General features: G+C 40.8%; 7 protein-coding genes across 12 annotated transcripts; 2 read left to right on the top strand and 5 right to left on the bottom strand.

Moving 5' to 3' along the window:
* Positions 1-2,610: 2,610 nt before the first annotated feature.
* Positions 2,611-6,025, bottom strand: LOC124142312 (FAS-associated death domain protein-like). Its single transcript, XM_046510719.2, has 4 exons — positions 5,953-6,025; positions 5,254-5,669; positions 4,630-4,647; positions 2,611-3,860 (listed from the first exon to the last, which is right to left on the bottom strand). The coding sequence occupies exons 2-4, from the start codon at positions 5,573-5,575 to the stop codon at positions 3,595-3,597; spliced, it is 606 nt and encodes a 201-aa protein (XP_046366675.2). The 5' UTR covers positions 5,576-5,669; positions 5,953-6,025; the 3' UTR covers positions 2,611-3,594.
* A 12,063-nt stretch (positions 6,026-18,088) lies between these two features.
* LOC124142313 (elongation of very long chain fatty acids protein 4-like) lies at positions 18,089-22,671 on the bottom strand. Its single transcript, XM_046510720.2, has 2 exons — positions 22,479-22,671; positions 18,089-19,428 (listed from the first exon to the last, which is right to left on the bottom strand). The coding sequence occupies exons 1-2, from the start codon at positions 22,614-22,616 to the stop codon at positions 18,850-18,852; spliced, it is 717 nt and encodes a 238-aa protein (XP_046366676.2). The 5' UTR covers positions 22,617-22,671; the 3' UTR covers positions 18,089-18,849.
* A 9,861-nt stretch (positions 22,672-32,532) lies between these two features.
* LOC124142316 (elongation of very long chain fatty acids protein 1-like) lies at positions 32,533-60,410 on the bottom strand. Of its 3 annotated transcripts, XM_048392731.1 has the most exons (4): positions 60,358-60,396; positions 54,136-54,192; positions 38,488-38,633; positions 32,533-34,649 (listed from the first exon to the last, which is right to left on the bottom strand). In XM_048392731.1, the coding sequence occupies exons 3-4, from the start codon at positions 38,623-38,625 to the stop codon at positions 34,071-34,073; spliced, it is 717 nt and encodes a 238-aa protein (XP_048248688.1). In that variant the 5' UTR covers positions 38,626-38,633; positions 54,136-54,192; positions 60,358-60,396; the 3' UTR covers positions 32,533-34,070. The 3 variants fall into 3 exon arrangements, with proteins under 3 accessions (XP_048248688.1, XP_046366678.2, XP_048248689.1); XM_046510722.2 differs by lacking the exon at positions 54,136-54,192 and having other exon boundaries at positions 60,358-60,410; XM_048392732.1 differs by lacking the exons at positions 54,136-54,192; positions 60,358-60,396 and adding an exon at positions 60,119-60,139.
* A 264-nt stretch (positions 60,411-60,674) lies between these two features.
* Positions 60,675-98,271, top strand: LOC124142319 (general vesicular transport factor p115-like). Its single transcript, XM_046510728.2, has 23 exons — positions 60,675-60,773; positions 61,987-62,073; positions 63,582-63,646; positions 67,735-67,808; positions 71,839-71,942; positions 72,934-73,092; positions 73,687-73,807; positions 74,254-74,444; positions 78,875-78,950; positions 80,692-80,756; positions 81,159-81,247; positions 81,928-82,082; positions 84,460-84,665; positions 85,126-85,236; positions 88,273-88,394; positions 89,155-89,336; positions 90,574-90,692; positions 91,027-91,165; positions 92,276-92,391; positions 93,229-93,444; positions 93,644-93,799; positions 94,877-95,038; positions 95,333-98,271. The coding sequence occupies exons 1-23, from the start codon at positions 60,675-60,677 to the stop codon at positions 95,405-95,407; spliced, it is 2,889 nt and encodes a 962-aa protein (XP_046366684.1). The 3' UTR covers positions 95,408-98,271.
* Positions 98,272-98,738: 467 nt separating this feature from the next.
* Positions 98,739-110,355, bottom strand: LOC124142360 (UPF0602 protein C4orf47 homolog). 2 transcript variants are annotated; one of them, XM_048392730.1, is made up of 7 exons: positions 109,980-110,355; positions 105,740-105,959; positions 105,196-105,333; positions 104,116-104,191; positions 101,019-101,207; positions 100,682-100,857; positions 98,739-100,097 (listed from the first exon to the last, which is right to left on the bottom strand). In XM_048392730.1, exons 1-7 carry the CDS (start codon positions 110,068-110,070, stop codon positions 100,055-100,057), a joined length of 933 nt encoding a protein of 310 aa, XP_048248687.1. In that variant the 5' UTR covers positions 110,071-110,355; the 3' UTR covers positions 98,739-100,054. The 2 variants fall into 2 exon arrangements, with proteins under 2 accessions (XP_048248687.1, XP_048248686.1); XM_048392729.1 differs by lacking the exon at positions 104,116-104,191 and adding an exon at positions 103,011-103,086 and having other exon boundaries at positions 109,980-110,354.
* LOC125378034 (MFS-type transporter clz9-like) lies at positions 106,284-109,971 on the bottom strand. Its single transcript, XM_048392728.1, has 2 exons — positions 109,089-109,971; positions 106,284-108,878 (listed from the first exon to the last, which is right to left on the bottom strand). The coding sequence occupies exons 1-2, from the start codon at positions 109,110-109,112 to the stop codon at positions 107,079-107,081; spliced, it is 1,824 nt and encodes a 607-aa protein (XP_048248685.1). The 5' UTR covers positions 109,113-109,971; the 3' UTR covers positions 106,284-107,078.
* Positions 110,356-110,364: 9 nt separating the features above from the next.
* LOC124142320 (double-strand break repair protein MRE11-like) lies at positions 110,365-123,219 on the top strand. 3 transcript variants are annotated; one of them, XM_046510731.2, is made up of 8 exons: positions 110,365-110,522; positions 112,462-113,528; positions 113,855-113,948; positions 117,809-117,906; positions 119,105-119,196; positions 121,266-121,385; positions 121,637-122,064; positions 122,650-123,219. In XM_046510731.2, the coding sequence occupies exons 2-8, from the start codon at positions 112,496-112,498 to the stop codon at positions 122,834-122,836; spliced, it is 2,052 nt and encodes a 683-aa protein (XP_046366687.2). In that variant the 5' UTR covers positions 110,365-110,522; positions 112,462-112,495; the 3' UTR covers positions 122,837-123,219. The 3 variants fall into 3 exon arrangements, with proteins under 3 accessions (XP_046366687.2, XP_046366685.2, XP_046366686.2); XM_046510729.2 differs by having other exon boundaries at positions 122,647-123,219; XM_046510730.2 differs by lacking the exon at positions 110,365-110,522 and adding an exon at positions 111,271-111,398 and having other exon boundaries at positions 122,647-123,219.
* Positions 123,220-123,509: the final 290 nt, after the last annotated feature.

Here is a 123,509-nt window from a genome sequence, read left to right as displayed (position 1 = left end):
TCTGGGATTTCACAGCACAATACCTAACTCTGGGATTTCACAGCACAATACCTAACTCTGGGATTTCACAGCACAATACCTAACTCTGGAATTTCACAGCACAATACCTAACTATGGGGTTTCACAGCACAATACCTAACTCTGGAATTTCACAGCACAATACCTTACTCTGGGGTTTCACAGCACAATACCTAACTCTGGGATTTCACAGCACAATACCTAACTCTGGGGTTTCACAGCACAATACCTAACTCTGGAATTTCACAGCACAATACCTTACTCTGGGGTTTCACAGCACAATACCTAACTCTGGGATTTCACAGCACAATACCTAACTCTGGGATTTCACAGCACAATACCTAACTCTGGGATTTCACAGCACAATACCTTACTCTGGGATTTCACAGCACAATACCTAACTCTGGGATTTCACAGCACAATACCTAACTCTGGGATTTCACAGCACAATACCTAACTCTGGGGTTTCACAGCACAATACCTAACTCTAGAGTTTCACCTGAGCGATACATGTGACCTGCATCATTTCAGGCTATCCTCCCACATTAAGGTGACATGCCGCGATAAAAAATACTGGTCAAAGCGTTGTTAAACATACCTGCTTCACATACCGGTACTCCGGCCTGTCTCGTCTGGCCATATGCTGTCTGCTGGAAGGCTTACTGATGCGGGGCATACAAGTATATATCTTTGCATCATACAAACCACACAGACATGAAGATATAGTTCCTGGGAGCCACCTGATCCTCGTCAGTTGGCATGGAGGCCTGGGGAATGACCAAGTGAGGAAGAATAATACATATGTAGTCAAAAACTGAAGTCCGCAAGGGAGGTGGATGGAACTTCCATATACTAGTGCAACAAACTAAGTCCCACCATTTATTTTTTTATATTTGGTATACTGACACTACCTGTTAAAAGTTTGTTTTTTTGATGCTTTCATACACTTGTGGCCATTGTGATTGACCTTCAACGGAGGCAAGACCTGCATCACCGGCTATTCTTCCACATCAACAAGCCGACAGCCATAATATGACTCAGGGTTAGAAATTGACACTAGCCGCTATTCTGGGGCTAGTACAAATTCCTGTGGGCTAGTACAAATTTTCCAATTTCCCCTTGTTTTAACATTACAAGGGCATTTTATCGTTACCTGGGCTAGTGGAGCTTTTCAGTTCAGTTCTAACCTTGTGACTGAAATACAGGGGTGTTAAATGAAACTTGATAAAGTAGGTCACCATGGTAGATTTCACTAAATGAAATTCATCAGGAACATCGATCTATGCAATACAATGACATGCATCAACCAATTGCGTGGATCGATGCTCATGATATCAATCACTGGATTTTCTGGTCCAGACCGCCGTCATATAGCTGGTATATTGCTGAATGCAGCGTTAAACAACAACAACCAACCAACCTAGTCACCGAGTCTGACCACCTGATCCTATTAGTTGCCTCTTACAAGGAGTTGCTGAAGATCAGTTCTGACCTGGAGCTTCTTATGCGACTATATTGCATGTTTCATGACAAACCACATATTGTTTTGTACGTACTGCTGTCTTAGTTTACACCTGGGAACGAGCAGTATGCTCCTGTCCCTTGACCTAGCACAGAATACACATGCAGTGATCTCCCATGTATTTTGCAGATGATGTGAACTTGCAATTGAAACACATAGGCTTCCATGGCAATCAAATTACAAAGTAAACAGCAGCTCATAGAAAAATATGGATGCTTTAAGGTTCTACCAGAATACATTTATATACCACATTTACCCAGGTATTAGTATCAGCTCAAATGTGTTTTTGTTTTTTCCCCGACCAGTGAATCCATTTGCATTCCAGTTATCATTCTCATCTCCCTGGGGAGTATACAAGCCAAGCTGCCTAGGGGCGCTAGAAGGTTTTTACATCCATCTCACATGTAGGGTACCCATTCCCTGCTGGGGGAGCAGAGGCACATTTGAACTACGTCACTTGCCCAGGGTGACACCAAGTTTTGACACTTGTGTTTCGGGTGTATGTACGTATTTGTGTTTGCACCATCTGGTCATATACCATCGGACGAGTGGGTTCTTTTGAGTGCACAGGTTATATGTACTGTACACTAGGGGTAGTGACAACACTGTAGAGACTTATAAACATTGTTGGTACCAAGGCTGAATAACAACTCATTCACTAGCAGGATACGATCTCAGCACCTGGCTTGTGTGACCGCTTGCCCACTCTGCCCCCAATTCATATTGGGGTTTTAATCCTGGATTGTTTACTGCTTTGTCATCACCACACCTGTGGTTGTGGATTCACCAAATTGTCTGCATCATCTTTGTTAGAGGTCATCATTAAGAAGAGATCACAAGTCAAATGCTCTACAGCGGGACATGAGACTAATACTGTATATCGCTGTCTATAAAGTGACCCCACCTATAAGCACAAACCTTCAAAATCTATGCTTATTTATATCCCCCGTTAATAATGACTGCTCCAGCAAATCTTGTGTTCTGAACCATTTAATGCATCTAAATAAGGCATCTAAATAAGTCATCAGACACCTGAATGGTCTAGCTGAAAATAGTTACCAAAACTCAAATGATGTTTCCTATAGCTTTATTGTGTACACTGCAAATGTATATTCTATTTGAATACTCATTAGTACATGTTCAGATAGCCGTCACTTAAATCACCTAATTTAAAATGACGCATATTGATTGTAACAACATGCACATTGATTCCATCTTAGGTAGCTTTAGAATGTCATAGCTGTGTGCCTAAATTATGTTATTTTCATCCACTGGAACATAATATATCTCAAAGAATCATCCGACGTCTCTTTAACTTAAACATAAATCACTGTCCACATTATCACTGTCTGTCAAATATGTATTTATTTGCTCAATATTATTTCCTTTGAGTGAAATCAAAACCTGATATTCATGAAATAAGACACTTTTGAGATATATTCCACATTTTAAGCGATGAAGTTGCTCCAAAATCTTGTTAAAATCAGATCTTTTACTCTGATAAAGTACATCTCACCTCCCAGTGAGACAATGTGACAACCCCACCATAAGATGTCGTGTCAGGTGAACCAGGAGAGAACTTTGACCACCCAATCTAACTGTAAGATGTGCGGTTTTTTTTGTCAGCTTCCTAAAATGACCTGGTGTAATTTCCTTACTACCTTGATTCCAAAACGACCTTGGAGCTGATGCCATGCTGCTCAGAAACAACAGGGTGTAATTTATATCCACAATTGGCATAACCCTTATTGTTCACATGCAGCACTGACCATTTAACTTCATTTTTTAGTAAAAAAATCAGACATGCTGGTCTGATTGCACCAAGTTGTGATAAACTCCATCACAATGATGCTAACATACAAACAATTTGACAACTTCACTTCGTCCGTTGGCAAATGAAGTGAACAGTACACTTCTTAGGGGTAACAAAAAGGCAACCAAAAATATTCCAATTCCATGCCATTCTATCAGAAATGAGTTGCTTGAACTCCACTACTGGCGAGAGAACATGACATTGTCTACAGTTCAGTTTCACCAGTTTTCCCAGGTTGAAATTAATTATATTCATTAGCTTCCAGTTTCCTTGCAAGGTCCATTCTTCGAACCTTTTTACAGGCATCAATAAGATCTTGCTTGGATGACCTTTCTCTCTTTTCATTCAAATAAATTTTGATAGCTCTGTGAATTTGTTCCTTCACATCCCGAGGAAATGCATCGGCTAGATTGTCAATCTCGACATCATCCACCCCCAGTTGCCTCACAAAGAACCGCCAGTCTCGTCCTAGTTTCCGCTTTAGCAGATCGATTGGCTGCCTCAGTTCTGAAACATCCAATTATCTTTATTGATACATGAATATCTTGAGTGAGAGTGAGTTAGGCTTAACGCCGCTTGGAGCTATGTGCAGCGGTCTGAAAATATTCGAGTCTGGACCAGACAATCCAGTGACTGACATGAGCATCTATCCACACAATTGGGAACAGATGATATGCATCAACCAAGTCAGCGAGCCTGACCACCCGATCCTGTTAGTCGCCTCTTATGGTATGCATTGATTGCTGAAGAACTGTTCTCCACCCAGATCTTCATGGGTCATATGTTGCATGAACCTATTGCACCATGATATATTGTCTGAGAAACGTCACACCAAACGTTATTATCTCATGAATGGGTGACAGAAAATGTCCTAAGTTCACATGGACCATCAGTCCTGTTCGGCTGAAACTTATCTTAGTAATTAATATCAATGATTCATGACATACTTTCCAATCTCCTAAATTCAGATCTTAGTTCTCTCTACTGATAAAATTTGTTTTAAAGTTCAATGAGATGGCAGACATTCAGAGCAAATTCTCAATCCATTATGTTAACATCTGGATTCCCTTTCAAACAGATAGTTTGACCTCAACAATTGAACTAGAAATATAGTAGACTAAATATTCCACCTAGCTTTGCAACAAATGAGGAAATATTACAGTGTATTTTCTATTCTATCAAGTGCTGAAGTATAATCTAGCTTTGCAACAAATGAGGAAATATTACAGTGTATTTTCTATTCTATCAAGTGCTGAAGTATAATCTAGTCTCTCACCTGGATTGGAATAATCTCCTGAAAAGAAAAGAAAAAAAGCACATTTATAGTTCATAACAATTCTGTATTCTTTGACTAAAATGTAAATACATGTCTACATGAATTTGTTATCTGGGGAATCTGTTAAGTTTCATAAATAACTTTTCTCAAATCTGATCATGTTAATGTGTGACACATGATAAATAAATATTCTCTTTTAACTTCTAGTCAGTGTCACAGAGGTGGCTGTGATGGGGCAATGATAGTGGCTGTGATGTGGTGATGGTAGTGGCTGTGGGGGGCGATGATAGTGGCTAAGGGGGGTGTTGATAGTGGCTGTGAGGGGGTGATGATAGTGGCTGTGAGGGGGTGATGGGGGGTTGATGATAGTGGCTATGATGGGTGATGATAGTGGCTGTGATGGGTGCATGATGATAGTGGCTGTGAGGGGGTTGATGATAGTGGCTGTGAAGGGTGATAGTGGCTGTGGGGGGTTGATGATAGTGGCTGTGAGGGGGTTGATGATAGTGGCTGTGATGAGGCCCAGTAAACATGAGAAAAGTCAATAGTAATAAAGAGTATTACAATAATATTCTTTTGAACATATAACAATAAAATGTTGCTGAATCAACTGTCACTGCTTACTCTGTGCTGGATATTCAGGGGTGGCGTCCATTACTTCATCCTGCGGCTGGTACTCATGAACTGCATCAAACACATCTCTTCGGCCCTTTGTAGCATTATTTAACAAAAATGTTAAAAAGTCTATCTTTTCTGAAGATACTTTCTTCCTTTCCTCCAAAATAGTTATCAATTCCAGAAAGTCCTTTATTTTGTCTCTTTGGGCTGCTTTGATGAAATCTTGACACAAAAATTTCATCGACACAACCTCTTCTGGCTTGATCATGTTGTTTAGACTGAGGATCATCGTCCTGTAGCGCAGCTGTTCCTGATCGGTGTCACCCATTTCAAATTTTCTTCCTGATACCAATCTGCTAATTTCTAGAGTCTCATCCCGACTGTAAGTGTCCAGCTATCTTCCCTAATGTTCACGGGTTTGTCTGAAAGAGAAATCACCAACAGTGGTGTAAAACAAGGATGGAGAGCACGAGAAGGTAAGCTTGAGGGAAACGTATTCTAGACCTGACACAAGTTTAGATGGGGAAATCCCCTCCCCTTACATAAATAAACCTGAGCAGGGAAAACCCAGCACCAACACGTCGCGTCGCTATTTGAATTTATGTGAGTGTAGACCAAAGCTGACAATAATAGTATTGTGAAGTTAAGGCTCTTATGTGAATTGTGATAAACATGAACAATCACAAACGTCACTTAAACACCTACTCTTCCGGAGGTATCGTTCTGGGCTCCGAACCTCCTTTCTAAGCGTAGCGCGTTCGATAAGGCCCTGTTTGTGTGTTGCTAAAATGGTACCACGTCAAAAATGGCAATTAGTAAAAACGGCATTGAGTCTAAACATCGTTTCATTAACTGAATTTTTTTATGTCAACAACAGTAAGTTCTTGGTAAGAAACTAGAATGTAGCTGGTTATGTATGTCACAATCTCGTGTAATGTTAAGTGTTAGAAGGATAATGTTGACAGATGTAAGCCTCTCGTCCAATGTATTTAGTGAAACCAAAACCAATCTAAAAAAGCAGGTCTAGCCAGCTTTATTTCGAATGAAATCAGCATTAAAGAATGTATTGTGTCATTATTATTATTTCGTAAACTATATGTTTGTTTACAGCAAACATACTGAATAATAAATTTGAGGCGTTTTTGTAAGTAATATCTTCGTGCCGTTTTGACGCAGTGCCGTTTCAGCCTGATCCAGTCTAGTTGTGAGTGCGCGAACGGGTATCGCTGTGAGGAGATTGTAGCGTGTTCTACTGAAGTAGACTGAAACAGCACAGGGTCGAACCGACAAACAAATCCTTATGAAAAGGTGCTACATTGGCAAACAACTGACCTTATTACGTGAAAAAGCACCATATAGAATTTAAATATCAAGGGAAATATAACGAAATACATAAACCCTTTACTGCCATTTACCATGGATGTATTTTTATCATATAATGGATAGGTTTCTCGACAGCATAAAGCTTACGGTCATATATCCTTGATATACGGATAAAGATGCAAATGTGAATTAAAGGTCAGGTAGTTACCCTACTACTTTCAATCGGCGATCGAGTCAGCATTAACTATCAGGTATTAGGAGAAACTACTGGGATAATTGTTATCAGTATCGAAATAATAGTCTAAGATACTGAAAATATTTTTTGTCTAACTTGGACGTAGCTGAGGTATTTTTCAAGTTTTGGCAACTTTTGAGATATATATCGTGAACAATTTAGCGAGGAAACTATAGGCTAGCCTGGCGAGAACAGTGTCCATAACTGTGCTTGTAAACCTCTGCGGTTTGGGGTCTTTTCCATAAATTATAACTGTTGTATTTGACCAAAATATGTCAAATTGTTTCATTTTTTCGCCGTATGTACATCTGATTGCACTTCTTAACGTTTTGACATGACAGACTCTAAACAAACGTCACGTCTCATAGACTAAGGTCAAGAGTAGTTGAGATATAGGGCAGTTACTCTAGCCGACAGACCGATGGATTGCCGCGAAAGGCAAGTAGAAACAATCTGAGTAGGCAATTGTTATTTTGCCAGTATGCAGTTACGCCACTGTATAAGAAACCGATTTCAGTTAAAACTATATTGACTATTGTCACTGTCCGACTCACACACCACTGTCCTTTTGGCGTAAAATATTATAAATGCGTACATTCCAGGAAAACTTGCAATGTGCAGGTTATGTTTATGGGAGATGGGAACAGGTTTTTGAGGCAGAACTTCAGAATGATATTAGGATAGGTCGGCCATATTCTGACCCCCTATGAACTCCTTCCAGTGTTGTGTCTGGCTTTTGCTTCCTAAAACGTACATGCAAGGAATATGTGACAACAGCGCAAATTGCCTTGCTTTTGACAATCGTTATAATAGTCAACATGGTCAAGGGGCTTAACCAAATAACTGTTACAGGGCACACTGAAAGATTTTGTAACTTCCGGTAGCCACTAAAATCCAATACGGCCGCTAAATCACTTTTCCGGCATGTAAAAATTAGTGAAAAGTTTAATCTTACTCACAACTGTGACATGCTATATATATATATATAATGAAAGGTCTTTTCATACACTGACCGATAATGGAGACAGACTATGTTATTCAGTCTGTCTGAATGATGTTAAGGTAGCACAAGTTCATGACTACAGACCAGAACATTTGCATCAGCAAAGCGGCGTATAGTCCAAATGAGTTTTAATCATTTATAAGTAATTTTGATACATTTGGTAACTTCCGTGCATCTAAACTGGATTCCATGATGTACCGACTTTGGTCCACCCAAAACCTCCAGGGGATAGAAATTGTATTGTGTAGCAAGGCTTCTAGAAATGGAAGAAGCTTGTCCATCGGTCGAATTTTGTGGATGGTTTCTGTGACTTTATCTAGATCCTGCCAACCTTGCCAGGCTAACCTTTTACTTTTCCCAACAAAGGCTGATGTTGTGTCACACCCTGAAAAGGCCCGAAACACCAGTGAAGCATGAACATGCAGCTGTTCCAAATGTACACATTTTATTGATGGGAAAGTAGCCAAAGATAGCTTAGGATTGTAGTGCAATCAGGTCATGAAAGTAAGGATGAACAAAACATCCGTATCCATTGTACATATCTGCACTGGGTCGCACCATTTCCCAAAGCATACACAGCATGAATGACGATCCTTGCTGACCTCTGATATATGGAATGAAAACACTGTCATCAAAATAATTCAAGTTGTGAATTCCTCTAGTAGGCAAGGAATGGACAACAACTGCTCCACCCTAAGATTAGTAGTAATAAGAAGCTGATGGTTCCTGTTGATTTAACTGATCACAGCATCGAAAACGGTCAGACATTACACAGGGTAACCACAATTTCCCAAAATCAGAGAGAGAAGGTGGGAATGCCTGGATCTCATGAACAAAGAATTTCTTTAAGAGTTACTCTCACAGTCCTTGTTTAGAAGATGACTTAGTGGCAGAGAATGTCTCTTCAGAGGTTCATGAATCGACTGGGTCCCATCTTCAGTCATCCTTTTCCGAAATCTATTATACTGCTTCTTTCCAACATCATCCAGTGTGTGTCCTGTGGTTACAGCTGGTTCTGTCATGCAGTTCCAGATATCAAGAGGAACAAGGTCGCCAAAATCATCCATGAAAGGGTTTCCCATTATTCTGATGGTATCTGAAAGGCTTTCGAAATGTTTCCTGTACGGAAAGCCATGGTTCATGGTGATGGGAAGATCTGGATCATACTCAAACTGTTTGATTCACCTAGCTCGGTCACTGACAGCATCTGGCATCTGAAAGCAGTGGGGTTTCCTGTTAATTCAATTGCACCACCTGAACCCTTGACTTGCTTGTTCTCCTGCTCATGAGAAGAAAATGTGTTTTTCGTTTTGGAGATTACCCATTGGTAATTCTTGTCAAATTCTTCTCTGACTGCTTCTTGCTGTGATCTCACGTCTCTCATATGAATGGGTGCCCATCGTGCATGAGTATGGTCGAGGGCAAAGAACAAAAGAGTCCCATCATCTCTGGATCTGCTTGAAAGAAGTAAAGCGTAACTTTGTGGTAGTGTCTGGTTCAGGTCACATGCGACGCCTTCAGGAGTGAATGTACTACAGCTCCTTCTATCACAGCTGTTGTCCAGCTGGGTCCATTAAGTAGATTTCCGTTTGTTTTCGAAAGAGCTGTTTCAGTGTGCAGTCCTCCGAACATAACAACATGCACTTCGTCTCTCTGAGTGATTGGTCATTTCCGCATTTACATGGCAAGGGCAAACACGGGCTGGTCAAGGCAAGTAACAGCAATCTGCCCAGGGTTAAGAAACTCTGTAGCTCTGTAGCTCGTCTAATCATAACAGTGTCAATAATTATTTCCAAACATTACAGTCCAATTTTAATTGTAAGGAACTGGTCAACCGAGAAGGAATGGAAAATGGTCTTAACTCTTTCAACATTTTCGTCTTGACAGTTAAAGCCAAAGGAGCACTACTGAGTGTACCCCACACGCCTGTTCATCAACTGTTAATCCGCCAGAGCGGAAGGTCCGGGGTCCAACGCTAGTTGCCATGGAAACGGTAGCTTTTTCGTATACCCAACCAGCAGCTGAGTAGCCTACTAGTACCTGCACACCCTCGGCCATTTAATCCGATCTCATCTGGTGTTTGGCATCCGCAGTTTGGTGGCCCGTGCCTCTCCTTTGGCATATCAGGCCATAATTTGCATGATACCAATAGCAACTGCAAAATACCGTTTCCATGGCAACTAGCGTTGCCGACGGCGATTAGCTGCTATCGCTGCCCGGCCCGGTAGCACATTTAACGCTGCCATTGCTTGGCAACTACCACGCTGCCTGGCCCAATTAGTAAACCCAGTGTGGCGACTACCGCCGCCGGCCCAAAGGTCAAGTACCGCTAACATGACGACTACCGCCGCCGGGCCAATATGGGTGGCAACTGGTTACCCAACGTAAGCTATTTTACGATTCCAAAGTCGGGAAAGACAAGGCAGATAACCCCGGAAATGTTCCCGCTGAAAAGCAGGTAGCCTAAAGGGCAATTATTAATTTGAAAGCAAGGTAATTTGTTACCAGCAGGGTAGCCCACAAGAACCCCGACACAAAGCACCAGAGTGCTACCCCACGGGATACGCGCGATAAAGTCATTTAGTAGTTATGTAGTGCGAAATGCAATTATTTCGAAACTGTATTATAGATAGGATTTTGTAAGCTATTACTCTGGGGTTCACAGTGGTGTCTCCCATCAGTCACGCCAGCACTGAGATATGGAGACCATTTACGACCAGTACTCTGGCACTGATACGTTTGTTTCAGATATTTACCTGTGGTTATTTGTGATGGATTATACATACACGATTAGAACAGTGGAAAGTAAAATATATCTAAAACTGATTTGATTGCTATGATACATTGGGGGAAGTATCTTGTTCTCATAGTCACCCCTAAATGCACGCCTCTCTCTATGGTCTGATCCGAGTCACTTACCTTCATTACAAAGATAAAGGAAATATTTATGTGTGTGTAAAAACTGCTTCCTCAGTAACATTCACAACTCACTCACTCACTCACTCACTATAGGTGTCTGTGCTGGCCAAAGCAAGATGTTGTATGGGCCTTGTGTTATGGTGTAGAGATACAATCGTTCATACAACATTGTACAACAAAGTGACAACTCAGTTTTACGGTCTCTTAGTCCACAAATCACCCTATCGCCATTCACGACCAACTCGTGGCATTCCGGGATAAGCCGAAAGGCGACTCGGGTCCCTCAAGAAGGATTTCATATTGGCGTATGAACATCAGATCCACTTAGAAAAAGAACGATAACTCTGTTTCTGTTTTAATCCAGTTGTGATAAAGGTTACCGTAACATACGCTTACTGCTGTTTCAAAAAGAATAAAACCTCTTTTAAACAATATTGAATTTATTCATTAAAAAATATAATATAACTTTATTATTCTCAGCTGTTCATCTCGTAATTCAGGCAGACAGACGGTTTATTCAGTAGAAAGGCCACAGGCCCATAATACAGACACGGTTTGATTGCATGAACTACGCATGCCATGCAATGAAGAAATCGATTTAAGTTTCTCTTAGCCGTTGGACTTTATATAAATATAAACATGTGTTATATACAACATCAAAGTGAATGTCTGATGAAATAATTTCAGTTAAAGACGTTACAGTTTGAGAATATTCTAGAAGGTGGTTGGGCTACATAATTGGCGCGGACGCCTTCCTGTCTCATTTGTGTCAGACCAGCTTTTGCGAAGATCACTTATCACCCCGGATTCTCGGAAGCTTCGCCATTGTCGATGCTGAATGTATTATTACTGCCTTTTGATATCACCACTGTTTTGTATTTGATATTGACCACTGCTATAATATTATATAGTGCCATTCAATATTGTACTACCACTCTATTGTGTACTGCCATTGTACTGCCATTGTAATTACTCTGCCGCAATTAGTATTGATTTGAAAACCTAGTTCATTTAAAAACACAATTGTTGATCGTGTACCATTTATTGGTTGTTTTTGTTTTTGACATTTTCAGTTTTTGTTTTTGACCTTTTCGTTTTGGTTTTTGACATTTTCACTTCACATTTCGGCGACTCAATAGCTACTTGAAATTACATTTTCCATGTTTTCGGTTGTTTGTATACATGATTTATCACACATTTGTATGACAAATTGTGTTAATTTGCAAAAGGTTACGATAAAAGTAAGTGAAACATCAAAATATTGAAAAACAGACTCCATGTCCCTTATGGGCCACCGTAACATTGTGATAGTATTTAAAACACACATGCTCACGAGACAATCGACTCTGCTTTTGGCAGAGATTTCTTATGAATATGGAAAGGGTTTTGTCGCTTTTATTAGTTATAAAGAAAAGAATATACAACTCGATAACGGAGTAATTCATGCAGATTTATTATAACCTGCCCAGAAAAAGAAAGTACACACCCATGTTTAATGATAGCTAAAAATGAAACAAACAAATGGTGGCTATTCCATGGTGATGTATTTGATGTATCGGCGACTGTTCTCAACGTTTGTAAGTTTGGGGGCAAATCCAATTTTCAAGAACATACTTTCTTTTGCCTGGCAGTTTATGTGGCGTGTACAAGTATACACACCTGGATACAAAGGTAGCCCGCCTAATGAAGTAACTTGATCCCACAGACCGCATCCCGTGTATCGCCTAGCGACCCCGCTGATGCATTCAGTGAAATATGACGTCCATTAGGCTCTGCAATATAATTAATATTGGTATCTTTTACTAAATTTAATCAATTTTTCGAATATTATTTCGAAACATACTACAACATTGATCCCTGCATCACGTATGTATGTTTGAGAAGAGGTAACTGAATACATGTGTGCAAAACTATGATCTTTGGAGGGTATCCCCCTATGGGAATCTGTACGAATCAGTCGAGTACACTGTGTATCGCCTCATTGCGAGTGCACTTCTATTTGGTTTATCTTCTTGGTGTCTATTTTACCAAAATATTTTTTTTCATGCTTTTTGGGTTCGATTCTCCACATTCACCCCGTGCGTGTCTTGGTGGGAAGTGAGGTCCCATAGCATAACTGAATAACGGACATGAAGTAGTAACATATAGTTACGTGACGTCATAACATTTAGGAGAACTATGACGTCACAATACCAAGGTGACAATGGACAAATAACTTACGCCTTTACATTTAACTTAGGCGCGTATTTATGAATGAAATGTTGCTCTTTTTGAAACAATGTAGATTCATGATAAAAATTTAGCTTATATAGCGGGAAAACTAAAAAGTTGCCGCTTTCACATGTATCTAAATGTTCACTGAGTGGAATCTTGCTGTTGTGTGGCTGCTTTATTTGTGAACGGTGAAGATTCATTCTTCTTTTTAATTTAAGTTCTGTCTTTCCGATATACTTTTCATTGCATCCACTGTAAAACAATCAGGTCAATGACATTTCTACTATCACAAGTCATATTTTGTTTTATAGTAAATTTAGCGTCCTTTGTAATTTGGACTGAACAGCCTTCAATTATATTGCTGCAAGTTAGGCAACGTTTGTCAGCGCACTTAGAAAGCTGGGGAGTGATGACAACAGAATCAAATTTAGAACTTGTCAAAATCTTTCTAAGATTCTTGGGTTGTCTTTGGCTGTTGATAATTTTGTATTTGCTCAATATCTTCTCCATTTTAATACTTTGATTCAAAATAAGCAGGTATCGTTGAACCATGGATAATGTTTTTTGATGATTAGCGTTGAAGGTAGATACTAGAGTTAAATTATTCCCCATATTGTTTTCTTCAGACTTTACTCTCAGTTTTAGTTGCTGAATACTTAGCGCCTTACAGTGCCTATTTTGAATCAAAGTATTAAAATGGAGAAGATATTGAGCAATATATATATATATAAGCTAAATTTTGATCATGAACCTACAATAATTTTTTAATTTCAAGTTTACACGATATACGGCTTTTCCATTGGACGAGAGGTCGGTCACATGACCGCGAAATTGACGTTCATAAGTGTATGAACGACACAATTTGACGTTCATACGTTTTTCACGAGATCGTGTTCTTGAAATGACGTAAACACTGACGGACTACTTCCACATTCCTGGGGAAACCCCTGGGAATTCCCTAGCACGAAAACATGCATAAGCGTTCTTTCTGATCATTTAGAACCTTTGTTCTTGGTCTCAGCGTTTCAGTATACATTGAGAAATGTCAGAGAGCGTGACTGCATGATTGTTCACGAATATCCTCGCTACGGCCTATCCTAATGAATAAACGAAGAAATGCACATCTAAACTATCGTAGTATCGACTCGATCCGTGCCTAGGCTGACATTGACCGTCTCCAGCAATCTATGAATTTACCTTAGTGTCTGTTATTCCCCTTTCAATGATCAGCCAGTTTATCAATGATGACTAACACATGTAACCGCCACAGGTTCATTAACAACTTCGGAAATCTCTCCCGTCACGTTTATCGTGTCGGCCATTTTGACGTCTTGTACTTGATGTAAAAGTATTACGACCCGCTGTCATTGTGACTGACTTACTGAGGTAGTTCTTTACAGATCTTTCTCATCTAATGAGGATATGATTTGAACACATGTGCTGCGTAAGATGTTTCTGAAGAGCAAGTTGTGCATCTATACGACAATGTCTAAATGTCACCTCTCTTTTTGAGGAAGTATTTTACTCCGCGATATAGCTGGTTGTTGTATGGCTGTCAGTGTAAACATGAAGTCACACGTACTAAATAAAATTGTGTTTAGATCTTGGCCTACATCCTTTGGGGTAAGAAATTGTGATAAAAATTATAAGAATTGACTTTCACAAGCTCCGACGTTCATACAGTTTGGCCCTCACTCTATGAAGGTTTATACTCCAATGAACTCACACAAAGTGAAGGTCAATTCTTAATTGTTTCAAAAAGAGCAACATTTCATTCATAAATACGCGCCAAAGTTAAATGTAAAGGCGTAAGTTATTTGTCCATTGTCACCTTGGTATTGTGACGTCATAGTTCTCCTAAATGTTATGACGTCACGTAACTATATGTTACTACTTCATGTCCGTTATTCAGTTATGGCCTGATGAGACTCGTACGTGGTACGAGTTGAAAGCGCTAGTCGTGTTCAATCTTACTCCGCTTATTTAATTATTACTATATTGTGCCTGAGAGTAAGAACTTAACTGTGCTTTTTTTATATAGAGGTTATCACGCGAGTGTGTTTGGGAATGGTAAATATCCTGCATTAGGAATAAACATTGTATTTAGCGAGCCTTGGCGTGATAACCTCTTTATCATATAATGTCATTCTTAAATTCTGTGCTTTAAAATCGCTTTCCCTCTCTCAAAAACATTACCAAAACATTGTGAGTTTTCCTGGAATGCGCGCATTAATATTTATTACGTCACAGGGTAAGTGATGTGTCAGTCGGACAGTGACAGTAGCCAATATAGTTCCAACTGAAGTCTGTTTCGTATACAGTGGCGTAGCAACATATACGCAAAAAACAGTTGTTTTTAATTGCCTTTCGCGGCAATCCATCGGTCTGTCCGCTTGAGTAACTGCCCTTTGTCAAAGGGAAGCTACTCTAACCCTAGTCTATGAGACGTCACGGCCACGGTCAGACGTTGTTGACAGTCGGTCTGTCCTGTTATAACGTTAAGAAGTGTAGTCAGATGTACACACAGCGACAAAACGAAACAAGGTAACAATTCAAACATATTTCGGCAAAATCCAACTATTTTAAATTGTGGAGAAGGTTTCAAGCCACAGAGGTCTACAAGCACAGATATGGCTACTGATCCCGCTTGGCTAGGCCTCGTGCCCTCGTGTCCATTTATCGAAGGATAACAGTCACAAATTCTATAAAATCGTGTAACGTAGCGGTTTCATGTCACATTTATTGTTGTTATCCTTCGATGAATGCATACAAAAAGTAGAAACAGTCCATTTGGTTACAAAGTTAATCGTAATTTTTGTAGCTTTCTAAAACAAATGCGTTTGGTAATAGTGTTGTGGGCAGGGGCATTAGTGGCGCCAGGATTTATGCTGTTCACTGTCTGTCCTCGTCCTGTATTGGATCCTGTCAATGGATCAGTGTGCCTTCAATTTCATTCTCAGCTTCCCGGGGAGTATAGATACCAAGCTGCTAGTGAGGTGCTAGAAGGTAAACAGTTACATTACCATTTCATTCTACCCATTTACTGCTGGGTGATCAGAGGCGTATTTCGATCAAAGTCACTTGCCTAGGGAGGTTACACCAGATGTAATCTGTGTTTCTTCAGTGTTAAGCAAGACTGAAGGCAAGAACCTCATCACCCATCCATGAATTGATTAACTATAGTAATATGGAAGAATCAGGTGATCCTTAACTAACTGGGTAAGGCAATACGGATGTGACACTGTCAATCTTGAAACGAATGCGTCTCCAAATGAATGTGACTGCTGGCCCCTAGCGACTCAATATGAATGCAAATGAAGAAGGCTTATGCTGATGCTCAATCTGCAGACAAACTAGCTCAGGTGACCGAACTTGAAGGCAGGGGACAAGACAAAGGCTGTAGATCTGAGGATAAGTGTGATGAAGCCTATCCATGTGTGATGAAGCCTATCCATGTGTGCTGGGTCATGTCGGACTTTGACGCAGTTGCAAAGAACAAAGAAGGAGTGTTGCATGGGTGGCGTCTGTCTGGAGTTGCGTAGAACTCTTGACCCAGCAGTGACAATTCACCAGATGTCCCTTATGTAATTTCTAGTAATTTTGAGTGACATTGTTATATGTGTTACAAGTGCTCCTAAATATACAGTGATGTGTAATATATATAGCTGTTTTTATGTCCAAGTTGGTATTTCTGCAATCCAAAATGTGAAGTGAGGTCATCTTCTTGTTGATAGTCATTTGGAGATGTAAATGCAAGCAAAGACCACTCGCATTTTCGCATTTAAATCATGCTCGCATTAACTTCAATATTTACAGTATATATGCACTCATACGAGGGCTGGCTGAAAAGTTCTTAGCCTAAGTGGGATATCTCAGTCGGATTGAAACAAACTTTTGCCACCAACAAGTAAAATCATTTAATGAATCATAGACATAAGAACTGCAACTGAAGCGTTATTATTGTCTTTGTACCAGACCATCTTGTGAACCTACCCATTGAAATCACCAGAAATGGACAAAACTGGCTATAGGGCAGTCATCAAGTACCTGCAACTGAAAGGGCTAACTCCAACACAGATACATGCTGACATGGTCTCCACTTTAGGGGATGATGCCCCTTCCTTTTCCAGTGTAAAGAAGTGGGCTGCGGAATTCAAGCGTGGCAGAGAGAACCTTGACGATGACCCGCGTCCAGGAAGGCCTTCAACAGCAACCATTCCGGAAACATTACCTGGGTACATGACGTGGTGATGGCTGATCGACGATTGACCATTCGACATATTGGCAGTGTTGTGGGCATCTCTCATGAGAGGGTTGAGCACATTATCACCAACGAGTTGGGAATGACAAAAGTTTCTGCAAGATAGGTGCCAAAGCTCTTGACAGCGGATCTAGAAACGTGTCAGATTCGTGACGTCCCGTGACAATTTATGCCGTTTTGAAGCAGATCCCGATGATTTTTTGGCCCGATTTGTAAACATGGATGATACCTGGATTCATCACTTTCAACCAGAAACCAAAATTCAGTCTAAACAATGGAAGCATCCGGAATCACCAGATCCCCAAACAGCCAAGACGGTTCCTTCTGCTGGAAAGGTGATGGCTTCAGTTTTTTTGGGATCCCAAGGGTATTCTGCTGATTGACTATCTTGAAAAAGGCCAAACTATCAATGGAAGATATTATGCTGACCTACTGAGACAGTTGCGTGAAGCTATCAAAGCTAAGCGACGGGGAATGCTCACTAAAGGAGTCCCGTTCCACCAAGACAATGATCCTGTTCACAAATCGGTGGTTGCCATGTCAGTGATCCATGATTGTGGCTTCGAACTCATTGACCGGGTGGTTATTCACCTGATTTGGCCCCGTCAGACTTCCACCTGTTTCCCAAGATGAAAAAGGAACTAGCCGGTCGCCATTTTCCTGGTAATAAATGCCTTTTTTGGGTGGCTGAAGCAAATTTCTCCTTGACCGGCATCCAGGCTTTGCAGCATCGCTGGCAAAAGTGTGTAAACCTGGAAGGGGACTATGTGGAGAAATAAATGAAAACCATCGACTTGGCACGGGTCTTTCACGGTTAGGCTTACAACTTTTCAGGCAGCCCTCGTACATACACAGGACTATTTTCAATAACGAACACAAACCCAGATTTCTTTCATACTGTTTCAAATTTATTACCAATGTTTTTGACAGTTGTGCACTAGAATTGGATGAATAGGGTGTCCCTTCCGTGAGACCTGAGAGAGGCAGACATCAGCCAGATACTTATGTCCTCATGTGCACAGTGTAAAGAAATGATCCATAAGTTTGATCTTATGTGATAAAAACAAATTCACAGTTTGATTGAATGAACAAAAACTATAGATAAAACGTTGTCCATAACAGCAGATCTACATAATGAGTATTGTTAAGAAATGTTTGATAAATAGGATCTAAATCCTTAAGTGTCTACAGGTTGAGATATTGATCAGTGCAAGATGATAAAGGTAGAGAATCTTGCACCTAACGTTTATCGTATATCAGTGGGTGCTGATACACTTCATATGTCTGGTCTATCATCAAACATAAGCAGGATCCAAGTCTTTTGTTGTCCGAACTATAACTAGCTGATTCATGCTACAATCTACCTATTCTATATGAAGGGAACACTCTAATCAACAAAACGAGACTTACTTTTGTACCATAACACACACACATCTACACAATGATCCACATTTGTTATCAACAGTGTCAGACTTCTAGAAAGGCTACGTTGGATATCATTCATCTATTATGATACAATTTAATCTTGAAACTTTTCCAGCCTGAAAAGTGATAACATATGCCTTTTAAAAACTTTAGACCACCCCCTCGCACAATTTAACATGGGGAACATTTACTTTACTTTTATCCCTGCGTTAACAACACACATCAATTAGACTTTAGCTTGTCTTCAGGTTGTTTCTTCTGTCGTACATACGCACGATAATAGAAGTTAGAAAACAGATATGTCATACTTATTCCATATATAAGGCCATAATAGCAGAAATTATGGTACATATATCCATAACTTGCTAGTACAAAATCAAGAAGGAACTGTAGAATCTGCATCTGTGTCAGCTGTTTCCGCCATCGAGGAGGGTTGTTTGGCATGACAGCAGTAAGACCATAGTAGAAGTACAGCACCACATGCACCAGAGAGTTGAGGACCAGGAATATTGCGATGTTCGGGTAGGGGAAGTATTTGTAGCCGATGTTACTGAATAGCAGCATGCTGGCATGGTGGTAGACATGGAGGAAGGAGATCTGGCGTTGTCGATGTCGGAGCACCATGAACACTGTGTCCAGAAGTTCAATGATCTTGGTCATCCAGTAGACCCAGTAGACAAAGCTCAGCTCTTCTGTCTTGGTCCTGGAGTAGATGTAGTCACTGTCGTAGAGCCCCTTGATGAAGCCGTAGAGGGTGTACATGCTGGCCACGCAGCACGTGAAGTTGTGAAGGAGCATCAGCTGACAGAGGCAAAATCATATGACAATGACAGAGATGCATATAACAAATAAATAGGAATACTTTTACTCAACATTGTAACACGTTACAATCCTGATCCCCATTCCACAAAGCAATGTTTGCGCTAATTCTCACGACAGTTGTAGTCCTAAGATCCCGTGGGACAGGACCCCGGTTGTATAAGTATACATTACATGTCAGGTTGTATAAGTATATATTACATGTCAGGGTGTATAAGTATATATTACATGTCTGGTTGTATGAGTATATATTACATGTCAGGTTGTATAAGTATATATTACATGTCTGGTTGTATGAGTATATATTACATGTCAGGTTGTATAAGTATATATTACATGTCTGGTTGTATAAGTATATATTACATGTCTGGTTGTATAAGTATATATTACATGTCTGGTTGTAAAAGTATATATTACATGTCAGGTTGTATAAGTATATATTACATGTCAGGTTGTATAAGTATATATTACATGTCAGGTTGTATAAGTATATATTACATGTCAGGTTGTATAAGTATATACACTGGCCAAATGAAGAAACGCATAACAGAATAATCAGTGTTTCATTACATGTTTAATGAAATAGGATAACACAATAAATAACAACCAAATTTTACACAGGATGAGGCACATGTTTCTTACACTACAAACAGTCTTTTAATGTTCTAAGGGACGTCCTTGTCTGTGATGGCACTGTGCCAAAGTCAGTACCGGGTGTTACAACCACGAGCATCGATCACAGCTCTGCACCGCCTGGGCATGGACTGTATGAGTCCTCGAATCTGGCGTTGTTGAATCCTTCTCCACTCATCCTGCAATGCATGGTTCAGCTGTTGAAGCGTCTGTGGTTGAGGCTGTCTGGCAGATCCCAAAAATGTTCAATAGGGTTTAGATCAGGCGATTTGGAGGGCCGTGGCAGCACAGTAACATTGTTGTGGGTAAGATAATCCATGGTAACACGTGCAGTATGCGGTCTTGCGTTGTCTTGCTGGAAAATCTCTCTTCTGACGTCAATGGCGGGAATAAGGTGACGTTGAAGGATTTCATCACGGTAGCGTACAGCAGTTAAATTTCCCTTCACGTGCACCAGATCTGTCCTACCATTCACGGACATGCCTGCCCACATCATGACACTTCCAGCGCCGTATCGGTCGACTTCATGAATACAGTGTCGAGTGAAGCGTTCATTTCTCCGTCTGTAGACACGCATCCTACCATCATGGCGATACAGCATGAACCGCGAACCATATCCTTCTCCAGTGCACTAGGGTCCATGGTCGAACATTTCTGCTCCATTGCAGACGTGCACGGCGATGATGTTGCCGCAGAACAGGCGCTGTATATGGTCTCATTGGCCGTATCCCATGCTGTCTTAGACGATTTCTGATGGTTTGCGCCGAGACTCTACGAAGACCAGGAACATTGTTATCTGTGTATGCTGCACTGATTGTCCGGTTGCGAAGATGCAACACCCGGATGAAGCAGTCCTGCGCCGCAGTTGTGACCCTGGGTCTTCCACTTCTCGGTCGATCTCTTGTAGAGTTGTGGAGTCTGTAGCGCTGCCACAGACGAGAAATGGTACTCTGTCTCACGTTAAAGTGCCTGGCTACTGATGTCTGAATTTCTCCAGCTTTCAGACGTCCAATGGCTCTGTTTCTACAGTCTTCATTCAGTCTTGGCATCATGAGAGTCACGTATACAGAACATCGGAGAGTGATTCGCAGCAGGACTGCCAAATTTTTATACCCATCGGTATAAAGGGTAAGTAGCCGTATTTGCACGTGCAACATGCTTACAGCTTTTTCTCTATGCAATTTCTCCCAGTTTGGTTACAAGATGCTGTATTTTGGCTACAAGTCACCAAATGTTGTGTAATAAATTAGCGTTACGTCAATGACATATATATTGAGTTCAAGCCTTCATCTTTAATAACAGTCAAGTTTTAAAAACAGATTACAGCTATGCGTTTCTTTTTTTGGCCAGTATATTACATGTCAGGTTGTATAAGTATATATTACATATCAGGTTGTATAAGTATATATTACTAGTTTGGTTGTATGAGAATATATTGCTCGTCTTCTTGTATGAGCATATATTACTAATCTGGTTGTATAAGTATATATTACTAGTTTAGTTGTATAAGTATATAACATGTCAGGTTGTATAAGTATATATTACATGTCAGGTTGTATAAGTATATATTACTAGATTGGTTGTATGAGAATATATTGCTCGTCTGGTTGTATGAGAATATGTTACTAATCTGGTTGTATAAGTATATAATACTAGTTTGGTTGTATGAGAATATATTACTAGTTTGGTTGTATGAGTATATATTACTAGTTTGGTTGTATGAGAGTATATTACTAGTTTGGTTGTAAAAGTATGTATTACATATCCGGTTGTATTAGCATATATGACATGTCTGGTTGTATAAGTATATATTACATGTCTGGTTGTATAAGTATATATTACATGTCCAGTTGCATAAGTAAATACTACATGTCTGGTTGTATTAGTGTATATTACATGTCAGGTTGTATAAGTATATATTACATGTCAAGTTGTATAAATATATTATATGTCCAGTTGTATAAGTATATATAACATGTCTGGTTGCATTAGTATATATTACATGTCTTGTTGTATTAGTATATATTACATGTCTGGATGCATAAGTATATATTACTAGTTTGGTTGTATGAGTATATAAAACATGTTTTGTTGTATGAGAATATATTACTAGTCTGGTTGTATGAGAATATATTACTAGTCTGGTTGTATAAGTATGTATTACATGTCTGGCTGTAAGTGGATATATCACTAGTCTGGTTGTATGAGGACATATTACAATCTGGTTGTTGGCAACATCTCAAGACTGACTCCCTCTGTAGAAAACTAGTTTCAATACTTAATTTGTGGCAATAACATCACTGGTAATGAGTGTAGAGATATATTTTACAAAATCATAGAGTCAATCGCTCAAATGAAAATGTACCATTAGAAACATGGCTTATTCTTAATTTACTTACTGGTTTGAGATTCAGCGGTTTTGTCCATTTCTGCCAGAACTTTGAGAGGAATATCATCAGGAGGTAGGCGCAGAACAGAGGAAACGAGGGCAAGCTAATAATATGCTGAAGCCCGAACAGAATCATGGCCCGGTTCATCGTGCCTGCTTCAATAGACACCACACTGTTCACTGAGATGTTCTACTGATGGAAACATTGGCTTTTATACAATATTTTTTTTTACACTTTAATAATAATGATAATAATTTCTATTGAGGCAAGCTGGTTCCCACCCTTCAATTACACCATGCTTGTTACCACCCAATTAAAAGTATCAATGGAACAATTGTGCATATGGTGTAGGACATTTTATTGTTGGAACTCTTTCACAGCCACAATTAATGAAGTGGTTTAAATTTCTTGTTTTCTATTGATGGAGGCATATATATTTAATGGGTTTTATAATGTCTAATAATAAATGTATATACATGATGTGATATGTACATACGGGGAGGGAATGGAAAACATTTTAACACATGGTCATTGAGACTGCCATAGTTCCTGTTAAAGCATGAGAGTTGCGGACGGCATAGCCACTATTCCAAATAGGTGCCTGCCCGTTGGCCCATAGATCTAGTTTCAAATTTGTATGGGTCCTTATGCTACAATTTCTTTAAACGAGGACCTGATGAGTTTAGTCAGGGCCTGCAACTTCTTAAGTCTGTGGGTCCTGACGGAAAACTGATAGTTTATTATATCGCTTGAGATCGCTTTTTGAAACTGGCCCTGGTTCTTGAGATTAACATTCTGTTCAGAACTTTTGTGTATGTTCATCCTGTTGCAGTGTTAGAAATTGGCACTAGTCCTTGCCAGGCTACTGTGATGCAAAGACTCCATGTTAATATTATTAAATGTTACCAACAGAATGACTCTGTACACAAAAGAATTACAGTAAGACTTTGTCCCTCAACTTGCCCGGCAAAGCACACATCACGTGATACACATCTGTTGACCTTGCAGCATGTTACGTTCCAGAGCAGTGTCATGGTAGCAAGCCCTCCACGTAAAGTATCAACCCATTTCGGACAGGGATTAATTGGGGGTAGAAATTGTTATTATTGCACAGGTTTCATTCAGATGTGAATTCAATTAAAAAGCAATATTAATTTTATGTCATCAACATAGTAGAGTCCCTATGACATGATTACACATCACATGACCCGACCTGTGTGTAGAATCAGCAACATGCTGCTCCAAGGACATGACCCGACCTGTGTGTAGAATCAGCAACATACTGCTTCAAGGACATGACCCGACCTGTGTGTAGACACAGCAACATGCTGCTTCAAGGAGATGACCCGACCTGTGTGTAGACTCAGCAACATGCTGCTTCAAGGACCTGACCCGACCTGTGTGTAGACTCAACAACGTGCTGCTTCAAGGACATGACCCGATCTGTGTGTAGACCAGGCAACATACTGCTTCAAGGACCTGACCCGACCTGTGTGTAGACACAGCAACATGCTGCTTCAAGGAGATGACCCGACCTGTGTGTAGACTCAGCAACATGCTGCTTCAAGGACATGACCCGACCTGTGTGTAAACTCAGCAACATGCTGCTTCAAGGACCTGACCCGACCTGTGTGTAGACTCAACAACGTGCTGCTTCAAGGACATGACCCGACCTGTGTGTAGAGTCAGCAACATGCTGCTTCAAGGACATGACCCGACCTGTATGTAGAGTCAGCAACATACTGCTTCAAGGACATGACCCGACCTGTGTGTAGACTCAACAACATACTGCTTCAAGGACATGACCCGATCTGTGTGTAGACCAGGCAACATACTGCTTCAAGGACATGACCCATTCTTTGTGTAGACTCAGCATGCTGCTGCTTCAAGGACATGACCCGATATGTGTGTAGACCAGGCAACATACTGCTTCAAGGACATGACCCCATCTGTGTGTAGACTAAGCAACATGCTGCTTCAAGGAGATGACCCGATCTGTGTGTACACTCAGCAACGTGCTGCTTCAAGGACATGACCCGACCTGTGTGTAGACTAGGCAACATGCTGCTTCAAGGACATGACCCGATCTGTGTGTAGACTCAACAATGTGCTGCTTCAAGGACATGACCCGATCTGTGTGTAGACTCAGCATTATGCTGCTTCAAGGACATGGCCCGACCTGTGTGTAGACTCAGCATTATGCTGCTTCAAGGTGTAGCACAACAGACAAACGGTCTATGGTTTCAGCAGGTTTATTAAGTACTTTTTTATAACGGTTAACAAGGGCGTGGCAGAGACTGTGAAGGAGGCTATGGGCTGCTTCAGGCGTGACCAAGTGTGGCAAGAGCTCGTCCCAGTGTGCTGGCCTTCTGAGCGATGAGTCGACTGTTAGCTGATGGCCGTTGGCTCGTGTTCTTATGCCGTTTCTTCTGGACTGCTCTGTCGGTCTGGTCCTGTTCAGTGTTCAGCGCCATTCTCTGCCGACTTCACTGACGGTGCTGTTTATATAGGGGTCTCTTAGCTGACTTGCTGCGACCCTGTCCTTTAACAAAGGTTCTCCATCAACAGGTCGGTAATTAGGCTTTTAATGATCTCAGAATGTCACGACAAGCATCCAGCTTAATAAACTGGCAACACTGCCAGTCAGTAATTGGGCTATTAGTGTCATGACAAGCATCCAGCCTAATAAACTGGTTAGTCAGTAGTTTGGCTATTAGTGATACCCAACTTATTAGGGGGATAGGGGGTGTGAAAACAAGTTCGTAGTTCAATAAGCTGGATACTCTTAGTCAGCAACTGTCCGATTTATGACCAACACCTGGTCATTAATACAAGAACCCGTGGCGAGTGTCTCCTTTCGTATTCCCATGGGTCAGTAACCTTTCTTCTGATGATCACAATAAGCCCACCAGTCTCCACAGCCTCTGGCCACACTGGATAGTGTTACATTCGCCCATTTCTTATTGAGAAGTTTTCATCATAAAATATCTTACAAATAATCATGTTAATACATTAATACCACCTATATATGTACAATTCACAGCAACCGTTGTCCATTACCTTTAGAAGAAATTAATGTGCACACATAAATATAATCACAAAATAATAAAAAATCTTTGCACACCAAGAACCGGAGTGCAAGACAACAAGTCTTCCAGGTGTTGTGTACTAATTTCACAGGCAACTTATAAAAGTTCTGTAATATGGTCTTCAGACCATATGCAAGGATGACAGCTCGTTGAGACGTCACCGCTTCTGTTTTCGTCGTGCTTCCGTCAACTAACGGGGGGTAGTTGACCTCACGACGTCCTTGGGTAGCCGTATTCAGCGTCGGATAGATGCCCCGTATGGTGGGAGTTGGTTCAACCTCTGCTGGATCGTGGTCCCCTTGTCTCAGGAGTGGCGCAGAGGGTAGAGTTCCTCTGTAGGCGCGACCCGCTTCCAGTGTCAACTGACGCCATCTCAAACTCGGTTGTATCCAAGACATTCCTCTTACTCATTCCTCGCTTGGCCAGCCAAGGCCTAATACATCTTATATATATAAATCCCTACCAGTATCCCCACTACAATTAAGGGTACTCCTAAGAAATACTTCCAACCCGGTGTTCCATCATCTGGTATTATAGTCTGTAAATCATTCAGTTGATCAGTTAGATGATCCATAGGAATATTCCTTATATCCTTGAGTTTATCTGGTAGCCTGGTCAGGTTCAGTTTCCATGAACGGTTTCCATAGCAACATGTCCGAAACATTTGGTGTATGGACCGACTGTTTGAAGTTATCGTCCAACTCGTACTGACTTTCGTTATGGTAATAAGGGAGTAAGGTCAAATGATCATTAGATGCTGAACATGAGGCGTTCAACTTAATTATTCAGCGGAGGCAAAACCGCTATAGTGTAAGAAAACCGGTTATTATTATTACACACTACTGTTAGGTCCAACCTCTTAGTTGTTGTCAACACCTAACGTCCTGCAGTCAGATATTCTGCCATAGGCAATATGACATTGGGCCTGACTTCCGTCTCATCTTTCATGAAAAGGGAAATGGCTGAGATTGATGGGGTAGATTGGGCTTCGGATATGGCAGTAGCCCGTAAGCGGTTTTGTACATGTATGTCTGTACTTCCGAGGAGTTCAGCAACGCATGCTTTGTTCGTTGTGCATTGACTGCAATCACCTCTGTTTCCAAACGATTCTCTGCCACCATATTATTGATGCCATCTGGTTTCGTGCTTATGCCATTCAATATTAGTGGTGCCGGCTAATTATGAGCCTGGTAAATTCCGAATTGACCATTAACATCCAGAAGCGGAATGGATGTGATTATTAATATTTTATCACCGAACAGTACGGTGGTACATAGTAAAGTCTTATTCAAACCCCATAGATTTTCTACTGGGTCGTTCCCTAACCGGAATCTAGAAGGTAGGTGAACTTTGATGTCATTCAGTAGAGCCAGTAACTCACTTGCCCTAAAGCTAACATGTTGATTTGTAGTTGGAGTTGTTCCAAATAAGCCAAAAAGGTTGGCACCATACTTCGAATATTTTCGATCACCAATTCTATTTGTAAATAGGTCTTCGTGGCCCATTCTAACCTAGCTATTTGATTGCTCAATGTCCCTGAGACATCCTCCTCCTTCCCATTGGTTTCATCATGAGAAGGGGTGTTCAGTTTAAACCTTGGTTCACTGTTCCCTTCGCGCCTCATAGCCTGCCCCATTACTCCTAGCTCTACTTGGACAATCCCTTTTGAAATGTCCCGGCTGGTTACATACCCAGCACAGCATTGCTGACGGTTTGATGGAAGGCCCACCACGATCATTCATGTTCGCATTAATGCTAGGCTGTCATCCATCCTATGTCTGTCGGCTGCCCTACAATCTCTTGCCCTGTGGCCTGCTCTCTGGCACTTGAAACATTTGCCCTTAGGGCGGAAATGGTCGATCTCCATGACCCAACGTTGGTCATCCATTGACCTTCTACCTTTTCCTATTCTTAGATCAAATCTAGCTCGCAGATTTTGTTCGTGCGTAGCGCACGTTACAGCTGTCGCTAGGTTGGCTGGGTTTTCCCTCATGACCTTCATTTTCAAATAGTCATAGGCTAACCCATCTATGGAAAATCCTACCAATTGGCGCTCCATTGCCGCACCATTTCCATCCCTTCCTAACCCTGTACAGGCTTCTTCGGCCAGGTTCAGCAGCCGTCCCGCGAACATCTGCACGCTTTCATCATATTTTTGTTTTACGGCCCTCAACAACATGAACGCATGTTGTATTTCCGTTATTTCAGCAAATCTCGTCGTTAATTCATACTTTAATTCCTGCCATGTGGCTTGATCATGATCTTGTAGATACCTATGGATGAAATCGCTAACTGCCCCTGAACTTGACTGATAGGCCACCAGTTTTACTCTTTCCTGATCTGCATTCGTTAGTACCGCGTACTTTTCTATGCTTTTCAGCCATTCCTTAAATTTTGTAGGTTCCCCCTCAAAATGTTTAATAACTTGCGATATTCCCTGCGCTCCTAAAGTTGTCGACAGCTTAGCTAAATGTCCCGTTATTTGTCTTGCTATCCCTGTCAAAAATTCGCCTTATTCCTGGCCAGCCACAATGAAAAATGAACAGAAGAAATCTGAGCTACTTACCCAAGTTGGTCCGAACGTCTTCACTCGTCTCAGGCAGGCTGTTCCTTTTTGAGAGGCATCCGGGTCACGGCTCCAAAGAAGAACCCAAACGTGCTCTATATGTAGCACAACAGACAAACGGTCTATGGTTTCAGCAGCTTTGATAAGTACTTCTTTATACGCTGGTACTACTACCGGTTAACAAGGGCGTGGCAGAGACTGTGAGAGAGGCTGTGGGCTATTTCAGGCTCGACCAAGTGTGACAAGAGCTCGTCCCAGTGTGCTGGCCTTCTGAGCGATGAGTCGACTGTTAGCTGTTGGCTCGTGTTCTTATGCCGTTTCTTCTGGACTGCTCTGTCGGTCTGGTCCTGTTCAGTGTTCAGCGCCCTTCTCTGCCGACTTCACTGACGGTGCTGTTTATATCGGGGTCTCTTAGCTGACTAGCTGCGATCCTGTCCCAGCCTTTAACAAAGGTTCTCCATCAACAGGTCGGTAATTGGGCTATAAATGATCTCAGAATGTCACGACAAGCATCCAGCTTAATAAACTGGCAACACTCCCAGTCAGTAATTGGGCTATTAGTGATACCCAACTTATTAGGGGTGGGTGGGTGCTGGGGGGTAGGAGGGGTAGTCAAAACAAGTCCGTAGTTCAATAAGCTATAAAACTCTTGGTCAGCAACTGCCCGATTTATGACCAACACCTGGTCATTAATGCAAGAACCTATGGAGAGTGTCTCCTTTCGTATTCCCATGGGTCAGTAACTGTTGCTGCTTCAAGGTCATGACCCGATCTGTGTGTAGACTAGGCAACATACTGCTTCAAGGAGATGACCAGACCTGTGTGTACACTCAGCAACATGCTGCTTCAAGGACATGACCAGACCTGTGTGTAGACTCAACAACATGCTGCTTCAAGGAGATGACCCGACCTGTGTGTAGACTCAACAACATGCTGCTTCAAGGACATGACCCGATCTGTGTGTAGACTAGGCAACATACTGCTTCAAGGAGATGACCAGACCTGTGTGTACACTCAGCAACATGCTGCTTCAAGGACATGACCAGACCTGTGTGTAGACTCAACAACATGCTGCTTCAAGGACATGACCCAACCTGTGTGTAGACTCAACAACATGCTGCTTCAAGGACATGACCCGATCTGTGTGTAGACTAGGCAACATACTGCTTCAAGGACATGACCCGACCTGTGTGTAGACTCAACAACATGCTGCTTCAAGGAGATGACCCGACCTGTGTGTAGACTCAGCAACATGCTGCTTCAAGGACATGACCCATTCTGTGTGAAGACTCAGCAACATGCTGCTTCAAGGACATGACCAATTCTGTGTGTAGACTAGGCAACATACTGCTCCAAGGACATGACCCGATCTGTGTGTAGACTAGGCAACATACTGCTTCAAGGAGATGACCAGACCTGTGTGTACACTCAGCAACATGCTGCTTCAAGGACATGACCAGACCTGTGTGTAGACTCAACAACATGCTGCTTCAAGGAGAGGACCCGACCTGTGTGTAGACTCAGCAACATGCTGCTTCAAGGACATGACCCATTCTGTGTGAAGACTCAGCAACATGCTGCTTCAAGGACATGACCAATTCTGTGTGTAGACTAGGCAACATACTGCTTCAAGGACATGACCCAGCCTGTGGGTAGACTCAGCAACATGCTGCTTCAAGGACATGACCCGATCTGTGTGTAGACTCAGCAACATGCTGCTTCAAGGAGATGACCCGATCTATGTGTAGACTCAGCAACATGCTGCTTCAAGGACATGACCAATTCTGTGTGTAGACTAGGCAACATACTGCTTCAAGGACATGACCCGACCTGTGTGTAGACTCAGCAACATGCTGCTTCAAGGACATGACCCGATCTGTGTGTAGACTAGGCAACATACTGCTTCAAGGAGATGACCCGATCTGTGTGTAGACTAGGCAACTTACTGCTTCAAGGAGATGACCCGATCTGTGTGTAGACTAGGCAACATACTGCTTCAAGGAGATGACCCCATCTGTGTGTAGACTCAGCAACATGCTGCTTCAAGGAGATGACCCGATCTGTGTGTACACTCAGCAACGTGCTGCTTCAAGGACATGACCCGACCTGTGTGTAGACTAGGCAACATGCTGCTTCAAGGACATGACCCGATCTGTGTGTAGACTCAACAACGTGCTGCTTCAAGGACATGACCCCGACCTGTGTGTAGACTCAGCAACATGCTGCTTCAAGGACATGGCCCGATCTGTGTGTAGACTCAACAACGTGCTGCTTCAAGGACATGACCCGATCTGTGTGTAGACTCAACAACGTGCTGCTTCAAGGACATGACCCGACCTTTGTGTAGACTCAACAACGTGCTGCTTCAAGGAGAAGACCCGACCTGTGTGTAGACTCAACAACATACTGCTTCAAGGACATGACCCGATCTGTGTGTAGACTAAGCAACATGCTGCTTCAAGGATGTGACCCATCCTGTATGTAAAGTCAGCAACATGCTGCTACAAGGAGATGACCCGATCTGTGTGTAGACTAGGCAACATACTGCTTCAAGTACATGACCCGATCTGTGTTGTCATAGGACAAAAAACAGATAGCAACAATCACTGTAATTAAACATTTTATTTCAAAATAATATTAATGAAAAGATAGGAATACATTTGGGCCACAGAGTAAAATCACACAAAGTTACACAGAAGACCCTTGGATGATTCTAATACATGACAATGATGAGTAAATACCAATGACTAAGCGAATATGATACTGAGTATTTCATGGTACTACACAAGATCCAAATATAAAGCACGACTTCATAAAATATCTTACTCCTTGTTTGATAAGAGGGTGGCTGAAAAGTTCTCAGCCTAACTTTGATAGGTTGCAATGATGGAGTTCTTTGCTAAATATTTTTCTACTTAATACCCTCCACGGTCCACACATTACCGGAATATCACAGGGAGGGACACCAAACATTAGCTTCACATGCCCACGTGGAGAAACACGCCTGAGTGCCATTGTACAAAACAACCTTAGGGCTACGACTGACTGTCGTAAGTCTATGTTAAGGTATGGGAGCTACCATCACCTTAGCGCTAAGATCACTTTGTACAAAGGCATCCTTGACCTTTGGCAAGACATGATAGAACTTTAAACACTACAGTAAAATAAGTTAATACAAATACTCCAACTACAAAAATTGAAGTGGCCTAATGAACGCAGTTGTAATCCACAAGAGTGGAAGTTAACTGTATGCTGATAACTTTTGTTAAACTGTAGATGTAAATATAAATACAAGAAGTATCATTCATTGCTAAATCGTAACAAGTTTAAACAACAACTGTCACATAGAAAAAATATGGATGTAGAAAAATTCTCTACAATCTTTTTAAAATCAGGTCATCAACTCCAGTAGCTCTCTGAATGAACAAGCACACTTGCAGAGACGTATTGTATCAGTGTCAAAGGTCTGGGCCCAGTTGCACAAAGTAATCTTAGCACTCCCATACTCTAACATAGGCTCAAGATAGTTGTAGCGCTAAGATCGTTCTGTGCCCTGATTTTAATGAGATTGCTGACACATATTAACAATATTTGATAACTTTAGTAAATGATCATAACTTTCTCATTCTACCCATTTACTGCTGGGTGATCTGAGGCATTTTTCGACCAAAGTCACTTGTCTAGGGAGGTTACACCAGATGTAACCTGTGCTTCGTCAGTGTTAAGCAGGACCGAAGCCAAGAACCTCATCACCCATCAACGAATTGACTAACTATAGTAATATGGAAGAATCAGGTGATCCTTAACTTCATTGAGTAGTACATGCATCTTAAAGAAGTTTAATGATTGGTAAAAATGTCATTCAGCAGATGGATGTGTCCAATGGAATGTCAAATGTTTTATATAAAAATATTAATATACCTGATAGCTGCTCTCCGTGCGTAACATTTTGAATGACTTCATGGAAGGAAGTGGAGAAGGTTTGCTTGCATGGGTAAGGCCATCTTCCCCAGGCCAGGGTGTTAACTGACTATAAAAGTCCAGTTTCCACCCTTGCCGAACTAGGCTGGAATTCCTGGGCTCGACCGTAGCACCACCAGTGGTTATTACGAGTTATGTTGGACCTATGGACCAATCAAATTCCACCTCTCGTATCACTTGCATTTGTTTCAAACAAAATGGTGGCGCCCAGTCAAAACGATCTGATTGATAATCAAGATCTATAGTGTGATAAAACGGGTCTTACATAGCTAAGTCCATCAAAACACGTGAGCACCATGATTAAAAACATGAAAAGACTTGGAAAATATCTGTTGACAACGAGTTTGCAGTGCACATGCTTTGCAAATCCTGCAATCGACAGAAATCTGCACAACATTTACAAACCGGATTTCGATTTCGGTGCGCGATTTTGATTGGACCATGCATAGACTCGTTAGCCCAGCCAAAATGTAACTCCATAATACCAGCCTAGTTCAGCAAGGGTGGAAATTGGACTTTTATAGTCAGTTAACTCACTTGCCTCGGGAAAATGGGGTAAGGCAATACTGATGTGACACTGTCAATCTTGAAATGAATGCGTCTCCAAATGAATGTGACTGCTGGCCCCTAGCGACTCAATATGAATGCGAATGAAGAAGGCTTATGCTAATGCTCAATCTGCAGACAAACTAGCTCAGGTGACCGAACTTGGAGGCAGGGGACAAGACAAAGGCTGTAGATCTGAGGATAAGTGTGATGAAGCCTATCCATGTGTGATGAAGCCTATCCATGTATGCTGGGTCATGTCTGACTTTGACGCAGTTGCAAGGAACAAAGAAGCAGTGTTGCATGGGTGGCGTCTGTCTGGAGTTGCTGGAGTAATGAGTGATGGCTAGTTTGACCTGAGTGTGTAGAACTCTTGACCCAGCAGTAACAATTCACGAGAAATTGCTGCTAAATAAACAGTGATGTGGAATATATATAGCTGTTTTTATGTCCAAGTTGGTATTTCTGCTATCCAAAATGTGAAGTGAGGTTGTCTTCTTGTTGATAGTCATTTGGAGATGTAAATGCAAGCAAAGACCACTCACATTTTTGCATTTAAATCATGCTCGCATTAATTTCAAGATTTACAGTATATATGCACTCATACATACACAGGACTATTTTCAATAACGAACACAAACCGCAATTTCTTTCATACTGTTTCAAATTTATTACCAATGTTTTTGACAGTTGTGCACTAGAATGGGATGAATGGGGTGTCCCTTCCGTGAGACCTGAGAGAGGCAGACATCAGCCAGATACTTATGTCCTCATGTGCACAGTGTAAAGAAATGATCCCTAAGTTTGATCTTATGTGATAAAAACAAATTCACAGTTTGATTGAATGAACAAAAACTATAGATAAAACGTTGTCCATAACAGCAGATCTACATAATGAGTATTGTTAAGAAATGTTTGATAAATAGGATCTAAATCCTCAAGTGTCTACAGGTTGAGATATCGATCAGTGCAAGATGATCAAGGTAGAGAATCTTGCATCTAACGTTTATCGTATATCAGTGGGTGCTGATATACTACATATGTCTGGTCTATCATCAAACATAAGCAGGATCCAAGTCTTTTGTTGTCCGAACTATAACTAGCTGATTCATGCTACAATCTACCTATTCTATATGAAGGGAACACTCTAATCTACAAAACGAGACTTACTTTTGTACCATAACACACAGACATCTACACAATGATCCACATTTGTTATCAACAATGTCAGACTTCTAGAAAGACTACATTGGATATCATTCAACTACAAAATTATAGATACAATTCAATCTTGAAACTTTTCTAGCCTGAATAGTGATAACGTATGCCTTTTAAATACTTTAAAACACTACTTCCCCTCCGCACAGTTTAACATGGGGAACAGGTACTTTACTTTTATCCCTGCGTTAACAACACACATCAATTAGACTTTAGCTTGTCTTCAGGGTGTTTCTTCTGTCGTACATATGCATGATAATAGAAGTTAGAAAACAGATATGTCATAGTTATTCCATATATAAGGCCATAAAAGCAGAAATTATGGTACATATATCCATAACTTGCTAGTACAAAATCAAGAAGGAACTGTAGAATCTGCATCTGTGTCAGCTGTTTCCGCCATCGAGGAGGGTTGTTTGGCATGACAGCAGTAAGACCATAGTAGAAGTACAGCACCACATGCACCAGAGAGTTGAGGACCAGGAATATTGCGATGTTTGGGTAGGGGAAATATTTGTAGCCGACGTTACTGAGTAGCAGCATGCTGGCATGGTGGTAGATGTGTAGGAAGGAGATCTGGCGTTGTCGATGTCGGAGCACCATGAACACTGTGTCCAGAAGTTCAATGATCTTGGTCATCCAGTAGACCCAGTAGACAAAGCGCAGCTCTTCTGTCATGGTCTTGGAGTAGATGTAGTCGCTGTTGTAGAGCCCGTTGATGAAGCCGTAGAGGGTGTACATGCTGGCCAAGCAGCACGTGAAGTTGTGAAGGATCATCAGCTGACAGAGGCAAAATCATTAAACTTCACAACTTTTTGACAATGACAGAGATGCATATAACAAATAAATAGGAATACATTTACTCAACATTGTAACACGTTACAATCCTGATCCCCATTCCAACAGTTGTAGTCCTCAGATCCTGTCAGTCAGGACCTCGGTTGTATAAGCATATATTACGTGTCAGGTTGTTTAAGTATACATTACATGTCAGGTTGTATGAGAATATATTACTAGTCTTGTGGTATAAGTATGTATTACATTTCAGGTTGTATAAGTATATATTACATGTCAGGTTGTATAAGTATATATTACATGTCAGGTTGTATGAGAATATATTACTAGTCTTGAGGTATAAGTATGTATTACATGTCCGATTGTATAAGTATATATTACTAGTTTCGTTGTATGAGAATATATTACTAGTCAGGTTGTAGAAGTATATATTACATGTCAGGTTGTATGAGAATATATTACTAGTCTGGTGGTATAAGTATATATTACATGTCAGGTTGTATAAGTATATATTACATGTCAGGTTGTATAAGTATATATAACATGTCAGGTTGTATAAGTATATATTACATGTCAGGTTGTACAAGTAGATATTACATGTCAGGTTGTATAAGTTTATATCACATGTCAAGTTGTATAAGTATATATTACATGTCAGGTTGTATAAGTATATATTACATGTCAGGTTGTATGAGAATATATTACTAGTCTGGTGGTATAAGTATATATTACATGTCCGATTGTATAAGTATATATTACTAGTTTGGTTGTATGAGAATATATTACTAGTCAGGTTGTATAAGTTTATATTACATGTCAGGTTGTATGAGAATATATTACTAGTCTGGTTGTATGAGAATATATTACTAGTTTGGTTGTATGAGAATATATTACTAGTCAGGTTGTATAAGTATGTATTACATGTCCGATTGTATAATTATATATTACTAGTTTGGTTGTATGAGAATATATTACTAGTCAGGTTGTATAAGTATGTATTACATGTCCCATTGTATAAGTATATATTACTAGTTTGGTTGTATGAGAATATATTACTAGTCAGGTTGTATAAGTATATATTACAGGTCAGGTTGTATGAGAATAAATTACTAATCTGGTTGTATGAGAATACATTACTAGTCTGGTTGTATAAGTATGTATTACATGTCCGATTGCATAAGTATATATTACTAGTTTGGTTGTATGAGAATACGTTACTAGTCTGGTTGGATAAGTATATATTACATGTCTGGTTGTACAAGTATATATTACTAGTATGGTTGTATGAGAATATATTACTAGTCTGGTTGTATAAGTATGTATTACATGTCTTGTTGTATGAGTATATATTACTAGTTTGGTTGTATGAGAATATATTACTAGTTTGGTTGTATGAGAATATATTACTAGTCTGGTGGTATAAGCAGGGGTCCGGAAAATTTAAAATCCCAATCGGACATTTGCATTTAGGCCACGCCCCCTTCAAATAGCGTATTTTAGTACGACTTTTCACACACATTACAAGTTTACGTATTCATAATATGATGAATTATGAATTGTTTCAATTTAAATTGTTTAATTCACCGGACAATTAATAACAAATAATATCATTTTAGATTTACATGGAAAACATACGTTTGTTTCTGTTATAATAACGATCTGTTAACGTAGTGAACGGTCTAATTAATATTCATGAGTTATATTCATGAGTCTGCTCAAGTGAACGCGTTGTAACATTTGGATCGAGACTATTATCCCATATTTGGTTATCACGTGACCTCACGGGAAAAGTTTTTTTTTAAACTAAAGATTTTTTTAAAAACAAGACAGATAATTTAATCATAAATACTAAAATATCGTTGATAGCAATAGTTATTTGAATACTTTTTTCATCTGTACTTAATTATTGACCATAAAAAAATTGGATATCGATCGTCCGAGAAAGCAAAATGGCGGTCAATCAAGATATACGACTAGCTACTGAAAACAATAAAATCTGCAAATCCTCATTGTATGTCAACCAAGTGAAAGTCGTTAGCCACGACTTACAAAATGATCGTCCAGACTTTGAGGGTTTGGCAGATCCGCTCGACTGATCTGCATCAGTCGACTGGCTGTCGTCACACTTTCGCTTCTTGTCTGAGGTTACGTATCGTAACATTGTGAGGATAATGAGGTACATCGATGATGCAAGGTATTAATGTACAGTTGTAAACACCTTTCACTCAAATTAACAAGATGTTCTCAGTAATTAATCCTCGATTAATCAGTGTCAACTCAGTTTATTGCCTATTACAGTGATTGACCGATTGGACTATCATGTAGGTACGATGTATTTACAGCAATCAAAACAAACAAAGCTTGTCAGTGTAGTTAATCTTCATTGTGTTGCAACTGCAGACAGAAACTGCTCAGTCCTAACTGTTGATCATGTCCGGTCAAAATTTAAGAATGTCCGGACAATACTTTTTAAAATGTCCGGTAAGCAATATTTTAAAACGGACATTTGAGATTCCCAATCGGACATGTCCGGCGCATATGACGGTTTCCGGACCCCTGGGTATAAGTATGTATTACATGTCTGGTTGTATGAGTATATAATACTAGTTTGGTTGTTTGAGAATATATTACTAGTTTGGTTGTATAAGTATGTATTACATGTCTGGTAGTATGAGAATATATTACATGTCTGGTTGTATGAGTATATATATATTACATGTCTGGTTGTATGAGTATATATTACTAGTTTGGTTGTATGAGTACATATTACTAGTCTGGCTGTAAGTGGAAATATTACTTGTCTAGTTGTATGAGTATATATTACATGTCTGGTTGTATGATGACATATTACAGTCTGGTTACATAAGTTTGTATTACATGTCTGGTTGTTTGAGGACTGTATATATTACTAGTTTGGTTGTATGAGTATATATTACATGTCTGGTTGTATGAGTATATATTACTAGTTTGGTTGTATAAGTATATATAATATGTCTTGTTGTATGAGGACATATTACTAGTATGGTTGTAAGTGGATATATTACTAGTCTGGTTGGATGAGTATATATAACATGTCTGGTTGTATGAGGACATATTACTAGTATGGTTGTAAGTGGATATATTACTAGTCTGGTTATATGAGTATATATAACATGTCTGGTTGTATGAGGACATATTACTAGTATGGTTGTAAGTGGATATATTACTAGTCTGGTTGTATGAGCATATATAACATGTCTGGTTGTATAAGGACATATTACAGTCTGGTTGTAGGCAACATCTCAAGACTGGCTTCCTCTGTAGAAAACTAGTTTCAATACTTAATTTGTGGCAATAACTTTACTGGTAATGAGTGTAGAGATATATTTTACAAAATCATAGAGTCAATCGCTGAAATGAAAATGTACTATTAGAAACATGATTTTTAAAAACATATACCCCTTTTGTCAGGTTGAGAAAACAGTGAAAAAATTGTTTTGGGAATGAAATTTAAAAAGGGTTACTTTCTTTCCCAACATTACTGAAATTAGTTAACAGACTCTGATGTAAGAAAAAAGATTTTATTCCACGTTTTGATTGGTGAATCCATGAACGATTTGTAATTAAAAAACAAATATACTTAATATATTTTAAAGGTGAGAAAAGATTCATGTAAAATAGAAGTCTCCATGTCCATCTGTTGATGTTAAGGAGAAGAGAGGCATGCTATCATTTGCTGGTGGTGGCAGACAGACATTTAGAACTTCCAGCCAGAACAATAGTTACTCATGGCAGGAGCAACACTTTCATGTTAATCACAGATGTTAATTCTTAATTTACTTACTGGTTTGAGATTCAGCGGTTTTGTCCATTTCTGCCAGAACTTTGAGAGGAATATCATCAGGAGGTAGGCGCAGAACAGAGGAAATGAGGGCAAGTTAATAACATGCTGAAGCCCCATCAGAAACATGGCCCGGTTCATCGTGCCTGCTGCAATAGATACCACAACTGTACACTGAGATGTTCTACTGATGGAAACACTGGCTTTTATACAATAAAGCTTTTACACTTTAATAATAATAATAATGATCATAATTACTATTGAGGCAAGCTGGTTGCCACCCTTCAATAACACCATGCCTGTTACCACCCAATTAGAAATATCAATGGAATAATTGTGGTGTAGGACATTAGTTGTATAGGTAATGGGGGTTCTGGACCACTTCTACTGGAGCCAGATTTATATACCTATACCACCACTACCGGGGGAATTCTTTATGCAAAAATGATTATGCGATTTAACGATAGTCATGACATTAAACTAAATTGTAATGAAAATATTCTCTATTATTTTTACTAACACGTATACCATTATTTTTAACGAAGTGATATTCATCACTTTTACTAAGTTCTTCGTTCATTTTACTAGGAGACCAGACTATATACTCTTCTTGGTAATTGAAAAGAAACAATTGATTATACAGATAAGGATGGGAAAGCCAGAATAAAGCAAAGTAATGGACTTAGATTCATAGACTCCGTACAGTTTCTGTTATCTTCCCTGGACAACTTAGCTAGTGCGAACAACCCCGATGACTTTGCAATAACAAATCAATATACGGATCGGTGCTGTCATTTGTTGCTGTGAAAAGGTGTATATCCTTACGAATATATGGATGATTGGTCTAGATTCGACGAAACTATATTACCGCCCCTTGAATCATTTTATAGTAACTTAACAGAATCTAAAATAACAGATGCCGATTATGAACACGCTCTGACGGTGTGGGATAAAATAGGTTGTAAGAATTTAGGTGATTATCACGATCTGTACTTAAAAACCGATGTACTGTTACTCGCCGATATATTCGAGATATTTAGAAAGACATGTTTAAAACAATACGGCTTGGATCCGGCATGGTACTATTCCAGTCCTGGACTATCGTGGGATGCATTGTTGAAGAAGACCGGTGTAGAACTAAAATTACTCACCGATTACGATATGCACTTGTTTATTGAGAAAGGATTAAGAGGTGGTATATCGATGGTAGCGAAAGGTATTCTAAGGCTAATAATAAATTAGTGGAAGGATATGATCCGAGTAAACCCGACACGCACATATTATATCTCGACGCCAACAATTTGTACGGATGGGCTATATGTCAACCTTTACCCACGGGTGGTTTTGAGTGGATCGATGATATCGAAGTGAATGATATCCATAATATCAATGTGAATAAAGGGGACATACTAGAAGTTGACTTGGAATATCCAAATTCGTTACATAAAGACCATAACAGTTATCCGCAAGCTCCCGAAAGATTAATGGTGAATAAAGATTGGATGTCGGAATATCAACACTCCTTGATGGGTAACACAGGGTTAGCTAACGTAGAAAAACTCGTACGAAATTTGATGGATAAGACAAAATATATAGTTCACTACAGAAATCTCCAGTTATATCTATCGTTAGGTATGAAACTAAAGAAAATAAACAGAGTTCTAAAGTTTGATCAAAGTCCTTGGATGGAGCCCTATATAAGGCTGAACACAGATTTAAGAGAGATAGCTACCAACTATGGAGAATCTAAGGGAGCGTGTTGATGTTAAATTAGTCAGATCTAATGAGGAAGAAAGACTCAGGAAACTTATAGCCAGTCCGGCTTTTAACAGAAGCAAGATGTTCGATAATGACTTAGCGGCGCTGCATATGCAGAAGAGTAAATAAATTCAACAGACCAGTGTACGTAGGTATGAGTATTCTTGACTTGTCAAAACACTTAATGTATGACTTTTATTACAACAAACTTAAGAAGCAATATTGCGATAGATGCGAGGTGTTATATACCCATACAGATTCTTTGTTGATGGAAATACAAACCGAGGATGTGTATAAAGATATGGCAGAAAAAATAGATGTGTATGACACAAGCGATTACCCAAAAGATAATCCACTGCACAGCGTAGTAAATAAAAAGGTGTTACATAAGATGAAGGATGAATGTGCTGGGACTCCTATAGCGGAGTATGTCGGATTAAGACCTAAGATGTATTCTATAAGGAAGTCCGATAATGGAGAGATAAGAAAAGCTAAGGGTGTTAAAAAGTATGTGGTAAAAAAGCATATTAAACACGAACAGTATAAAGAAGCATTATTCAACGGTAGAACATTCAAACACGAGATGAACTCTTTAAGAAGTTACAATCATAGGATATATGGATTAAGAATGAACAAGACATCATTATCCCCCTTAGATACAAAAAGATGGATTGATTAGGATGGTGTAACTACCTATGCTTATGGTTATATAGGGTGGTAATACAGTATCGTTGGGAACTATGAGCAACTCTTCTCGTACAAATGCCCTGCCCGGTCCATCTTTAAGATAATAAAGAATAGGCTCTCCTTCTGTCATAACCGATTGACTAATGTTATGTCTTAAGAGACCAAATCGGATCGGTTGCCGACGTAGGCCTCCTTCAAGTTCACCGGGCTGATATAAATATCTTACGCTAACTCTATCCAGAAGTTTTTGTTCTTTGCCTCTCCTCGGTGCTGAAGATTCGGAAGTCACGGATTTCATTTTAATCGCATCGGATGGTTTCTTCCCGATTAATCTAGTTACTTCATTATTCAGCGCTGATACAACAGCTGATAATCGTGTCACCCATTCGGTTGATCTCAATCGTTCCGATTTCATTTCGATCCCATACTGATAACCAAACAAACGTTACGCTAATGTCCGGTTAAATCTTTCAACCATAGCTTGACTACGGTGGACCTCTTTTTCACCACGCCTGATTTCGACATCGTTCTTTGTTAACAGTTTAGTTACCGATTCCCATAAACTCGCGACAGGGATCTACTTGAAATAGCTTAGGCCATTTTAGTGGTCCGCGTTTATATATGCAGATCAGTGCATTAGCTACTTCTGTTGAATCCTTCGAGGGTAATGGCTCAGCCTCTTTGTATCGACTAGCCACATCCACTACGGTTAAAGCATATTTATACGTTTTGCGTCTTACCTTATCGTGGGGAAGAAACAAGAGGTCAGCCTGATGAACTTCATTAGTTGTAAAAATATCAAACTTTTTCCTCGGTATATAACGCGGTGCTGGTAAGTATATTTGCCACATCGCTTGTTTCTTTAGCCAATCCTTGGCTACATCTTTAGATACCTTAGCCGCGTTGGCTATTTTTTTGTATTGCTCCTACACCTTTCCAATATCCTCGTGGGCTATAGTAAATTTTATTCATTATTAATTAATATTGATGTTTCTTTTAATACGACTTATGACGATCGTTAAATCGCATCATCATTTACACATAAAAAATTCCCCCTGTAGTGGTGGTATAGGTATATAAATATGGCTCCAGTGGAAGAGGTCCAGAACCCCCATTACCTATAAAAATTTATATCATAGAAGCATTGATAGGTTTGAAAATGGCTCCAAGTGGTGGTGAGCTATAGCCATTTTCATTACAATTTAGTTTAATGTCATGACTATCGTTAAATCGCATCATCATTTTTGCAAAAAAAAATCCCCCTGTAGTGGTGGTATAGGTATATAAATCTGGCTCAAGTGGAAGCGGTCCAGAACCCCCATTACCTATAAAAATTTATATCATAGAAGCATTGATAGGTTTGAAAATGGCTCCAAATGGTGGTGAGCTATTGCCATTTTCATTACAATTTAGTTTAATGTCATGACTATCGTTAAATCGCATCATCATTTTTGCATAAAAAATTCCCCCTGTAGTGGTGGTATAGGTATATAAATCTGGCTCCAGTGGAAGTGGTCCAGAACCCCAATTACCTATACTACTACATTTTATTGTTGGAACTCTTTCACAGCCACAGTTAATGAGTTGGTTTAAATTTCTTTTTTTTATTGATGGAGGCATATATATTTTCAGTAAAATCTAAATATTTTTGACATTTGTATCCTTATCCTACCTTACTCCTTAATGCATTCACTGCTTACCTTACAACAACTAGAAGGAAAGCACAACAGCAATGGTCCTGGGTGAAGAAATAAAGTTCTTGTTCTGAAGTCCCCTTTACTGACCCTCGCCATTGTCCTGTGACTCTTAGAAAAATATACTTTTGAGGTTTCTGAAGCCAAAGTGGGGAGGCAAGTCTGCAATGGGTGGGTCTTAAACGTAGTAATGCAGGATAAGTATACAAATGTAAAAAATATTTAGATTTTACTAAATGTTTTACTTATCCTGCATTACTCCTTAATGCACCTGTATCGAGCGGTTTGGAGGTGGGTAAACCTTCAGAATACAGAAACCTCAATAATTCACATCCTGAAATACACCACCAGTTGGTCGATAAACCGCGAAGCGGAATAGTTCAGAAACACGCCATTACGGTAGGGTTGTTCAAAAAAACGATTGAACATAGGATTTAAAGAGAAATTCCCTCTACACACTTAGTAATAAAGAAAATAATAGCTAATCATCTAATTCTTTACTTAATACGTCATAGAGCTGTCGTTGACAAACAAGATTGCCTAATATTCTTCCTCTGGCGGAAACTGAGTGACTGCACATTGAAGTAGGCTGGCCCTGTATAGGGCGAGTTCATTATCTGCGTCGAGGTGTTGGTAACCTGCAGGGTTACAACCAGAGGGCCAAAACTTTGCACGCCTTTGACGTCCTTGAGAGCCACAACAACGAAAAATGTGTTGAATCTCCAGAAATATCCTTTCGTGATTGTTCTAATAGAACAATTGCAGAGAAGAGCCATGGTAAAGGCTAACACCCTGAGATCGTGAGGATAATTCTCTCTTGGCAGATTCCGTTTGGCGATCTCGTAAGCCTGAAGGATGACTGCGCGTAACCATAGGAATATGGTGTTTGTGACTAACTTCGGTCGTGGACGTAGTAAACATTGGTATAAATAACCGCTACCTTGAACCACGCCTAGTCTTGGAGCAGTGAATTAAAACCCGAACTGCTCGCACTGAGCCCAGGAGAAATTCACCTCCATGTACGGCTCCAACAATAGTCCCACAATAGTCCCAATATTGGTGGGATGGTGAAGGAACGATCGGGTTGGCCTAGTAGTTGGATTTTAGCAATAAAATCCCAGCATAACCCTAGATGTACAGCTCCGTGCATCCCATGCTCAAAGAGGACCCAGGTGGTAATGATGCCACATTCCAAGTGTCTTTGGGTACGCAGATGTAGGAGGTATTCCGCTAGGCATTGTTGTGACGCAATCAGAGGGTCTTGATTCTTTTGCCTTGCAAAAAGTCTCAAATGATCCCCACTTGTCATCGTATTGTCCTCTGTGAGAGGAAAGATGAACTAAAGCTATAGCTTTGCTGCCCGTGCCGAAATAGCCCTTTGCACTTAAACGCCTTTTAAAGACGAACTATGCGAGCAGACGCAACCTGTCTGACGTTGGGTGAGGCAATTTGCTGTGAGGATGGAGGAGTAGGTTTGACCACTGTGGGAGGGGTAGTGGATCGTCTTCTGCTAGATTTTTCTGAGCTCAACGAACCACCAGGGCGCGACCAAAGTGAGAACAAGATACTGTAACCTTAGGTTCCGGGTACTTTACCCTTCTACCTATGGTCACTTCTACTTATCAACTGCTCCTTGGTTCTAGGGATGATGTAGCTCTCTTGAAAATCACAAGTCAAATGGTTTGCTCCAGCCTCTTTTAATTTATGATATAATTAATCATAAACATGTACACATGGTCCTCAGATTAGTTCTTGTTGTTGCCTGATATAAATACAACACATACCTAGGTGATGGTTGAAGAGCCTGATGGTTTTTCTGATGAACGGTAACTCTACGTCTTCTCTGACTCGGGATCCCAAAACCACAGTGAACCTTTCTGTTCAGCTGTCTGCTCCCGACTCCCCGCACCACTCTCGGACAACTAACAAAATACTATCGATGATAATTTTAACTCCTCCCACCGAAATCATATTTGACATCATGAGAAATGAGTCATAACGCTCACTTCTCTATGAATCCCCAATTCCCATTTCAATCAGTCTTTCCATCAAGTTCTTCTAACCAAACACTCAACTAATTTCCTAAATTAATGGTCAAATCATTGGTCAACCGAACATATCCACAACTTCAAACAACCCTAGATGTAAACCCAATACTCTGTCAGATTGTGACTCAAATGAAGCCTGTCATTTAGACATTCCAATCACGCAGTAGCATGCCGAAATATTTGATCACATCCTGACTAACAACTTTTGATTCATCCATTCATTTCCCTTCTGACCCTTATCCTACAAGACCGTATTCTACTAATTTCATCGTACTAATGAAAAGTTATCTCTATCACTTAAGAGAAGCAAAATCAATAATCGTTTGCCCTAGGGGTTATGCCCTCACCCTGTACAGTCACTTCTCTCATATGCATCCATATTTTACCCAAAAGCTCAATTTAGTAAAACTACATTAAAGTAAATATTAAAAAACCCTTTTTCCAAAATACCCTGGTTATAATACCTTCCCAAGTGATACTGAACGCATTCACCGGCCAAGTCTGCGGATCCGGTAACAGGGAGACATAGGTCATGAGTTGGTGGTCTAGGCAAGTAGCAAACAAGTCGATGTTTGGTCGCCTGAACTTCTTAAGCAGTAACTGGAATGCTTCTGTGTGAAGTTTCAACTCGGTGGGGGCAACCCTGTCTGGATGCGATAAAGCATCGGCCAGAATGTTTCGACATCGGGGATGTGCTGAACTATGAACTGTAGTTACAGCCGATCCACTAGATGGAAAAAAATGAATGTCTGTTGAAGTAGAGAGTGGGAGTGCGTTGTTCCCTGATTGCGCAGGCACCACACCACAATGTTGTTGTCTGTGGATATTTGGCTGACTGTAGTTGATTCTGCCAATGTGATATGGCCAGAATTAAAGCTTCCAACTTCCAACTTTCGCTAAGCGTCGGACCATAGCCCTGAGGTTGTCTGGTCTTGCAAGTGAGAAACCAATCCCTGAAGGGGGACGTCCACAAACATGTGTATATTCGGGGATAACCCGAATAAAGAGAATCCTAAGACATTCAACTCCACCAATTGAGGTAAGGCCTTAGTTTAGAGTAGAGTGATGGCCTTGAGTGGATCCTGACGCCTGATGTAAGGGTTCAGGAAATGATGAATTGGGCCGGTTGTAAATGGCCTATGCTAGTTAAGTCCTGTGCCGAGGTGAGTAACCCTAGCAACACTTGCCATTGGCGAAGCGTGCATGGTTGGTGTATAGCAGATGACAAGAGGCATAGAATCTTGTGCCATCTGTCCCTCGGTACTGATAGGAGATCCTGTTCTGTCTGGAACAGGGCTCCTATGAACTGAAGTCGCTTTGTTGATTATCCATCCCAGTTCATATAGTAGCCCTCTGCCTGGTGAATTGCCGGTGACGTACTAACGTTGTGTTGATGACACAGTAGACCGTCCTCTATCTACGACTTGATCTAAGTGTTTCTCAGGTGTAGACAGTTATTGGCTTCATTACTCCTGTAAATAGCCATAGGCTAACTGAAATGACAAATGGGTACACTTACCATTGGTTGTGAACCCCATTGAACTGGAACCTGAGGAGTCTGTGGTCAGAGTGATGGATAATCAAGATTGATCAAGGCTCAAAGGCATTGGTGTCAATTCTGAGCGGTCTCAACGTGGTGAGGCGGGAATAATGTGGACGCTTCAGATAACGTTCATTGAACAAGGAGAGATTGTGGATCATTCTCATCTTGTCTGGGTCCTTCATGGGTACCAGGCAGATGTGAGGATAAAACCCCAGTGTTAAGACTGGGTTGTGAGCCAACTCTACAGCTCTTCTTACCAACAGTATGTCTATGTTGGATTTTCCAAGTAGGACTGTGGTCAACGGTGGGGTTACCTCTATGTGTAGATGGAAACCGTGATGTAGTACGATGAGTACATAATCGTCCTTGAGACTTGAACCTGCTACCCCCTTTCACACGAAGGGAATACTGGTCTTTCTTGAGAGACGAGCATTAAGGCTTATAATTGCCTGACCTGGGATAGACTAAAGAGACATGCTCTAGAGTCTTGAGTGCAGTGTCATTCCAAGCATTTTGGGAACTAGACGTGCTTGTCTACGATCTGTTCATTGAACAGGGGAGTAGATGACCAAGGTTGACGTAGCCGCTTTCCCTTTAAATCAGTGTCCCAGTTGGAAAAACTCTAAAGTCTGCGTGTGACGGTAATCTCCGCCAGGGCGGCCTCAAGATGAATTAAATTTTCCTGTGGTCAATCAGACGCTGTAGGAAAATCACCATAGTATGGAAGTGATCTAATCAGATAGGGTTATCCTCTGATAGATCCTGATCCACTGCAAGCATTGACGATGTTGGTGGCTTAAATGACGGAGCAAATGTAAGTTTGGAGAAGTCTTCCTCCAATGACCTCGTGGTGTCCCTCTGATTTACCCCGTTACCAGGGGAGGGTGTCACTGACATGAAATGGTCTGCTACCCAATTGGGTACTTGCGTTAAGCCGGCGATCTGCTCCGGTGCGTAGTGCCTCCTTTATCAGAAGGCTTTGATGACCCGCCTGGATAAGGAGCCATGTGCCGATGTTCCAGTATGTGGTTGCGTACTAGCCTGCCCAGGGATGTATGCTGTACCAGAAAGCACATTAGGCATTTGGAATACGTTAGGTGCAGGTGTAGGTGCTTACACTTGTGCCAAAGTTGTTGGATCATCGCTAAGCTGTGTGCCGGTTGTGTAACCGAGTACACTGTAAGTCCTTGGGCTGATGTCAATGTGGAGGCCTTGATTGGTAGACAGGCGCTGCGCTCAGCGCAGGTCTATGAGACAAGGCACATCGTGATGACTGGATCATTGTAGAAGCACTTGGGCCATTGTCCAATTTGCGTTCGGGAACGGTGTTGACGCCTGAGCATACATCTGCTGCGCCGGATATGTTGGAACAGCGCTAATCTGATCATGCGTCGCCTGTGTAACATTGCACACTGAAGTCATTGTAGAGGCGCTTGGGTAGTAGTCAGGCGCTACGCACGGCGCAGGTAACTGAGACACAAAGCTCATTGGTATTGACTGGATCATGGTTTGCGTCTGCGCTACCCCCATCAAAGCATCTTGAGACGCTGGTGCTGGTGCCGGCGTCGCAGATTTAGCAGACCTGGATGTCTCAGGCGGCTGAAAATAAGGAGCAGTTACGATAATTACAAAATCCTCAGGTATTGTTGATTTTGGTTGAGGGTGCACTTCTGCAGTCACAGTTACGAGAGTCATATTACCCGCCAATGATCACAGCTGGGTGGTAATGACTGAACCATGTCCTTCGCTATTCAGCGATTGTGACATTCCTCTCGTCTCACGACGGGATTGCTGCAAAACATGATTGTGAATAACCCGCCTCTATATTGTAAAACTCGTTGGAGAGAGATTAACACAAAAAATACATTTAGAATTTGGCGACCAACATGGATAAAGATCTTTGGCCGATTTTTTCCACAGCAATATGTACAACGCGCAAGCATAAGTTACGCAATTAAACCCTTGTTGATGAAATGGTAATGGAAGAATGGCGTAGAATTGAACAATAATCTATCGGCAAAAATATGAGTTGAAAGTGTATACAATATTTTTATATATTCGCAACTCAATGTAAACCAACGCTATTTACATTTAGATTTTGCCGAGCACATCTGTGTGTCTACGATCTGTTCATTGAACAGGGTAGTAGATGACCAAGGTCGGCAAAAATATGAGTTGAAAGTGTATACAATATTTTTATATATACGCAACTCGATGTAAACCAAAGCTATTTACATTTAGATTTTGCCGAGCACATCTGCGTGCAAGCCAACCAACGTGGATGATAATCTTTGTAAGATTTTTTCCATGACAATTAGTACAACGCACAAACATAAGTTACGCAATTAAAGAAAGCCGTAGATTTGATATTAATCTATTGGCAAACATATTTTTAACGAGTTGAAAGTGTATACAATAATTTATATATACGCAACTCACTGTTACGCCAAAGCTAGTAGTATTTAAGAAGACAAGAATATGTTATACATACGTGGCTGAGAATTGTAAACAATTTGACTACCTTGGCAGGCAAACAATTGTCAGACAATTCAAAATGGCAGTGAACAACAAATATGTGGCGGGAAAAAAGACAGAGTTTTTTTACACCTAATTAATTAAGGTCACAGGACAGCGGCGAGAGTCAGTAAAGGGGACTTCAGAACAACAACTTTATTTCTTCAACCAGGACCATCGCTGTTGCGCTGTCCTTCTATTTGTAGCTTCCTGACCCGGGCGAGAGAGCACCTACAGGACAGTGACTTCGGTATTCCAGGGGGATGTCTCTGGTTGGCAAGGGGCGGCATGAGGTGGGAGGAGCTGACCGAGCTGATAGATGCCCAGGTCAAAGCAATGCAGACACCACCAAAGGCGGTGGTGATTCACCTTGGTTCGAACGACCTGGGTAAGGTAACCACGTGTCAGCTATATCATGAGATCAAGCTGGCACTCCTGAGGATACACCTCCTCCTACCTGGTGCTGTCATTCTGTGGTCAGACATGCTGCCACGGAGGTACTGGCATGTAGCAAGCCGTGCCCGGGACCTGGACGGGGCCAGGCAGAAGCTGAACAGACGAGTGGGGAACAGGGCCCGTGAGCTTGGGGGGATACGGGTTCCCCACACAGTGTTCAACCGGCAGGAGCAGCAACTGTACCTGCGTGACGGGGTTCATTTGTCACCGGCCGGACTTGATCTTTTCACACAAAACATTGGCAGCTCCCTTTCCGCAGTATGCTTGTAGGAAACAATTTCAGTATAGGATAACACGGTGGGTGTACATGAGCGCGAATGGTCGTGGTTGTGGGGAAGCACCTTGGTGCTTGTGGCGGGGTGCTGGTGGACTGCATTACAAGTTACATTTGGCGTCTTGGGATACATCCCAAATTATAAATTATTTAGGATAGGGTTACCCGCTTTACAGCAGGAACCAATTTATCCATTCTGCTTTACAGCAGATGGCTTAGTGTCCGCTTTACAGCGGATGGTCAGCTTGGCAACAATAGTTGCCCTCGCTCATGGTTTGGCAATGGTACTTGCCTGGCAGCGATAGCTGCATAGCAACATGGGTTGCTTGGCAACGGTAGTAGCAGGGCAGCGGGCGCTGCATTGGTAAGCAACATGGGTTGCTTGGCAACGGTAGTTGCAGGGCAGCAGGCGCTGCATTGGTAAGCAACATGGGTTGCTTGGCAACTGTTGTTGCAGGGCAGCGGTTGCTGCAGTTGGGGTTGCTTAACAGGGGTTAAGCTCATTGCCGTAGTCCACCAGTACCTCCACATCCGCGACCATTTCATCCAATTATGTCTCTTGTCTTAATTTGAAGCTCCGCTATCATGCATGATGGCGGAGCCTGTCATAATGGAGCCATGTCCTTATATAATAGCATTTAGTGATTAGAACTAAATGCCTTTATGTTAGGCTTGGCACAGTTGCTAATATTATTACAGCGAAATACCTTCATTCCGTGCGGCTACGTGCCGTTTTGCATGGTGCCATCGTCTCTGGCCTAGATCCGCTCTTGGCACGTCCGGTAAAGGAGCGTTTGTTTATATTTTCTATGACCTGTTGTAGCGTGACATCAGCTCACGCAGCACTTGCTCTCCAGCTTTCAGCCGTACAACACATAGTTATATTCGCGCATTCATCTATAGTTCGTTGCACCCACCCACCCACCCTGTTGTCCTTAATTCCAAGTTATTCAAGCTTTGCAGTTGTCAATTGGTGGAATTTTACTGGAGCATAATGTTTGTACATAATGATGTTGTCATGAATAAAATGTTGCGGATGGGCGGGGTGCTGGTGGACTGCATTACAAGTTACATTTGGCATCTTGGGATACATCCCAAATTATAAATTATTTAGGATAGGGTTACCCGCTTTACAGCAGGAACCAATTTATCCATTCTGCTTTACAGCAGATGGCTTAGTGTCCGCTTTACAGCGGATGGTCAGCTTGGCAACAATAGTTGCCCTCGCTCATGGTTTGGCAATGGTACTTGCCTGGCAGCGATAGCTGCATAGCAACATGGGTTGCTTGGCAACGGTAGTTGCAGGGCAGCGGGCGCTGCATTGGTAAGCAACATGGGTTGCTTGGCAACGGTAGTTGCAGGGCAGCAGGCGCTGCATTGGTAAGCAACATGGGTTGCTTGGCAACCGTGTTGCAGGGCAGCGGTTGCTGCAGTTGGGGTTGCTTAACAGGGGTTAAGCTCATTGCCGTAGTCCACCAGTACCTCCACATCCGCGACCATTTCATCCAATTATGTCTCTTGTCTTAATTTGAAGCTCCGCTATCATGCATGATGGCGGAGCCTGTCATAATGGAGCCATGTCCTTATATAATTAAGGTCACAGGACAGCGGCGAGAGTCAGTAAAGGGGACTTCAGAACAACAACTTTATTTCTTCAACCAGGACCATCGCTGTTGCGCTGTCCTTCTATTTGTCGTAAGGTAAGCAGTGAATGCATTAATGAGTAAAGTAAGACAAGTAAAAAATAATTGGTTTTATAATGTCTAATAAAATGAATGTATATACATGATGTGATATATATGGAATGGAAAACATTTTAGCACATGGTCATGTGTGACGTGCAACAGAGGCTGAGTATATAGAGGCCGGCACAGGTTGTTGGGACCAATTCTAAGCCAGTGTCCCAACAGGGGCTTGGACCCATTTCACAAGGTAATCTTTGCATTAAGACTGCCATAGTCCCTGGTAAAGCATGAGAGTTGTGGACGGCATAGCCAGTATGCCAAATAAGGGCCTGCCCGTATCCCCATAGATCTAGTTTCACATTTGTATGGGTCCTTATGGCCTGCAGTTAATTCATGTGTCAATTTATTTGTCACAAATAAGCTACAGTTTTTCTAAATGAGGACCTGATGAGTTTAGTCAGGGCCTGCAACTTCTAAAGTCTGTGGGTCCTGTCGGAAGCCTGATAGCTTATAATATTTCAAACACTGGTCATAGCTTTAGATTGCTTTGTGAAACTGGCCCTGGTTCTTGAGATTAACATTCTGTTTAGAACTTTGGTGTATGTTCATCCTGTTGCAGTGTTAGAAATTGGCACTAGTCCTGTAGTCCTTGCCAAACTTCCCAATAGTTAAGGTATCATAAGGACTAAATATGCCATTTTTAAGGGTTTTGCTATACGTTATCATTATAAAGGACTAGTGGACTAAAAATGTTAGGTTCTCCGCTGTGATGAAGATGTCAGTCTGGAATGCAAATCCATGTTGTTATTAATAAATGTTACCAACAGAATTACTCTGTACACAAAATAATTACAGTAAGACTTTGTCCCTAAACTTGCCCAGCCAAGCACACATCCCCTGATACACATCTGTTCACCTTGCAGCATGTTACGTTCCAGAGCAGTGTCATGGCAACAAGCCTTCCACGTAAAGTATCAACACATTTCGTACAGGGGTTTATGGAGGGTAGAAATTGTTATTATTGCACAGGTTTCTTTCAGATGTGTATTCAATTAAAAAGCAATATTAATTTTATGTCATCAACATAGTAGAGTCCCTATGACATGATTACACATCACAAGGCATTGCCGGTTTATAGTGATGATAAGTTATTTTTTTAAGAATCACACTTTCATTACCATTTGTATTTTGAAAAGCTAACCCAAAATGTCTCATTTTCATTTCTTCATAATATTCAACACTTTTCACCTTGTGGTCTCTTTAGAGAACATTCTTAAAGAAATATTATGTATATATATAAATATATGAATGTAAAATAATTAGATTTATATGCCATATAGTTTATGATACACAAATCTGATTCATGTGCTAGTCCATTTCAGTTTCACCCCTTCTACAGTCTCTCAGTACACGTACAGAATACCAGATACCTATTTGCCATGTTTGTTTGAGGCGACTATTTTCATATCAGGACAACGGAGCTCTAAATGAGCACAAAAGATTAGTCTGCTTACAATTGTAACATTTAATATGATAAAACCTCAACATTGCATAATAAAGCAATTAATAAACATCCCAAACTGGACATCAACACATAGATATTACTTGAAAATAGAAGTTCCAGATTGGTGAGTGACATCCACCAGGGTCACATTTCAACAAACACATAGTATTTTTTTATTTTTTGGAAACTAATAGTGGCATTTACTGACAATAGGAGTTGTTTCCATTTGTGTGGGAGGCAACACCCCTGTTATTTTAGTGATGCGGCTAAAAATGGCAGCTAAAAAAACTTAGAAACAGTGGCAGAAAAAAAACCTGTTTCTAAGGAATGAGCTTGTACAGAGGAAGGTATCCAGTATTCTGAATTCTAGCCATTTTACAGACAAGTTTATCAACAGAAAGCCAGACAAAAGAAAAAAAACAGGCAACAGTCTAACAGAAGATGGTGAAGCTGCCATGCCATCGTTGAGCTCCGATCTTTGATCCTATGATAGAAGGACTGGTTTCTTACATTCATTTTGAATTAATCAAATGCATGTCTTTGATTATGCATATTGTATCTGAATTCACATTGATTGAAAACATTGTCACACACAAATTACAGTCCAAAACTGTTTTATTGGTAAGGGCATTGCATTGCAGTGTCAATTTCAATAATAATGAGGTGGGTGCAAGGTTTCTAATACAAAAGGAATCTGATATTGATAACATGAAAGGTACTTATTACATTCAGCACTCTGCAATTTCATTGGTTGTGAGCAGTGTGCATACTGGACATTACGAGGCTAGCAGCATCCAAACATGACACACCTCCGTTACACTCCTTGTATAGAGTGCAGGGAACAAGTATTGCTGGAGTTTGTTTGCGAGGATTCAAAGTACGGTAGCATATGGGAATTCATGACATGGGAACCCTGATGAAGGGCAACAAGTAGCCATGAGTGAGTGATTGAGTGAGTTGTGTTTAACGCTTCTTTTAACAGTATTCCAGTAGTATCGCAGCGTGTCAGCTGGATGTGGGAGGAAAGCCCGAAGTGATTCAGGTCCCAGATGTTCACTTCGGTGAAACCCAGGAGCTTGCGTATGGTGCTGACATACCTAGAAACATAATCAGGGTGAACCGGGATGCGAAGCCACAATCATAGGTCTCTTTGGTGCCCAAGGGATGCAACTCTGCACAGCGAATTGCCGTGCCTCAGACGACAAGGCCACCCGTTCCCTCAAGTAGCCATGACATCTTGTGTAAATATATACAACCTTAGAAATTCAGTTGTTCAATGCTAGTCCAGAGAAATAAAGTAAACCCTATTTCACTAGTCCTGTGAAAGTTTGTAGCTAGTCCTGCTTGAACGCGACAAAACTGTTTACTATGTTTACATTTTCTATCCGTTTTATTCAGTCAGTTTTTTCAAGCTGTAGCAAAACTAGTTCAGAATTATAGCTCCCAATTGCTTATAGTCAATGAAGACTACCACGACTGGATATTTACCTGTCCCAAGCACAATTTAGTAGTCTCAGGCTAGCGGACTTGCATGAATTCCGAAGACTGTAACAAACAAATAGTTATCCATAATATGCCTTTTCATAACGTGAAGGGCGGTCGGGTAGCCTAGTGGTTAAAGCGTTCGCTCGTCACGCCGAAGACCCAGGTTCGATTCCCGACATGGGTACAATGTGTGAAGCCCATTGCTGGTGTCCCCCGCCATGATATTGCTGGAATATTGCTAAAAGGGGCGTAAAACCATATTCACTCATTCACTCATAACGTGAAACAGACTGACTGCTCGTCACTTATGGGGTCGTCGGGTAGCCTAGTGGTTAAAGCGTTCGCTCGTCATGCCGAAGACCCGGGTTGGATTCCAAGAATGACCCCTTTACGTTTCCCTGGGCATGGGTCATTGACTGCTGATACCTGGTCAATCACTTCCACGGGTAATGGGTCCCTTGACCCCTTGGTTAGGTCAGCAATCTCAAGTTCTGCTTCACTGATGATGACAATCACTGGCTTTGCATCATAGTTGTCTCATATGGCCTCAAGGGACAGTGAGGATGGGACTCAATAACTGATGACCCCCAACAATGTTTTGAGCATGTCCAGATTCTGGTGGCTGTTGGTTTCAAATTGATTTCAATACTATATATTGATGCTACTTCTAATTGAATATCACAAGAGTAAAATATCCGAGTATGCTGGTTTCCTGGCAAGGTGCAGCAACATCTGTCTTACAACGACCAACGTTGTGAATACTTCATGTGTTTGTATACACAATGTTCCTCCATCACAGGCGAATCTACATGGATGCTTTAGGCGACATTTTTTTCATTTCTTGGTTTATGGATTCTGAACTCATTTCAAAAGTGAAGTAGGCAAATTTAAAAAACAAACAAAAAAACTCTTGGATACTTTTTACTAGACTTTTGTCCTAAAAAGTTAGGTAGGTATAAAAAAAAATATTTAGAAGTAACAAAAGTAAAACAACTAAATTTTTCAAACATTTTATTATATCCCAGGCACACAGCTTGTGCACAAATGGCAATATAACAATATTCATGTCATGGTAAAATGCATGTAAGACTCCTCCATTTTTGCAGCATGGGCGACGATTAAACTGGTCGCCACTGCTCTTTGCGTGACAAGCTTTGATGGTATTAGAGAAGGTTCCCTGCGAGAAATATCAGTCTATTCAGAGTGACTTCCCTTTGCTTAACACTTGACGAAGAAATTAAATTTCTTTTGGCTGAACTTTTTATGTATTTTTTAAAGTAAAGATTGGGAGTAATAAAAAAAGGAGTAATATTTTTTATATTTTTTTTCAACATTTGGACTTTGAAAGAGTGGCACATTCATCAACCAAGAAATAAAAAAAAATGTCGCCTTGCGGCAAAGTCACTATTTTTAACCAACGAATCAAGCAACGCTCTGGTTACAGCAAGACAGAAACCAGTGAGAGCTCTGACCAGTAGGCACTCAGGTTACATGGAATGTTTCTGGCTCAACGTCTGCCATAGACTTGCGGTCCTGTACTCAACACACTGATTCAGTATCAGATAATGCTTACACTAGGCTTCACACTAGACTTATGCTTAGTCTCTGAAAATATATAATTTGGATAGAAACACCCAACTTCATTAAAATTGAAAAGAAGCCCCAGTGAGATGGGAATTTCAGAACCCGTGGAAATTCTAGACTTGCTTCATTTATAACTATAGCATTACAGTGAGTGAGTTGGGTTTAACGCCGCTTTTAACAGTATTCCAGTCATATTGAGGCGTGTCAGATTAATGTGGGAGGAAAGCCCGAAGTGATGCAGGACGTTTACCACTTCGGTGAAACCCACGAGGACAGGTGTTGACAAACCTAGAAACATAACCGGGGTGAACCGGGATTCAAACACACATTCATAGGTTTCTGGCATGCCCAAGGGACTCAACTCTGCACAGCGAATTGCGGTGCCTTATACAAGTGGGCCACCCATGCGCCCCCCATTAGTATTACAGGAAGGGCTGGGCAGAAGGGAAAATAATATGTGTCAGGGAGTGTATGGGAGCAGGGTTCTTTGACTTCGGTGAGCGATACAAACCCGTGTTTGTTTGTTTGTTTGTTTGTTTGTTTATGCCGGCTCACTTATATTCCAGCTATATGACAGCGGTCTGTATATAATCGAGTCTAGAACAGACAATCCAGTGATTGACATCATGAGCATTGATCTACTCAATTGGGATACGATGACATGCATCAACAAGTCAGCAAGCCTGACCACCCGATCCTATTGGTCGCCCCTTACGACAAGCATAGGTTGCTGAAGACCTATTCTAACCCCCGATCTTCACATGATACAAACCCATGAAATACTGACGATGAACTGACCTGTGGAATCAAGGTTGTTTTCAGCAAGAAATGAAGTACACGAAGCAAACTGAATTAACGGCTAGCTGGCTGCAGAAATTCCATATGGCAACTGTCATCAGATTTTAGGGATCATAATCCTTACTCTCTTCAAGCAGTGTCTTCAGTTAGTTTTTATTCAGGCCATATAGCAGTCTGTGCCAAAAGCTTTTGCGACTACTATCCTGAACTTGGCTCTAGCATTTCTTCAGTAGAATGTATTATTATTATGTGGACCATTATTCCCTGAGCTTACTAGACCGAACAGAGTTTTAGTCAGATTGAGGTTCTACATAGTGCCTATCAATATTAAGCTAATTCTGATGATGGTCCAATCAGTAAGATTTATGCTAGATACCATGCTGGACTGTGCCACTTGTACTGTTGCTCAATCATAGGGTCAGGACAGTCTCCTCTGTCTCGGTACACTGAAGAAAAACAAATAAAGAAAATACCATGTCTTACATTACCTGAGCATCAAACTGTCAGTGATTTCACACCAATGTGAAGTAACAACTCTAAACTTCATATAATAATTTGTTGCTGACTAATATGTGTCATGGGTAGAAGCTGACCCAGATACTAAACAGTGAGGTGAGGTGAAATGGTTTTTAATGTCTCATCCACGAATGTTGCACTTACATAGCGATGTGCATGCATGTGTGTGTGTGTGTGTGTGTGTGGCTGCTTGCACTAGTCCAGACTAAAGCTGATTTTATAGTGCTAGCGAGATACCATGCTGCAGTTAAACATAAGTACTGACCCCAAGCTTACCAGTCCTTGTTTTACCCGTAAATACCGAGTGCCAGGCAGGGTACCAACAAGTACCATCTTTTAACGTCTTTAGGTATGGTGCAGCCGGAGATCGAAGCCCAGACCTTCCGCTCTCCGAGCGGACGATCTACTACTAGACCATTTAGGCAGTCAGAAAGTCAACACTAATCATTACCTCACATTGCGGAATGAGACATGGAACTAAAAGAATTCTTCACCTAATTCGATAAAACTGACATTTTATTGAAACAATTCAACACAATGTTGTATTTCATAACTTTATCTAAGTCAAAACAAGATTTGCTCAGGTTCATATATAAATCATGAAAATGATGTACAAACATTTCTATTGAATTGTTTGATAGGAATTACTTACAAGTTGACAGATGAGAAAGTAGACACAATTTATGGATAACAACTTCTTTAATTACTGTAAAGGCAATGTTTTGGTATAGATTCTTATACCGTTGTCTAGCAAGACTGACATATTTAAGACATACCATTATTTCTTATGCTCATATTAGCTATAAGTTCAAATATTACAGAAATAGAGTTTTTAAACAAAGATTTAGAAACAAAAGAAAACCTGGAAAATAAAAAATTAAAACTGATCTGGCCTTAGAATGTATTTGACATTTAAAGATTTAGGAGCCCATGATTCAAGTACTACATATCAGAAAACCTGGATTTGGACACTGTGTAAGCAGATTAATATTTCTGAATTAAACATACTGATATAGTGTTCTTTTATCAAATGTAAACACTGAAATAGGGTAGATATGCCCACTTGTCTGAGACTAGTGAAAATCTAGAGGGACTAGTTGCTTTCTTCCAAAATCTAGTTATTTTACATAACCTACAAGTACAAGATAAGCTTTGTACAAGTTGGAATGACCACTGGTGTCAACCCCTGTTTTATCATAGCAATATATGAATAATTCATATAGTTACATGTATAGTCGCCACATTCAGAGACCATATCTCTGCCACATTGCAAAAAGGGTACTGCAAATCCGTGGAACATTGTACTACATGAACTGCCTACAAGCATGACGGTGCAATATACAAGAATTGATACATTTGATCAGATTGAGCATGGATCAATATTCTTTCAGCTCTAAACAAAAATGCAATGTCACGATAGACCTGCTTATGTTGACCGAGACCATAGTAACCAACCTTCTTTATCGCTAAATCAAGACAGTTGGACGTCATGCTTGAGTTGGTAACAAGGTTATAACATCTGTTTGCCTTTGATCAAAACAGCCATAGGAAGAATGTGATTGCCTTTTTTACTCCTGTAAGATTCTGGAGCAAGAGTGACTTGCAAAATCCAAATAACCGCCATGTGCACATCTGTGCATGTTCTGTGTATACATCCAATTTGTTACTACATCACAGTGAGGACTCATTCAAACATAGTTACTTTATCTATTCATTCATTCTTACCTGTGAAATAAATGTCTGTTGAATATAGTGTAATTTTGTGTGTGCTTTCATGCCACTCAAAACAGACTAGCTGAATTGGTCATAACAGTCAGGTGTCTGGTCAAGACGGACCGCTGTTACTCAAAACGGATCATTTAAATTTCACATTGAAAACCAAAAGAAGTTGCTTAGATTTATACTCATTATACATTCACACATACATCAATACATTGACATAATTTGTGGTACATTATCAATCATACTTGTTATTTTACACTTATAATATATCATGTATACTAAGTTATAGTTCTACTATACTTAATACTCATATTTTTTGTAAATTTTCATTGTTTCTGTCAGTGTCCCAAACTTCTACAATCACTGTTTTCATGGCACATGTGCTCTACTTCTTACCTGTGAACTACAAGCATCCATGTACTCTACTGGTTAGCAATCAATCAACAAATCAAACCAATAAGTGTCAGAGCAACTGAATGCGTGGATACCAATTAAGCAAACAGGCATATCCATATGAGCAAGTTTATATCCATTCAGTATGACTTAACAATGAATGTGATAAGTTACCATAGTCAATGTTATCAGGGATCACATGAATGCAAACTTCTACAAGCTGTTGTCAAAAGAATTGTTTTTTCATTGAAAGACAGAATCAGTTCTGAAAATTACACTACAGAGTTTCCATATATATGACATTCCTTTACAAATATAAATTCTATGAGTATGAAAATATGAAATCTAACTCATTTACAATAATGGTAATTCAATTGTGTCTGAAAAACTGTTGTCCAATATGTTTACTTCACGAAATACAAATGTGGCACAGGACCATGTAGATAACAACAACAACAAACAAACTTGCAGACGAGGTCGAAGGTTTGTTATGTATTATTAGTTACATGGTCCTGTGAGAACAGTTACAAAACAAACCATAAAAACAAATTGGACATAATTGATGAGCCAAACATCAGTCAGTTCTACTCACTACATTTCAAATATTGTTACTCATTAAACCAATGTCATGAATTTTTAGGAATCAAAAGCATACTATTTGTAAATATGTGCACTCACTAAAAATATTGCTTTTGGTTTATCTCTGAGTTAGGGGTGATAGCTAAATAATTGAACTGTCAATTTGTGTTGTGAGGAATATCAAACATTGCAATATATGACAGGAAATTAGAAACGATAACCGATATCCACATTGGCGTAGTATACAAACCTAGAGCACAATCATTGACATGTTAATCATGGGTTACGTTCATTCTGTGCACTTGTCCTAAATTATACGGGTGTTGGGTAGATCAGTCACACCTCTAGTCTACTCCTTTTCGAGTCTACTTAAATCTACCCGTTTATGACCTACCCCATTGTAGCCGAGAGCGGCGAAGGGGTCCTACAGTCAAGACATGACCCTACACACCCCATCGCGGCTCTCGGCTACCCCATTATAACTCATACCCGGTATCTATCAGTGAGTGCAGTACCAAATCAACAGAACTGCACGTACATTCAAGACATGAACTGTTTATTGCAAAGTAGCCCCAAAGTAGCCCCTCGTCTATTTGCTAACCATGAAGTAACAAAACATAAATTGTAACATACCGTTTGAAACCCGTACCGGCACACCTGAGTATTTGACAGCAGACGCTTTTTGTTCCCGGAAGTATAATTTTAATGTTGAATGTATCTTCTAAAAACATCCTCCAATGTTCAAATGTATTGTAGTTATAAAATCAAATAATTTGCGTTTAAATATCTTTTGATCATATCGATATATATGTTTTTATATATTTTAATTTATTAAATTTCTTATTAATGAAAAGCACTGAGATTAATCATTCTAAACTAACAAGCATTATATTTATAATGATTAGTTGTTAAATAAATGTCGTCAAGAAAATCTGCCACGTTGCGTGCGCATGCGCCCAACCCGGAAGCCACGACGGCAAAAGATGGACTACTTCCGAAATTTTCTTGGGACTCCTCAAGGAGGAGATCAACCAACTGGGGCAGAAACGGTAAACAGAAAAAACATTATATCTGTAGCATCTTCGTGACACCCCTTTCTACTTGTTTGTTCCAATAAATTATAGCCACACATTGCATTTTGACCGCTGCATCTGTAACCGATAGGAAGTTTACCAGTGGTGACATGTGTCAAGTTCCAAAGTTGATGTCATCCTAATTTCGTGATAACACTTTTGCCCTGTAGGAGAAGGGACACGGGGTCAATATGGTCATTTGATATTTTGTAGATGCCGAATCCCACTCAACAGCTTCTGAGCCTAATATTCATGAAAACATACCAACGTTAATTGGAAGGCGAGAGTTTGTTTCTTTGCAACTTTGCCTGTAACAAACAGAAGGAATCATTGGTCGTGAACTTCAATGTCTCTTCAATACATATGGGACTTTCTTGTCAACCCTCCGATAAGTCAGTAAAGCAATCTGGAGACAACCTCAGATTGGTGTATGATAAACACGGATCAGGGTTAAGCAAGAGCTGTTATGGGGTCCAAGAGTCTAGACATTAAAGCATGGCTCAGGGCCCCGTTCCACAAAGCGATCTTAGCGCTAAGTCGGTTGTAACTCCCATTCTTTAACACTGACTTACGGCAGTCATATCGCTAAGATCGCTTTGTGGAACGGGTCCCAGGACACTATCTTCCACAATTCTATGCAGATTGTGGTGACCTCTCATATTTTTTCTACCTAAATAATTCCTGTGGGTTAGTGAGTGAAATCAAAAGTTGATATTGTTGTCTCCCTGATATATTCAGTACCTATACACATACCTACCACAACCTGAGGTACAGAAACAGCCTGGGAACCAATTACTTCTTTCCCATTCACCTGATATACAGGGCAAGATGTAGCTCTGAAGCATGTTTTTATAATAAAGGAGTTGATATCCATAATACTCCTTGTTGTGATTACATCCAACTTCTTAGACCCAGGGTAGAATAGGTCTTTACCAACCCATGCTTGCCATAAAAGACGACTATGCTTGTCGCGACTAACGGGATTGGGTGGTCAGGCTCACTGACTTGGTTGTTGCATGTCATTGTATCCCAATTGAGTAGATTGATGCTCATGATGTCAATCACTGGATCCTATAGCTGGAATATTGCTGAGAGCGGCGTTAAACAACAAACAAAACAAAACATCCAACTTCTATAATGCCTATAAATATTCTCATTCATACTAGTTGCTATGTATTTTTCTTCTCAGGTTGAGCGACTGACAGAGCGAGCCACCTCCTCCACCCTGCTAGAAGACAGGCGTGGTGCAATCAGGGCCCTTAAGTCTCTGTCAAAGGTAAGTAACGTAATGTCAATCAAATATTACATGATGTAAAGCATGATATGTGCATCTATTATCAAGAGTGAAATTGAATGTTTATAGGCAGGCCCTGCATAAGCTATTTGTGTGGGCATAACTTAGCATACTTAGCAGAGTATGTACTCCATGTTTGCAGTCTGTGCCATAAACTTTTGAATCTACTTGCCTGAATATGGCTTTCACAGTATTTTCATTAGATTTTGGTGTTGTCGTATGGATTATTATTAGCTGAGTTCTTACTGGACTCGGCCTTGGGGCTACTGTCTAAAGTTGCAGACTGTATTTGCTGTAAGAGCAGACTAGGATGGGGATAATGTTCTCATAATGTGTGAGCTGTGCATGCTGTGTGACATGAACCCATATCATGCATATGGCATGGATCGTCATTGTCAACCATAACAGAAAGCTCCTTACGGCAATAGCCCATTTGCAGAGCCCTCTATACTATCACTGCCACTAGTCACAGCTCCCCTCTCTGCTAAGTGGCCTACACCCGTGAATGAAGTTGAACTTGCATCCGCTTGAACGTGATGTTTACGAACAAGTGATGATTGTTGAGACATTGAATACTCTTCCCGAGTTATTTGTTTTATTTTGTTAGTCAATTTTTGTTTCATTTTAACCATCGAAGGGAAGGTTGGATGCTTTTCCATTCATCTGCAATCTTGAACCATTCTGATTTAAGAAACAATGTAAATTCATCTGGGGAATATTATTACTAAGTCAGTCATAAGCCTTTCACTTTAATAGTATTCCCAAAGACTTACAAGATGGGAACGCTATTTTAGTGAAGTAACGAAGGAGAGTAACGAAGGTGTCATGGGCTGGGAAGGTCATCAAGGTCATAATGTTTTGTGAATCTGGACAATATATGAGTGCGAGTAAACTAATTCTCAGTTAAGCCATGGCTGATAGTGTTTAGTCACACCCTGATTGAATTGACAGCCTTCAGGTTTTGTTTTTCATAAAACTGGTCCAACATGTCCAAAGGACTGGTTTAGACCTTAATTTCACTTGTCCTCAAAGTTCTAGCTTGAACGAGGCAAAAATGTTTACTAAGTTTACATTTTCTGTCAGTTTTATTCAGTTCCAATTTGTAGCAATTTAAAAGCATTGAGAACTGGTTTAGAATTATAGCCCTCAAATGCTACTAGTCAATGGTGATTACCATTATTGAATTTTTCTTGTCCTCAGCACAGTTTTGTTGTGTCGGGCTAGCGAACTGCTGAAACTTTTAACTACAATCGGTTCAATGACACCATGGTTCCATCAAAGAACTGTCATGACCTCACTATTTGTTTTAGCCCGAGCCTTGTCCGAATTACTGTGACAGGTTGAATGTGTAAAGTCAAACTAACATTTATGAAAGCTGATAGTCATTTTCAATATTGATTTCACCTTCATCATTCGAGAACAGCTTGAATAAAAGTATTGATTAGAAAATTACATGAATTTATCAAACAAGTTTACCATTGTGTTTTCAGAAATACCGCCTAGAAGTTGGCACACAGTCTATGGGAGTATTGATCAATGTATTGGAACAGGACAGGTGAGTTGCCTGATTCAGTCATTTGTTACCATGGTTACAGGTGGTCAGGTATTTCTGAATTGGGCTAATGGTTTGTTCCACGCTATACTGGCCTGTTACTGGATCCTTTAACCTAGACTAACTTTTAGTCTATGAAATCTTATTACACAATACCCTTCTCGAAACAAGTAATTCCCGATGCTGATTTCATATGTGGATTAGAGCTAGCTAGAGCTGACTAGATATGCCTTTGTATGCATATCTAGTTTGTTTTGTTTTTTCTTCTCTCATAAAATACAAATATTCCTGCACAGGCATCGTGCAGGACTACACTTTGCTCAGCTTTTGGAAGTCAAGCCGTCAACGTAGGGTTGCTGCTTCCCCTACCCGCTTGTTACTCGGGTCATCGCTTCTGCAGCGTGCTGCGGATACAGCTATACCTCTCTGGCTTTCTAATGGCGACTACCCCTCTTGCCTCTGGCGAGGAAGTGATCGCCGACTGACGAAGGATCTTCACTCACGGGATGGTCAATCTTCGTAAACGACCTAGTGATCGAGGGATCAACAGATCGCCATACTTCACCATTATCGACAACGTGCTGTTCTTGGATGGACAGTTCATCAGATCGTACCTTGGAGGATCGACAGTTTCGCCTCTTCTACAGATCGATACCCGAGGGATCTCCACTCGATGATACACATCAATGCATCGACACATGGACTACCATGTCAACAGTTCACAAGATCGTACCTCGGAGGATTGACAGTTTCGCCTCTTCTACATTTTGATACCCCGAGGGATCACCACTCGATGATACACATCGATGCATTGACACATGGACTACCATGTCAACAGTTCACCAGATCGTACCTTTGAGGATTGACAGGATCGTCATCCTTCGTTTGGTCGTAGATGACAGAGGGATCGACAAATCGTCAGATCGCCATACTTCACCATTATCTACAACACACTGTTCTTGGATGGACAGTTCGCCAGATCGATACCCGAGTGTTCTCCACTCAACGATTCACATTGATACATCGGTACATCATCCGATCAAGAACTCGCCTGCTTGTAGACTTCACCTGCAGAAAGCCTTGGTGGCTGATTGGGTTAGATCGCTGACTTCGTGTGCTGGCGATTAGGTCCCTTACTCTGGCTGTGGGGGTTCGAACCCCATTAAGTAAGAGAATCTGTACTTTAATGAGAAGATGTTATCCCAAATATAACATTTGTTATAAAAAACAGACAAACGACAGATCATCCTCATCTTCACAATTCTTTTTGTCGTCGTCTCGATACCGGAATGCACGACGCTTTTTCCAGTGCCTAGAAGATGGAGTCCATCGTCTCTTCACCAGTTCTACACGTCGCTGATCAACCTGGTAGGACAAGTCATCCCTCAGTTATTCAAGACAAGAGTTGATGAATATCGACATTTTGTTTTGGTATATGATCCTACTGTTTTCTACGTCCCTTCAAGGCACATTTCTGATACTACCACACTTCCACATGGTCCCGATTACTCTGCTTCGTACGATCAGTCAACCGGTGAACTACAAGGCACGATGAAATCAGAGACCCTCCTGCAGTTGACTTTTCACCTTTGGTAGACACGCCCAACCTAACAATATAGGCAAGACATATACAGGGAGTGGCAAATGGATTAGCAGACGCCTTATCCAGATCAGCCAAACCATCACCAACAGAATGGAAGCACCTGCAGCATTCCAACGGGCAATAAAAGAGAAAGGCTGTCCACTAATAGACCTATTTGCATCAGATAACATTGTGTCACCAGTGCCAGACCCACTAGCCTGGCCAGTCGATGTTCTCTCTATATCATGGGAGGGCCTAAACGCATATGTGTTCCCCCACCAGTCTTGATACAACAGATACTACACACGAGCTATCTACAACTGCTGTTGGTAGCGCCTTACTGGCCGACGAGAACTTGGTTCCAGATCTCGTGGAACTAGCACGGATTCCAATACTTAGACTTCCAAACTGGTCACATCTACTGCTACATCCTCACTCCAATTGGTCCATTCAAGAACAGAATAATACAAACTTCACATATCAAGTGCTGTCTCATAAAAGAGGATATTCTATTAGAGCAGCTAAGGCAGTCTCCTGAGTACTTTGTCGATCAAAGAGAATCTCTATGACGATAAATGGAAAGGTTTTCACCAGTTTGCGAGATCCAAGTTTTTTTCTGCAGCAAAGCTACTATACCACAAGTAGCAGATTACCTATGTTATTTACGAAGTAGAAGGAATCTTAAACTAAAGGTTTGACACTGGGCACTTACTTAGTTGCTATCAGTTCTGTACCGATCGAGGTTTCCCAGACAAGCTCCCAGAGGGAGGGTATATAAGCTCGTCTGTTGGGACTACGGTCAAAGTCAATAGAAGCCACCATCTGGTGCGGCCATTTGTTTCAATGGTGTCCCGATCTTCTACCTGCTCACCTCTGTCTTGCGCAGGTGACAGAGGTGAGCTTTTATTAAGCTGGAAACTTTGTTCTTGGGCATTTCCACACCAAGATCAAAGTATAAGAAGAAATGCATAGTGTGAGATAGGATAAGAATATAAATATGCAATATATTAGAAAGTTTACAATAATAATAATAAGAAGAAGAATGTTTTGTTAGGTATGTATGAATAATTGAGAATGTTTTGTTAGGTACGTATGAATATTTAAGAACTGACTTCCCTATTTTTTTTAGTCTATGGAGGTATAAATGTGAAAAAACAGTGCGCATACTGTGTAAGTCTGTGTAGACAACAGCACGAAATCAGTGGCATTGTTTAACACAATAATGTACCACAAGCCCTGCATGTTCTGTTATCAGTGTTCCTGTGTATCAGGAGTCCATTATTGGGCATGGCCTAATGTATTTGGGGGTTTATGGAAACATAATGCAAAAAACAAATTGCGTGGTTAGCCAATCAAATTCAACAAATCTCTTCCGTATTATTATCAGATAAACATTGGAACAGTGTAAACATCTTAAAACGAAAACAACTAGGTGACCTCTCTGTTCACAGAAGAGTGTCCCAGTATTAAGAAAATAAATAATATCATATCGTTTCCCTATCATAATATTGCTGATCATATTTGAATATTACCTACAAATTTCGGCCATCTCCCAGACCCTAGAGAATAAATCATGTGGAATCAGACTATTCCCCTTATTTATATACTTATCCTGACACAGCAGTATGCAATATACCTTCTGGCTTGATCATATAACAGTGTAGAACATTGTGAAAACAATCATCACCAGAACACACCCTCCGACCACTGTTGTCATGGTTGTGGAGGTGATAAGTTAAAAAAAAAGTCCAATTCAAGTCTAAAATGATTTGGCAAGCCTAGATGGTCTCAGCTCAAGACATTAAGGATTGTTCTGGGCTTCATTTGGATATTATTATCTTTTGATTTTGTAGATATGTACTTAAATAAGATATCTTATTTCTGGGACTAAATGTCACTCTATTACAAATCTTTTAGTGTTCATCTGTTTACAAATGACTAAAATGAATCATTCTCAAACAACTTCCTAATTGTCAACACAATCACCAATCCCCATACCAAAAGACGTTAAAAGATGGCACTTGTTGTTACCCTGTCTGGCGCTCGGCATAAAGGGGCTAAAACAAGGACTGGTCAGCCCGGAGTCAGTATACTGCCTGAGTGGGGTATTCATGTTAAACTGCGGCATGGTATCTCAGTGAGCTAGCACTATAAATCAGCATTAGTCCAGACTAGTACAAACAGCCACACACACACACATGCATGCACATGGCTATATAAGTGCAATAATCTTGGACACGACGTTAAACCCAATTTCACCTCACCTCACCTCATCTACAGAAAAGCAAGCTAAGTAGGTTGTTCAGGCAAAACTGTGCACAGAGGATGAAATACAAAGTCATTTCTGACATTCTCATATTGATCATGTTGATGTGGCCAATCTTTTTACAATTTATCGAGTTATAAACACAAATACTTTTCTCTTCTTAGCCAGTCAAATTGATGATGTTGATTGAAATAACACCAAATTCTTGAATATATTTATGGACTGGTTTGATTTGTCTTTCAGAAATGATGCTGAGATCACAGGGTATGCTCTGGACACGTTGTGCAATGTCATGTCCAACGAGCCGTCAGAGGATGGTAGGTAGAACATGCAGTTAGCATCATTCTCAGTCCAGACTCAGCCTTTACTGATAAAGTGGCTCAGCCACACATGTCGGAACTTAGAAATGAATTTGTAACACCCAGTGTTTGTTAAAATATATATTGGTATATATTTGAGATCATGATTTCTGTGGGTATCCAATAGTAACTAAGTTCTCTAATACTTTTACTTCTTGTAAATCTGCATTACAATTTACACTCCAAATGACTCTTACTCACTACCCCTGTTGGGACTCAGTGTCAGGACCCCAGCAATCCAGGACTACGTGTGTCCCCATTGTCTGATAATTTCTCTCTCACCACTGAAGGTCCCGGGTTAGAATAGGTCCTCAGCAACCCATGCCTGTCGTAAAAATCTACTAATGGGATTGAGTGGTCCCGGGTTAGAATAGGTCCTCAGCAACCCATGCTTGTCGTGAGAATCAACTAATGGGATCGAGTGGTCCCAGGTTAGAATAGGTCCTCAGCAACCCATGCTTGTCGTGAGAATCGACTAATGGGATCAGGTGGTCCCGGGTTAGAATAGGTCCTCAGCAAGCCATGCTTGTCGTGAGAATCGACTGATGGGATCGGGTGGTCCCAGGTTAGAATAGGTCCTCAGCAACCCATGCTTGTCGTGATAATCAACTAATGGGATCGAGTGGTCCCAGGTTAGAATAGGTCCTCAGCAACCCATGCTTGTCGTAAGAATCGACTAATGGGATCGGGTGGTCCCGGGTTAGAATAGGTCCTCAGCAACCCATGCTTGTCGTGAGAATAAACTATTGGGACCGAGTGGTCCCAGGTTAGAATAGGTCCTCAGCAACCCATGCTTGTCGTGAGAATCGACTAATGGGATCGGGTGGTCCCGGGTTAGAATAGGTCCTCAGCAACCCATGCTTGTCGTAAGAATCGACTGATGGGATCGAGTGGTCCCGAGGTAGAATAGGTCCTCAGCAACCCATGCTTGTCGTAAGAATCGACTAATGGGATCAACTGGTCCTGGGGTAGAATAGGTCCTCAGCAACCAATGCTTGTCGTAAGTATCGACTCATGGGATCAAGTGGTCCAGGGGTAGAATAGGTCCTCAGCAACCCATGCTTGTCGTAAGAATCGACTAATGGGATCAAGTGGTCCCGGGTTAGAATAGGTCCTCAGCAACCCATGCTTGTCGTGAGAATCGGCTATTGGGATCGGGTGGTCATGGGCTAGAATAGGTCCTCAGCAACCCATGCTTGTCGTAAGAATCGACTGATGGGATCGACTGGTCCCGGGTTGAATAGGTCTTCAGCAACCCATGCTTGTCGTAAGAATCGACTAATGGGATCGACTGGTCTCGGGGTAGAATAGGTCCTCAGCAACCCATGCTTGTCGTAAGAATCGACTCATGGGATCAAGTGGTCCCGGGGTAGAATAGGTCCTCATCAACCCATGCTTGTCGTAAGAATCGACTAATGGGATCGGGTGGTCCCGGGTTAGAATAGGTCCTCAGCAACCCATGCTTGTCGTGAGAATAAACTATTGGGACCGAGTGGTCCCAGGTTAGAATAGGTCCTCAGCAACCCATGCTTGTCGTGAGAATCGACTAATGGGATCGGGTGGTCCCGGGTTAGAATAGGTCCTCAGCAACCCATGCTTGTCGTAAGAATCGACTGATGGGATCGAGTGGTCCCGAGGTAGAATAGGTCCTCAGCAACCCATGCTTGTCGTAAGAATCGACTAATGGGATCAACTGGTCCTGGGGTAGAATAGGTCCTCAGCAACCAATGCTTGTCGTAAGTATCGACTCATGGGATCAAGTGGTCCAGGGGTAGAATAGGTCCTCAGCAACCCATGCTTGTCGTGAGAATCGACTAATGGGATCGGGTGGTCCCGGGTTAGAATAGGTCCTCAGCAACCCATGCTTGTCGTAAGAATCGACTGATGGGATCGAGTGGTCCCGAGGTAGAATAGGTCCTCAGCAACCCATGCTTGTCGTAAGAATCGACTAATGGGATCAACTGGTCCTGGGGTAGAATAGGTCCTCAGCAACCAATGCTTGTCCTAAGTATCGACTCATGGGATCAAGTGGTCCAGGGGTAGAATAGGTCCTCAGCAACCCATGCTTGTCGTAAGAATCGACTAATGGGATCAAGTGGTCCCGGGGTAGAATAGGTCCTCAGCAACCCATGCTTGTCGTGAGAATCGGCTATTGGGATCGGGTGGTCATGGGTTAGAATAGGTCCTCAGCAACCCATGCTTGTCGTAAGAATCGACTGATGGGATCGAGTGGTCCCGAGGTAGAATAGGTCCTCAGCAACCCATGCTTGTCGTAAGAATCGACTGATGGGATCGACTGGTCCCGGGTTGAATAGGTCTTCAGCAACCCATGCTTGTCGTAAGAATCGACTAATGGGATCGACTGGTCTCGGGGTAGAATAGGTCCTCAGCAACCCATGCTTGTCGTAAGAATCGACTCATGGGATCAAGTGGTCCCGGGGTAGAATAGGTCCTCATCAACCCATGCTTGTCGTAAGAATCGACTAATGGGATCGGGTGGTCCCGGGGTAGAATAGGTCCTCAGCAACCCATGCTTGTCGTAAGAATCGACTAATGGGATCGACTGGTCCCGGGGTAGAATAGGTCCTCAGCAACCCATGCTTGTCGTAAGAATCGACTAATGGGATCGAGTGGTCCCGGGTTAGAATAGGTCCTCAGCAACCCATGCTTGTCGTAAGAATCGACTAACGGGATCGAGTGGTCCCGGGGTAGAATAGGTCCTCAGCAACCCATGCTTGTCGTGAGAATAAACTATTGGGACCGAGTGGTCCCAGGTTAGAATAGGTCCTCAGCAACCCATGCTTGTCGTGAGAATCGACTAATGGGATCGGGTGGTCCCGGGTTAGAATAGGTCCTCAGCAACCCATGCTTGTCGTAAGAATCGACTGATGGGATCGAGTGGTCCCGAGGTAGAATAGGTCCTCAGCAACCCATGCTTGTCGTAAGAATCGACTAATGGGATCAACTGGTCCTGGGGTAGAATAGGTCCTCAGCAACCAATGCTTGTCGTAAGTATCGACTCATGGGATCAAGTGGTCCAGGGGTAGAATAGGTCCTCAGCAACCCATGCTTGTCGTAAGAATCGACTAATGGGATCAAGTGGTCCCGGGGTAGAATAGGTCCTCAGCAACCCATGCTTGTCGTGAGAATCGGCTATTGGGATCGGGTGGTCATGGGTTAGAATAGGTCCTCAGCAACCCATGCTTGTCGTAAGAATCGACTGATGGGATCGAGTGGTCCCGAGGTAGAATAGGTCCTCAGCAACCCATGCTTGTCGTAAGAATCGACTAATGGGATCGACTGGTCCCGGGTTGAATAGGTCTTCAGCAACCCATGCTTGTCGTAAGAATCGACTAATGGGATCGACTGGTCTCGGGGTAGAATAGGTCCTCAGCAACCCATGCTTGTCGTAAGAATCGACTCATGGGATCAAGTGGTCCCGGGGTAGAATAGGTCCTCATCAACCCATGCTTGTCGTAAGAATCGACTAATGGGATCGGGTGGTCCCGGGGTAGAATAGGTCCTCAGCAACCCATGCTTGTCGTAAGAATCGACTAATGGGATCGACTGGTCCCGGGGTAGAATAGGTCCTCAGCAACCCATGCTTGTCGTAAGAATCGACTAATGGGATCGAGTGGTCCCGGGTTAGAATAGGTCCTCAGCAACCCATGCCTGTTGTAAGAATCGACTAATGGGATCAAGTGGTCCCGGATTAGAATAGGTCCTCAGCAACCCATGCTTGTCGTGAGAATAGACTAATGGGATCAGGTGGTCAGGCTCGATGACTTGGTTGATGCATGTCATCGCATAGATCGTTGCTCATGACATCAATTACTGGATTGTCTGGTCCAGACACAATTATTTACAGACCAGTGTCATATAGCTGGAATATTGCTGAGTGTGGCACTAAGCAACAAACGATGCCTGTGCTGACTACATGAGGAATATTGCTTATAAATGTTTCATAATGTTCACGCTCTGTTTGCAGATGATGAAATGCCATCACACGTTCCAAGTGAACTAGGTGGTCAGTTTACAGAAATCTTCATCAAGCAGTCAGAGAATGTGTCGCTTCTGCTCTCTCTCTTGGAGGTAAGGATCGTTGTGAATTAACCTGTGCTTGTCAAGCTTAATATTTTATAATGGAGTAGTATCTACTATCTTGACTTTCAGTAGCTTCATCTGTCTATGAATGGACCGAGTACATAGTCAAGCGGATGGAGAGAGGGAAGTTGATGGTTCAGTCACTAGCCGTGTAATACCCAAAGACAATAATAGGTGGTACTTCGTTGTTTCCATGCCTGGCCATTGTCATTAAGGGGATAAATCAAGGACTGATCGGCTCAGTCAGTCCTCCGTGTCTGTGTGGGGTATCCATGTTTAACTGTGGCTTGGTATCTCAGTGTTATATTGTCATTAGCCTGGACTAGTACAAGCAGCCACACACACATGCATGCACATTGCTATATAAGTCCAATAATCTTGACCGCAATGATAAACCCCTTTTCACCTCCCTCTTCATCTGTGTATGAATTTGTGTCAAATCTAATGATAGTATTATATGTGAACTGGAATATGTTTACACGTCTCTTTGGGGATTTCGGTCAGAATAGGTCCTTGTATTCCATGCTTATCTAAAGAACTCATAAAAATTAGTGTGACCTGATACCACATTGTCATTGTTCCTCATGCTGTGAAGACCTTAGGGGCGGGGGGGATGGGGGTGTCCTGATGTCAGTTCTAATTATAACTTATTTTGAGTGTTGTTTCAATACAGCCTGTGATACCCCTGTGGGGAGTCTGGGATAGTATCGCACCCAACAACCTGTGGGTGCTGATTGTAAGAGGCAACTTAACATGCTTCATGGATCGGGCGTGGTGACTTGGCTGACTTGGGGCATCATACTCCAATGATAGTTGCTACTATTGTCAATCGCTGGAATGTCTGATCCAGACTTTTATTTACAGTTTGATGACATATAGCTGGAATATTGCTGAATGCAGCATTAACCAAAACAATACTGAACTAACTGCCCCCGTGATGTTGGTGTTAACATTGGTCAACCTGTTTCCTCCAATGTAGGAGTATGACTTCCATGTGCGCTGGCCGACGGTGAAGCTGCTGACCGTCCTGCTGACCAACAAGAGCAAGCACCTGCAGGAATGCATCCTGGTCAGCCCCATGGGCGTGTCCAAACTCATGGACCTGCTGTCCGACAGCCGTGAGATCATCAGGAATGATGTGAGTACATGGATCAAGCACCTTGTGACGGAATGTCGTGTTGTGAGTAGGATTGCAGTGCCAGTGTATGGAGACATAGACACATGATAGAGAAACTCTTTGGAAGATGTGACAATATGACCGGACATGTATCACTACAATATTACTTGTCTCTATTTGGGTAAAGTTTTATTTTGATACTGTATTGATACAAATTTATAAATATCAACACTTAATAAATAATTCAATACCACAGACACATTTACTAAGATTACTATGGGAAGGATGGACATTAAAAAGACAAATACAATCTTAAATATTTACTGGATCTACCTAGATCATATTTAGCATCAAATGTCAGGTCTACAAAGGTATTTTTTATCTGTTAATATATTGATACTAAATTTCCAATAATAATAATAATAATAATAATAATAATATATGCATTTGTATAGCGCAGCATTCACTGTTATTATTTATTAACTCATGTTAACTCATGTTTGCTGAAATACCCTCTTGAGATTCCAGGGTAGAATTTGTCTCAGATACTTTATCTCTGAAGAAGCATTAAGCTCTCTGAGCTACGTTCACCTGACTTTCCTTCTGATTGTGCAGGCGCTGTTGTTATTGATTCAACTCACGAAGGGGAACGCCAACATTCAAAAGATTGTTGCATTTGAGAATGCATTTGAACGTCTAATCGAGATCATCCGAGATGAAGGCAACAGTGATGGTGGTAGGCACAGATCAGGGCACATGTACATTTTCATCCGTGTGGATTCAGGGGGGCAAGTCAGTCCCAAATACATGCTTTACTCAAAGGGGATGCAATGGCCACAATGATTGCTGAATGAAAAGTAGTACCGGTAATTGATTGGCTTGGAAGACAGCTATTAGCAGTTAAAGCCCCGTAATCAGGGGCTATATGGCACCACAGGTGGCCGTGTGTGGTATTTCGCTGGACAAATGTTTTAGCTATTCCAGGATCCGCATGTCAAGGGGATAATTTCAGATTTAACCCTGACTATGGCCCTTGGTCTGTCAGCAAACACCTCATTATTATACATTTTACGAACATTTTCTGACTATGTGAACCTGACTAAAGACATTTGTCGTTTCATTGCAATGATACAAGCTACGCCAGTCAGTTTATATGTCTAACATTTCAGTTTTCTTTTTCAGGTATTGTCGTGGAAGATTGTCTTCTCTTGCTTCTTAATTTACTCAAGAACAACGTTTCAAATCAGAATTTTTTCAAAGAGGGTAGCTATGTTCAGAAGCTAGAGCCGTATTTTGAGTTGGACGCAGGTCAGCAGAACACCCAGGGGGGCTGGTCAGCTCAGAAAGTTACCAACATTCACCTGATGCTGCAAGTGAGTTGACGTTGTGACCACTAACACAACTAACAACCCGGTGTGCTCAGAATTTTGGTGGAGATGGGTCAACTTTTGGTGGATGGGTCTTGTTTTGAATAAAGCAAAGGTTTATTGGAACTAGGGCCAGACTTCTTTTTTCGGTTTACAGATTTTTGACCCAAACATTTAGGTCAGTAGGTTTAAAAAACTAACTAATTATTATTTATTTAATTTCAAATATTTACTTTGATTTCCTCAAAATGTTAAGTAGATAAGGAGGGAAAAAATTGGGATGTGAGGAAAAGGGATTTGTCATAATCTGTTGTGTTTTGAAGTTTGTTAGAAGCTTTGTCAAAACATCTCACTTTGAACCTAATTCTGATTATTTGAAATATTGTATGTCCATCCAAGGAATATATCTAAATAATTTTCTGCTGATGAAACTTGAACATTTTCACTTGAACATTTTCATATGGTCTGATACAGAGAAATACATAAAATTGCAGGCGAGCTACACTGTCTAATCGTTTTCCTTTAGATCTTGTAACTTGTATCTTGTATCAGTTTGAACCCAGTACTGTGTGACTCTTGCTGTTGTAGAAGTTTAGAGAAATATATACATATTTATGAATTGATATGTCTGACAATAAGCCTTAATGATTGGTTCCAATAAACCTTTGACTTCTACAAATATGGTATAAGTGCTATTTAGCATGGAAAAGCATGAGTTAATAGTACTAGGCTTCTCCAATAATGCTTTGTCCTATTTTGGAACATAAACATAAAACAGTTCTGCATGGATTCCATTGTGGACTAAGTCCCCCAAGATAGTGCCTGGGTTCTGTTACAATGTCTGGCATCAGCTTTGTGCCATTAACACCAAATTAATTGTTTCTGTCCCAAGTGATGTCACTGTCAACCCAAAGTAGCAAACAGTTTGTGATGTCAGACAATGGCGACCATTGTATTGTGATGTCAGACAATGGCGACCATTGTATTGTGATGTCAGACAATGGCTACCATTGTATTGTGATGTCAGACAATGGCTACCATTGTATTGTGATGTCAGACAATGGCTACCATTGTATTGTGAATCACAGTGATTTTGTACAACTTCTAGAAGCTAGGGGACAATTCAAATTTTCAGCCGAACAATCAGCTTTTGGCATGTTTAGACAGTGTAAGAAAGAGCTGACGTCTTTTGTCAGATATGTCCATAAGAGAGTCCTGAAGGTATTATTGGAAGCCCCCTGGTAGTTAGCATGGAGTGCATTGCTGACAACAGTGTCCAACCCAGAATTGAAAATCAAGGGAGACTTGTCCCCCCATCATGTAGAAAATAGGGGGGATTTTGAAAAAGTAGGGGGGATAACTGCTTTCTTTAAAAATGTCTTATTTTGTATTATGTACTCGAACATCATCATATAAAAGTGTAACAGATCAGAATAAAGAACTGCTTTTTTGAGTCACTAGGACCGGGATCGATTTCCCCTTCAGTTTGAGAAGTAATTACAGTGACTGTGGTTTCATTATTGTCTTTTTTAGAACATCTATTTTGATTAAAAAAGTCTGTAATGTTTTTGTTTTGCGAGACATTTTCACTATCAAAAGATCGTCTGCAATGACAGTCGGCGATTCATATTGTGTGATTTCAGAAAAGAAACTAAAACGAACTAAAATGCTCAAAAATACTTCTAGAACTATTCAATATAGAATATTTATTTGTCTTTTAACATCTTGATTTTTTTTAGTGTGAATCGCGCAATCGCGCGGTCTGGGTTGGACACTGGCGACAATTCTTGTTAATGTTTTCCCACACTGTTCTTTCCCCTTTCTGTGTCTCTGTAGCCGGGGGTATTGACATCAGATGTCCAGTTATATTTGTCTGGACATTCCCACCTTAGCCACATGTATGTCATGTGAGTAGGACGTGATGGTTACCATGGTTATCATGTAGGTCTGGGTTGTTTCATTTGAATTTTGCATTCAGCTCTTAAAGTCAGATCATAATGAAAATGTAAAATGGTTGAACAAGAAGTACCTTTTTATGATTCGCATATCAAGCTTATCAATTCCACTAGCCAGAGTTAAATGGACTAAGAATTTTGTGTGTGTATTTATATATATATATATATATATATATATATATATATATATATAGGATTATGGTTGGCCGCCACAAAGCGGTGTTAAACCCATCTCGCTTACTCACTCTCTCTGCATGGGGTGTGGGAGTTGGGAGTTGGGAGTTGGGGGGGTTTACGGGTGGCCGTCACAAAGTTGTGTTAAACCCAACTCGCAAACTCACTCTCTTTGCATGGTGACTTGTTTCTAATTCTGTGTTTGTTGATCAGTCCTGACTGTCCTGTCATCATAGATCTGTCATTAGCATGTGTCTTGCTCGTCATCATCGTCATTGTCATCATCTTCATCATTTTCATCATCATCATTCTCCATTTCCTCCTTTACCTTCTTCCTACTGTTTATTTAATTTCTCTTCGATCAACTTTCAATTGATTTTATTGTCTCTACTCAAAGGTTTCATGTATCCTAGCACGATTTTAGAGAATCATTGTACAAATGTGAATAGTGTATATTGTATGTACTTGCTGGGAAATGTGTTTGTCAGAGGAGCTTACGTTGCCATGGTTACTGTCAATAAGTTCATTTTGATTTCATTTTTCTGGAACAGTGCTTTGTTTTTTGTTTTATTGATTTTTACTGTTCATTTCAGCATTTTTTTATGAATTTAATTTTGCGAGTCCACTAAAATTCTGGCTCCGCACACATGTAGCATTGGTTGCTTGGTAACAGTGGGTTGGCAAGGTGATGATGCTGTGCAGGTTACTACGTTGTTACCATGGTAAAATGCCTTTCCTAGTAACATGTACAGCCCACTGGTCCCTGTCAAGTGCTTCTCCCATGATTCCCAGCTTAGTTCCGTTAACAACTCATCATGATGATGCTTCATGCATTAATCCTCCCCCAACTCACCCAACTCATCCTCGTTCACCATCATGGACCCATGCTGCTGCTAGCTGCTGCTTGTCACAAGATACTCACTCCCCTTGTTCAGCTAACTGATGCTAAGTGTTGAGATAACAAATGAAGGCCATCTGTTTATTTTTCTTCTATACGGATCATTCTTAGTCACTCTGTAGTGATGAGCTGCAGTTCTAAGCACTTACTCCAATCATGTGTTGTCACAATACTGCTATATTGTTATAGTTATTCTAAGCCGTAACACCACTGCCGTGGTCTAGTGGTAGAGCGTCCGCCTGGAAACTGGAAGGTCCGGGTTTGACCCCGGGTGGCGTCATACCAAAAGACGTTAAAAGATGGTACTTATTGTTACCCTGTCTGGGGCTCGGCATTTAGGGGCTATAACAAGAACTAGTTGGCTCAGAGTCAGTATACTGTGTCTGAGTGGGATGTTCATGATAAACTGCAGCATGGTATCTCAGGGGGCTAGCACTATAAATCGGCATCAGTCCGTGCATGCACGTCGCTGTATAAGTGCAATAATCTTGGATGCGACGTTTAACCTCGTTTCACCTCACCTCGTCATACAAATCGTAGAACTGGATCTGTCATGTAATCGTTAGAAACGAACATTATTGCTAGGGATCTGTGTCATGACCACTTAATGTTTGTTTTCTAAAGGAGCACTCAGCAAACATCCCAGCTGTCCGTGTCCAACTATTCCTTCCTGCTGCTCAACCATGTTCCTTCTGTCAGTGTTCTCCAATTCCACCAGATCATCCAACATTGTCAGTTCTTTTTCCATCACATCAACATCTTCATTTGAACTGCCATCAGATCAGTCCTAGCGTCTTCAGTTCTAGATCATCACATTGCCATCTTCGGTTCTATTGCTATCACAACAGTGCAACATCTTTAGTTCAAGATGTTCCAGTTCTCGATCATCATCAACATCTTCTTTTCCAAGAGAAACACCACATTGAGTCATCTTTCTTTACAAATATATCCTTTCAGTGTTTCGATCTGCTTTCAATTTTGACATTGCTTCGAGTTGTGTCATATCTGCTTTTGAGCTCTTTTCTTTGTTAGCTGTTTTTTACTAGCATTACCAATACAAACAACAGATTGATATGTTTAGTAAGGGGTGGTCGGGTAGCCTAGAGGTTAAAGTGTTGGCTCTTCATGCCGAAGACCCGGGTTTGATTCCTGACATGGGTACAATGTGTGAAAGCCCATTTATGGTGTCCCCTGCTGTGATATTGCTGGAATATTGCTAAAAGCGATGCAAAACCATACTCACTCACTATGTTTGCTAAGCATTAAGTTTAAAGTATATTTTTGTGCAAGTGAAATGGATCATTTGGTTGCTTCTTCACACAATGATAATTACTGTCAAGCAAGACTGCACTGCAACCTACGGGGAAGGGTTACTATGTGTATGTATGACATGTGGCCGTCTCTTGTAGTTGGTACGAACAATGGTTTCTCCCAACAACCCTCAGCAGCAGACGACTTCCTGTCAGAGGGTCATGAACTCATGTGGTAAGTGGTATCATAACTAAAAAACGTTTTACCATGTATATAGAGGTTATCATGCCAGTGTGTTTGGGGATGGTAAATATCCTGCATTAGGAATAAACATTGTATTTAGCGAGCCTTGGCGAGCTAAATACATAGTGTTTATTCCTAATACAGGATATTTACCATCCCCAAACACACAAGCGTGATAACCTCTTTATCATATAATGTCATTCTTTAATTCTGTGCTTTAAAATCGCTTTCCCTCTCTTTCCCTTTACCGAAACATTGCGAGTTTTCCTGGAATGCGCGCATTAATATTTATTACGTCACAGGGTAAGTGATGTGTCAGTCGGACAGTGACAGTAGCCAATATAGTTCCAACTGAAATCTGTTTTTTATACAGTGGCGAAGCAACATATACGCAAAACAACAGTTGTTTTTAATTGCCTTTCGCGGCAATCCATCTGTCTGTCCGCTAGAGTAACTGCCCTTTGTCAAAGGGAAGCTACTCTAACCCTAGTCTATGAGGCGTCACGGCCACGGTCAGACGTTGTTGACAGTCGGTCTGCCCTGTTATAACGTTAAGAAGTGTAGTCAAATGTACACCCAGAGACAAAACGAAACAAGGTAACAATTCAAACATATTTCGGCCAAATCCAACTATTTTAATTTGTGGAGAAGGTTTCAAGCCGCAGAGGTCTACAAGTACAGATATATGGCTACTGGTCCCGCTTGGCTAGGCCTTGTGCCCTCGCAAAATTGTTTCGAAATTTATATTTCCAAAGTTGCCAAAACTTATAAAATGCCTTAGCTACGTCACAGTTAGATACTGATTAGAGTGTTCTGTTGATAATGATAGCCATTATCCCTGTAGTTTATCCAGATTCCTGATGGTTAATTCTGACTCGATCGCAGAATGACGAGGGCGACGCCATGTTTGTTTATAAACAGTGAAAGTAGTCCTACTTGACCTTTGATATTTGCATCTCTATCCGCATATGACCCCAACGGATATCGTTTTTATCCGTTGGCTTTATCCTGCCGAGAAACCTACCAATTATATGATAAAGGTCAATATTTATATCAAATACTAGATTTCCAATTTTATAATGTTAAATACCTCTGTTCTATTTTGTATAGGGACACCTTACCAATACATTGTTTTGACCGTTCCTTGTGTTAAGTAATATGGCATGAAACAAACAAAATTAAGATGACAGTCTGCTAAAAATAGTTTTAAAGATTGTGAAAGGGATCTATTGATACACATATGGGTTGGTGAAAACATACTCATTTCCCCCTCAAACATTAATTCAAACTAGAATCCAATGCGAAACAAAATAGTTTTACAAGCTGTCATTATGAACAGTTATCAGTTATTTTTGGATAAGGACATACAATTATGCAAATAAATAGTGTCACCGATATGTATGAAATTTGATAGGACAGCATGAAAATAATGAGCATTAGTGTATTGATTGATTACAAAAGATATATTCCACTATTTTCCTTCAGTTCTGCAGTATACATTTTCTGCAAATCTTTCCATGATCGGAACAGCAGAATTTGTCTAGGACTGCCATATAGTTGCATACATCAAATACAAGCAGGAACTAGCGTATCAGCATGATCAGAAGGGTACGGACAACTGTCAAAGGATAATCGATCTATGCACATAAGGGATACACAAACCAAATACAGCCTGAAACTAGCTTTGACAACTGTAAATTTAGATTTGACAGCATTTATTTGTTTAATGCAGGGCTTCTGAAGAAGTTGTGCTCGATATTGATGGCTAGCGGCGTCCCTGCAGATGTCCTGACAGAGGTGAGTCTGCTAGTCTCACTCTCATTATTGTAGACTTTGAAATTAGATCGCTTAGTTCCATCAAAAGGTTAAAATGATAATAAATAAATTGCCAGTGATTCCATGGCATTTGATTGGCAAAACCAAGCCAGTTTTTATTCAAAAATAGGCCACCCCCACTCACGGACAACTGTTTCCTGATTGGATGATAATAAAATGGGCTGGACTTTTGTTGAATTATTGCTCTGAACAATGTCACCAATTTTGTATTGGTGTCTTCAGTTTTTTGTCACTAATTGAATAAGCAGTTTGTTAATTTATTATTGTGTACATATTTATATATAATAATGACTTCAATATGTTTTTACATTGTGTGCACAACATTTTTTATACCTGAACTTACTGTGTTTGTTTCGTCCGCAGACAATCAACACTGTGTCGGAGGTTATCCGAGGGAACCCAGCCAACCAGGAATACTTCGCCTCAGTTCTTGCTCCCTCGAACCCACCCAGGTAGGCCACTGCATGTCCCTGGTCTATAGCTACATACCTGAATATCCCCTGCAACAACTCTGCCATGCTAGGGATGGGAACCACTGGAGCTTATTTTAGGTGGTAAAAATGGCTGCAGTTTGTGGACTGTTTTATTTTTTTGGGTCCCTACCACAACTGATTTGGTGTGTCATCTAGTCTGTTGAACTGACTGTGAAACAAATATATCCTATACAGCCCATGCAAGTCTATATAGGTGGCAAGTCTAGATTACTGCAGTTTCTGAAAATGAAGAGTCTCTGGATGGCTTTTGTTATATTTTATAAAGATAATTTAACAACAGTTGTTTCTTTAAAATATTTTTGTTTCAGAGACTAGGTTTTAGTCTCCAGTGTTTCAATGAATTATTAATATAGTATCGATATTCATAATTTTGCAACAATGCTGCATCAATGTTAAAAATGAACTGATGTTTTAATATCACAGTATATGATGACATCCTTATCTGAAATACCACTATTAGGCTCTAATACCACAGGCCACTGCATTAAAACAGAAGTACACTTTGAGCCTGTGGTAGTTGGAATACCCATAATACCATAAGCCATAGCATTCAACCTCATTTGCTCATTCACTGATTTCAAGTTTCTGGAATTGAGTACAAATGACAATGTTTGTTTATTGTAATCCACTGTTTCCAGACCGGCCATTGTTGTGTTGCTGATGTCGATGGTGAATGAGAAGCAGCCCTTCCTGTTGCGGTGTGCGGTGTTGTACTGCTTCCAGTCCTTCCTGTACAAGAACGAAGTGGGGCAGTCCCAGATTGTACAGACTCTCCTCCCCACCACGGCAGACGGTGAGAGACATGGTGTTAGTTACATATCGCTGGTGCTGTGTAGAGGGCTATACACACATTGTGTTAGTTACATATCGCTGGTGCTGTGTAGAGGGCTATACACACATTGTGTTAGTTACATATCGGTGCTGCTGTGTAGAGGGCTATACACACATTGTGTTAGTTACATATCGCTGGTGCTGTGTAGAGGGTTATACACACATGGTGTTAGTTACATATCGGTGGTGCTGTGTTGAGGGCTATACACACATCCTGTTAGTTACATATGGGTGGTGCTGTGTAGAGGGCTATACACACATTGTGTTAGTTACATATCGGTGGTGCTGTGTAGAGGGCTATACACACATGGTGTTAGTTACATATGGGTGGTGCTGTGTAGAGGGTTATACACACATTGTGTTAGTTACATATCGGTGGTGCTGTGTAGAGGGCTATACACACATCGTGTTAGTTACATATGGGTGGTGCTGTGTAGAGGGCTATACACACATTGTGTTAGTTACATATCGGTGGTGCTGTGTAGAGGGCTATACAGACATCGTGTTAGTTACATATCGCTGGTGCTGTGTAGAGGGCTATACACACATTGTGTTAGTTACATATCGGTGGTGCTGCGTAGAGGGCTGTACACACATTGTGTTAGTTACATATCGGTGGTGCTGTGTAGAGGGCTATACACACATTGTGTTAGTTACATATCGCTGGTGCTGTGTAGAGGGCTATACACACATTGTGTAAGTTACATATCGTTGCTGCTGTGTAGAGGGCTATACACACATTGTTTTAGTTACATATCGCTGCTGCTGTGTAGAGGGCTATACACACATTGTGTTAGTTACATATCGGTGCTGCTGTGTAGAGGGCTATACACACATTGTTTTAGTTACATATCGCTGGTGCTGTGTAGAGGGCTATACACACATGGTGTTAGTTACATATCGCTGCTGCTGTGTAGAGGGCTATACACACATTGTGTTAGTTACATATGGGTGGTGCTGTGTAGAGGGCTATACACACATTGTGTTAGTTACATATCGGTGCTGCTGTGTAGAGGGCTATACACACATGGTGTTAGTTACATATCGCTGGTGCTGTGTAGAGGGCTATACACACATGGTGTTAGTTACATATCGCTGGTGCTGTGTAGAGGGCTATACACACATGGTGTTAGTTACATATCGGTGCTGCTGTGTAGAGGGCTATACACACATTGTGTTTACTAAGGAAGAGAATTTATGGATGTCACCTTTTTATTATGAGGAACACAACGTTTCGGAATATATGCTTACTCCTTCATCGGGTGAATGAATGATATGTGGCAGAGAGCATATATATGTACATTGTAAGGAGAACAAAATTAATAAGATAACAAAATGTGGAAACTAACAAGGGGTGGAAACTAACAAGGGAAGTCAACAGATAATTGGCACTGATAGCTGATTAGCAATAGACAATGGAAGCCAACACTTTACAGTAATTAGCGCTGATAGTTATGGACAACTGGAAGCCAGGACTAAACTATCACTGATAGGTAAATGGCAATGGACAATGGGCAAACAGGAGGCTGGGGGTACTTAGCACTGATAGGTAAAGGAATAGAAATAGCAATGCGCAAATGGAAGCCTTCTAGATAATTGGCACTGACAAAGATCAGAGCAGTAAGTCCCAAGTACTAGGCAGATATCTTCCCTGGTCTCGGTTCTCCTGATGTCAATGGCTTCATGTAGTTTTGTTTGTCGTCAGTTGTTGTTGTTGGTAGACAGGACTTTGGTGGCTTCCCAAATGATGTTATTATTTTGGTTCTTGAGGATGTGTTTGGAAATAGCAGATTTCAGGTCTAGTTTGTTGACAGAGGTCTGATGTTCTTTGAGTCTGGTGTTGAGGGGTCTAAGGGTTTCTCCAATGTACTGGTGGCCACAGTTGCAGGGAGTCTGGTATATACATCCTCGGGGGTTGGGACTTACACTGCTTGTGCCTCTGCCATTGACTTGTAGATAGGTCTTGATTAACTTGACACTGGAAAAGGTGACACCTATGTTGGCTTTGTTCTTGATGAGGCGGGAAATCTGATGAGTGACAGGGTAGGGAATGGTGATTCTGATGGGCGACGGGGCTGATCTGGGTCTGGGATCAGGGTTCTTGAGGATCTTGCGGATGGTTTTGGAGACTAGGTGGGCAGGACGACAGTTGTGGGATGTAAAGGTTACTTATGATATTGATCACTGGTTTGTTTGGTACAGACTGGATTATTTACAGGCAGCTATGATATATCTGGAATAATGCTGTGTGGAGTGTTTAACATGAAACAAATCATGTAGAACAGTACCATCCAGAATAAGCAGATGTGTGATGTTTCAGTATTGTCTTTGTGTTGTAGTGAACACCATCACAGCTGGTCAGTTGCTGTGTGGAGGTCTGTTCAGCGGAGACTCGCTGTCCAACTGGTTTGCCGCGACGGCCATGTTGCACGCCATCCTGGAGAACCCCACCCAGAAGGAGCAGCTGCTCCGTGTCCAGTTAGCCACCTCCCTTGGCAACCCCCCCGTCTCCCTGCTGCAGCAGTGCTGCAACATGCTGGCACAGGTAGGCCCAGAAAATATATACTGCTCAAAAGATGATAAGGAGCACCCGATTCTTTCATATTAGTATAGTATGCCATCTAATAAAAACCGTAGGCACAATAATAGTCACAAAGAAACACTAAAGTGTGCAAACACGCAAAGGATTCAGTAAATTAACACTCAGACTCAAGCAGTAGACATTTCTCCATGGGTGACAGCAGTAATGTGTTGATCAGTGATGTCGCCTCTTCTGTGGTCACGTGGGAGCTGTGTGATAGGTTTAGCCTCTCAGTTGGAACAACTTCTTCATCAAGACCTCACACAGCTCTTTCTCACTGTCAAGAACAAGCAGTAAATGCTTTAAGGGGTATTGCAGGATAAGTATTCAAGTATACAAATATGAAGGATTTTACATGAACATTTATAAGAACTGTTTGCTTCCACGGAGTGTGTTCCTGTACAAGTTGTGTTTGTTTCCCCAGGGTGGCAAGGTGCAGACACGGATCGGGCTACTCATGCTGATGTGTGGCTGGATGTCTAACTGCACCATCTCCGTCTCCCACTTCCTGTCCAACTCTGCCAACGTGCCTTATGTATCCTTCAGCCGTATACACCACCACACTGGTGATAACACCTGCCGTATACACCACCACACTGGTGATAACACCTGCCGTATACACCACCACACTGGTGATAACACCTGCCGTATACACCATCACACTGGTGATAACACCTGCCGTATACACCATCACACTGGTGATAACACCTGCCGTATACACCACCACACTGGTGATAACACCTGCCGTATACACCATCACACTGGTGATAACACCTGCCGTATACACCACCACACTGGTGATTACACCTGCCGTATATACACCATCACACTGGTGATAACATCTGCCGTATATACACCACCACACTGGTGATAACATCTGCCGTATATACACCACCACACTGGTGATAACATCTGCCGTATACACCACCACACTGGTGATTACACCTGCCATATATATACCATCACACTGGTGATAACATCTGCCGTATATACACCATCACACTGGTGATAACACCTGCTGTATACACCACCACACTGGTGATAACACCTGCCGTATACACCATCACACTGGTGATAACACCTGCCGTATACACCACCACACTGGTGATTACACCTGCCGTATATACACCATCACACTGGTGATAACATCTGCCGTATATACACCACCACACTGGTGATAACATCTGCCGTATATACACCACACTGGTGATTACACCTGCCGTATATACACCATCACACTGGTGATAACATCTGCCGTATATACACCACCACACTGGTGATAACATCTGCCGTATACACCACCACACTGGTGATTACACCTGCCATATATATACCACCCAACTGGTGATAACACCTGCCGTATATACACCACCACACTGGTGATAACACCTGCCGTATACACCACCACACTGGTGATTACACCTGCCATATTCACCACCACACTGGTGATTACACCTGCCGTATATACACCATCACACTGGTGATAACATCTGCCGTATATACACCACCACACTGGTGATAACACCTGCCGTATACACCACCACACTGGTGATTACACCTGCTGTATTCACCACCACACTGGTGATTACACCTGCCGTATATACACCATCACACTGGTGATAACATCTGCCGTATATACACCACCACACTGGTGATAACATCTGCCGTATATACACCACACTGGTGATTACACCTGCCGTATATACACCACCACACTGGTGATTACACCTGCCGTATATACACCACCACACTGGTGATAACACCTGCCGTATATACACCACCCCACTGGTGATAACATCTGCCGTATATACACCACCACACTGGTGATAACATCTGCCGTATATACACCACCACACTGGTGATAACACCTGCCGTATACACCACCACACTGGTGATTACACCTGCCGTATATACACCACCACACTGGTGATAACACCTGCCGTATATACACCACCCCACTGGTGATAACATCTGCCGTATATACACCACCACACTGGTGATAACATCTGCCGTATATACACCATCACACTGGTGATAACACCTGCCGTATACACCACCACACTGGTGATTACACCTGCTGTATTCACCACCACACTGGTGATTACACCTGCCGTATATACACCATCACACTGGTGATAACATCTGCCGTATATACACCACCACACTGGTGATAACATCTGCCGTATATACACCACACTGGTGATTACACCTGCCGTATATACACCACCACACTGGTGATTACACCTGCCGTATATACACCACCACACTGGTGATAACACCTGCCGTATATACACCACCCCACTGGTGATAACATCTGCCGTATATACACCACCACACTGGTGATAACATCTGCCGTATATACACCACCACACTGGTGATAACACCTGCCGTATACACCACCACACTGGTGATTACACCTGCCGTATACACCACCACACTGGTGATTACACCTGCTGTATACACCACCACACTGGTGATAACACCTGCCGTATATACACCACCACACTGGTGATTACACCTGCCGTATACACCACCACACTGGTGATAACACCTGCCATTTATACACCACCACACTGGTGATAACACCTGCCGTATATACACCACCACACTGGTGATAACACCTGCCGTATATATACACCACCACACTGGTGATAACATCTGCCGTATACACCACCACACTGGTGATTACACCTGCCGTATACACCACCACACTGGTGATAACACCTGCTGTATATACACCACCACACTGGTGATAACACCTGCCGTATATACACCACCACACTGGTGATAACACCTGCCGTATATATACACCACCACACTGGCGATAACACCTGCCGTATATATACACCACCACACTGGCGATAACACCTGCCGTATATATACACCACCACACTGGCGATAACACCTGCCGTATATATACACCACCACACTGGTGATAACACCTGCCGTATATATACACCACCACACTGGCGATAACACCTGCCGTATATATACACCACCACACTGGTGATTACACCTGCAGTATATACCCCACCTAACTGGTGATAACACCTGCCGTATACACCACCACACTGGCGATAACACTTGCCATATTAACCACCACACTGGTGATAACACCTGCCTTTATACACCACCACACTGGTGATAACACCTGCCGTATACACCACCACACTGGCGATAACACTTGCCGTATATACACCACCACACTGGTGATTACACCTGCCGTATACACCACCACACTGGCGATAACACTTGCCGTATTAACCACCACACATGGTGATAACCCTGTACTATTGGAAGTTCTATGACGTTCATCCCTCTTCACTTAATTTAGAGCCCTTACAGCGTTAGAAATTGGCACTAGTCCTGTAGTCCTTGCCAAACTGCCCAATAGTTAAGGTATCATAAGGACTAGTAAATATTTGCCATTTTTAAGTGTTTTGCAATATGTTATCATATGTTAGTTTCTACCCCTGCCTTAGGATTTACGACCTCTGACGGTTGTAATATTGCTGACCGTGACAAGACACACCCCATCAGTCTTTGTTACATATGTCCTTGACCCTGTCAGCTGATATCCCAAGTGTCCGGCTCTGATGGGGACGAGCAGGAGACATTGGTCCAGGGATTGTGTGCCATCCTTCTCGGCATTTGTATACTCTTCAATGATGATCAGACAGATTCTTTCACCAAGTGAGTAGCCTTGCATGTGATCACGTTGTGTTGAGTGTCTTCATGATACTGTGGAGGGCTTGTGTTGGTTTATAGTTACAAGCATACAAGCTTCCCATCCATGACTTAATGGCTGCCTAACTAGTCGCTTTTTCTTTAGTAACCTTTTCTGAATATATATTATATATGATTAAATGATCTACTCCCTTAATATGCTTAAAGAGTTTGCAGATTTGAGCATTCAACTTCTTTAGCTGGTTAAAGAATTCATGGCAAACATAATTTCACCATTTTAGCTCAAATTTTGTGTGGCCAGAGGTCAGATATACTTGGCAGTTCATGTTGTATATTGTTAATGAGAGGAAAGTTTGGTATGCCACTTCTACTGAACCTGACAAGCATTTCCATGAGTTGTGTCCCTAAGCTGTTGGGTTTACTGAAGTGGGTATTCCAGGTCTCCACATGGAGATTCTGGGTTAGAATAGGTCCCCAACAACCTATGCTGGTCTTGAGATGCGACCAATCGGATCAGTGGCTTGGTTCATACGTGTCCTCAAACCAGGGCGATGGGGAATGTTGCTCACAATATCGATCACTGGATTGTCGAGACGCTGTCATATTGCTGGAATATAGCTGAGTGCGGCGTTAAACAACAAACAAATAAACTGTGTTATATGTCTCTTTTGAGTTTCTACTGATACCAAATCTACCACGATTACAGAAATTAATCTATAACTGAAACAGGATTAATCTGTGACACTTCCTATATTATGTTTTCTAGGTCCTCGCTTCGTCAGATTATTGAAAAAAGAATCGGACTGGAGGCCTTCACCGATCGACTTTCCCAGGTGTTGAAGCATGAAAGTTATACAAGGGCTGCCAAGAGGCCCCACCTCAACCACAAGCAGCCTAATGAGGTTCTGTTTGATTATGAATACACAAGGCTATTCAAATACTTAGAAAGTAAGTTTATAGGATATTGTCCATTGTATAGCTCATTATACAGCTAGCTGGTGACGTGTTGTATGTACCTGAAGCTCTATACTGTTGTCAGGATGTTAATCTTACCTCACACATGAATGTTGGAGTCTGATTGGCTGAGACCCATTCTATTTACCAAGTCACCTGCTATCTTGTTAAGTACATCTTATTTTCCCTGCTTGCACTGCCGAACTGTTGGTATTACATTTTCAACATACCAATGGCAATTTTGTATCACAAATTACTGATTCTCCGGATACTTACAATATTTTCTGAATGAAATAGAACTTGGAGAAAAAACTCTTAGTTTCTGTTCTGCCGTCTGCTATTTTTCGATGAATGTTAAAAATGAACGTTGTGGGTAAATGCCAAACTGTGGTTTTCTTACTAGTTTGGACCAAACCATGCATGCACAAGATATACTTGGAATATTGTTCGGTGTGTGGTAACATAAATTTGTTGTGCACAGGTTTCTCGGGTGTTACTCTATGATAGGATATAGGTTCCCCTCGTGCATACTTTATGTTCACCACAACAACAGAATAGGAATATAATTAGATGTGTGTCGTATTACAGGCTTCGAAGTTCCTTATGTTAGGCAGCCTATGACAAAGTTAAAATGTGTTCCTTGTCCCTGAAGTGCACACTTAGAAATAATTTATTTTCCAACAAAAATACCTTTTGACAATGTTATATGAAATTTGTGATATAAATACTTTCAGAGAAGTAAATTGGACAAATATGTGCATATAAACACTCACGATCTGGTACGTATCGCGATACTTGCATGTGCATTAATCTGTGGTGCGTAAGCCATCTTTTTCATAAACAGGATAGTCAAATACCTGGGACACTAATGATTAACAGTTGGCAGGTATGGAAATTTCAGTGGATGAAAAAATTTACATTTCCATACTCATTTTCACTAGTAATACGCGTTTGGTGTAACACTCAAGAAAACATTTAAAGTAAGAATCGATACTTTTTACTTAGTGTGCGACTGTGATTGATACTTGTATCGAGAAGTAAAAAGTCGTAATCGGCTGATGCATCAGTGTATGGTCCCACCACTAGTTATTCTATGAAGTATTTCCAGCTTAGCTTACTAACACAAACAATGTTACTTGACTCGGGCTTCTGTCTAGTGGTTTGAGTTGAAGACTGCCCTTAGCAAACCTCCCTCCAACTGTGTGAATGGTGGTGTTGTGTCATATTACAGATGAAGTTTTGCGAAATTTATCGGACGACAGCAGCACACCAGAGGGAACTAAGAAGGCAGCTAGTATACATGAACACGAGAAGATCGTGGAAAAGTACAAGGGGCTTATTACAGAACAGGTGTGTGAAGCGGCTGTCGATGTACCAGGTGTTCCTGCCAGGGGATGTTTCACGTTTGTATGATACTCACATGGTGTATGTGATGGGGGTGGGGCTGGTGATTGTTTTATGATTGTATTTACATAAAGGTATGTACCTGTGCATGTTAACTGCATACACTGTGTTTAAAGTCATCATGATATGACTACCTCATGTATCAATACACATTGTGAACCTTAAGACATAATATAAACAATGTAATGCATGATACAGATGTATGTAGCGATTGGAGAGGTATGGGGCTGGTACTGGTGTTCTATTACATCATGTGACCCTATACTCCCTCTGGTGGCAGGATCAGCAACTACAGCAGGTTCGGCAAGAACTAGGAGAGGTCCAGACTAGCTATACGTTGGCAAATAAAGAATTGTCCGAACTCCGAGAACAGGTGCAGCAGTTGAAGGACCAGAACGCTCTCTACAAAGCCAAGAAAGGTGAGAAGCTCCCTTCGTCCATATCCCTTTAGGGATGGTGTGTCCCCAGAATCCTATGCTTGTTCCTCTGTGGGGTTTCTGGGCCAAATTGAGGATCAGGGCAGATTGGGGATCAGGTGATCACAGTGTTATACCTGGCTGATTGGGGATCAGGTGATCACAGTGTGTTATCTGGCTGATTGGGGATCAGGTGGTCACAGTGTGTTACCTGGCTGATTGAGGATCAGGTGATCACAGTGTGTTACCTGGCTGATTGAGGATCAGGTGATCACAGTGTGTTACCTGGCTGATTGAGGATCAGGTGATCACAGTGTGTTACCTGGCTGATTGAGGATCAGGTGGTCACAGTGTGTTACCTGGCTGATTGAGGATCAGGTGGTCACAGTGTGTTACCTGGCTGATTGAGGATCAGGTGGTCACAGTGTTATACCTGGCTGATTGAGGATCAGGTGGTCACAGTGTGTTACCTGGCTGATTGCATTCCAACCCACCTTGACATGCATTCCAACCCACCTTGACATGTTTGGTCGTAACTGTGGCTATTGACCACTAGCATGCCAACCCAGGACTAAACTATTTACGGGCTTCCCCTGATATAGATGGAAGATTGCGGATTATGGCATACTACCACACTCTTGTTCTGGCTGCTTGTACCTCGGCCCATGTCCTGTGATGTCACCCATCAGGGCAAGTTAGCTTGTCCTGACTGGATCCTCATCAGTCAGGTACATATTTTCCAAGGTCTTCCCCATGAAAGACTTCTCCCAGTTACAACTAGAGAACATTGATGTCATCTGGACCTTCACCTCACATGCCCACGTATTGTCATGAAAGAGCCAAGTAAGATCTGGGGCAGAATAGGTCTTCAGCAACCCATGCTTGCCGTAAAAAATGACTATGCTTGTCGTAAGAGGCAACTAACGGGATCGATATCGTATCCCAATTGCGTGGATCGATGTTCATGATATCGATCACTGGATTGTCTGGTCAAGTCTTGATTAATTATAGACCGCTGTCATATAGCTGGATTATTGCTGAGTGCGGCATTAAACAACAAACATATAAACAATGTCTATGCCTGTTGTGACCGGGTGTTCTGATTGGCTGCAGGTTCGAAGGATCCCCAGGTGGATGGGAAGAAGGATGAGGAGATTGCAGGACTACAGAAGAATGTATCTGAACTGAAGGAATCATTACAACAGAGAGATACACAGATTGATAGGCTGGTAAGACATCTGTCAGTCGGATTGTTCAGCTTGAAATATTAAACACTTGGCATGTGTTGTTCATGAAGTCTTCAAGTAAACTAATACTGTAGCAGCTTCAGTTTATTTGTATTCTCCTCCCTTGCTGTTAATAATTCTTAGAACTGTGATATGATTATGTTAATAGTAAAGAGTTCGTTATTTATAGGAACTTTCCTATTCATTCAAGACCACCTATGTGGTCTAGTGGATTGAGTGTCTGTCTTGAGAGAGGAAAGTCGGTGGTTCGATTCCGGGACGGATCATACCAAAAGCCATTAAAAGATGGTACATGTTTCCCTGCTTCGTGTATGGCATTAAGAGGACAAAATATGAACTGGTTGGCTCTGTTACTATAAACCAGACCGCCTCCGTGGTCTTGTGGTAGAGCGTCCGCCCGGAGAGCGGAAGGTCCAGGGTTCGATCCCGGGCCGCGTCATACAAAAAGACGTTAAAAGATTGTACTTGTTGTTACCCTGTCTGGCGCTCGGCATTAAGGGGCTAAAACAAGGACTGGTCGGCTCGGAGTCAGTATACTGTGTCTGAGTGGGGTATTCATGTTAAACTGCGGCATGGTATCTCAGTGAGCTAGCACTATAAATCGGCATCAGTCCTGACTAGTACAAGCAGCCACACACACACACATACACGTGCATGCACGTCGCTATATAAGTGCAATAATCTTGGACGCGACGTTAAACCCAATTTCACCTCACCTACTATAAACCAACATTAGTCTATTCTAAACCACACTGATTATATATCCTATGTATATGTATAAGTATCCCTAAAAGTTAGATGTATGTGTTGTTTGTTCAGAAAAATGACCTGACAGTGGCCGAGGCGCGAGTCATCGAGCAGAGCGGAGAAGAGGATAAAGAAAATAACCCTAACGAAGCAGCAGTGTTGCAAGCCACGCTTAATAGATTGAACATTGACCATGAGGAAGTGAAACGCACAGTAGCAGACCGAGACTTAGAACTTTCATCACTTAAATCCCAGTTAGAAGCGGCAAATAAACAAGTAGAAGAATTAGTAAGTTATTATGTAATTACTGGCTGCAATAATTAAATATTTTGTTTAGTATGTTTGTCATCTTAAGTGCTATTTTAAAGTAAACATGTTAAATGGAATGTAAATTTTGTAGTTTTATTTCAATATATTTTTAACTGATTAGAAACAGTTTTCCGCTGAATGTGCCCAGTGTAAAGTATGAACTGTGTTTGCCTTACAGAAACAACAAGTAACAGAAGTATCAAACACGCCCTCAGGGGGAGACAACTCAGATATGCAATCCAAAATAGATTCTCTTCAAGAGGAAAACAAAAAATTACAAGAAAGAGTGAGAAAATCAAATGAAGAAAGCTTAAACAACATAGAAAAAGTGCGAGTGAGTGTTGTGTTGATTATACTTTACAGACCACCAAGGTATAACTGTAATATTGCTGGCTGTAGCATAAGACAGGACGAATTTAGTCCTTGCCAGGTTAACTGTTGGATTGGCATTCTAGAAGTTGGCAAATAAGAAAGAAAACATGCAGCTTTATGGATAACACGTGGATAACAACTTCTTGTTTATTGCATATAGCATGTACACTTTCTTACTTGCCAGGGTTGAGGGTAGTATTCAAGGGGAGGTAACTGATATTTATTCTGAGTCAGGGTGTGACAGCAGTATTGAAGGGGTAGGTATGGATATCTTATCTTTGTTAGAGTTTGACAACAGTATTCAACAGGCAAAATAGGATTTTAATTAAGTGAACCAAACACTTTTCAGAAATGCTACATAAGGTTTTGATCTATTGAACGCAAGACAGTATTCAAGGGGAGATAACTCATATCTAATCCCTGCCAGGATGTGACAACAGTATTCAAGGTGGGGTATAACTGATATCTATTCCTTGTCATGACGTGACAAAATTATTAATGGTGAGGTAACTGATATCTAATCCTTGTCAGGGTGTGACAACAGTTTTCAAGGGGAGGTAACTGACATCTAATCCTTGTCATGACGTGACAACAGTATTAATGGTGAGGTAACTGATATCTAATCCTTGTCAGGGTGTGACAACAGTCTTCAAGGGGAGGTAACTGACATCAAACCCTTGTCATGACGTGACAACAGTATTAATGGTGAGGTAACTGATATCTAATCCTTGTCAGGGTGTGACAACAGTCTTCAAGGGGAGGTAACTGACATCAAACCCTTGTCATGACGTGACAACATTATTAATGGTGAGGTAGCTGATATCTAATCCTTGTCAGGGTGTGACAACAGTTTTCAAGGGGAGGTAACTGACATCTAATCCTTGTCATGACGTGACAACAGTATTAATGGTGAGGTAACTGATATCTAATCCTTGTCAGGGTGTGACAACAGTCTTCAAGGGGAGGTAACTGACATCTAATCCTTGTCAGGGTGTGACAACAGTCTTCAAGGGGAGGTAACTGATATGTTTCATGTCAGGTGCTGGAGGAGGAGAAGGAGCTGCACCAGGTGGACAAGGCGGAGGTGCAGGAGGAGCTGGAGACCATCAAGAAGGAGCAGGAGGACCTTCTGGTCCTACTGGCGGACAATGATTCTCAGATAGCTTCCTACAAGGCCAAGCTCAAGGAACTGGGGCATCCTGTAAGTATTGTGGCCAAAGTAGACATCATTTATGGATAACAACTTCATTATCTTACTGTAAAGGCAACGTTTCAGTATAGATTCTTATTCTTATTCTTATACTTATACAGCAAGGCTGAATGATGAACATAGTATGGAATATATTTTGTAGGTAGAGGATTAACAGTAACACCAATGGGCAGTCTCTTTGGTTCTTGTATAAATGCGCGCTGCGACAACTAGTGACATGTGTATTATTATTGATATCATTATCATATTCCTGTTACATTATGTAACTTATTTTGTGCTGTGTAGGTTGATGAAGATGAGGATGATGAAGACTTAGATGACCTCGCTGACGACGATGATTATGATGGAGGCGATGATTGACCGGAATGTACCTAGTGGCAGCGTACCAGGGGTGCTTCGCGTGCCTCGGAACATACCATATAAGGATGTGCTGAATCCACATTGAACCGTGGTGCATAGGCCTAACTAGTCATGTGATACTGTCACGTGACTGCAGAAAGTTTGATTCGGTTGGATCTGTCAGTTGTTGATATAAATGTTCAATTAATTATGTCACCTGATTGATACAACTTTATCTGATTGCCATGGTAACTACTTTGATAACCATGTTTCCTGATTGGTATGATAACACTGGTTAAGCCTTCAAGCTATCTGATTGGTCAAGTCATTAAGTTAGCTGTTAGCTTAAGTCTCCAAGTTATCTGATTGCTTAAAGCATCCATGTTCTCTTATTTGTTAAGCAAAAGGAATTACTATATAGCTTTACCTGATGTTCAGTGATAACATTGCCTGTAGTTTGAATGGCTTAAGACTATAGTGTGGATCCAAACTTTCAGTGGGGTCACGTTTCCTAATATATTGATGAGAAATCAACTGCTACTGAAAGTACAGTACTAGTTTATAGGCAACCCGAGGAAAGGTCCACGGTAAAACATTGGTTGATGTTGCTGGTGGCTCAGTGCCAGCAGAGTGAGGGAGTGAGTGACATCTTCTCTCCGGGCTGATGCCATAGCTCTGTTGGGTCGACAGATATATTCTGTATTTCACAGATATCAGGACCAAGACAGAGGAAGAGACTTTAGTGTTAAGTTTTTACTTTATTGAAAGTAATGTCAATATATAATGACCTCTAAATTTGAAATAAAATGGAACTTTAAAAAGAAATTCCAATTTTGAACAAAATAAGACTTCCCTGCGCTAGTTTGCTTGCCAAGGGCTCATAGTTTGGCATGCTAGATAAATCCCTGATGACATATTACCACGACAATACACCTCACCATCCTTTCATGACAAACACACCAAATGATGACGATGCATCGGACATTAGGATTTACTGTCAGGGCAGCTCAGATACGAGGCACCTGTATCTTAGCACACAATGTTACCGTGTACATTAAAAACTGTTCATGCATTCGTGAATCCAAAATAATTGACTTAATTCTGTCCATGTATAGTTTATATCTACAAAAATGTAACCTGTTAAATTTATTTTTGTATCGGAAGCTCTTTAGTCAAGATGTATCAGGGTGTGGATGTTGTGAGGTATATTGGTGTATTAGGCTTTGTGCTTTGTATGGCTGTATGTTCCCTTCTACCATTACCAGTTGAAGCACATTGCCAAAAGGACAAATTCATTGTCATTTCTTTATCAATGTACTCCCAGCTTTATGTATACTGCTCAAAAGAAGTTAAAGAACACCCATTTTGTTTCCTGTGACTATAGATAATCGGTCATGGCCATGACAGATTAACAATAGTCATATGGAAAAATTGGGTGTTCTTAACTTCTTTTGTTTGTATATTGCTCTAAGGTAAGAGCAACCAAGTTTCTCATTAAGTCATCATTTGTTTATTGATACAGGTTTGTTTTAATTATTACGCACATTTGATTGGAATTTACGTTCTACCAGTGTACTTTGTATGATATTTGTAAATAGCTGATGTAATCACATAGTGATACTGTTATTTAATTTATATTATAAATGTGTATGCCAGGTTGATGATGTCATCGTAAGCGAATATAGGCATCACATGGTCACCCTTATAGTATGTCCGAATTATTTATTAAGATGTGAAATGTCCATCTTATCCAGTTATTTTATGACTAACATGTTCTTGTATAAAATATACTGAACAAAAGTGTTAGGGATCATGAATCTGTGAGAGATATTTCTTTAGTAGTGAAGACTTAGCATTCAATTTCATAAAAATATCCTCAGAAAATTCATAACCTTTTTTTTTCTGTTCAGTATATGTACTCCAGCTTACACTTAATCACAGATCAACATAGTCTATGACAAGTTTACGTGTGTGTTAACTAAATGCACGATTATGAGCAAATGTAGAGAATGACGATGCTGTAGCCAACATGTTCAGTGCCCTCCTCGTACTCCCCTACTTTTGGATGCTATTAGGATTGCTTTATCATTAATAGTATCTCCTTCGGTCCAGCTGTCATCGTCCCTAATCTGACGTATGTTCTGTAAAGAAAAACATCATTTGATAATTGAAATTTCGTAAATCCTCTGGTAATGAAACAAGTTAACAGAGGACATATTTTACTTTCTTCAGTTATTCAATTAAATTTTTGTGTGCTCAAGTCAATAAGTTTCCCAAATACAATATCTTTATCATTTGTATTTCTCCAGCTTGTTTTCCTCCCGATAAAAAGCTATACCCTAGTAAAACATAAAACATGAAACATAGATGCACAACTTAGAAGATGCCTGCCATGGATGGAAATGACTAGCCAGCAAGCCCCGATTGGTTTTGTTAATGTTAAAGGTATCCTAAGGGCTAGAATTTCAAACATTTTTTTGGGGGGGGTTATTGCTTTATGTTATCAATACTCTCTGGCTAGTAGACATTCTTGGTTTATTTACATCCATGTCTGCTATCTAATGTGCTATGCAGTATGTGTCATACAATTCATGTCTAAGTTGCTTTGACCTATATTTGAGAATAATCTATACATCTCAACAATAATTATTGTTGTGAACTGTAAATCATATTTTCTATTTTCATCAAAGATCTTGCTATTTGTCCATAGCCATAATGTCACCTCACCACCATGTTGGTCGTCCCCCTGTAGGCGATGTGAGGACCACGTTAGTGTGTGTACAGTTGTGAGTGTATCTGTGTATGAGGGTGCTGTGTACATACAAGTCTTGAATGTGGAGGAGTCCGCGCACTCATCATGGGAATAAATGGCTGTTGAGAAGCGACTTCTGTTTTGTTCACATTGTATTTGTTGATCATCCTGTGATTTGTTTTCCATGTTATGTTTTATTATGTATACTACTCAAAAGAAGTTAAGAAGTTACTATATTTAATCTGTCAGGCCATCCCTGCAGTTGTCTGGGTTTGTCGTTTAACGCCGCACTCAGCAATATTACAGCTATATGACGGCGGTCTGTAAATAATAGAGTCTGGACCAGACAATCCAGTGATTGACATCATGAGCATCGATCCACGCAATTGGGATCGATGACATGCTTCAACCAAGTCAGCGAGCCTGACAACCTGATCCCGTTAGTCGCCCCGGGTCGTCACGGGTCTCTGTGTTTGTCAGCACCATACCAGTGCTGGTGGTAAAAGTCAGACCTGCATCTCTTCAGGCTTTCCTCCCACATTAAGCTAACACTCACTCACTGTCATGCACACTGCATGAGGAAAAAACACATAAGATAAATAACTATTCACATGTTTTATTACAGTGTCAAACACAGTCTGACTGATGAAGAGAAACACAAGCTTGATGAGATGAGTGAGAGAGTCACAAATTGACAGCCACTATTCCTTACTATTCCATTTTCCATGGAACTGGCAGCGAAAAAGAACCTGCAAAGGTTCTACAAAGGGTTGAATAAATTTTTCCTAGGACAGGAGGACAATGATCACTCCATGTTGAACAAGGCCAAAATATGTAACATACATAAACGTGGAAGAGAATTTATGGGAATTCTCTTCCTTATGTCTATCGCTTCTAAATGCCTTTCAAAACGTGTACCGGGGTATCATATCCTGTTATAAAAAAATCTACATGTACAGATATGTCCTATCGAAAACATTCAAATAATATCAGATTCGAAAAATGTAGATTTGACATACAAAAATAGAACTGCAATAAAACAAAGTCTTTAAACACTGATGATATGCATTATTTAATGGTAATACTGGTATCATGGTGATCTCAAGCACTGCACAGTTGCCACATGGTAAAACACGCTTGACAAACAACTGCAGCAACTCAAATAATCCTTTAGCCTCAAACTTGCCTAAAAACTTGATTTTTCAACTTTTATCCACACTAAACAGTTATGACATCACTGCTGCTCCATCTATAGGAAGACGACTATTTTATACTGGTAGAGAACATGCATGACTTATTGCAAAGTGTTTCTAGTTTATAAAGGTGACGGAATAATCTTATTTATCCTGAGAGGGGCATCAAAATGGCAGGTTATGAATATTCAAAAGTATATTCATACTGATACAGAAATCAATCATAATCTGGATTTTATGTTTGAGGTGATGTAAAGTTTAGAGTAACACCATTTTAAGCTTAGGAGGTTAAATGCTCTGTAAGACACATCACACATATTATTGTCGACATCATTCCACGAAGGCCAGTCGGAGCTGAAGGGATACACTATGTTAACACAGTTGGGCATGACTTATGTACACATGACAATAATATACAGATAGATTTATATATAAATGTTTATCACAGTTCATATTGCTCATCAAATGTTAGCCTCCAGGGAGACCCAGTGCAAATATAACTAAATCATGTACTTAACATTGAAATATGCCAGTGAATAACTAAACTGTTGTAACATGATTGTACCTAGCATTAATTCAACATTTCACATTAAAACATTAAGAAATATTTCATCCAAATCATACAGTTAAAAATGAATATCTAAATGGTTACAAGAACAGTTTCTTTGCATAATCCATACTTGTCTATTATTCAAGCTTCAATGACATATTTCCTGTACCCCGCTAGGCCAGGGTTGCAGATCTGTAATTCTGGACGTTGATGGTTCTGAAAATACACACAAGAAAGGGAATGAAAACATCTTTCATCCAAGATGCACCAGTCACAATACAGTATCATGATTCTTTGTTAACAACTTCACACGCAACCCATGACACTCCTTCAGAGTAAATATTAATGGATTCAAATTTTGGAATAACAAAGAAAAACTGGTTTGTTTTTTATATCTGGTCCTTGTCATTACCCCTATGTTAAAAGTTTCAGATTTAGGGGGTCACCTGATTCATATGCCACAGCAGCAAATCCAAGCTGCCAAGACCCTGTTTAACATCAAACCCTACAACACATCAGATGTGGCCCTGACGTGTAGAAATGATAGAGCTATTGTCATGAACAAGTCTCATGTTTTCCCCATCTTATATCAGTTAGCTGTGATGAACTGATAATGCAAACAGTAAGATATTATCTACAGGCTACTGTCATACAGCTGGAATAATCCTGAACGCGGCATTTAACAACAAACGTAAGAGTGAAGATGGTTTCACGCCACTGCACCGTAACGCAACACTCAACACCCATGGCTGATTGGAGGGTCAGTGGACTGGTCGTATAAACATGTGTAGAGTACTGACCTTTTAACATGCTGGTTCACAATTGATATACAGGGTGTCGTCTTGGGGCCTTGTGATGGCACGAAGATCCTCCCACTCTTGTTGACCACATTGATTTGCCGTTTGACACGCACATTGAATGGGTCTTGAGAGTGTGATGGATAGGGGTCGAATGTACCAATCTTGGAACCGCCGGGCTAGAACAAAAACAGCTTGCATGATAAGCGGTATGTCTTCATGAGATAAATCAGCGATAAATGTTTGTTTCAAGATGCACAGAAATATACAAAACAGGGAATTGCACACTATCAAGACAACTAGTCTTGACCCTTCACTAACAACTGTCCACAGGACTCACGTGTTTGCCTGGGGAGCTGGGTTTAAATGGTTTAAAGTCGTTCCTCTTGAGTGTGGCGGAACTGGACTTCCTGACTGGGGGCAGTGCCTTCTCTGACCGGTAGGGGTTGGAGTCAAACAGAGCCTGGGGGTGCATGTTCAGCCTGAAGGCCCCTCCCTTCACTTGCTTCCGGTGCCCCTCACTCTCTTTCTGTCAATCATTATAACTTTCTGTTGTCAAGTAGAAACACTTTCTGTTGTTATATTAAATAATACTTTGTAAAGAAGTCTTTCTGTTGTCAAGCACATAACTTTCTGTTGTCAAAAATAAAAACATTCTGTTTCCATATCACCAACAATGGTACATACTTGTGAATATATACATGAAACTTGTCGCCATGGAAACACAAAAATATTTATTTGAAATATCCTAAACTATCAAAAGGCACCAGTTCACCACTAGACCTATCTATTTTTGGTGAAGAAATATTGTACAGTGAAATATTGCACCAGAAATAACATCTTGCACAGACCGACGATGTCCATTGCGGGGATAACAATTTCTTATGTGAAAAAGTGTTGCCAAGTATAAGTACTTTCTGCTGTCAAGCATTAACACATTGTTTGTCAAGTAATATAACTACTTTCTGTTATAAAAATAATAATTCTGTTGCCAAATATCATGAATATATAATGTTCTGTTACAAACACTCTCAGTTGTGAAACATAAACACTTTCCATTACAAATACAACGTTAAATAATTTTGGTTTGGAGGGAGATGCAACAAAATGACATGTCTACAGAAAAACAAACGTATCTGTGCTGTCATCAGCAACGTAGGAGAATTAGATTAAATTCAAACAAATATTTGTGCATCAAATCTATCAAATCCTGACTTTAAGTTGTGTAACTACAACTGTCAGTTGTCTCCATTACACCAGGCCTCCATGAACACAGTACAGTTGGTATCAACGCTGATCAAGTCCAAGTCCAACACCCTCACAAACATACATCTTGTACTTGCCCCAGGCTGGGATGTAAAGCAGGGAGTGAAGCATGGGACACTGTTAGAAGGGGAACGTAGACTACACCCTCACATACATACATCTTGTACTTGCCCCAGGCTGGGATGTAAAGCAGGGAGTGAAGCATGGGACACTGTTAGTAGGGGAACGTAGGCTACACCCTCACATACATACATCTTGTACTTGCCCCAGGCTGGGATGTAAAGCAGGGAGTGAAGCATGGGACACTGTTAGAAGGGGAACGTAGACTACACCCTCACATACATACATCTTGTACTTGCCCCAGGCTGGGATGTAAAGCAGGGAGTGAAGCATTGGACACTGTTAGTAGGGGAACTTAGACTACAGCTCCAGGTGCATGGGGACACTGTTAGTAGGGGAACTTAGACTACAGCTCCAGGTGCATGGGGACACTGTTAGTAGGGGAACATAGACTACAGTAGGGGAACGTAAGACTACAGCTCCAGGTGCATGGGGACACTGTTAGAAGGGGAACTTAGACCACAGCTCCAGGTGCATGGGGACACTGTTAGTAGGGGAACTTAGACTACAGCTCCAGGTGCATGGGGACACTGTTAGTAGGGGAACATAGACTACAGCTCCGGGTGCATGGGGACACTGTTAGTAGGGGAACATAGACTACAGCTCCAGGTGCATGGAGACACTGTTAGTAGGGGAACGTAGACTACAGTAGGGGAACGTAGACTACAGCTCCAGGTGCATGGGGACACTGTTAGTAGGGGAACATAGACTACAGCTCCAGGTGCATGGAGACACTGTTAGTAGGGGAACGTAGACTATGACCTACACTATCAGTGCACTGACACCTGGGATTGTCCCTGGCCCTAGACTATCAGTGTGTTGACACTGTAATAGCCTATGACCCTACTCTACCAGAGTGTGGCGCTACTACAGCCTACTAGTTACTGACTAAAAATTTGCAACGACAATCTACTGACTACATATTTTACTTTTACACTATTCAGACCTTTGCCAGTTCCCGCGATCGATCAAATGCATCGTGTTGATACTTGGGGTAGCCACCAATTGTCACTCCAACAAAGCTACAAGCATAATGGAGGTAGGGTTAGTTAGTTGTGTGCATGACTGCAGATCGCCATCTTGTGTTAATGAAGGACACACACATGCAACACGGTGCTTGTCACGCTGTTCTACAGGTGCCTCTCTTTACTCTAGATACACAACTTCCACAGAGAAAAAGGTCTCTGACTTACATAAGGAATTTTAGACTACATTTAAAAATGAAAATATGTTTATATTTGTTTTGTTAATTTTCTCTTGATATACAATAGAAAGAAGCCCTTAGTTTCTTTTCACAAAACTGCAGAAATTCAGACTTGGATTGTTCGCATGTTATTGCTTCAGGGTTTGTATGAGTAATTTGTGCAATGGGAGATTATAACAGGTTCTGCTCCAGAATGTAGAAATTGGTATATAACCAAGAATAGGCTTTTAGTGTTTAAACAGCTTTTGATCTGGACTTAATGAAGTGTCAAGGCCAAAAGAAAATAATTTCTTTGGGGTAAAATCATGCCATTAAGAAATATGAGTCGGGGTTAAAAGTCAGAATTATTGTATTTTATTTCTTTGAAGTATATTGCTAAACCTGCTAATAGTAAGTCTTGATAAGTTTTCTCGACAACATATACAAATGACATCCAAATTTCTGGTCAAGTGATTAGCAGGGTTACTGGAAACAAGGAATATTTTTCAGGAGAGATGAGTCTAACTATAATAGCATCACTATTATAATAAACTAATAATTATTGAAAGAACTGTATCTGTAGTTTAGAGAATGGCTACCCACAGTCAACATGACAAGTACATTTCATGCAATAATGGTTTTCTTCGTCTGTGATCATCCTAGCTTGATCATCACTGCAAGAAAACAATGTTAATAAGCAAGTCATTCTTAGTAATGGGTTGAGAACACAGACATGCCAAGTCAAGCACAGTGTGCTTTGGTGATTCACACAGGTTAGAACGGTCACACTGCAGCACAGTGACACAAACAGTGATTGGTGTCATCACACGGGTTATAATTGTCATACAGCACTGGTCATACAACCGACCTTGGCCTTTTCCTGGGCACTGTTGTAGGGTTCGATCATGTGAGCTGGGTATTTGCCCAGAGTCACATGAAGGTATCTGCAACATGTCATAGTGTTATTCAAATATTTAAGAACTGACATTAACACATTTATTGCACATTGAGATATAAATGTAGAAACCGGTGTGCACACAGTGTAAATCCATGTAGCAGATTTATGCAAAGTTTTCACAACGTTTTTTACATCTAGAACTCCATAATCACAACAACATATTGAAGTCAATCCTAATATATAAATACGTCAAAAATAATAACTTCACAGACTGCTTATCAAATTATTAATACACCAAAACAAGACAATACAAAAAATGAGTGACATCATTCCGCGCACACATACAACAAGAGCCCTGCCCATTCTATTATCAGCCAATCAGAAAACAGTAGTCAGTCAGTGGGCAACGCCTATTTTTTTTCGGTTTATGGATACATAAACATGATAAACGCTAAAGGAATTGCTTTGTTAGCCAATCAAATACCACGGGGTCATATGCAACTTATTTATTAACATATCTTCACAACATCAGTATGTCTTGTACATCGGAATCCATAGAAAGCCAAAACAATAAACTTGTGATTCAGGTCAAATCCCACTAACAGGCTACAAAAAGGTAAAACATTATTCAGAGAGTGTTTTCCGTACAGCTAGTTACATATATGGCAGGTGTTACACTTTGTCTGCAACTCTGCTTCAATTTCACAATAAAGGGTTAACAATGAAAAAGAAGGTTTCATTTAATGTACCCCAACAAATATAGTTGGTAAAGAATTATCTTGGATAAAAGTTTTGATTAGTTTTCTTGACAACTATAGCTACAAATGTGACAAAATTTCAGGGTTGCATATCAAATGATGAGTCGGTCAGGTTGACATAAACACCAACATAAAAACTAATAAGTGAGCCAAACGTCGACTATTGTGGAGAATCTCCAGATGTGCTACATGTACAGGTATATCTGTCTGTTAAGGTTGAATACATCATATCTAAAAGACTGAAGTAAAGTCAGGATCTGATTAAACCACAAACAATCCCCAGTTCACTTACCCAAAGCCTGTACCTTCTTTGCCGGGGTTGGTCATGACATTTTTCCCAGGGGACTTGTATGGCTTACTTGCCTTCTCTCCGGGGCTGAGGGCAGGGATTGGGCCACCCAGAGTACCATAGTGACTCCCTAGACCAGACCTACAGGGAGACATACAGTAGACTATGTTTATAACGAACACGCTTTTAACGAAACTGACAGATATAATGAACACATTTTTGGTCCCGGACATTTGCTGTATATATGCTGTATATATGCTTATAACGAGCTACAGTTATATCAAACTTAAATCAGTGGTCCCTTTGAGTTCGTTATAACTGTAGTTTACTCTATATTTTACACAACTTCATAAATCTAAAAGTCTGTCTGAGCAATATTCTGGTACTTAGATAAGTCTGATAAGCAAAACATTCCAAGTGATCCCCAGCCCAACCCAACCATAATTATTAAGCGAAGGTCGGTGGTTTCTTTCCTGGCATTATAATAATTTAATATTCTGAGAACAGAATTACAAGTCATTTCACGAAATTATTAAATGAAAATTACATTTTCTTTTCACCACTGCTTGGTAAAAATGCCTTTGATAGATTTTTCTTAGAATCTTCTAAACGCCTCAGCCGCCTCATTTTGATTGGGTCACTGTATGCCTCTCCTTCCATAACTCGGTTGAACTTTTCAGCAAAGTAGCCATGTTGAAGGGCAGATTTTTCCTTACTTCCACCAGGTAAAACCTGTTTGCCTTTACTTGCCGCTACATTGAATTGAACTGAAACAAAACAATTAAACCATGAACATGTTCTAGGTTCAAAGATTTTCAAATAGTATATACTATATGCTAGTTGCTCCACCAATGTGAAAAATCATACATAGTTCCAGGTGGATGGTGAAAGCCATCTTCCGAGGGAAGAGCGTCTCCTAGCCTTTTTATCAAAGTCTTGTTTCCACCCTTGCCACATTAAGCCCACTTTCCTGTGCTAAATATGATTGGACTATCGCACATATCAACAGTCCAATCAGAGAACGTTTCACAAAATCAACATCCACGACTGGTACACCTTCATATGACTGTGATTTACCGCTGCCTGTCTTTTTCATCTTTTAAACCCCCCAAAGATTGGCTATATTTTTGTGTCAGGGATGAAATCGGAAATGTTTTCGTTATCTGATTGACAAGGTCGTCGCCTGTAGTAGTCGCCATCTTTGTGAAGCTATATGAGATAAGAACAGCGATCTGATTGGATATCGCGTTTTCATTACAAGGGGCACAACTCGTGATCTACACAAGGTGGCGCCAGGGTCGAGCCAAGTGTAGAAACTAGGCTTTGATATAGGCTAGCGGACACACTTGCCATGGGAAGATTGGTGAAAGCATTTAAACTGTACATGAATAAGATACCTGTACCTTGTTCTTGCCATCAAGAGCCCCACATAAACAGGTAGCCCTGGATAGAGCATGGTTTAGAAAATGTATCCTCGTGTCATGGAAGTTCGATCACTTACGAAAAGTCGCTGAATATTCATAGTAACATTTATATAATCTTTTTTTCAAATATCTTACCTGTGAACTTGTTTATTTATGACAAACATTTCCCAAATCCACGTATTTCCATTGAAATTTACACTCGCGGCATGGCCGCCCTCTCACTGTCAACAGAAGTGACCCAGAAAGCTACGTCACACAAGTTCGATCATTTGATTGGTTGGCTTGTCGCATAACCGGGATGACATGTATGGACGATCTCTTGTGTCAAAATTCGAATTAGAACAGTCCGCAGTTGTTTTATTACATCTTTGTCCATCAAACGTTCATTTAAGTTTTAATATTGAAAAAAAACCGATGAAAAGTCACAAATATCCAGATTATTTACAAGGTTGATGCAGGGAGTTATTCTTCAGGCTCATCGTGACAGGGGCACCAAAACTCAGAATGTCGACGCACAACACGAAAAGGCGTGCAGAAACGTAAATGTGTCCAGTGCTGACATGTAGGGTGGGTACATTGTGCCCAGGTTGTTATGATCAGGGAGACATTAGCTCGAACCTCATCAGGTACAAATTTGCTACATTTGCAGCACAGTTCGTCATCACTTGTCACATCAATATCAAAACTATCGTCCTGATGCGCGTTGGACCGTGAAGTTCCAGTACTTGCATTCGTTGCAGTGACAGTATTTTTTTTTTTTAAAGATTTACTTGGTTTAGGTGCTTGCTTTCTTTTTTTGGGTGCCGATTTCACAGTCTGGTGGGAAATAATTTTATTCAGAATGACGTCTTCGGTGATGGCCTTGCCCCCGACAACAGCGCTCAGAACGTTTCCCTTTTTAGTAGGCACAGCTTTCTTGAAAAGTACAGTCGTCTTGTCTTTAAAGAATCCTGCTAAATCATTGCCCTCAGTAGGTGAAGTGACAACCTTGTCTCCAACTGGCACACATGAATCAATAACACCAGTATCAGGATGCAGCAAAGGTTCAGTCGACTTAAAAACTGTTGATGGTGCAAAGTTGATATTGGCGGTGGAAGACTTGTCAAATGGATAGACTCCACATTTCCTGAAAGAGGATTGCAGATTTGTTGGTGTCAGCGACAGGTTATAAGCTCTACAGCCAAGTTCACAAACAGAATGTTTATCAACTGAACTTGTGGCATTTTCCTGCATATACGTATGACGGAGGTTGTTGTAAATTTTAGCCAAAGGTCCAAAGCAACCAACATCCATTGGCTGTAAAACATGGGACGTGTGTGCAGGCAGTACAAACAAAATAATGTGATGTTGACGTGCCCATTCGATGAGTGGAATAGATACGTGGGATCTATGACCATCATACACAATAAGAAGTGGACTATCTGCAGACGCGGCGACAGCATGCTTCAGGAAATGCTCTGTCAGATAGTGCTGAAAAATCTCGGTGTTTGACCAGCCAGAGTCGCTTACAGTGCCTGCTGCTCCAGGGGTACTTCCTGAAAGGAGTTCTTCCCGCATCCTCTTGCCCTTGAATACAAAATACGGTGGTATAGAACTACCAGACGCATTGCCGCAACCTATTACCGTTGTAGTACTTGATCTTGATGTTGTGACTGCAGCTGCAGTACTCTGACTCGATGTAACAACTGATGGTGGGGTATGATGCTCCATAAGTCCCTTTTCATCAACATTATAAATGCGATGAGGGCATGTCTTCAGGTTGTACTTATCCATGATGTGCCCAAGCTCATTAAAATAATGAGTGATCGTCTCCTTTGAGGTAGCTTTTGCTCTCTGTATCTCAAGGGATCGTGGCTTCTTCACTGACAGATCAGGCCATCGCTTCATAAACCCATAGAACCACTGAAGTGATAGGGGTTGTTCATCCTTTGACTTCTTTCCAACATATATTGCTAGGTCTGTGGCAATAGTAGTAACTTCAGCCCTTGTATAGCCATACCCAAAATTTGCCATGGCTTCAATATGTGAAACAAGTCCCTGTTCTTCTTCCATGGACAATAGTGGTTCTCTACCAGTGGTACTACATTCAATAGAAACCTTCCCACTCATCCTGTCATGCAGTGTAGCAAATGGAACAGCAAAGGTAGTGGCAGCTTTCCTAATTGCCATTCCATCTAAAACAGCATTATATGCCTTGTCTAGGGCTGCAGACAAATATTGCCTATATTGACCTCTTCTGGTTGGTTCACCATTGGTCAAAACCTGTAAAAATAAAGGTTTATTTTATATATCACCAAAACTCCAGAGACAGAAATTCTCAAAAAGCATAACATTTTCAATAAGAAGTGACCCTAATTTGTTTCCATAGTTTTAAATTTTGGCGAGCACATCACATGTCTCATCACGTGACATTTACACCATGAACGTAAACAAGCAGACGACAGGTGTGCCGTAATATGAGCTATTACTTACGTTTGGTAACTTGACACGAAGCATTTTCCGGTCCAAGCGAACGAAAGCGGTGTTGTCAGAAGATCAAAGCTGCAGGTACCGTAATTTCTCGTTACATTTCGCGAGAAACATCATTCAAAATGGCCGATCGAAGTTACATGTCGATCGAACTTGTGTGACTTGACGATAATGTAGAGCCAGTGATCAGTAGAAAGCTGCTTCTAACATCCAATATTTCCTACAGTCATGTTAAAATACAGATTATCTCATGTTTTGATCCCAACTGTATTCTACTGAATATCATTGCTACTGCCTGGATATTTGCAGCTTAGTCTCTTCATACACTGCAATCCACTATCTGTAGAGGTTATCACACCAGTGTTTGGGGATGGTAAATATCCTGTACAGTGTTCCCTCGCTATTGCGCTCTTCAATATAGCGCTAACTTGGTTATAGTGCTCAGTAAAGCATGGCTCCCAAAATTTTAAATGGTAAATCATAAGGTCTAGTGATGTTTTATATCAAATTTCATACTTTATTAACCAAGTTTGTCATACGTGTTTATTTATTCACCTGAATTCACTGAAGGGATACGATGTGTTTTTTTGAAAGCTCATATTACTACTAGTTGAATCATACACAACTTCTATTCATAGACACCCGAGAAGTAGCCAGATAGTAGTGCCCCTTCAATGGCTATCATTTCAACTTGTAAATAGCCTTGGGAAGGCAATACTCTTTTGGACAGCTACCCCATGTATGAATGTCTAAAGGCATAACAAATAAATCAGATAAAACACAATTTGTTACCTACTACTGGAACTATGGATAAATTTCGCTATAAATAAAAGATGATACAGATCTAGGATTCTAGTCCAAGATTATTACAAAATCAGACTTAATTTAACTTACCACCGGGAGTCTTGTATTTATCTCCAATGGATATGTAGCCCATTTCCTGGAACACGCCGACCCTGTCCATATCATTTTTCTTGTCACCCATCTTGGAATATCAAAGTGCTTACAAAAAATAAACGTATTCTAATGCAGTTGGTGATATGCTTCTTCACTTCAGCTGTCACAACTTGAGCATATCAAAGTGAGAGACAAACATAAAGTTAAAGAACTTTTTGGTAAGACAAAAGTAATTTTAAAATAAAAAGTAAAAAGTCTCCCTTCTTAAAATATCACAATATCATGACAGGTGCGAGAACGCAAGCAAAAGAACACCACAATCCATGTTGTTGAGAAGGAGATTGTTGCCAGAATTGCTATGGAGATGCTTCCAATGCGCATGACCGGAAGTCCGGTTGGGCGCCACCTACAATTTTCCCCGCCACGGGACACGGAAACGGGATATAACACGAAATAAAAGGAATGAATTTTACGTTGACATGTGTAGTATCTTGACGACCAGTGGATAGTGCGACATGTGTTTCAACTGACAGCTGATGTGTAAGTGTCAGAGAGGCATATCGTGTCAATAATCAAATTTACTGCTTGAGATTATGATGGTTGGGAGGTTTTCAAAGCTTCCAAAATGTCAGCGCCGTTCGTAACTTCATGTATCCTGACAGCCATGTACTCGGCGTCAGCAGTTTTGGATTACTGTTAATCTGTTAGTATTCTTTTAACGTGTAAGTTGTTCGAAATTAATCAAACTACCTGAATAACTCATTTTACGATTATGATGGTTATAACAACCGCAAAGATTCACCTAATCATGCTATAATGGCTGCAAGGATCCGCAGGGTGGGTGTTCGAATCCTAATTTCACCACACTACACAATGGTGGTTGGTTTGGGTTATAGCGTAAACGGCACCGATTGGCGAAAACGGCACCTCGACTCAAGCGGCACCTTATTTTTCTTTTTACCTTGGCAAGGCCGTAGTTAACTTTTTTTGACAGTTTTTTTTCCCCAACTTGATTCAAATAAAACTGTTTTCTATGAAAAATCTAGGGGGGCAACTGCCTGCCCCCCGGCTGGCTACGGTCAAATATATGATATTAAACTTACATTGTAACTTGCAAACGCCAATTGAGACAAGTTTACATTAGAAATTAGACTCTACTCCAACTATAATCCAACTTAGCTTATACACAACTCAACTTATTGTGAAAACATAACATGCTTTGAAGAAAAATAATAGAAATTAAACTCGCATCGTCTTTTACAAACACAAATAATTGTGAAATAATACAAGTAAGAAATTAGCCTCCTACTCCAGAATGTCAGAAAAAATCAACATGCTGTATCCTGTGATAACTGTGACCAGTGGACCCATCGTGTAGGTGGAACTGGACTTTCTGTGGCCCGTTATAGAGTTGAGGTATTAATATTGTTGTTATAACTGATTAGTGTAATTGTTCTCGGTAATTTACAATAAGCTGTCAAGTACATGTTGAATAGTTTATTGTTACAGTGGAGTAATAGACGAGAGGCATATCATGCTTGCTACTGACCGGCAATTACAGCACCTAGGAGTGTAGGAGTGGTCAATGGTTTATGGACAGAGGTTTAAAATTGTCAAACAGGCTGCATGGAAAGCAATCAGTAAAGCCCTTCCAGAAGCCTGCATCCGTGGATGTCTGTTCCACCTGACTCAGGCAGTCTGTTTCTAGGTAGCCTACATGGTGGATGATGCCATCCACAAGATTGTAAGGAAAATCATGGCACTCCCCTTTCTACCAGCAGCCGACATCACGAGGATGTTCAAATACAAATAGTTCAAATACAAATACCCACAATAAAAAAAAACTATATTAAACAATAAAAATGTTTTTATTATACATGAAGAACTCTATATATGAACATATGTACTTGTCTGTGAAAACAGGAAATATCATGTAAATACATCACATACATCAAATGACAGATTTTTTATTCATGCACCGATTGTCTTTAAATGTAATATCCAGTTATGTATGACTGTTTAAATAATCTCATACCAACTTTGACTGGAGTAGGTCCGATAGTTTTTCAGATATTGTAGTAAACGTCGGTACCTTAAATTACCTTCCAGACTTTAAGTATTACTTTATGGTAAATTGTGAGGTTCTGATGTGAGGTTAAGTTGGACTCAATTTGTGGTGAATGTTACTATGGCGTCAACTTGTGAATGTTACTATGGAGTACTACAATTGTTACTAGAGATAGCCTGTGACTGATCTTGAACCACATGTGTAAATTAACACATATATTCCTAAGAATGACTGTTATTTAACAATTGTGTCAAAAAGGAAATTTCTTAGAAATAAGTTGCCATTCATGTTGTGCATGCTGATAGGTAATGCCAAAAATATACTTGAACAATTTGTTTCATTTGCCAAACAGTATACCTTTTTACTGTATTACTTTTGATCAATGTTGATTAAGTGGTTGACTATTTTCAGATGTTTGCTGCAATCTTAACGCCTGGTATCAATAATGTCTCGCCCAAGAGATGATGATCCGGACATGTTCAGGATTATTGTGGCCACAGACGTCCATCTTGGCTACATGGAGAAAGACCCAGCTCGTGGAAATGATTCTCTTGTGTCTTTTGAAGAAATTCTGGAGATAGCATCAAAGAACAATGCTGATTTTGTCCTGTTGGGCGGGGATCTTTTCCACGAGAACAAGCCGTCCCGAAGAACTCTACATGGCTGTATGGCTTTGTTACGGAAATATTGTATGGGAAATAAACCGATCCAGTATGAGTTCCTCAGCGACCAGTCAGTGAACTTTGACCACTGTCAGTTCCCTACGTTAAACTATGATGACCCCAACTTGAACGTCTCCATGCCAGTGTTCTCCATACATGGTAACCATGACGATCCAACAGGACAGGGAAACTTATGTTCGTTGGATATTTTACACACCGCTGGACTTGTTAATTATTTTGGGAAGACATCTAATCTGGAGAAGATTCAGCTGAGCCCCCTGTTATTCCAGAAGGGAAATACAAAAGTGTGTTTGTATGGACTTGGTTCCGTGCGAGATGAACGCTTGCATCGGATGTTCGTACACAAGAATGTCACAATGCTGCGTCCAAAGGAAAACCAAGAGGATTGGTTTAATATGTTTGTTGTTCATCAGAACAGATCTAAACACTCCGCAACAAATTACATCCCTGAGCAGTTCTTAGATGATTTCTTGGATTTGATAATTTGGGGGCATGAACACGAATGTCGAATCGACCCCGAGTGGAACGGCGTTCAGAACTTTTATGTAAGTCAGCCAGGAAGCAGTGTTGCGACGTCTCTGAGTGAAGGAGAAACAGTGAAGAAACATATTGGGTTGTTGCAGATTAAGGGAAAGGATTTCATGATGAAAAAGATCCCTCTTGAAACAGTGCGTCCATTCTATATGGAGGATATAGTTCTAGGGGAGACAACTCTTAACCCTGATGATCACAATGTGTCAAAACAAATGGAGGCCTTCTGTACGGAAAAGGTTGAGACATTGTTGGACAAAGCAGGTAATGGCCGCAAATTCATTCTGTGTCTGAAATATGACCCAAATCCTATTATCGACACCGCTACAGAAGGGTATTTTGCTTCTCTTTCTGCCTGCATCATGTGCATCAGTTTTGATCTGCACATCTTGTGTATTTAATGGGTTGGTGGTTAATGACAACATAGACAAGGTCAGATAACTCTGAAAAATGTTCAATGGGATGGTCATGTATAGTTTCCCTTCTATAGTAACCCTTCCTTCCAGTCTCAGAACCCTTTCTTTTTATAATTTTATATTATGACGAAAGATTAGAAAATGAATGACAGTGGCCAATATTTTGTATTTCAGCTATGGAGCACACAGGCAACAGGAAACAGCCAAAAAAAGCCCTCATACGTCTCAGGATCGACTACACTGGCTTTGAACCATTCAGCATCCATAGGTACACCATTCTGCTAGTTTGTTGCTAAGATTTGCAAATCAGTTGCAAGTTAGCTGCTCCAGTCAACTCCCTTTTTCAGGATCAGTAAAAACACAGAAAACAATTTTAAACATGTACATGATGTATGCCAGGATTCAAGCTATGGATCAAAGTAGCTGAAAAGATTTCCAACTTTGGTAGACTTTCTGGTGGTATTGCCATATTAGTTAGACAGCAGCTTGTTAAATATGTAAAATGGTCTAAAGTTTACGACAGTGGCATTTTTATGCTGTTAGATAAAACCGTATTTGGATCTAAAAAAGATTTGCTATATTCATGTGTCTATGTTCACCCTGAATGTTCGACTTGGTACACCAACCCTTTGAGGCAATGCAAAAATGGTATACAAATATTACAAAATGACTTACTTGATACACTAGCACATTGTGATGATGTTTATTTGATGATTGGGGGAGACTTGAATGCCAGAGCTAGCACGGAATCTGATTTTGTAGAAGATGATATTCTTGAATATCTCGAGGGTCATGATAACAGTGTATGGGGATTTCTGTTAGACAATTTCAGCTTAAAAAGATTTTCTGTGGATTTATCTTTGAATAATTTTGGAAAGAGCTTACTAGATTTATGCAGTATACTAAATATACATATTATGAATGGAAGGTGCGGGTCAGACGCCGGGGTGGGAGATTTTACTTTTATAGGAAATCAGGGTGCGAGTGTGGTGGATTATGTTATTGCCTCGTCCGAGTTGTTTGATATGTGCCATAGCTTTGACATTCCGTCTCGAGCCGAGTCATCACACCTTCCTGTCACGACTAGTTTACGTACGCTTCTAGTAAATGACCCTATGCCACGCAATACACGTAACAATGCTTCCTTCAAATTTGTGTGGGTTGAAGAGAAGGCTGAACAGTTTAGAATAAACCTTATTTCTGGGACTGCGAATGATTTACTGGAGAAGGCTGTAGATGTAGCATTTGTTAATGTTGAAGAAAGTATTAGGTATATCACTGAAGCTGTTATTATTGCTGCATCAGATATGAAGAAAATGAATAAGGACTGTAAATATGATCAACAATGGTTTGATAGCGAATGCCAGCTACTTAAAAAGGAGTGATGTAGACGTTTGAATAATTTTAGAAAGAATAAGGATAGAGGATCACTAACCGACTATAATAGAGTAAGAAATCAGTACAACGATGTTTGTAGGAAAAAAAAGACAGAATATTTCGAACAAAAACAGAAACTGTTGGAATCAAGCATAGATAATTCTAAAACATTTTGGTCATCGCTAAAAGCCATTAAACCAAATAGATATTGCAAAAATGATATTGATATTCAAGCCTGGTTTGAGCATTTCCAGGAACTGTTTTCAGTTCCATTTAGCCATGACAATAACAATTTATTTGACATGGAATTCATGGAAGATAAAGTTGACAGCGTAACAGATGATATTCTTGAATGTCCAATATCTAGAGAGGAAATTTTTGACAGCATATCCAACCTTAAAGATAATAAGGCATCTGGAAATGATAATGTGATAGCAGAGTTTTTTAAACATTCCTCAGACATTTTAATACCATATTTGGAACTAATTTTTAATATCCTTTTAGAGAGATCATATTTTCCAGATAATTGGACAGTTGGCATTATTGTCCCTCTTCACAAACAGGGCGCAACCAGCGATGTTAATAATTACAGAGGCATAACTCTCCTAAGTACATTCAGTAAAATATTTACTTCAATTATTAACAAGAGACTTGTTTTCTGGGCGGATTCTTTGGATAAGATAAGTGAGTCACAAGCAGGTTTTAGAAAAGGATACTCCACCACTGACAATGCTTTTATCCTATATTCTATAATTCAGAGATATCTATCAGTGAAACGAGGGAAGCTATATGCTGTATTCGTAGATTTTGCAAAAGCTTTTGACTCTGTGAAAAGGGATAACTTGTGGTCACACTTTCAAAGACATGGGCTAAGTAGCAAAATTGGAAAGTTATTATGCTCTCTATATAAAAATGTGAAGGTATGTGTACGGAACAATGGCGCTATATCGGATACTTTTGTAAGTAGCAGGGGTTTCCGACAAGGGTGTATATTAAGTCCCTTCTTATTTTCCTTTTTCATAAATGATTTGGCATATCAAATCCAAAAAAATTGCACTGATGGAATACAACTGCACCCCGAAACTATTAAATTATTTCTGCTTCTTTTCGCTGACGATATAGTCATGTTCTCGAGCACAATACCTGGCCTGCAAAAGCAAATACATGTATTAGAGAGTTATTGTGACGAGTCAAAACTTACTGTAAATATGGATAAAACCAAAGTTGTAGTTTTTAAAAATGGTGGTAACATATCCAGAAAAGAAAAATGGTTTTACAGAAGGAAGCCTGTAGAAGTTGTTCCATTTTATAAATACTTAGGCTTGTGTTTTACAAGTAGATTAACTTGGTCAATGAATGCACATAACATTTCATTGCAAGCCAAGAAAATTTTTGTAGGCATATTAAAAAGTCTTAGAGTTCTGGACAATGTTACATATGATGTTTATTTTAAAATATTTGATACAAAAATAAGCCCGATGCTATTGTATGGATCCGAAATTTGGGGCCTAGAACATTTGGATGTTATTGAGAAAATACATTTATATGCATGTAAACGGTTCTTGGGGGTAAAATCTAGCACAGAAAACGCAAGGGTATATGGTGAATGCGGACGGTTTCCCATGTATATTAATAGTTATTTAAAGGTTATTAAATACTGGGTTAAGATATTAAATATGCCATCTTCAAGATGCCCGAAAAAATGTTATAATATGATGCTTCTCTACGACAGCCACGGGAAACAAAATTGGGCATCAAAAGTTAAAAACATGTTATACGAATGTGGATATGGTTATATTTGGTTACAGCAGCATGTAGATATGCCACAACATTTCTTCTCCCGTTTGACACAGACTTTAAAAGATATGTACATTCAAAAATGGCATTGTTCTTTGTTTAGTTCTAGAAAAGCAAACTATTACACTACATTTAAGACTACTATTATATTAGAACCTTATCTATTAAGTGTAAATTTACATAAGTTTAGAACAGCTCTTTCTCGATTCCGTTGTGGCTCACATGATCTATTTATTGAAACAGGCAGATATGAAGGTATTGCAAGAGAACACAGACTTTGTAGGATTTGTAAAACTGATTGTACTGAAGATGAATATCACTTTTTATGTGTATGTCCAGTGTATGAAGATTTAAGAGCAAAATATCTAAATAACTATTTCTACCGCAACCCAAACGGTAACAAATTTTGTAAATTAATGACTTGTGATTGTACAGAAACTATTAGAAATCTATCAATGTTCATTTATCATGCCATGAAACTAAGAAAATGTATGAATTTGTAACACGCCCCACACATTGTACTATAGGCCTTTGGCCTCATAAGTACCATGAATAAAGATTGATTGATTGTATGCCTGGTTAACCACACTGAAGATCCAGGTAAGAATTGGTCTACAGCATCCCATGCTTGATGTAAGAGGCGACAGGATCGGGTGGTGAGACTCGCTGATTTGGCTGATGTATGTCATTGTATCAGAATTGTGTATGTTGATGCTTATGATGTCCATCACTGGATTGATGTGTGTAGATGACCATAGATAACACCTCATACCAAATGTTCCCAATAGTCATGTCCGGACTTGATTATTTTCAGACCGCCATCATATAGCTGGAATATTGCAGTGTTAAACAAATAAACAAACAAAACAGAATCATACCAAATGTCTAATGGTCATAGTGGTGCTGAATTTTTGAAATTTTGTTTCTTTCTTCAAATCTTCTTTCTGTTTTCAGGTTTGGTCAAAAGTTTGTGGACCGAGTGGCGAACCCCAAGGATCTAGTGTTGTTTCACCGCAAGAAGGCTGGCGTGAAGAAGGAGGAGAGTGGTGCAGGTGGTCTTTGATGGAGTTGGTGTAGCCACGGGAAAACAGGCCCCTGCTTTTCCATAGCTGTAGGGGGGCACGGGTGGCCCAGTCGTCTAAGGCGCTGCGATTCGCTGTGCAGAGTTGCGTCGCTTGGGTACGCCAGAAACCTATAATTGTGGGTTCGAATCCCGGTTCGCCCCGATTATGTTTCTAGGTTTGTCAGCACCATTCCCGTGCTCGTGGGTTTCACCGAAGTGGTAAACGTCTGACACCTGCATCACTTCGGGCTTTCCCCCCACATTAAGCTGACACGCCGCGATATAACTGGAATACTGTTAAAAGCGGCGTTAAACCCAACTCACTCACTCACTCCATAGTTGTAGACCTCAGACATGGCTTAAAACTGGAGTCTTTAGGGGACAGTTGTACTAAGGGGTAGTTGTATGTAGCCAATGAAACTGCCCCTTACAGTTGCCCTAGAGTCAGCTCATCGTGAATCTCGGGGCAGAATAGGTTCCCAGTACAACATGCCTTTGCAAGAGCCCACTGCCATGAGGACTGGGTGCTTGCAGGTGTTGGGGATTATGTGTCATTGTAAGGGTGTTGATCATTGCTCATGATGTCAACCATGTTTTGGGCGGTCGGGTAGCCTAGTGGTTGAAGCGTTACCTCATCATGCCGAAGACCCAGGTTCGATTCCCAACATGGGTACAATGTGTGAAGCCCAGTTCTGGTGTCCCCTGCTGTGATATTGGTGGAATGTTGCTAAAAGCGGCGTAAAACCAAACTCACTCACTCACTCAGCCATGTGTTTTCCGGCCCCTTGTAATATAGCTGAAATATTACCATGTGTTGTATTGCATGTGTAGGCAAAGTGTTACTGCTAGGTTCACTGATCTATTATTATGTTCAGAAGGCAGATGTTTGTAAACATTTGTTGCAGAAAGTTATGAGTGAGTGAGTGAGGTTTTACGCCGCTTTTAGCAATATCCCAGCAATATCACGGCGGGGGACACCAGAAATGGGCTTCACACATTGTACCCATGTCGGGAATCGAACCCAGGTCTTCGGCGTGACGCGCTAACGCTTTAACCACTAGGCTACCCGACCGCCCCAGAAAGTTATAAAGGATGTTGCTGTCTTGTATTGCCCAGTGATGGCATTGATGAACAAGTTGAAATTTCCGAGTTTCCACATGTTAATACAATCATTATTTGTCCTACAGACAACGAGTTGTTGGCCATGATCCGACCCCAGTCTCTGGACAGTGCGCGAGTGGAGGACATGGTGCGAGACTACTTCGTCCAGGTGGAGGAGGTCAGTAGTGGAAAGTGTACAATCTCAGCCTGACTGTAGCACCACACACAGGCGTGTGCTCAGTGGTCAGTTTTGTTTGGGGGTGGTGGGTAGCCTAGAGGTTAAAGCAGTCGCTTGTCCCACCGATGACCCGGGTTCAATTCCCAAGATGGGTACAGTGTGTGAAGCCGATTTCTGGTGTCCCCCTCCTTTATGATGCTGGAATATTGATAAAAATGGTGTAAAACCATACTCCCTCACTCACTTTTGACATGCCTCTGTTACATCATAGCCTTCCTTCCTGATGTAATACTAATAGAGGTAAAATTCTTAGAATTCTACACAGTGAATTATTAAAGAAGGCTATAATGTAACAGAGGTACTTTTCTTAGAATTATACACAATAATAACTTGTTTAATTTCGGTGTGTAAAGGACAAAATAACAGAAATGTCCCTGTCAAAATTTGAGTAGTATATATCTCGGTGTCTGCATCGTTGTGTCCATGTGTGTTGCAGCAACGTGTTTAGTGTGTCTGCCTGTTGAGTTATTCTTTTGAAGTCGTCATGTGTCGCTCGGCCAGGATGGACAGTCAGTATTTATTATGGGCACCATATGTAATAAGAGCACAATGTCGCCTTGGTCCTGCTTGGTTATTGTCGGGTAGCCTTAAAGGTTAAGGCATTTGCTCGTCATGCCGAAGACCTGGGCTCGCTCGCTCACTCACTCACTCACTCACTCACTCACTCACTCACTCACTCACTCACTCACTCACTCACTCACTCACTCACTCACTCACTCACTCACTCACTATCTATCTATCTATCTATCTATCTATCTATCTATCTATCTATCTATCTATCTATCTATCTATCTATCTATCTATCTATCTATCTATCTATCTATTGATAGTATTCTGAGCCTAGGGATACTGGGCTGAATAGGCTCTCACTATTGAATGCTTGTCGTCAGCCGCAGTGAGGTACAGGTGCAGTGATAACAGCCAGATTTGTATTATAAGAGATTTGGTGACTGGTATATCCGGTGTTACGTGATCGCAGTGATCAGCTGATTATGTTTTCTGAGATGGGGGGAAAACATTGTGTCATTGGAAAACGTGAGTTTATTAAAAATGTTATTACAATTTGAGGAGCCATGCTTTGTTGCGCGCTATAACCAAGTTAGCGCTATATTGAAGAGCGCAATAGTGAGGGAACACACAAGTCACGGTTGAGGCTTACGCTCTCTTGATCGCGAAAACTTTGTTGACACCTAAGTCAGACTATAACAGATATGACATTTAACGAGTCAAAGTATGGCATTTAAGATATATGTATCCATTCTCAACTTAAGTTCGTTTCAAGGCATAAATAGCGGTAATCTGATCGTTGTTGCTGTAAATGTGAGTATTGCGTGATGTGCTTGCGGTGATCAGCTGATAATGTTTTTTTTGAGATGGGGGAAAACATCCTGCCAGTGTAAAACTTGAGTTTATTAAATGTGAAAGTAAATTGTGGGACCCATGCCCATAACCAAGTTAACGCAATATTGAGGGGCGCAATAGCGAGGGAAAACTATCTCTTATTCTCAGTTAGTAGATGTAACATTTTACTGAATTTATTAGTTTGATATTGGGCAAGTACATTTTAAAATAGGGCAAGTAAGACTGTTGGTCATACTTGCCCTTGGTCACGTAACTTTTTCATTATTTTTCAACCCCTGTATATAACTGTTCTAAATATATAGGCTTGACTTGGAAAGTAAATTAGCTCGTAATTGTGTTTCGGAAATTAGCTCCTTTGTACACATGCTGAAAAAGCTTCATTGGGTATTGGGTGCTGTTTTTATACATTTGAGTTTTTCATTTAATGCATGCGTTTCTGTACGCAAGTTAATTGAAAGTAATTGGGTTTTGAATATTTTTGGGGGGTATTTTACGCAAATAGCTGCTTATCTGTAGCTCTGTTGGGTGTATAATATTCGTATGGTATACCAAATTGTCTTTTCTGGTTGGTGGTTTCTGTTCCGTTCTGATTTGGACTGCGATGTTAACTATTTCAGATGTTATAGTTTACTCACTCACTGTTGCAGACAAGCAAGCTGCAGCTGTTGACAGAGAAGGGGATGGGGGATGCTGTCAAGGAGTATGTAGACAAGGAGGAAAGGGAGGCAATCTCGGAACTTGTCAAGTACCAGTTGCAGAAAACACAGGTACACTTTAAGACGACTTCTTAGCACTCTCCCAATAATAATAATAATATTCAGGCAAGTACAAAGAACTACTGGTACTAAACTTCAGCCAACACATAACTCAACATGATGCACACTTCTTCAGTTTAGTGGGCAAGTGCCCTTTTGTATCTTGAAAATTATTTTCTTTCACATAGGAGAAGGTATGATATTGCAAATCTATTGTCCGAATTTATTGTATGAAAATATTTAATTGTCATTTTTTGTTTAAGCATCATCTGAAAGTCCGGAACGCCAGTGAGGACAGGATTGACACGGAGGTGACAAATTTCCGCGAGGAGCGGAAGAAGAGGAAAGAGGAGGATGAAGAAGTTGCGGAGGCTCTTAAACGTGCTCATTCCATGCGCTCACAGACCCTGGATCGCACCAGCGAGGATGAGCGGATGAGTCTTGACTCTGAGGAAGAAGCAAAGCCGACGAGAGGTCGAGGTCGTGGACGAGGGAGTCGCAGCAGAGGAGCTAAGGAAACAACCCGAGGTCGAGGATCACGTGGAGGTAGGGGGTCACGTGGAGGCAGGGGAAAAAATAAGGAGCCAGTTATTGCAACCAATGGGAATAGATCCATCATGGATGCCTTTGCATCGTCTTCGTCTGTCTCACAGAGGAGTGCAAGGGGAGGAAACAAGAGAAAGACGTACAGGTAGGGACTTCCCCCCCCCCCCCCCCACCATAGTATCAGGCATTAATCTAATCTCGGGTCTACCCCAAGTGTTGGTTAAAAAAAAAAGGTGAAAATTGCAATTAATAGAATAGCAAGTTAAGCATATTGCTTTTATGATTATTACTTCTGTTTTATCTTCTGAAAGTTGACTTCGAACTAGAACTACATAGCATTGTATTTCTGATGAGAAATTCATCAAAGGAGTGAAACTGATTGCTGCTTCATATTAGAAGCTACCATCTCCATGTTCTAGTGGACAGAATGTCTGCTTGAAGTGCCGAAGGTCGGTAGATCAATCTCCAGACACGTCATACCAAAAGATGCTAAAAGATGGTACATGCCTAGTGCTCTACATTACAGGGTGTCAATGTTAAAACTGTGGATGGTATTTCAGTGAGCTAGCACCATAAAACCGGCATTAGTCCGGACAAGTCCAAGAGCATGCATGCACATTGCTATACAAGTGCAATAATCTTGAATGCACAGTTAAACCCCATTTCACCTCACTTGGCATTAGAAGCATGTATGACATTGATTTACGGTTTTGCCTTCTTTTGACAGTAGCATGGACATGTCTGATGATGACGATGTGGTCACCATTGACGATGATGACGATCCATTTGATATTTCGTCATCAAGTAGAAAGCAGAAAAGTCAGAAGCCATCAAAGAAAACCCCATCTCGGAGAGGTGTTGCATTTGATTCAGACAGCGACGATGATATAATGTCTTCATCAAAGAGACGAAGATGAAGTATGCTTATGACCATCCAACTTACTCCTGTATTTAGTAACATGCAGTGTGACTGAGGCATGACTGATGAAGATTTGTACTTTGTTTCATACATGAATTGATGTCAAGATGCGAGGAAGTATGCCCACACAAAAAGGAAAATGTCTAGAATGTAATATACTGCTTAAAAGAAGTAAAACAACACTGATTTTTTCATAATCTGTCATGACAGGTCTTCTCAAATTTGATCCTGAAAACATGGTTTATATATACCATTTGTTTAGATTTGATCAGTACATTGTCCAATTATTACAAATATCTATCATGTCTATTGAAGGAAAGGCCTTGTGTGGGTTTCACGGCTGTAGCTCATGTATATCTGATTAAACTTGATTATGAAAAACCTTTGTGTTGAAGGAGTGAGTCTTGAACTGTATTTCGGTTAGTTAATACTATAAGTTGACATGCAGAGAAAAGGCACAAGTGGCGCAGGTAGTGTATGTTTGCCACTTTGGTAACGAATCCTTGCATGGCTTAGGGATGCAACTCAACAGTATGCTAACATTGAATCTAGAGATTATCTGACTGACCCTCAGGTTTTCATTCTACAATCATTTCAGTTCTTTTTGTTATCCCCCTGGTTTGAAAAACGGCGGGGATAAAGCGGCATTAACTCCAAAACCGTTAAATATT

Source organism: Haliotis rufescens, unplaced genomic scaffold (genome assembly GCF_023055435.1).
Source record: "Haliotis rufescens isolate VD_foot unplaced genomic scaffold, xgHalRufe1.0.p SCAF_11, whole genome shotgun sequence".
Taxonomy (NCBI): Eukaryota; Metazoa; Mollusca; class Gastropoda; order Lepetellida; family Haliotidae; genus Haliotis; species Haliotis rufescens.
Note: the sequence above shows the minus strand (reverse complement) of the source record. Positions and strands in the feature narration are given on the sequence as shown.

Excerpts from the sequence above, each read along its gene's own strand:
- LOC124142312 (XM_046510719.2), bottom strand. The coding sequence starts at position 5,575 with ATGGGTGACACCGATCAGGAACAGCTGCGCTACAGGACGATGATCCTC.
- LOC124142313 (XM_046510720.2), bottom strand. The coding sequence starts at position 22,616 with ATGAACCGGGCCATGATTCTGTTCGGGCTTCAGCATATTATTAGCTTG. Across the intron at positions 19,429-22,478 it reads AACCGCTGAATCTCAAACCA|CTGATGCTCCTTCACAACTT; the intron begins GTAAGTAAATTA and ends TGCCTCTGTCAG.
- LOC124142316 (XM_046510722.2), bottom strand. The coding sequence starts at position 38,625 with ATGAACCGGGCCATGTTTCTGATGGGGCTTCAGCATGTTATTAACTTG. Across the intron at positions 34,650-38,487 it reads AACCGCTGAATCTCAAACCA|CTGATGATCCTTCACAACTT; the intron begins GTAAGTAAATTA and ends TGCCTCTGTCAG.
- LOC124142319 (XM_046510728.2), top strand. The coding sequence starts at position 60,675 with ATGCGCCCAACCCGGAAGCCACGACGGCAAAAGATGGACTACTTCCGA. Across the intron at positions 82,083-84,459 it reads CCTCCCCACCACGGCAGACG|TGAACACCATCACAGCTGGT; the intron begins GTGAGAGACATG and ends TTTGTGTTGTAG. Across the intron at positions 91,166-92,275 it reads TCTCTACAAAGCCAAGAAAG|GTTCGAAGGATCCCCAGGTG; the intron begins GTGAGAAGCTCC and ends GATTGGCTGCAG.
- LOC125378034 (XM_048392728.1), bottom strand. The coding sequence starts at position 109,112 with ATGCTTCGTGTCAAGTTACCAAAC. Across the intron at positions 108,879-109,088 it reads TTCGTGTCAAGTTACCAAAC|GTTTTGACCAATGGTGAACC; the intron begins GTAAGTAATAGC and ends TTATTTTTACAG.
- LOC124142360 (XM_048392730.1), bottom strand. The coding sequence starts at position 110,070 with ATGGGTGACAAGAAAAATGATATGGACAGGGTCGGCGTGTTCCAGGAA. Across the intron at positions 105,960-109,979 it reads TAAATACAAGACTCCCGGTG|TTCAATTCAATGTAGCGGCA; the intron begins GTAAGTTAAATT and ends GTTTTGTTTCAG. Across the intron at positions 104,192-105,195 it reads AAAGAAGGTACAGGCTTTGG|ATACCTTCATGTGACTCTGG; the intron begins GTAAGTGAACTG and ends GACATGTTGCAG.
- LOC124142320 (XM_046510729.2), top strand. The coding sequence starts at position 112,496 with ATGTCTCGCCCAAGAGATGATGATCCGGACATGTTCAGGATTATTGTG. Across the intron at positions 113,529-113,854 it reads GACATTGTTGGACAAAGCAG|CTATGGAGCACACAGGCAAC; the intron begins GTAATGGCCGCA and ends TTTGTATTTCAG. Across the intron at positions 122,065-122,646 it reads AACAAGAGAAAGACGTACAG|TAGCATGGACATGTCTGATG; the intron begins GTAGGGACTTCC and ends TTCTTTTGACAG.